General features: G+C 41.3%; 2 protein-coding genes across 3 annotated transcripts; both read left to right on the plus strand.

Annotated features, from left to right (window-relative positions):
• Nucleotides 1–591: 591 nt before the first annotated feature.
• Nucleotides 592–39,555, plus strand: maml1 (mastermind-like transcriptional coactivator 1). 2 transcript variants are annotated; one of them, XM_028812987.2, is made up of 5 exons: nucleotides 592–1,956; nucleotides 8,313–9,629; nucleotides 25,863–26,087; nucleotides 34,124–34,238; nucleotides 37,672–39,555. In XM_028812987.2, the coding sequence occupies exons 1-5, from the start codon at nucleotides 1,630–1,632 to the stop codon at nucleotides 38,568–38,570; spliced, it is 2,883 nt and encodes a 960-aa protein (XP_028668820.1). In that variant the 5' UTR covers nucleotides 592–1,629; the 3' UTR covers nucleotides 38,571–39,555. The 2 variants fall into 2 exon arrangements, with proteins under 2 accessions (XP_028668820.1, XP_051789812.1); XM_051933852.1 differs by having other exon boundaries at nucleotides 37,675–39,555.
• Nucleotides 39,556–47,472: 7,917 nt separating this feature from the next.
• Nucleotides 47,473–111,168, plus strand: ltc4s (leukotriene C4 synthase). The gene is made up of 5 exons (XM_028812989.2): nucleotides 47,473–47,618; nucleotides 92,286–92,385; nucleotides 96,124–96,194; nucleotides 96,710–96,791; nucleotides 109,392–111,168. Exons 1-5 carry the CDS (start codon nucleotides 47,558–47,560, stop codon nucleotides 109,528–109,530), a joined length of 453 nt encoding a protein of 150 aa, XP_028668822.1. The 5' UTR covers nucleotides 47,473–47,557; the 3' UTR covers nucleotides 109,531–111,168.
• Nucleotides 111,169–144,179: the final 33,011 nt, after the last annotated feature.

The following is a 144,179-nucleotide window of genomic DNA, read 5'->3' on the forward strand; positions in this document are numbered from 1 at the left end:
CTGCCCTCGTATTGTACAATGTTGGTTTAAGAATATTATGATAAGAGACTGACTTTAAACATGTAAGCCAAAACAAAGTAAGTATTTAAACTTGGGCAACGATAAACTAAACTGGTGCCTAACCCTTTGTCAAAAGAAGCTGGAGAGCATATTATTTTATAAAAAAAAAAATACACAATATTCATTTCATACATTCATGGAAGACGTTACCTGGTGGTGTGGCTGAAAGTAAGCCTTTAGAGCTCTAAAATTCTCGACTTTTCTTATCCTCCTACTAACTTAGGTGAAAAGGCTCTGGAGGGAAAAGAGCCGGGCAGGGCGTTGTAATGAGACTGTTGGACGTAATGTGCGAGAGAACCGCAAAACGTAAGCGTTAAAGAATTATTGCTCAAGTTACAAATGCCTGTCATAACACTCGCAGACTTTCCAGTTCTGCTCCGTTTGCTTGCTCACTCACTCGACCCACACGTAGACGCGCTATTTAACAAGATGTCCCCCTCTGCCCTGGGCGGGTTTAACGGCTTGTGATGATGATCTCTGATTGGTTAATCTCCGCGTCAATCTTAGTAGCGCAGTGAATCCGGAGGACGCTGTAGCGTCGCGGCTGTGATGCAAAGGAGAGAGAAACATGGCGGCTGGGGGACGCGAGTTCAGTGGAAACAATAGAGTGAGCGAGAGAAAATTAACTCTCCGCTCTAGCAGTAACGGGAACATCGGCAATCATGTTTGATTCTTGTTGGACTCGAACTCGACTCTCAGCTTTTTAAAACATTTCAATAAGTTGTATTTTTGGCGTGCGGTCCTTCATCAATGCAGTTGCCAAAAATCCACCGAGTGTCCGAGTTCAGTTACTCGGGAGGAAAGTTTGTTGCCGCGCCGCTCGCTCGGCGCTTGTTTAATTTTTTTTTTCTAGATTTCTAAACGTAGGCTCGGCGCGTATCAACAACTACGATGATGCGATTTGTAGGGTGTGAAACGGCAGGGCTGCCGATATTTATTGGCGTTTTTCTGTAAGAACTTGTGGCGAGAGAGGAAGAGCGAGCTCGATTCGTGGGTCATGCGGCGCTAGCGGGCCGGATTCTTAAAAAGTGTTCGCCTTGAGTTTCATTGTCGTGGAAGTCGACTTCACTTGTAGTCGTTGTGGTGGCATTTAGGGACACGGAGTGAGATTCGATCACACTCGATGACCACAAGGGTCACTTTGTCTAGCGTTGCGCGACTCATGCAGGTGACTTGACTACTTGGCATCCTGTACTTTTTTCCAGGATGTCTTCACCATGATGGGGGCAGAACTGTCACCGTGTGAGCGTTCTTCCAGTTCCCGTCGCCCACTCATTTGTTTTGGGTATATTGGAATTTATTGACGAAGGCCGCGAACTCTTCTCGTCTGACTCAATTAGGATTTAAGCCGCACGTCTTCTTTGCTTGTTTCTGAACCGCCGCAGTTTATTTTGGACTGACTTTTTTTACTGTTATGATGGCGTACAAAGAAACTAGTCATTTGTTCTTTTTATCTTTTTAAGTCGCTCCGGATACGCGGACTTACAGGCGAGTAGTGAGACTCGCGGCAGAGTCTCACGGGTCCCTCGAGAAACTTTCCCCGAGTGTCTTTTCTCTACATGTCACTTGATGATGGCGGATTACGTCGTACCGCGACACAGCGCGGTGATGGAGCGGCTCCGGCGGCGCATAGAGCTCTGCCGCCGGCATCACAACAGCTGCGAGAGCCGCTATGAGAGCACGGCGCTGGAGCGCCTGGAGATCGAGAGGCAGCACACTTTTGCCCTCCATCAGCGCTGTCTACAGACCAAGGCTAAGCGGGCGAGCAAACACCGGCAACCTCCACAGCCGGCGGCGGACCAGGTGGGAGCCCGTGGGACTACCGGCGGTGGCGCCGCCTCTGACCTGCCGGAAAGCGGCACCGGGGAGCAAAGCAGGAACATCACCCTTCTAGCGGTAAGTTTATCGGCTAGGACACCCGATTACAAGTGGGACACGCCTTGACCGTGAACGCACAATGTGAATCATTGCATATTTATATATAGGCCACAGCCTTCCCTAGTCCGGGGAACGAACAGGTCTGAAGTTTATCAAACATAGTGTGACATCTGCAGAAGGTATAGAATATGGCAAGAGTAATTTTAATAACCTTTCCAGTCGGATATATATATATATATATATATATATATATATATATATATATATATATATATATATATATATATATATATATATAATACGTGCGACCTTGGTTGATAACTACAATCGAATAGTTTTTAAAATTTGAGTGCAGTGGCCAGCTGTCTTAATGTGGCAAAAGGTACATCACAGTGAAAATAAGATCGCAGCAGACACACCCACTCTAACAGCATCAGGATCGTTTTAAATAACAGGAGCACAAACGATTTATAACTTATGTTATAGTAATGTCTAAATTAATGAAAGAAGAGTTTGAAAGCTTGCCTAGTTTATGTGGCTATGGGAAAAATATAGGAAAGGGGGGTGATGGAGAGAAAGTGATGTTGTGAGAGAAGAGAGTGGTCAGAGATCACTTCCTTACCTGTAGGCCCTGGCATTCAATACTTTGTCAAACGTGTGTTTACAACATTCCAGCTTTAAAAGTGTATTACTTGGCTTGTCCTGGTCAATACCTAAAGTGGTTTAGTAGAAGGAAAATGAAGTTCATTTAAGCTTAATGCCTTCTCTTTGACTGGAAAATGGTCTGTTCTCCCCTCAGTGTTTTTACCTTTTAATTTTTACAAAGATAGTTGTATTTTATTTGCAGTCACCCAATATATCTAAGTGAGGACTGCCTAAGCTCACTCCTAGGTTACTTCAGTGGATGTAGGTTTTCCTTCAAACCAGTTTCACTAATAAATAGTTCAGTCTTACCTCTAAATGATGGATTGTTTAATTAGTCCTTGTCTTATTTTGCTTTCAGAAAAATATGCTAGTATATTTACATGTAAACAAAATTTGGGAATTTGCATTTTTTTGCCATATCTGTAAATGTTAACTTTCTTTTACTACATTCGTTTGTCATTTAGCTTTTTTCTGTGGAAACGAGGAGCAAATGGCACTGACTGTTAAAGCAGAGCTGCGTCTTCAGTGTTACAATTGTGTGCTAATCTACCTCAATAAAAGGCCAGGTGTCTGTGTGTCAGTCTCTGTCATTCCAATAGATGGTGCATCACAAACACTAACTCTGCTTTTATGATACCATACCAGTGGTATATAATGGAGACATATGAATTGCATGGTGCACTGTAAACATTAATGATGAAGTCTTCCTTAATTTTCTTGATTTCTGCCTGTGTTTTATGGGTTTGTAGCTTGTAATAAAAGGCTTAATAAAGTGGCCCTCAGGTTCAGTCCAGCGGACCACCTTAACTGGAGTTGTTCATCCCAACCACTTTCTGCATATAAGTTCACATAAGATAACCACATTGTGTCTCTTCAGGGTAGAATTTTGTGAAGAAGGTCACCAGCAAGCCCAGTAAATTTTCTGTAAAAATGTGAATTTTGCCAATCAACAGTAATTGCAATGATAGTTAATGTTTAGACTGCTATGAAGTTTTCCCAAGTACATTTGAGAACTGTGTTTTGGTTTTAATGCTGCTTCATGGCTTTTGGGTTCAGCTCATGCTTTGGCCATTGTCTGGAGCTTAATAGATTTTCACCCATTAAGATCTCCTCCAACATTCCAAGGTTTGTGCAAGGTGTAAGAATACAATTAAATATGAGTGCATGGCATGGATAAGTAGGCCCTTTGATAGATTGGCACTATGTCCAGAACAGCTTCCTATTTGGCTGCTGATGCTCCCGGGACAGCCCCGTAAACCTGCTTTGGAATGTTTGGTGATGAATAGAATACTGTACTTTTTATATAGAAATAATAGATTTTGACATTTACCCCATTCTGGCTAAACAAGTGTTTGGATGGCCTTTCATGTAGTTATAAAAGTACAGGACAGGGACCCAATTTTCATAATTTTGGCTCACTGTGTCACCACAACTCATTTGAAATTTCAGCAATCAAGATGTGATTGAAGTGTAGACTTTCAGCTTTATTTCAACAAAAAATATTGTAAGAACTGTTTTAGAAAAGAGAGATGTTTATCCATTCCCCCCCCAATTTTTAGGGGCTCAAAAGTATTTGGACAGACTAACATAATCCTAAATATAAAGATCATTTTCAATATATGGTTGAAAGTCCTTTCCAGTCAATGAATTCATGAAATCTGGAACCCATGGCCATCTCCAAGCTCTGGGTTTCCATCCTGCTGATGATTTGTGAGGTCTTTACTGCTGCTGTCTTCAGGTGCTGGTTGTTCGTTGGACTTTCTGATGGTTTTCCTTTCAGTAAGTAGTACTAGGGTGTTGTACCGTGTTAGCCATTATGAATGTAGAGAAAAGCCAAGAAAAATGACACCTTTTATTGGCTAACTAAAAAGATTACAATATGCAAGCTTTCAAGGCAACTCGGGCCCCTTCTTCAGGCAAGATAGTGAAATGCATGTCTGTTTGGGTTGAGGTCAATTGATTGACTTGGCCAGTGAAGAATATTCCACTACTTTGCCTTGAAAAGTACTTGATTTGCTTGTGCAGTATGTTTTGGCTCATTATCCATCTGTACCGTGAAGCATCATTCTGTTAGTTTTACATCATTTGGATGAATCTAAGCAGATAGCATATCCCGATATACACTTCAGAATTCACCGTGCTACTTCTGTCAGCTGTCATATCATTAATAAACACCAGTGACTGACTTCCATTCTTGGCCATGCATAATAATTCCATAAAATTCTCTCCACCATGTTTTACAGATGATGTGGTATTCATCGAATCATGAGTAATTTCTTCTCTTCTCCATATTTTTCTCTTTCCAGCATTCTGGATTATATTGACCTTAGCTGCCTTTGTCGAAAGACAATTGTTCCAGAACTGGACAGGCTTTTAAAAAATGTTTTCTGGCAAAGTCTAATCTGTCCTTCCGATTCTTAAGATTTATCAGTTTGTGTGTACCTTGTAGTAATCCTCTGTCTTTACTTTCATGAAGTCTTGATTGTAGACTTTGGCGCTGATAGGTCCACCTCCTGGAGAGGTTTTGCTTGTCTAAATGTTGTGAAGGTGTTCAACAGTTGTCTTCTGTGGTTTTCTAGACCTTCTGGTGTTGCTGAGTTCACCAGTGTGTTCCTTCTTTTTAAGAATGTACCACATGGTTGATTTACCCACTCCTCTTGTTTCATCTATCTCTCTAAAGGGGTTATTTTGTTTACTTAGCCTAATAATGGACTTTTTATTTGCATGGACAACTCTTTAGACTTAATGTTGAAAGTTCACAGAGACCGCTTCCAAATGCAAGTTCCACACTTGGAATCAATTCTAGACCTTTTTACCTACTTAATAGTTAATTGAATAATAAGTTAACTGTTCCCACCTGGCTATAGGACAGTTTGTCAGTCAAATGCCCACATACTTTTGAGCCACTGGAATTTTTGGGTGCTATGCAGAAAAATGGCTGCTATTCGTAAATGGCTCATTCCATATTTTTGGTAAACCCCTTAAATTAAAGGTGAAAGTTTACATTTCAAGAACATAATGATTTTTTTTCCAAGTCCACTGTGGTGGCATACACAAATTATGAAAATTGTGTCCCTGTTCAAATACTTACAGATCTAACTGTAAATGTTCAACAGGTTAGTTGACAATGGGATGTATGAAAATTCGTGAGGTATGGTCAGTACCACTTGTATGAAAAAGGAGCAGTTTTCACAACGTACACTAGTGTAGCATGCTGGGACCTATGTTCCCAAAATAATGAAATGTTTATTTGTGCTTTATCTAAAAGTTTTTGAATTTACAAAACATTTTGGGTCATAAGCTTTTAATTAAGGCCAGGATTGAGGTTGTTGCCCCATTACTTTGCGAGTAATCTTGTGACGGATGGACAGACATTAGCATTTCATACACACACACACACACACACACACGAATATATAGCCATCTCAAGAGGTTGTTTTACAGTATTTTAAGTACAAGTAGTATTTGATCACTAGAAGCTCAAATCTAGGAGTTCTGGTGGTTCCAAACTTCTATCATTTTACAATTGTTGAGGCCACTGTGCTCATGTGAGCACTCAGTTTTAGAAATGGTTTTCTGCCCTTGCCCTGATCTGTGCCATACTATAATCTGATTGTGGAGGTCTACATAGAATTGTTTGCTTTTTGTTCTGACTTAGAGTAAATTGAGTGATTGTATATACATGTATGTGCTTTTCTGCATGATGTCCAGTCAATTTAGTTTGCCACAGGTGGACTCCAGTCAAGTTCTAGTCTCATCTCAAAGGTAATTTAAGCAAACAAGATGCCCCCGTGACCCTGTGTTAGGATATAGCAGGTTGGATAATGGATGGATAGATAAAAGATGCACTTGACCACAATTTGGCATTACTAAGCTGGGAGCAGAGAATACTGAGTGGAGACCTAATCAAGCTCTTCAAAATCCTCAAAGGCATTCATAAAGTAGATCCAGAGAATTCTTTCAACTTAACAGTGAATCGTGTACTTGAGGACTCCAGTGGAAATAATAGGGGAAGTGCATTTAGGATTGAAGCAAGGAAGCACTTCTTTACAAAAAGTTTTGGTGGCAATCTGGAACAAACTACTGAGACATGGAGTTGAAGTACAAATCTTGACAATCTTTAAGAAGCATCTGATTGAGATACTTGGACAGCTTAGCTTTGAGCTGAATTAACATGCCTGATGGACTGAATTGTCTCCTATCATTTTGTTATGTTCTTTGTATGTTTATTTCAGTGAAGATTCTGTTTAAGTCCTAGAGAGTTTATAGTTGCGCCAGAAATACCAAATGACAAGGATATCATTAGAAAAAATCATACAAAAAATTACAATGAAATAAGAGAATTGGACAGATAATTAAGAGGTAAACTCAAAACTGTTTTAATTTCTTCTACTCAGTATGTGCTGGTTAACATGCAGTTTGGTTTTTCTAGGCACAGTTTATGTTGCCAATTCAGATTGCCTATTTTGTTACCTAAATCTGCTGATCTTAATCAGATTACCAATATCAAAACATAGTTTCTTCTACAAGTGTCATATGGATAATTCATATTGAGACATTTAATGTTTTTTTTTTAACATGGATTAAGATAACACAATTCATCAGTTTAAACATTTACAGATGTTGTACATTTCATTTACTGTACAAGACTTGATAACATCAGTCATCTCTAGCCACCTCTCTCTGTTATAGGCTGACAGCATCCTGTGCAGTTCTCACTTTTTGTAATGAGCTGGTTTTTTATGTACTTGTCATACTAATGAGCAATGGCATGTACCAAAAGTACAAGATTTGTATGGAACAATCAAAAAGGGTTAGAGCTGAGAGATTTGTCCATTATTCATATACTCGTTGACCGCGTTGATAACCAAGGTGTTTACAGTGAGGACGGAGCACATTATTATTTTACTAAGTTAATTTGTATTTTTGTGCGAGTGTATTTATAAGCTAGAATGTTTTGTAGGGGGCAGCTGTACAACTTCTGACTATTTTATATTTGGTGTTGCTGGCACTAGGCATTTTACTAAAAAAAAATGTTTTCACCTGATTGTCACATGATGAATGGCCTTTATACGTAAATAAAATTACAGCAATTTGATCAGAAGTCTGTTCTTTTGGAGTATGACATCAAACATTTAGGCTAAACTATGTGCAAGTGGCAACCATGATGTAGGACATGAATCCTTCCTGTCTGCACACCAGTATTCACTTTAAAAGGCATTGTTCACTGGCAACATGGACTAAAAGTATATGCTTATAGTAAGCTTTGGTTAGAGACATTTAATATTAATGAAATCTCAGTCACTCTGTTAAGGCTTGGGATCCACTTTTCTTGTAAGAATCAAACAGCTTCTTGCCAGAATGACTGAGTGCCTCTGCATTATTTTTATTTTTTAAATTTTAATTCTTAAAACACTTTTTAAGAGTATTTGTGATGTTGTGAATCCATTAATAAAGAATTTGTAATTTGTGTTTAATATTTATTTTACTTTAAAATTAAGTGATTTTTTTTGCTTGTGTAACTCACCTTTTTGATCAGCTTATGTAAGGTGATGTCAGCCACCCACTAAACGTTATTAAAAATGTTATTTTGGAAGTTTTTTACATGGTAAGTGTTTCAACTGTGAGTGAGTCTTAAGGCTTAGTAAGTACTGAGGTGTTCCATTTAGAGATGAGCACTAATGCAACATGAAATGGAATGTCCTAATTGTCCTCTTTGTTTCTTTCAGCTCCAGGAAACTGTCAAGAGGAAGCTGGAGAATGCTGCCTCGCCAGTAAATGGGGACCAAGTCGGCAGTGCTTTTGGAGATGGGTTTACGGTTACAAAAAAAATTCGTCTAGAAAGTCAGCTGGGAAGTGCCAATGGCACTTCCAGTTGTTTGCCACCAGTCTCACCCTTGCACCCGCTGGACAATAAAGTTGTTGGCAATGATGAGAGGCTAATTCATAATGGGAAACCTGGCTTAGGTTTGGACAGACTAAATGGCAAAAGCAGCACTTCTGTTTCTGACTCAGGTCTGGGTGTGGGTCGAGATTTGGATGACACATTTTTGCTTAAGGAGTTCAAGCAAGAGCCTGTGGATGACATCTTGCCTTGTATGCTACCATCTGGAGGTTCAATGCCAAGCAACCTTATATCTGACTTGAACCTCGATGAGCTGGAGTGGAAGGAACTCATTGAAGAACTAAACCGATCAGTACCTGATGAAGACATGCAAGATATCTTTAATAATTTTGAAGATCGTAAAGACACTGATACTGTCACTCCCTCAGTGCCTACAACACAGGACACAGTCACCATCAAGACTGAATTCTCCCCAGCATCTGTTGCTTTTGATCAAGAGCTAAGGACAGACTCCCCACAGGCAAGGCCTAGATCTTCTGGCCCACCTTTGCACACTACCAACACGACCAACACTAATGCTGCTTCTCCTGCATTGCCAAATTCTCATTCTACCCAGCCTCAGAGGCAGCTCCCCCAAAACGTTATGTTGCCTGCACCTTCCTCAAAAGATTTGTCCCCAGCTCAACAGCTTCAGCAGCTTGCAGCTCAAAAGCAGCGGACTCAGCTTCTACAGAATCAACAACCACCTCAGAAATTCCATCCTCCAAAATGGCCCCAGAGTGCATCTTCCCAGAACCCTCTTGGGTCATCCTTTAGTGAGAAACCCCCAAATACTTCTGTGTACCAGCAAAATAATGGTAAGCAACTGCTACTGCAACCCAATGTACCAAACAAAAGCTCTCCAAAAACTGTTACCAACAGCTACATACATAACACTGCTCATTCATCCATGATTGGGCATGCTGCTGCTAGCTTGAGCCAGAGTTCTGTTAACAGCCAGCCACCACGGTTAGACTACAGGAATACCAAGCCATTATCACATTATGAGATGGACCATGGACAGAGTACAACTCCACCTACTCAGAGTAAATCCAGCATGTTGGCATTCATGCAAGAGCAGCAGAGGCGTCAGCAAATTGCCAACCTTGCAGATAAGCAGAAGCCTGGACTTCAGTATTCCCCTCTGGTGGCTAGTCATCAGGTAAGCATGCAGTACTGTACTTGTTGACCACTGTAAAAAGTATATGTGAAATCTCTGCAGTTACTATGTTAGCACCTGTGTCATCACTGAAGTTCTTACTTTAAAATAACAATTTTGCTATCCTGCTTTGAAATCCTGAACTCGGGTTTCTCAGAGATCCTTTTACCATACCTCTGCTAGCACTCCTTTCTGCTTTTCCTGACACTTCAAATGGATGCATGTGTCTCACATAATTTGGTTGCATTGTGTTGTACGTACTTATTTTAGTTTTGCCCTCTTCTAGTTATTTCAGTTTTGCACTGTTGGGGCCTCATTTATAAAACTGCATGGATTAGAGTGTGACAATATACATACAGCCAAAAAAAAAAAAAACAGGAAAATGGCATACATCCAAAAAAAGCAGGTTTATAAAACCTATTGTACACATTTTCTATGCAAATCACCGTTTATAAATCATAATCACAATGTAAATATTCGTATGTGAACTCACCTCAAGCACCATCCTGAAACATTCCTATATTGGGCTAATCCACATCATACATATGCAATCGCACATTGGCTGTTAGAGCAGCGGCTCCTTCCTGAGACGCAGAGACTCTGCCATCTGTATCCAATAGTATTAGACTGTACTCTGCAACTTAGAGCGGAAGATCATTGCACAACATTATTATACCTCTCATCTGTGCTGTGGGGGTCTGGGAAAGGCATAAGGTGGCAGAGTCTGAGTGGGTAGTTACTGTCACCTGTGATTGCTGTTAAATGAATTGTGCAGGCCATTCAAAAAACTGAGAGTTCAGCCAGTTAACTTACCAGCAAGCCATTTACTTCTTATTGCTTCATGTGCCAAAACTACTTTGCCTCAAAATAAATGAATCACGGGCCAACCCAGGCCAGCGAGACACGACATTTGCAAGCCATATCATGGCATCATAAATGACGAGTGCATTAATGGACTGTATCTGCTTATGGTTAACAAAAGTAGCTTTGTTCTTTCTAGGTGCCCTTATTGCGATATGAATGCAGTCAATTGCTCTGATTTATGTTGGGGGAACCAGACACAGCTACAAGATGCCTTTTTATGTTGGCAAAAAATATGTTCTGTTTTATGTATGTGCACCTACACCATACGAAAATTGGATGTAGTACCTCACCAATTGGTTAATAGCTTCCAGCACAGCAAGGATGATGGCATGGAACTTGGCTGAGATATTCCTAACTTGTCAAATAGCTTCCTGATAAGTGACAACAAGTAGACGATGTAAATTGACAAAAATCATTCTTCAGTGCAAATACACAGGACTAGACCTCTTAAAAAGAAACTACAATACAGCTTGTACATCATATTCATCGTTTTTGAGGTGTAATGTTTGTCACATCAACAATGGCTTTGTGTTATGAATTATTATACATGTCAGTTGTCATTTAGGTGGTTTGGCTGCATTTCCCTGCTTGATCAACGGTGTTGTCATTTCCCAGTTTGTCCAAAATGTTACATACGCATGCGTCAGACTCAGGGCTATGAAGTCGATAGATAAATCCTTTGACTTTGACTCCTTAGTTTCTGGTACTTCTGACTCCGACTCCTCTGTATTTAATATGCTAATGTATTTTCCATGTTGATTAAAGGAAGGCAACATACACGTCATTTAACCACAGAACTACTGGCTAGGATGCTGACTCTCTATCGTATTGGCCAGTTTAAACAATAGACAAAAACCCCCGAACACACATCAGGCCATAGCACACACCTACACCTACATCATTACACTTGTTTACACTCAAATGAACTTGTTAAACACATTATATCTGCAATAAAATGAAAACACTTTTTGTAATGTACCATAATCCAAATTACAATATGTGAATGTCAGGTTGTATAATAGCTCAGCTGAACTTCACACTAGTAGTAACACAACTATGCACTGGGCTTTATTCTTACATCAGATAAGTACTTAATTATGACTATTATTTGTGAAATGGGACATTTGAACTTGCTATATTTTTTTTTCTCATTAAAATTTAAATTTATTAGGAGTCGGAGTCGGTACATTTTTGCTGACTCCAACAAACGACTCCAGGTACCCAAAATTGTCTCGGACTCCACAGCCCTGGTCAGAGTTGTCATAAATATACACATGTTCCCCTGTCATGTTTTCTTTTATAAATCCTGACGTTTGATATGGAAATTGCCCACGCACATTTCAAGCCTCTTCTTATGTGTATTAAAGCTTTATAAATGAAGACCCTGGAATGGTGAGGAGGGATCCTCTCATCTAGTCCTTTTCTTCCGTGGCTTTTCGGAATGATCTTTGCTGGTGCTGAGCTCCTGTGAACTTTTTATTCTCTGAGTTAAATTTGATTTCAAAATGAAATGGATTTAAAGATCAGCATTTTAAGGTTTTCATCATTCTATAGTTCTGACAATGAACAATTTCTCAAATCAATTTTTAGGTGGTGGTAATAGTAGTAGGGTTGTCGTGTAGAGAGTTGTCTAAACTGCACATACCATCATTAACAGCTTTACCTAGTATGCATATAAGGAGAGCAGAATATGACTCCTCAGGTTTATGTATTACCGTATTTTAAAAACAACTATGCGCTGTACCATTTTAGAAAATACCTGATTTCTAATTCTAATAATTCTGTGTGTGTGATATTTTTTTAATTAGACATTTAAGAAGTATTCCTGTAGCTGGGACGTGCAACACTATCCTCTGCGCCGTATGGCATAAAACATTGAAATATATTGCTTTCATATTAAGGAGCAACTTTTGTCCAGAGATGGGGAGCTTTTCCTTTGATGTGGATGTCCTGTCCTGTCCTATGATTGTATGTATTAATGTCAACATTTTGAAATTGCGACACAGGACAGGAAAGGCCAGTGTTTTGTCAATAACATGCACTTTAAATCATTTGAGTAATGGATATAACAGCAGAATAAAACTATTCACTTCTTTATGGAATCTGGTGCAATATCAATAACCTGTCTGTTGAAATTCATAATCATTGCTTTCATTCGGGTTGTACTTATTTCATTGTTAAGAGTTGTGTGTTAGTGATGTGGTTACACGAGGTATTTCCAAAAAGCAACTAAACATATAATTTTTGTTTTCTTTTAAAATATGCTTACAATTTATTCAGACTTGTCTCCTTCTGTGTTTTCCCTCCTCTATTTATTCATCTCTCTCAATGGTTTTTCCCTTTCTGGATTGAGTCCTGGAATTTGTTTTGTAGAATGTCACGTAGGTCCAGTGCTGAATTTTCTGTCATTTGAATTTGGCAACCTTTCAGGGTGGATTTCAACTTTGAGAACAAAACATCTGCAGGGCCTGTACAGCTAAGTTCTGCAAGTTTTCATCAGCATTTGAATTATATATCAGTTCCTGATAACTGTGACACAGTTCGCGTTTTGCTCATCTGTCAAGAAACGCACCATGATTGAGACTTTGCTGACGACTGAAATCCTGGATTGTTAATTGTACTTGCTGCATTATTTATTAATTAGTGACAACAGCAGACACAAGCTTGTGAAACTGTGCTATTATTTTGTGTTGTCTACAAGTTTGACTTGCTTTTTTGTGGTGTATTTTAATTAGTGAAATTTAGATCAACAAAGTAGCAGTTCCAGAAATAGCCCCCTGCAGGACTGACCCTTTACACACCACTTCTTTGCTCACTAAATCTTGATCTAATTTTAAACATTTCCAAATTAGCAAGTCTCTTTTTTTATATTCAGAGTCCTGCAAAATTCCAGTTATTAGTATTTTACTAGTCTGTAGTGTCTTTGGCAAAGGAAGTTAATAGTGCTGTTACAGTATATCGACATAATAGACATAGTCGATTATTTAAATTCATCATTTAGCATGGCATACATTGATGCATTGCGTTTTTACCATCCTTCAAGAGATCAGCAAGGCTGTGCCTAGTTCATTGACAGGTCCTTTGTGTAAAAGACTGTGGACTACTAAAGTATGGGAGTAATTTAAGCAAAAGGCAAATAATACTCTGTTCTGTACACTATGTAAATGTGAAATGGCGTATCATAGCAGCACAACAGCTATGCAGGAGCATCTAAGATGGAAGCATTCCCGGGTTTTCTATGAAGACCCTGCCAAGACAGTGCTGTACGTTCAAAATACTTTTGTTAGTTCTGATTAGTAAATTGATGCATTCTACAGTCATTTATTTTCCCAAACGCTGAACTTCATAAAGGACACCTCAGCCAGCAACAATGCTGCAGTGTGCTAGTGATGAGTAACGACTTTTTTGAGGAATCTTATACTTAGTAAGGAAAGATGTGATGTAAAAGTAATATATAGCATGACAGAAATAGGGAATAATAAGCAGGAAAACATACTGTTAGCTAGTGATTATCATGAGGTTTATGACGCATTACTCTCACACCTGTTTTTTGCCCGTATTTATTTTATGTAATTTTGAAGTGTTATTTGAATTGATAAGTTGTGTTCAGGTGTTACTTAAACTAAACTTTGCATTAATATCGGACTGCTAAAAACATATGTTTGTGTTATTGAAATCTGACTCAAACTCCATTGTTACTTGATCTTGCATGTTTGCACATCAACGAAGTTTTTTATGTTTGCTTTTTATTTGTTAAATTTTTAACGGAGTAATGCAAAATTACTATTGTTGACTGTCAGGTTTGTGTTATGTTCTGCCACTTAATTCTCTTCAAAGGATTCGGAGCCACAGGATGGCTTGTTACATGTGCCATTTACTGCCTCCATCTATATCCTATAATATTCATATCATCCCATAATATTTAAAGTAACAGATGTCTCTAGCTAGCCCCATATGCACAATCTTTGACTAGCAGCTGTAGCTCACTCAGGAACTGTTCACAAACAATTCACCACGTGCCTGCACCTTTTCATTAAACTCGTACCGTGTGAATATCTGGTTTGCTTTTAGCATTATCCATCCATCCATTTTCCAACCCGCTGAATCCGAACACAGGGTCACGGGGGTCTGCTGGAGCCAATCCCAGCCAACACAGGGCACAAGGCAGGAACCAATCCCGGGCAGGGTGCCAACCCACCGCAGGACACACACAAACACACCCACACACCAAGCACACACTAGGGCCAATTTAGAATCACCAATCCACCTAACCTGCATGTCTTTGGACTGTGGGAGGAAACCGGAGCGCCCGGAGGAAACCCACGCAGACACGGGGAGAACATGCAAACTCCACGCAGGGAGGACCCGGGAAGCGAACCCGGGTCCCCAGGTCTCCTAACTGCGAGGCAGCAGCGCTACCCACTGCGCCACCGTGCCGCCCCGCTTTTAGCATTATATAAACCTAAAAATGATCATAATATGCTTGTAATTTCTTACTGTCATATGTTGTAGATGTTCGGTCCTTTGTCATCAATCCATAGCAGCAAGTAACTACACTTTTCCTTTTCCCCTTTGTATAGAAGTGGGCCTGTGAACATTAGCTGTCAGTGCTGTTTGAACTTTTGCCATGAGTCTGACAGTTAATCCCATCAGCTTTACATTAAAAGTAACAGATGTCCCTGTAGATGCTACAGGTTATTTATTAGATTAGTTGACGAATCAAAAAAAACAGCTGCTAGACTAAAAATAGTCATTAGATGTAGATCTAGAAGTTAAGGGGTTATGTCCGCAGTGGTAGCTTTACCATAGTCAGGCTTGGTTGTACTTGGGTTGTAAATGACTGAGATTACAGAGCTCTGATAGTTCTTTTGTCAGGCTTCTAGGTGGTACTACTTCACTATGTGCTCCTTTGGGTGGGAAAAAAAAAAATGACAGCACCTGAGTTTTGACATTTTGCCTTTTGTAAATATTAAATTGTGTGCCATTAAAACTGTTAGTACATCTCTATCTGCACTCCAATCATTAAGGAAATGACTACATTCTTGCATGTAGTCAGACAAGAGTAGCTGAAGCAGGTGAAAGTCTAGTAACAAGCAAGGTGTCTACACTTTAAACACTGATTGGTGTACTGTTTGAAGCCTGCTATTTCTAGACTTTTAACATATGTCTAAAAAGAAGAGGGATGCCTTGTGGTGTAGTGGGTCCACAGCTAAAGTCAAAAAGGCCACTTTTTAAATTATCGCCGCCTTCGTGGCTAAGAGAGGGGGCGTGGTATGTGTGGCCGGAGCAGTTCCCGGGTGATGCATGATGCGGATGATCCTCACTTAAGTGCACATGTGAGAAGTCGTCCGCATCTGTAATTGGTGCCAGGAGCTGCTATTTGCCACATCTGATCCACGTCCCTGTGATAAATAGAAGCGCAAGGCGGCTAGGAGAGAAGAGGAAAGAGAGAACGAGATGTTAAGGGAGAGGAAGGCTGGAGAAATGGGAAGCCGGTGCGAGCGACCGACAGCAGGCTCGCTTGAGCAATGGCAGGCAGCTGGTAGGAGAGCCCCGGAGGAGACTGGCCAACTCTCAGAGGGGGCAGATTGAAGCGGTCGCTCCAGGTGAGCAATTGGGAGGAGCTGAAGTGACCAGCAGTGGAGACGACTGACCGTCTAAACGAGCGGAGTCGTGGAGGCTTGGGGCATGTTGAGCCCCAGCGTGAGCGCCCTGGCTGCTGGGGGGAAGAAACCCAAGTCTCTGTCCGGCTGGAGCCCGACTTAGCCAGGGAATGGAGGGCTTCCGGACCAGTATTGAAGGGAGCTGCATATACTGGTAGGGCGACTCCCCTGTTGCGGGGCCCGGAAGGGGAAAGCAGGGGAATTGTCGGGTTAAAGAAGAAGGCACCGGATTTTTAAAGTAACACTGTTTCCAGCCTTTATTTTAACCTCGTTGTTTTTAAAAGGTTGTATTTATTGGATTTTAATCTCCACAATTTCACCATGTTTTAAATGGATTATTTAAAGATTTTTGATGCACTGCACTTTAATTTGGACACCCTGTCCAGCTCATCGGTGACATTACTGACAGTGTAGGGTTCAAGAGCTACCAGAAGTCAGATGGGAGCATGGAGTGAACCCGCATCGTCACATGCCTAACTAGCTGCGAGAATTTTCTGTGTGTGGCACACACGTGAATCGTAAAAAAGATGACAAAGAAGATGTCTGAGCTAGAGTTAATATTTAGTGCAAAACCAATAAACAGCCACTGAAGTAGTCATAGTATTTTGAGTGTTGAAGAAGAAACTTTTTATTTTAAAATATTTTACGAGTGAACTGTTCATAAACAGAACCCCCAAACCCCCCAGCCAAATTTAAATTTTTAACATTTTTGTATGGTAGGTTCACTACGGTGCAGAGTTTTCTTTTCATTTACAGTGAAGAGCACAGCTCAGCAATCATATTGAGACAAGCATGTGGCCTGTTCTAAAGAAAGCTGACCACCAATGATGCCTTAACTAGAGACATTTTTAAGTAACTAACAAGTCTGAGTGCCGCCTGAAACTACACATCACCATTCATCAGGTTGTATGGTTGCCAATATTCAAATGTACTTTGCATATTGTTGTTATTTCTGAATATTATCAATAATACATTATTTAAAGTTTTAACTTAACTCCTGCTTGTCTTTTACTACACCTAATTGCCTGAAGTTATAGATGTAGAAGGGAAGGTGGGGAGAAGTTATATACAGTGGACCCTTGACTTACGAACTCATGAGGGCTGGTTGTAAGTCAAAACTATTTTTCCCATAAGAAATAATGGAAATGCCCTTAATGTGTTCCGAACCTCCCATAGCAACACTTAACTTTTTTAATAAAAAAGGGTTGTATAATGTGCATAATTTACCAAAAACACCAATAATTTTTCTAATGTACTAACCAAAAAGTGCCTAGCCTACCAGAAACAACAATTTCATACTGTACTCACCATTTAAGTTGACATTTTTGGCTTGCAGAATGAAATGGAAGGGTGGTTATTGTTTCCTTATACAAATCTTTTCTTCGTAAAATTGTCAAGATGGTGGATTTTGACATGCTGTACATATTAGCGAGATCGGTCACACGAACGCCTCTCTCATATTTCCACACAATTTCCTTCTTCATTTTGATTGTGATCGCTTTCTTTACCTTCGTTACCTTTGCTTCCTTCGTTAGCAATTATCGAAATAAATTATATAAATCACTGCACTGACCGAAATTACGTCCACAAACACATGTATCTGGGCTCCGACTGACGTTTACAAACGCTCTTGGCTGTTTGTTTACAATCGCACAAGCGGATACACGTGACCGCATTCGGGCTGTAACGCAAGATGTTGGTCGTAATTCAAAACAAAAATTTTGGTCGTAAAGCAAGTTGTTCGCATGTCAGGCCGGTCGTATATCAAGGGTTGACTGTACTATAATACTTTATAAACAGTGGTAAGTCTATAACTGTGACCAGTTGTCATTCAACAGTCTCCCCATCACTTCTTTCTTTGTCTCTTTCCCACACTTGTCTTTGTCAGTTTTGATAAAATGACAAAATAACAAACATCTCTGGAGAATTTCTTTGAAAAAGGGGAAAGGCCCAATGATGAGACAAAAGACGATTCTAAGACTGGCAATAAAAAGAAAGCCTTGTTTAAATGAAAATACCAACAGTTCTACTTAAATTATGTACAGAGCTGAAAAGATCAAAATCATGTAACTTAAGTAAAGACAAATTGAGAGGTATTTTATGGATTGAAATGGCTGCAGTTTTAAAGGACGAAGAATTGTGGGAAATTGAGGTGTGACTCTCCACCCATCGAACCATGCTACTTAAAATATAGTTGCATGTTGAGAACTTGAAAATGAAATACAAAGTGGAAAAATGAAAATTCAGTAAACAGCAGGTGGCGCCAGTGCTTATTTGCTTTTTACTTTTCACTTTTGCAGTCTCACTGCTGTTCAGATTGAAATTAAAATTTCAAATGGTGTTATATTAATTTTATTTTTGATTTTAGCAGCATTCTTGCATGTAGACTTTGAAAAATAAATGGCTAAAAAGAAATTGCAATTTCATTTTATAATTTTCATTTTAATTTCCTTTGTTGCAGAAAATACCTCCCATATACTTTCCTCAATGTAAAGGTTAATATTCCATTCATCGCTCTCTCTGGTAAAATCTGCCTTGCTGCTCGCTGTTTACAAGAAGTTTGTAGCCAAAAAAGACGTGCCCTAGCTGAACTGCCAAAATACTTTACATAAAAGCACACAACAACTAAATTACCATAAAGCTTAGAAAAGCTGATACTAGAAAAAACTTGCACCTAGCACTCTCTCTGTTCGATTGATTGAATAAAATTTGGCCTACTCCTTCAGGCAGTTTCAGTCCTTTTGAAGAAGTTTCAATTCCTACATCAACCTACCCTAGCCTAGGGGACTACCATCTGCCCTATGCAGGGACAAATGGAACAACTACCCTCAAAACTCAAGAAGACCCAACCCAGATAGATGAAGAAAATGAAAACATTAATGGAAACTTTTTACAGTTAACTGTGACACTAAACTCTGGGAAGTCAAACTAAATACTTTAAACTGAACCATAAGTAAAATCTACCAGTAACAAATTCCCCCTGTGACTATCTTTCTGGGATACTGACTGTGCTTGCACTTGGCCAGGGTGCAGCATTTAAATAGCAAGCCAGTCTCATATGCACATAACCACAGCACATGCCTGACACTGATGCTTAACCCTAAGTTCACTACATTTATTTATGCATTTATTTCACTGTAAAATGGTTTGTCTAAGACATTATCATCCAACAACTGCAAGCGCATCCACAGCATCTTTCATCCCTGCAGCTGTGTCCATTTCCTCTAGCAACCTGGGGCCTCATGTATAAACGGTGCGTACGCACAGAAATGTTGCGTACGAACGTTTTCATGCTCAAATTGCGATGTATAAAACCTAAACTTGGCGTAAAGCCACGCACATTTCCATGGTACCTCATACCCTGGCGTACGCAATTTTTCCGCTCGGTTTTGCAGACTGGCGGCACCCAGCGTCAAAGCAGTGCTACTGTTCCTGTGTGATCACCCTTTCTTTCTTAGATCCACATTCCTGATGCAGCTTTATAAATACACTGAAACTAACTGCATATTGTTTATTAGTGTAATACATCTGATTGTAATTAACCTGCAGCAATATAATGGTCCAGGGAATAGCCATAGTATTCCAAATACCATAACTGCTTTAGCGTTGCATTTAGAGTAACATCTTCTTCTTCTTCTTTCAGCTGCTCCCATTAAGGGTTGCCACAGCAGATCATCTTTTTCCATATTACTCTCTCTGCACCACTGTATCTGAGTGGGGAATCACAGCAGCAGCTAATTGGAAAGAGAATTATCGGTATACAGCATGAAGCAGACGCTGCCTGAGCCACGGCAAAACGTTTCAGAGACTTTCCTGTACAGACTTTGTGGTTTAGAAAACGTTTCATCCCAAGAACTATAAACGCACTCAATCAGTCCATCAAGTTCTCCTTGTAGAACTGTTTGTACTTATAAGTACAATTACCTCACTGTAAACTTGCACTACAGTTATAATATTGCACAACCTGCACCACTTTATAAAGCGCGTATTTACATATGATGACGATGTCATTTTTAAGATGAAATGCAGCAAAATATGTTGATTATATTATACAGATAAAACTTTAACTTCATTTAAATAATCTGTATTGTTAGTAATTAAACATGTGAGGACACTGTGCCACAGCGCTAGCTAGTTCAGGGATTGTTCCTGCATTGCGTTGTATTCTTGCTGGTGCTGACGCGACACTGGAAGGATAGACGGATAGAATAATTAAACATGTACTACGAAGATATTTCAATGTTCCTTAAAAGTTTTGAAGAATCGGCGTTCTAAGCTTACAGATGGCTTCACGTCTATTACAGAGCTGATTGTGTGGCGATTGGGTATTTGGAGAAAGAAAAGTAAGGACAGGAATTGGAGGTTAGTACGTTTGAAAGAGACATTACTTCTGTAATAAATTATTTCATCGAAGATCGCGCATGGCGCCGCAAGCCTCTTGCGTGAGACATGAACAAGCACTGCGCCAGCGTGTTCCCATGTTTAATAACATGCTTTCATTCCTATCATCATGAAAAAGATATCATGTATACATCTCAGTATTTAAATTTTTCAGAGAGCTGTAATATCACAAATGTAATGGATTATGTGTCCTGTCAGAGAAAGAGAAAGCCCATTTAAGAAGCGGGTAGTGATTCACACACAGAGCACATAGAAGATCAAATACAGAACAAAGCATTTAACGTGCTACTTTAGTTACAATGGGATTTGAGAAACTAGTAAATTAAACAATTTTAAGATGAAGTTTATGATGTTCTATTTTAATGGCAAAATAAACTACGTGATTAAAGTGGAAATTTCGAGATTAAAATTGACATTTTGTGCTTTTTTTCCCCCACTGTGTGACTATTTTTTTTTGTCTGTACCGTAATAAGCTTTCATGTGACACTCAGACGGTGGGCTACGACTCGCCTTTTCATGGCGACTTTGATATGTGACTTCTTTTTTATTTTGGGCACAGTGCGACTTTGTGCACTTGAGCTTTCGAGTTTCTCTGACACACTGTCACTCGATCAACTTCCTTTTGTTGATTATACCACTGTTTAAACCAACAAATAGTACGTTTTTCCTTTGCCTCCACTTGGTATTCGCTGAAATTCTTATGCTTTTCCCATTGTCCTTTCACAGAAGGCTATTTATATTGATTTGCATATTCAAAGAGGCGTAATTCTGGGAGGAGTTAGGGCAGGACAGAAGGCACATGCACATGCGTTACTTTTCACACTGATCGGGATTTATGTAGCAGAAGAACGTGGAAGTTTGCGTACGTACAGATTCCTGCATCTGGACTTTTCTGTGCGTACGCACATTCCCGCTTTTGTGCTTACGCCATGTTATAGTGTGAGTTCTACGCACAGCGTTATACATGAGGCCCCTGGTGAGGCTGTCACATTACATACATCTACTAGTACAGGTGTGATTGGTCCTGTACCTTTTGCCAGAAGTGAGGAGAAAGAATAGTGACTGTGCATGATGGCTAAAGTCTTTAATACTGTCTGTCATTCTGAGTAAGCAAGTGTTGTATACAGTATGTCCTAAAGAGAAGGGTGATGGTTGCTGGTAATATTCTCTGCTGCCTTCACCACCCTCTCCAGTGCTTTATGATTTTTGAGCTATGCCAGTGCCATCTTCTTCTTTCGGCTGCTCCCATTAGGGGTTGCCGCAGCGGATCATCTTCTTCCATATCTTTCTGTCCTCTGCATCTTGCTTGTTCTGTTACACCCATCACCTGCATGTCCTCTCTCACCACCTCTTAGACCTTACTCTTTTCCTCTTGCCTGGCAGCTCTATCCTTAATATCCTTCTCCCAATATACTAAACATCTCTCCTCTGCACATGTCCAATGCAATCTCTCCTCTCTGACTTTGTCTCCCAACCGTCCAACTTGAGCTGACCCTCTAATGTCCTCATTTCTAATCCTATCCATCCTCGTCACACCCAGTGCAAATCTTAGCATCTTTTAACTCTGCCATCTCCAGCTCTGTCTCCTGCTGTCTGGTCAGTGCTACTGTCTCCAACCCATATAACATAGATGGTCTCACTGCCATTCTGTAGCCATATCGGGATGTTATTCAGCCAGTGAGGATGGAGTCAACTTGTACACCTGTACAAATTAACACAAACAGATACTTTCTTCAGATATCTGAGGAAGTAAATGCATGGCTAAAGCCTTCTCCACAGCAGTTAAAATGATTTGTGCCCATTTTAGTTTATCAGTGATGAGTAAAAGTGTTCATCAGTGCAAGAAATGTAAAGCTGTTCACCATCTCAACCACATTCCCTCTAATATATAATAGTGTGCCCTTCTTTGTGCAGTCTATGATCAGTGGCTTTGCTGACATTAATAGGGCATTCACAGGTTAACTTAAAAAAAAATACAACAGCTGCAAAATGCAGCAGAGCGAGGTGGTGTTCTGTTACTACTGTGTCAGAAGGCAAATCACATCTCTTTAATATGTCACATCGTTGGTAATCAAGTCCCTGGTGTGTGTTTCATCAGTAAATCTGATGATAGAGTTGGGACTGTGTTTGGCTAAGCAGTCCTAGATGTAGGAGTACAAAGGAGGGTTCAGCAAACTACCCTGTGGAGTGACATTGTTAAGAGTCAGCTTGGAGGGTGTGATGCTCCTAGTCTGCATGTGATGATGTCTGCCACTAGCTCGTTGATTGATTCATTAGAGATCAGTTTAGCATTAAGAGTAAAAGTACTGAATTATTTTCATATGTGAAGATGAAACAATATTGCTTTTCACTGAAGTCAAGAAAAAGTAGATGATCATTTCTTCCATTATGAACACAATATAGCAGTACTAAGAGCAGTAACTGATAATTGTTCGAATAGCTTTTGATTCAGTTGTTTTATCTTCCTTAAGCTTGTATGAGAGGAGTAAATACCTTAAACAAGACATTTAAGTTAATCATTGTGGCTGTCTTTCTCTTATTATTAGGGCGAGAAATTCAGATTTTGAAATCCCAGATCATATCACTTTGAAATGACAGCATGTCAGTGTTAGTTTGTAACATTTTACAGCACACTTGAAATGTATGATATTAGTCACGTTTATCTTTTGCACGTTACATTTTGGGCTTCTCATTCTTTATTATTTATTCTTCCAAATCAATGTACCAATGGTACCGGCCTGTGTGTTTTTTCTGGCAGTTGTGCTCTTCATGTTTATAGCATGTGGCTGTCATTCTGTTTAGGATGGATATTTTCTCCATACTGAACTGGCCAGGAAATCTTTTGATATACTTGTGGTAATGATTGTATTTCCAGTATGTAGATTTATTCTCTTCAAAAATGTTTTAAGTGAGCACCGACAAGGTTCTTTATACATAAAACACTTAAAGTACAGTCAATTTTGCTGCACCTGTTTTAAGGAAGCAGTGTCATGTTTTAGTTTGAACATCAATACATGATTTGTGTCTCTCTTATGACCTCCTTAACTGGCATTTATTGTTTCAAATGGGAATTTAGTAAATCTCTTGCAAACTGACTAGAGTGGAAACTAAAGGTTCAGTGTTACCTGGAAGGCCCTGGAAATACGAGATCAACAATGACATTACACAACAGAGAATGTCTGACTGTTCCTTATCTACCCTTCTAAAAGTAAATCTTTTATATTTTTGGAATGACACTATATTTGTGTATATAAAAGTTCAAATGTTTGAGAGTAATGGACCAGCTAAGAACAACAAGCTGAATAAGAAGGAAAAGCATAGTGAGTGTCATTTTTAAAATCCTGAAAGAGTGCTGGAGGTTTCCAATCACAGGGGGTCTGTCAGCCACCCAAACAAGTTACTGCAGCATGTGCACAAGACGTTACTTGCTAAATTCAGCTCCAGCATTCTCAGCCTGCCAGTCAGATGCATGGAAAAATCCTGCTGCAGTAAGACAACTAGCTACTCAATGAAAGTGGCTTTGCCTGTTAAAAACCCAAGATGTTTAAATTTTGTTTTTGCCTGTCATTTTGGATGGTCCAATATCTGAAAACTGTTTTTTGAAAATAGATGGCCAAGGACATCCTCTCCGTATTTTCTGAATCCACTTACTCTGTTTCAGGAAAATAGAGTGCCAAAACCAGTCCTTCAGTATCACATGGCAAGAAGCAACTCTGGGCATCACATGGCACTAGTGGAGTGTAGAAAGTGCAAGACCAGCTGTTTAATAAGGGAATGCAGCATGAGCAGTTGTAGTGCCCTCCACATACACAGCAGTTTTGTACTTTTTTCCTTTACCACATGATTTTTTCCTCCTGAATTGTCTCCTGTAAGGTACAGCTAGTTACTTGTTTCCAGTTAATATCCATCAGAAATTTGTAGAAGCACTAGGGGGATCTGCCCCCCTGCTCACTTTGCTCGCCAACCCTCAGGCGGGCGCTACGCGCCAGCCACTTCACGGCTCTGCCACTTGTGTATGGGAAAGTGGATGTACAATTTTTAAACATTATTTTCATGGGAATTGCTACATATGCATAATAGACCTAACTATTTTACATTACAGCGAGTAATTAACCATAGTAAAAAATAGTAAAACTTGCTAATTTGAAAGAAAATTGTTTCATGTTGCGTTAGAGGTATTCGTTGCGTTTTACATTTTTCATTCTAGATTGATTTTAGATTAAAACGTAAATATTTTTAAACTTTTACTGTACAACTACAGTAAAAACAATATTTGGAATTAACTTTTCTTCAATGTCGCATTGAATTTTGATTCCGTGTTTGGAGTTACATTGTGACAACGCAAGGTATAACTGCCCATGAGTGAGTATCGTTTCTTTCTCTGTAATAAATAAACCTGCAACATCAGGAGTATCCCTTTTAGGGTTCTAACAGTAGTCCCAGGGGACTGGGACTCTACTTGCCTTGATATGCTACTGTATTGAAGAAATGAAATAATACTGTTTGCCATGCTTGTCACTGACTGTTTTGGGATTTCCTGGGGAAAACTTGCAAATGAGAATCAAAGAAATGGATTTTTAAAGATGTTACATCCCATAGTAGATATTTACACTTTGACATCTGATCACCAACTGACATGGACGAGGCACCAGTCTCAATGTGTCCAAACTGTTACAGCCTGCAAAATCTGGCACAATAGACAAATGACTTTCTGTAAAGTTAAACAATGTTTACAAACATCAATAAAATCATTTTAAGGCTGAATTTAACTTAAAAAATAGTGCACTATATAACAAGGGTTTATATATGACATATATTGTATAGCCTTTAAAAAAGACATAACTCAGAAACCATGGGTCATGGAAAAAATCTAAATACATTTATGAAATAAAATGAAAGTACTTCTAAAACACACCTAAATTGATCTGTGGCTGAATCTTTGTTACCCAGGGTTGCTGCACCACTGAGAAAGCAGTTTGAGTTGCTTGTGGCAGGTTACTGCTCAACAGAACCACCTAACATAATGCTGCCTTTGGTCACTAGGTGGCAGCATAGACATTTAGTTTTTATCCAGTTTCAGTGTCTTGCATCAATGAAAGACAGATTAGATAGACTGGTTATACTTTGTTTAATGATAAACACTTGAGCTTCCCTTCATGCGTTAGTGTTTCATTGATTTATTGCATTTTACATAGAACTGTAATATTATTGTAAATATTAAATGTTTGTGCCACTTTTATTATTTTTGAATTAACTGGAATTGTAGTTAATACATTTCATTTATCTGTTCATTTCTTTTTAACATCAGGAGCAAAACTCTGCACAGATGGTTCCTCGAGTTCCAGGTTCAGTTCCTGGTCCAGGTGGAGGAATGGGGACACAACCACCTGCCCCATCAATTGTCTCTAATCACAGCAGTGCTGCGTATCTCAGTAATCATCAGCAAGCTGCTGTTCTGAAGCAACGGCAACAAATGCAACTAATGGAGCATCGCAAACAGCTCCTTATTGAGCGCCACCAGCTGATAGAGCAGGTAAGGTCCTAATCATTTTAGAGCATGTTCACTGTACACAGTGAAAAGTCCTCGATAGTTATAAACTGTGTACTGGAGTATGATCTGGTGTTGCTTTTAAGTCTTTTATCTGAGACTTGTCAGTTTCACTGACTTATTCTGAACTCATTCAGATATTCTTTCAGAGACTCCTTTAACACTTTTCATAAATTCTTTTGTTATGTGTTTAGTGGCTGGTCAGTATGTTCTGCTAGTTGAAGTGTATATTATAATAATTATAGCATTTTTTTTTTTTTTTTTGTTCTTTATTTCGCCTTATACAATTTCTTGTATTAGGAATTTGGTAGTTTTCGCATACCCCTTGGGGTCAGAGCGCAGGGTCAGCCATTGTACAGCGCCCCTGGAGCAATTACAGGTTAAGGGCCTTGCTCAAGGGCCCAGCAGAGCAGGATCTCTTTTGGCAGTGATGGGAATTTGAACCGGCAACCTTTGGGATACCAGCGCAGATCCTTAGCCTCAGAGCCACCACTCCGCCCGTAAATTTACTTTATTTTAGCAGAAAAAACATAGTATTTCCATGTTTGCATAATTTAGTTCAGTAGGGCCATAGAGCCTGTCTTGATACCATCCACTACACACTTGCACAAAATGAATTTAGAACATAAAAATTAACCTAAAATGCACATTTTTAAGATGTGGAGCCACAAATGATTATTTTGAAAGTGATTCATCAAATATTTTTTTGATTAGTCTAATAACTAGCTTTGTCCATATAATTTAAACAGGCATATGAATGTGTGCTGTATTTGAATATTCTTTTTAATAATTTGATTAATTGAATTTGAAAACATCAGGATATGAAAAAGCACAGCTAAAATAACAAGGACAAACAAGATGGTACTACTATTAATAAAATATTTAAGTAAAAGAAGCCTAAAATTAAAAGCTTAGTTTTGAATAATACCGGACTCATTAACATAACTTGATGTCAGTGGTCTAATTTAAAAAAAACTTTAAACAAGACCAAATAATTAGGCTTTTAGATTCTTTTAGACCTCCGTGTTATAACGGATCCACTCTTGACTTATTTCACTTGTGCTTTAATGTCTCTGTCTTAAATTGAGATAGCTGTTATTCATGGACATCATGAATGTAGCAGCTAGACATATTTACCATAATGTGGCTTAATATATTTTAAAATATAAATAATACCAACTAAAACCATATTCCAAGTGATAAGCAACTCTTATCTCTAAAAGAGAAGACCGAAGAAAAAAAAAAAAAAAAAAATCTATTCTTTTGCAACCATTGAACATTAAATAATTCTAAGGTAATTTCCCCTTGGGATTAATAAAGTATCTATCTATCTATCTATCTATCTATCTATCTATCTATCTATCTATCTATCTATCTATCTATCTATCTATCTATCTATCTATCTATCTATCTATCTATCTATCTATCTATCTATCTATCTATCTATCTATCTATCTACATTAAAATGTTTATATTAGCATAAATACCCATAAAAGTAATTGATAGCGTCTGAAGCATTAGATTTAACACAAATTAGAATGTTAAGCAAATAAAAGCAAATGGTTTAACTAAAAAATTTGTCATATTGCATTTTCTACTAAAAAAGGAAAATTTCCAGTATTAGGAGAGGAAGAATAGAACAGGACAAGAATGATGTACAAAAACTAACCGAGGACAGGATAAGGAGGAATGAGAACACCTGTGTTCAAGGCTAGGAAGCTGAGGAACGATACCACTGACTTAATATAGAAAAAATGGTTCTGGTTGGCATGTAAGAATCCAGCTGGAACAGTGAGTCAGCAGAAACAGCAAAAGGAAGATGATGTAATGTATGGAAAGTAAAATTAGTGTATTCTTGTATTAGCATAAATAAATATACAGTAATCCCTCCTCCATCGCGGGGGTTGCGTTCCAGAGCCACCCGCGAAATAGGAAAATCCGCGAAGTAGAAACCATATGTTTATATGGTTATTTTTAGAATGTCATGCTTGGGTCACAGATTTGCGCAGAAACACAGGAGGTTGTAGAGAGACAGGAACGTTATTCAAACACTGCAAACAAACATTTGTCTCTTTTTCAAAAGTTTAAACTGTGCTCCATGACAAGACAGAGATGACAGTTCTGTCTCACAATTAAAAGAATGCAAACATATCTTCCTTTTCAAAGGAGTGCAAAGCAAGCAGTCAAAAAAAAAATCAATAGGGCTTTTTGGCTTTTAAGTATGCGAAGCACCGCCGGTACAAAGCTGTTGAATGCGGCAGCTCACACCCCCTCTGTCAGGAGCAGGAAGAGAGAGAGAGAGATAGAGAGAGACAGATAAAAAAAATCAATACGTGCACTTTGAGCTTTTAAGTATGCGAAGCTCCGTGCAGCATGTCCTTCAAGAAGCAGCTGCACACAGCCCCCCTGCTCACACCCCCCTACGTCAGCGCAAGAGAGAGAGAGAGAGAGAAAGTAAGCTGGATAGCTTCTCAGCCATCTGCCAATAGCGTCCCTTGTATGAAATCAACTGGGCAAACCAACTGAGGAAGCATGTACCAGAAATTAAAAGACCTATTGTCCGCAGAAACCCGCGAAGCAGCGAAAAATCCGCGATATATATTTAAATATGCTTACATATAAAATCCGCGATGGAGTGAAGCCGCGAAAGGCGAAGCGCGATATAGCAAGGGATCACTGTATATACAAATAAATATATAAGCATTAACCTTAGTGTAGATACTAATGCAAGTCAGTGCTGCCAAGTAAATGATTAAATAAAAGCACATGCCATATTTCTTTTTAAATTAAAACTTAGCTTTGACCATCAAATAGACTAGGAAGGGAAAATGAGAGGAAATCCATAAATGGAAGAAAGGCCTTGGCCAGTGAAAGAAATAAGCAAAAACAGAAACTAGAGATGAACAATAGACAGTAGAAATACCGGGGGGCCAGCAGGGAAAGTCAGGAGATAATAATGGCTCCCATGAGAACTCGAGGTATCGGCTGGGCAGGTTCAGAGGGAGTCGGAGAAAACAGCAAATGAGCTAATCTGAGCGAGGTCAGAGTGATAAGAAATGACTATATAAGTTTGGAGTCCTGAACTGTTTGGGGCTCAGCACAATTTGGCCGTATTGGGTTGAGTCCGTGTTATTATTATTATTTTATTGCAATAAAACTATAGGCTCAGTTTGCCTATCCCGAGACTCCTAATAGCCTTCATTTCAGGTAAAAGCCTTCTGGTGACAATTTTTCGCCAAAACTCACTCTATCTCTATCTATCTCTCCATCTATCTATTGGTAGCAGTTAATTTTTTGTATTGCCATCTTAGGTACAGCTTCACGCTTTGTTCTGAAGTGGCAGTGACTGCACAACAGTCTCTACCCACCCTTTCCTCCCCCCAATTGCTTGTTATTTCCATCAGATTTAAGCATTTATTCTTAATAATTCTTAATAACCCTAATTTGTTCATTTTGAGCTCTTGTTAAATGCTTTCAGCATGGAAAAGGTGATATATAAAGAAAATGTATTATTTCTATTGCCAATTTTTCATTTTTTCAAAAGCAATCTACTAGATGTCTTAATCAGTATGTTGCTATGTAAATGCACATTAATAATCCATCAGAACTCCTGTGCAGTAGGTTCTATGCAACATGCAAATAAATTCACTCAGATCATTATCTGCTTAAAAATGAATACTGTTTCAGATAATTGAAGCAAAGAGAAGAAATCTGTGAAAACCTTTACATCACGCAACACTTCATAAGCAGTATTCAGAATAACTTGCACATGGCTCTTCTGTGGTGTTCCTTTCCAGCAAGGAGGGGGCAGCCGGATGTTCATCAGCCTGCTTGCACCGACTGGAGAATGTGGGAAAGCCCAGAACCAATTTAGTTAAGACATGCTCATATTTACACCTTTTAATGTTAAACCAGGATTTCACTGAGCAGTATGGTTTGTGTAGAAACCATAGTAGAAACTGTCTCATCATAAAAACCAACTTCCCATCACCAGCTTCTCTGCAAATGAACAAGAGAGTGTTGCTGTGCTTCATACTCTTTCAGTTTGGATTAACTGCGTAAACTGGTTGATTTTAAAATAAAATACATACATACATACATACATACATAAAATACTTCTTATGGAATCTGCCTGATCACTTACAGAATGTGATTTTATTTACCATTTAATGATTGGAGAAAATACCTTAAAATAACATTAAGCTGAGCTATGTTTACGCAGGATGTTATTGCTCCTCAGTTTTGACAGCTGCTGATAAGCAATTTTCTCTCGGATCCATCAGATGACATTTAACGAGTTAAAAGTTGCTGGCTCTGGCAAAAATTCAGGCAAAAAGTAAAAAATGCAACTCTGGCTGAAATAAAGCTAGCAAGTGCATTTAACAGACTACTCGCCTGTATTTGGGTAGCCCATGTACTGAAAAAAAAATTTACCAACACTTTTGACTGATAACAGTGGCACCTAGCAAGTGCATTTAGTAGACAATTTATCTTTTCTGTCCGAAAAATACCGTGGCTCTAACTTTTGTTATCACTACCATAAATTTCTCAAGTTAACTAGTTTCACGTCATTAAAAGGACTATTATTGAAAAGCTAAGTAACTGTAAGCAGGTTACTTACAGTGTTGTTGGCTTATCCATGGCTATACTTCAGTAAGCTTCCTCTTTAGGCATTCATGCATTGTGTGACTCCACACAATGATCAAATACCCACCTTCTCAGATTTGCAAATGAAATACTTGTACACAGTGGAGAATTTTGCCTGATATTTGGGGGAAAACATCTTCCGCTGAAGATGGCGCACCAACTCCTTGATTAGCATGTACTTAGCATTTAAGCATGCTGGCGTTCAGTGTTGGGGAGGGACAGAGATAACTGGTCAATTAAGAAAATACAGTTCACCTAAAATTTTTAGTTGCTTATGATTAGTCAATTACATTAATTAATTGCAGCAGCTGTAACTCAGTGTTCAAACCTGGAGTGCTGGGTGTGCTGGCCACTCTCGTAAACTACTGCCCTCGATCATAAGGTGCCACTTAATCTCATCAGCAAATTATTGAGGATGAGGGTGGAAAGTTAGAATGCCCGGTGAACAGATGGGTACGGAAAGTATTCAGACCCCCTTCAATTTTTCACTCTTTGTCATATTGCAGCCATTTGCTAAATCATTTAAATTAATTTTTTCCCTCATTAATGTACACACAGAAACCCATATTGACAGACAAAAAAAAGAATTTTTGAAATTGTTGCAGATTTATTAAAAAAGAAAAACTGAAATATCACATGGTCCTAAGTATTCAGACCCTTTGCTGTGATACTCATATATTTAACTCAGGTGCTTTCCATTTCTTCTGATCATCCTTGAGAGCCCCTTCATTTAAGTCCAGCTGTGTTTGATTATACTGATTGGACTTGATTAGGAAAGCCACAAACCTGTCAATATAAGACCTTACAGCTCACAATGCATGTCAGAGCAAATGAGAATCATGAGGTCAAAGGAACTGCCTGAAGAGCTCAGAGACAGCATTGTGGCAAGGCACAGATCTGGCCAAGGTTACAAAAAAATTTCTGCTGCACTTAAGGTTCCCAAGAGCACAGTGGCCTCCATAATCCTTAAATGGAAGACGTTTGGGACGACCAGAACCCATCCTAGAGCTGGCCGTCCGGCCAAGCTGAGCTACCGGGGGAGAAGAGCCTTGGTGAGAGAGGTAAAGAAGAACCCAAAGATCACTTTGGCTGAGCTCCAGAGATGCAGTCAGGAGATGGGAGAAAGTTGTAGAAAGTCAACCATCACTGCAGCCCTCCACCAGTCAGGGCTTTATGGCAGAGTGGCCTGTTGGAAGCCTCTCCTCAGTGCAAGACACATGACAGCCCGCATGGAGTTTGCTAAAAGACACCTGAAGGACTCTGAGATGGTGAGAAATAAGATTCTCTGGTCTGATGAGACCAAGATAGAACTTTTTGGCCTTAATTCTAAGCGGTATGTATGGAGACAACCAGGCACTGCTCATCACTTGTCCAAAATAGTCCCCACAGTGAAGCATGGCGGTGGCAGCATCATGCTGTGGGGGTGTTTTTCAGCAGCAGGGACAGGACGACTGGTTGCAATCGAGGGAAAGATGAATGCGGCCAAGTACAGGGATATCCTGGACAAAAACCTTCTCCAGAGTGCTAAGGACCTCAGACTGGGCCGAAGGTTTACCTTCCAACAAGACAATGACCCTAAGCACACAACTAAAATAACGAAGGAGTGGCTTCACAACAACTCTGTGACTGTTCTTGAATGGCCCAGCCAGAGCCCTGACTTAAACCCAATTGAGCATCTCTGGGGAGACCTAAAAATGGCTGTCCACCAACGTTTACCATCCAACCTGACAGAACTGGAGAGAATCTGCAAGGAGGAATGGCAGAGGATCCCCAAATCCAGGTGTGAAAAACTTGTTGCATCTTTCCCAAGAAGACTCATGGCTGTATTAGCTCAAAAGGGTGATTCTACTAAACACTGAGCAAAGGGTCTGAATACTTAGGATCATGTGATATTTCAGTTTTTCTTTTTTAATAAATCTGCAACAATTTCAAAAATTCTTTTTTTTGTCTGTCAATATGGGGTGCTGTGTGTACATTAATGAGGGAAAAAATTAATTTAAATGATTTTAGCAAATGGCTGCAATATGACAAAGAGTGAAAAATTGAAGGGGGTCTGAATACTTTCCGTACCCACTGTACATTGGTAGATCATACAGACTTCTCAAATACACTGACTAGGCACAGAATTTGAGCCCAGAACTCTGGATCTGTAATGCAGCAGCACTACTTATTGTGCCATCATGCTGCCCCTGAATGGATATTTAGTGTTGGAATATATTTATATTGTAAATAAAAGCTGTTAAATAGAGAAAGTGTTAAACGGAGGTAATTGTCACTGAATAGTCAGGAGCCTATTAGTACACATCTGCATTTGATGTGGTAAATTATTTTTTTATATTTGCACTGCGTTTATTTTTGTAATTACTGGTTTTGACCAATTTGATTATGTCCTTTTAATTTGTGGAGTTGTTGTTTTTGTTTCAAATTGTTATTCCTTTTCACAAAAACAGCCTCCAAAAATGTTGGCTATGGAAAAATGCTAAATATGGGAACATTAAATCGAGGTTTTACTTTATGTATATTTTAAATATATCAAGAAGTGCTTATACGTAGTGCAAGATGGACACTGTATAGCGCCCGACCTGACACAGATTGGACACGGGAGGCACGTGTAAAATGAATTAACTGTTTATTATTCTTCAGCTGGAGGGCACGTCTTTCCAGTAATCCCTCCAGCCACAACACAGTCCCAAGCACAGTATACAAATACACCAAGCACTTGGCACCACCATTCCTCCCTGGCAACCTCGTCCTCTTCCACCTGATTCTGGCCACTGAGTGGTGGCCGCTGGCTTCCTTTTATTGGGTACCCGGAAGTGCTCCAGGTGCTTGATTGGCAACATCCAGCTGCACTTCCGGGTAAGGCGAAACCAGTGTCCAAAAGGGGGGCAGCAGCTCCTGCTGCAGCATCACCTGGCAGTGCCTGCGGAACCCCACAGAGCTGCACAGAACTCCAACCCCTATGAAGCCTTGGGGGAGTCAGAGGCACCTCTGAAACCCAGGGAGGCTGCCATCTAGCGTCCAGGTGGAGATACTGGGCTTCCCACCCTTGTCCCCCGGCAGATGTGGTGAAGGGGTGTCCCGGCCAGGCATATGAGCCCCTGCCATCCGTCACAATAGATATATTAAAACCACCACTTACACATTTAGTGTGTGGACAGTGTACAATTAAACATAATGTGTTTCTTTAATACCAGAAGTCTTGAAATAGTTGGCAATAGTTGCTCAAAATATTTTTCTTTTTTCATAATCCCATGCAACAGTCTGCATTAGCCAGCAGATTAGTCGCTTTATTGTAGACCCCTACTTAGAATGTGTCAATTTATTTACTCTATTTTATCTGCTGTTTTTTTTTTTTTTTTTCTTCCTTGTAGGAGAAGCAAAGGCAACAGCAGGAGCAGCAACTCCAGAGACACTTAACAAGACCACCACCTCAGTACCAAGGGCAGCCAACAAATGCCTACCAGAATCAAGTGGGCCAGTTTCCAGGTGTGTTGATCCAGTCTTTATAGTGTTCAAGAGAGTTTAAAGAGTTGCCTGTTTTGTCTCTTACAAAATCACTCTTTTTGATGGCTTGTAGAGCCACATTTAAGATACTTTCAAGGCGGGGTGGCAAATTTACATGACTTCTAGTTGGAGGAGACGTCTGACTTTACTGAAGTTGCTGATTGTGCAGTCTGACTGCTGGATTCCATGACTAGAACTCACAAGGCATGACAAATTACCTGACTCTGTGTCTATTTTCCAGCACAGTTTCAAATTTCCAAAGTATCACAAACTCACTCCTTTTTCTGATTTTCAATAACATGACAACTGATGGAGCTGATACTGTACGAATGCTTTCCAGGTATGGTGATTTCAGTTGCAATCACAGACTTCCACCCACTGATTGGAACATGAAACACAAGACATAAGACAGATGAGCCTTTCTTCTTATTTTAGATCTAAAACAGCTTTGTTCATTGTATTGTTAACCATATGAAGGTGGAAAGAGTTGCTACTGAGTTAATGCCTTTGCCTTGAGAAGATTCTGCCTTACTTCACTGCATCCTTAGATCGTCTTACTAGTGATAGACACAGAGAAACAACCAATCACAGTACAAATTCCTAGTAAATGAGCAAGGCAGTGGTGTTTATTCTGTCCAAACATCTATAAAGTCAGTTGTACCAAAATACTGTGTTTTTCAGTATGTGCTTAGAGCACTTGAATTGGGAGAAGTATTCGACTCTATACACTCACCATCAGATATACAGAGTCCCTCTCTGACAGTGAAGTGCTGTGTGGAGTCTACTGCTTACGTACAGTATTCAATACAAAGGAAATGTTTCTTGCATGCACTGTTTGCCTTGTTAAAATGAAGGCAGCTTTTTATGTGCGTTTCATAACAATAGAAGTTCTGTTCAGTGTAGACAGATGATGCTTGCACTTAGTACCATTGCGATCCAACATAAATAGCAGTGTATTTCATACTGTGCTGTATTTGAATGAGCTTTGAATACTTTTGCCCATATAAACAAAGCACTGTTATCACTTCTTTCCAGTTTTGTTTAGAGAGGAAGGAATAAAAACAAACAAGTAAGCCTTCTATCTACTGATTTGCATTGAACAAGAATCGAGATGATAGCAGAAGTCAGGTAGGCAGTAAGGGAGTCCATAGGCATCTCGTTTTCTTCCTCCTCAGGCCTTCTGCTTCAAGTAATGACCAGAGCAGTTTCTTCATTTTCTACCTAAATAAGTAATTTTTTTTGGGACACGTAGGAGATTCATTTCCTCTAGACCATCCATCCATCATCCAACCCACTATATCCTAACTACAGGGTCACGGGGGTCTGCAGGAGCCAATCCCAGCCAACACAGGGCGCAAGGCAGGAAACAAACTCCGGGCAGGGCACGCACGCACACACACACACACACACACACACACACACACACACACACTAGGGACAATTTAGGATTGCCAGTGCACCTAATCGGCACATCTTTGGACTGTGGGAGGAAACCAGAGCACACCCACGCAGACACGGGGAGAACATGGCAGGCTTCACACAGGGAGGGCCTGGGAAGCGAACCCAGGACTCCTAACTTCAAGGCAGCAGCGCTACCCACTGCGCCACCGTGCTGCCCTCCTCTAGACCAGTGGTTCTCAAGTTCAGTCCTGTTGGGTCCCTGTGACTGCAGGTTTTTGTCCAAACCAGCTTCTGCTTTTAGTTGGTCTGTTACCTTAATTTCCTAGTTTTAGTGTCAGTACAGAAATTTCTGTTTGATTGTTGCAGACATTTATGTATGTTCCGTGTAGTAGATTATTTATCTTAAGATTTTTATTTCTTCATATTTCCAATGTGCTTTATTTACCAAGTGTATTTTATAACGAGCTCACTAGTGGTTGTGACACAGAAGGAGCAGAGCAGACACCAGGCAAATGAATACTGAAACACTGCAACTTTTTTTCTTCTCGCAGTGTCTCTTCTATAATGTGTACACTTCACAGCCAATCAGAATTAAATGAGAAGCAACAAAATCCGTCTGGTTATTTACTTTGGTGTCCATTGCATTTAGAAGCATTATTCCCTCGTGGATGTCAAATCTGCCATATTCCGCAACCTTGTCAATGTAGTATTGAGCAAACTTCACAAAACTTTTACCAGGTACAAAATCACATGGACAGATGGATTCATACACAAGTTCAACATAACATTCTCTTTTGGTTAATGCTAACAATGCTTGATTTTCTATGAAGCACATAGAAACTGAGTGATCAGGGTTTGGATTGAATCTGAAACTCAAACAAGTAGAGACCTGGGACTTCATTCATAATGCTTGTGTACACACAAATTGAAGATCAAAATGTGGCTATGCAATTTCTCACACAAATATTCAGATTTATTAAAGAAAACTTGAGGGGTGAATCTTTTGTTTTGGAGAAACTAGGAAATGACAACACCCTTGCAGGCAAACCAGCTAAATGACTAATTGCATGCATAATACTTCAGATCACTGAGCTGTTAATTTGAATTGACATGCAAACTTTTTAAACCTAAATGTGGCGAATATGATGTATTCAGTGCTGCCTATTTGCACTGAGGAACTTTTTTTCCCCATCAGTTTAGACTACCTGTTGCCACTTCTTGGGGAACTGGATGACGGGTTAAGAAAATCTCCACCAAGCTTCACTCCATCATGCCCACTGTGTTGCAAGCCTTTAATTCACCAACAAAGCAATACATCCAGTTTTCGTGTGGTGTGGGTGCATATAAATATGTCATTATCAACATAACAAGGCAAATTGCAGCAGTGTCTAGTTTTCATAAGAGCACTTTAATGTATGCATTGCAATAAGGGCACCTATAGAGAATGAAGCTGCTTTTGTTAACCATAAGCAGTGACATTCTATTAACATACAAGTCATCTGTAATGCCAGGATGATACTGACAGTCATCAGGACTGCACTGGCACAATGCCACATGAAAGGCCATCTCTAATTGTAGATGCCATTCTCAGATTATTTTTTTAGCATGATTCTTCTAGAATTATTTCAATGTGGAATCGGGCAGGGTTTGAGGTGCGTTCACAAACACACATTTACAAGATGATTGTGATTTATAAAGGGTAAATTGCATAGAAATGATGCTCCTGGGACTGAACTTGACCACCATTGGTAAATAGATAAATTAAGCTTTATTGATCCCCAGGGGAAAAATTGGTTGCCTGTTCTGCGTCTGTGAGCCAATTCCATCTTGGTTCTGCCCTGTCCTGTCATGGTGCCATAAGAAAAGCAAATGTTGAATGCCACAATTAAATGCTGCTTCTTCCTTCTTTACAAGGCACCAATTGTTATTGTGCTGATAAAAGTGTAATTACTGACTCCAAACAACTGCTTTCAGTTAAACCTCTCCTTCTCTCTGTTTCCGTTTTTAAATCTAGCAGCCGTCAACAACCTTCCTCCTCAGGCTGCTGGGAACCAGAGGATGTATCAGCAAGCTCAAGGCATCATTCAACAGGCGAGTGTCCCTTCTTCTGTTGCCCCAACTTCAAACCAGCCTGATATGGGAGGCCATGCCTACAGTAACCTGCAGAGTGTCCAGTCAAACATGTATAATAACATGGGCACGGCTGTGAACCAGCTGCACCCTCACTCCACACCACAGGGTCCTCTTAGCAGTGGCCAGCTTCAGCGGCCTACTATGGGACTGGCCCAAAGCACCAGTATTTCTGCAGCATATGGGCAGAATATGTTGAGTGCCTCAGCTTTAACAGCCCAGCAGCAGCAACACCTGAAGGCTGCTGGCAACCAGGCAGTGGCCAAACCTCAAATGACACGGATGCCAAATACCTGGTCTCACCAAAACATACAGAACATGGGCAGTAGTGGATTGGCGCCCTTCAGTGGCAACACTGGCTTCCACTTGCAGGCTCAGCACTCAAAAATGACAAACCAGCCCTTTAGTCCATCTGCTCTGGCTTCCAATCAGCCCATCCCTACCATGAATTCAGTCGTTACAGGGCAGATGATGCCCACTTTACCACAGCAAAGGACAAGTCAAGCTCCTCCAGCTCCCCCCCAGAGTCAGTCCCAGCAAATGGTAACATCCTCCATGAATCCGCCTGTGGCAGACATGAGTGGCTTTGGGCCTACTCCTAACCAGTCAAACCCACATTGTAGCCAGGGTTTCCAGGTGCGGGCCAACAACCCAGAAGTGACTTTTGGTTATGGCCTCCAAAACCTGTCTGCTGATGGTGATCTGATGGACACACTTTTAAAAAACAGGACTACAGAGGAATGGATGAATGATCTTGATGAATTGCTGGGAGCTCAGCACTGAGAATCTGGGACCAAATGGGACTGGAAAGTTGTGCATATTGCTGCTGATCCTGTGGGTCACTGATAAACCACTGATTCCAAGAAACATGCAAGGAAGAACAGCACTGGACCAGCACCTTGGATGCTTTTCCTTTTGGGCACTAGTTTTTGCCAGGGGTGGATGGTGAACTGATCATTATATATATATATATATATATATATATAATGAAGTCAAAAGGTCAGATGATAAAAACCGTGGTCATTGAGGCCCTGATATTTGGTTCCGTTTGGGGCTGACTCCATCTTGCCTGCCCATGGGTGTCTACCTGCCCTCCTGACTGTGATCACGGGGAAGTGGAGGCATTGGACTGAGTGCCAGTGAGCATGTAGGGTTTACCCTTTAGGTGTTAAGCCGCTTTTCTTCTCAAGTGAGCGCAGAAGGCCTGTGTGTTTGGAAATTTGAGAGTTTGCACTCAAAAGTTGTGTTCTTCAGATTTTGCTTCTCGAATAAGAAGAGAAAATGTCTCCATTTGGAAAACCTGGATGTTAATTGAATCTCACAAAATGGCTTTGCATGTGCAAGTTTTTTTTTTTATTATTATTTTAAATAAACTCTGGCTCCTAGGAGACACCTGGGCACCAGTGGAGAGCATCTGCACCACAAGTCTAATGTCACACTACATGTAAAGATAGTCTGCCATTGACAAATCACCCCTGCTGGCAGCTTACCTCAAATCTCTAGCATCTTACTGGCAGTCATTTGATGTGTGCAGTCTCTGTGCTAAGCCCTGCCCCTGGGGGGTACCTGTGGGTTTGTTCATCCTTGCATGTGGCCTGCTTCTTCTGTTCTTTGCTATAAACATATATATTGTAATAAGCATATCCTGATGTTCAAGATCAAATAGAACTTATTTTTATATGTACATTATGCTGAGAATTTTTTGTATGTATTTTGTACTTTAATAACTAGAGCTTACTGTTTAAACAATTAAAACTCTTTGACTACACTCTTCGAGAATGTGAACTTATCTTTGTAAGGGACCCTCTATGCTCCTGGTCTGGTTGCATCACTTACTGATGAGCTTTGGTTGCTTTTCTCTTACAGTGCCCTATATAATATTTGGACAAAGTATAAATTTGCAAATCAAGGGAGTTTGGACACTTTTTGGTCACACCATGAAATGGCAACACTTTTTCTACATGCCCCCCAAATCCCCATTTTAGTGCTCTATAATGTTTGGGATACAGCAATGGCAGGGCCTTTAAAGCCATTGTCATATTTAGTTCTTTGTCATATGTCCCTCACATGCAAGGACTGCTTTAAGTCTGCGATTCATAGACGTCACCAGGTGCTGCTCTGCCGAGCCTCTAATGCCGCCATCTTCAGCGCCTGCTTGTCCTCCTCACTTTTCCATTCAGCATATGGGAGGCGTGCTCAATGGGATTGAAATTGGGTGACTGGCTTGGTCATTCAAGGTTTTTCCATTTTTAGCTTTGATCTAAGATCCTGTGCGATCTCAGCAGTATGTTTGGCTCATTATCTTGCTGTAGGTTGAAGCGCCGTCCAATACGTTTGGAGGCTTTTACAGGACCTTGAGCAGATCAGCTGTTTCTCTACACCTCAGAATTCACTGTGCCACTGCCATCAGCAGTTCCGTCCTCCGTGAAGAGAAGTGTGGCAGCCATACATGCCCAAGCCATAACACCCACCACCATGTTTAACAGATGAGGTGGTCTGCTTTGGATCTCAGGCAATTCCTGTTCATCTCCACACTTTCCTCTGGTCATCACTCTGATGAGGTTCATCTTTGTCTCGTCTGTGCACAAGAACATTTTCGAGAATACTGCAGGCTCTTTTAACTCCTTTTTCCCCAAACTGTAATCTGGCCCTCCTGTTTTTGTCGTCTGTATCTTGCAGTGCGGCCTCTGTGTTTCTGTCCATTAAGTCTCTTGCTGATAGTCGGCTCTGACACAAACGCGTGCCTCCTGCAGACTGTTTCTGATCTGTCACATAGGCATTGGGGGCTTTTTCTTTACCATAGTGAGGATTCTTCTGTCATCAGCAGTGGTGGTCTTCCTTGGCTTACCAGTCCCTTTGTGATTACTGAGCTCACCAGTGCGATCTTTCTTCTTAATGACATTCCAGACAGTTGATTTAGGTAATCCTAAGGTGTTACCAATGTCTCTGATGGTTTTATTCTTATTTCTAAGCCTCATAGTGGCTTCTTTGACTTTCAGTGACTGAGCTGTTGTCCTTATGTTAAACAACTGCAGACTCCGAAGGGTAGAAGCAAGCCGAGGTATCTGATGAAGAAATGAAACCCACCTGAGGAATCACAAACACCTGGGACACCAATTGTCCCAAACATTGTGGTGCCTTGAAATGGGGACTGTGTAGAAGACAATGTCAATGGGGGGACTGTATAAAAAAAAAACTTGTCATTTTTAAATGTTGTGACCAAAATCTATGCAAATACTCTTAAATTGGAGGGTTGAGGGCAAAGTGGGCTGATTTGGACGTTTAACCTGCTGCTTATACTCCGCCTGCCTCTCCTGCTGGTGGTCCTGGCAGTGGTGCATGTGGTGCTTCTGTTTTTGAACTTCAGTGCAAATATTATTGGGGGGACAAGGCTCGTTGACTGTGTTTCATTGCTTAGCAGTGCTGCAGCACCTGTTGCCTTATGGGGGTCTCCAATCCCCTAACCCCGTTGATTGTGTGTCATTTCCTCACAGTGCTTGATGCTTCACAGGATATCCCAATGCTGCATTTGTCAGTTGAGTGTCTAAGCTTCACAAGGGATACATTTACAAGATTATTGAAATTTTTCAAAAGATAAATTGCTTAATTTATATATTAGATTTTATGCACAGAGTTTCTGGAACCTTCATATGGCAACCATAAATGGTTCCCCTGTGGCATGGGTATCAGACTCCAAACCTGGAGTCCTGTAGTGGTCAGGATTTGTTTTGCCTTAATTTTGATTGACTTATTTTATTGTTGTTTAACTGGCAGCCAAATCATAAAGAAATTCAAGGCAGACCAGCTAACTCAAGGGTCTCAAAGAGGCGTTGAGGGCCACCGTTTTCACTCCACCCAATTTCCTGTTTAGATGCCAATGAAGCCAATTATTATTATTATGCCCTCGCCAGTTATTTTCAAAAATGATTTTTTTTTTTTTTCCTGAGATCACCATCCATATATTTTTGGGTCCTCAGTCCTTCATTTTTTTCCTTCCCTAATATATATTTTTTTATTTTATTTATTTATTTTATTGTAATCATTCCATACAAATAGATCAATTTATACAAAAAAGAATTGAAGACAAGTCAAACCCCACCCTTGAGAAAGAGAGCATGGCCATAGGAGAATTGCTTCGGGCTTTTTAATAGGGCAAAAATAAACAACAGAAAGGAAAAAATATATATATAGGTAAATAAAAAATGGAGAAGGGAAAGAAATACGGAAATAATTATTTCTTCTTATTCTAAAATAATATTGATTAGATCCTGCCAGGTTTTGAAAAAAATCTGTACAGATCCTCTAACTGAGAATTTGATTTTTTCTAATTTCAAATAATATAAAACATTGGTTTCCCACTGACTTATCAGAGGAGAGTTAGGATTCTTCCAATTTAACAAAATAAGTTTGCGTGCCAAAAGTGTAGTGAGTGCAATCACCGTTTGCTTGTCCTTCTCCACTTCAAGTCCATCTGGAAGAACACCAAACACAGCTGTTAATGGGTTAGGAGGGATTGTGACACCAAGGCTGTCTGAAAGGCACTTAAAAATTTTTGGTCCAAAATGATGTTAGTTTGGTGCAGGCCCAAAACTTGTGACCCAGTGAGGCAGGAGCTTGGTTGCAGCGTTTGCAGGTTGGATCTTGCCCTGGAAACATTTTGGACAGTTTTAAGCAAGACAGATGAGCTCGATATATCATTTTTAGTTGAATAATTCTATGCTTTGCGCATATGGTGCTCGAGTGAATTCTCTGCAATGCTATCTTCCACTTCTTTTCTGATATATTAATTAGATCTTTTTCCCAATGTCCTCTTGGATCTTTGAAAGGAAGGGACTCTAATAAGATTTTATATAATGCGGAAATGGTGTCTAATTCCTCGAAATTGAGCAGTATTTTTTCCAGCATGGTGGAGGGTATGAGATGAGGAAAATCGGGCAGTTTCTGTTTAACAAAGTTTCTAATTTGAAGATAGTGAAAGAAATGTGTAGCTGGAAGGTTGAATTTGGAACGTAATTGTTCAAAGGATGCAAAGATATTGTCTATATAAAGGTCTCTGAGCAATTTAATCCCAAACTTTTCCAGGTATTAAAAACTGGATATGTTTGCGAGGGTTGAAAGAGGTGGTTCTCTTGCAGAGGTGCCACAGATAGAAGATTTTCCATCTTAAAATGCTTTCTAATTTGGTTCCATATTCTGAGTGAGTAAAGCACAATTGGGTTATTAGTATATTTGCGATAACTTGCATTTATTGGAGCACAGAGCAGAGAGTATAAAGAAGTACTACAGGATTTTACTTCTATTGCGAGCCAAGCCTGTGTATGTTCATATATTTGTGTCCAGGTTTTTATGGCTTGTATGTTTGCTGGTCAGTAATAAAACTGAAAATTAGGTAAAGCCATGCCACCTTCAGCCTGAGGTCTTTGTAGGGTCGCTCTTCGGAAACGTGAGTGTTTTGAGTTCCAAATGAATGAGGTTATTGTTGAATCTAATTGCTTAAAAAATGATTTATTGATATATATTGGAATGTTTTGAAATAAAAAAAAGTTTAGGAAGGATATTTGTCATAACGTTAATTCTTTCGGCTAGAGCAGGGGTGGGCAAATTCATTCCTGGAGGGCCGCAGTGGCTGCAGGTTTTTGTTCCAACCCAATTGCTTAATAAGAAGCACTTATTGCACTAGAAACTCTTCTGCTTCATTTTATTTATCTCCCTCATTACGATTTTGAACTCTTATTGCTTATTTTAGTCTTAAACAGCTGCATTGTTGGTTTTTAATTGCTCCTTATTAGCAATAAGATGCAAATGACAAAAGAAACCAGCAGTTATCCATTTTGCTTGTTATCCTTTACACCTGTGTGTATTTATCATGCACTATTTGGTTTAATTAAATACTTGGAAGGAAAGAGAAGAGAAAAAAGTGAAGGATTGAGAATTACCCATTCGTTTTACACTTCAAAGTATTTGGATGATATCCTTAAAATGGAAATAAAAATCTAGGATATGAGAATGACTTGACATAGCAGAGATAAAGCACTAACAAGCCATGAAATGTAATTATTGGCAACGATTGTTTTCTAATTAAGCAACTGGGTTGGAACAAAAACCTGCAGCCACTGCGGCCCTCCAGGAATGACTTTGCCCACCCCTGGGCTAGAGTGAGATGAAGGGTTGACCATCTATGCAAGTCTTGCTTAATTTTTTCCATACAGACGACAAAATTTTGTTGATAAAGAGCTTTATGTTTACTTGTGATATTTAAACTGATCTGCTATGGTAAAAGGTAGGGTGTCGAGTCTAATATTAAATGCTTGTGAATTCACTGGAAAGAGTATACTTTTATTCAGATTAATTCTGAGACCAGATATCTTTTGAAATTCTGTGAGTGCTGTTAAAACTGCAGGCACAGTGTTTTCTGGGTCTGATATATATAAAACCATATCATCTGCATATAGAGAAATTTTCTGTTCCAGTCCTTCTCTGATAATCCCCTTTATCTGATAAGAATTTCGACAGTGAACTGCCAGTGGTTCAATGGCGATTGCAAATAGCAGTGGTGACAAGGGGCATCCTTGTCTGGTGCCATGTTCTAGCTTAAAGTAGTCTGAACAAATGTTAATAAAAACTGAAGCTTCTGGATTGGTATACAGTAGTTTGATCCATGCACAAATATTTGGGCCAAACCCAAATTTCTCCAATGCAGTGAAAAGGTAGTTCCATTCAATCATATCAAACGCTTTTTCTGCGTCTAATGATAGTAATATCTCTGGGGTGTTTGACTTTGCTGGTGAATATATTACATTAAACAGGCATCGGAGATTGGAAGATAAGTGTCGGCCTTTAATAAATCCAGTTTGATCCTGTGATATTACAGAGGGCAGCACTTTCTCCATCCTTCTAGCTATAATTTTTGAGAGTATCTTAACATCATTATTCAGGAGTGAAATTGGTCTGTATAATGCACATTGTAACAAGTCCTTATTTTGTTTAGGAAAGACGGTGATTAATGCTTGACGAAAAGTTTGAGGTAGAATTTGATTGTCTCTAGCTTCTGTAAATGTTGCCAATAAGAGGGGAGCTAGCTGAGTGGAGAATTTCTTATAAAATTCTACGGGGTAACCATCAGGGCCTGCTGATTTCCCGCTTTGAAGTGACTTTATAGCATCTAGTAATTCTGATAGGGTCAGCGGTTTATCCAGTTCCTCAGCACTTAAAGCATCTATTTGTGGTGTCTGTAATGTATCCAGAAATGCATTAGATTGTGTGTTGTCTTCTTTGAACTCAGTAGAATATAAGGATTTATAAAAATCTCTAAATGTGTGCATTATATTTTTATGGTCAATGATTTCTTCTCCATTCGTGTTGGTGATTACTGGGATTGCATTGCGAACTTATTGTTTGTGAATTTGTTGAGCTAAAAGCTTTAGCTTTTTCTCCGTGTTCATAGTAATGATGTCTTGACTTATATAAATAAGTTGTTCAGTTTCTTTAGTTGTCAAGATGTTGAGTTCTATATGCAGGGCCTGCCTTTTCCTATGAAGAGCTTCACTTGGACGCCTGGCTTGTTCTTCATCTATTCTAGTAATTTCGCTTCTTAGCTCTGACACTTTCTTGGTTTCTAATTTATTTCTGTGTGAAAGTTATGAAATAATCTGTCCTCTTAAGAAGGCCTTTAGAGTTTCCCAGAGTGTTCCTGCAGAAACCTCTGTGGACGTGTTTGTCTCTAGGAAGAAGCTGATTTGTTTGGATATAAATTCTGTACAGTTCTCGTCTGCCAATAGAAGAGGGTTAAGGCGCCATCTGTGAGGTGAGTGTGAGGGGCTTAATGATTTTAGCTCCAAGACTAGAGGGGCATGGTCGGAGATAACAATTGTGTCCTATTTGCATGATTTAATCGTAGGCAAGAAATTATTATCTATAAAAAAATAATCAGTTCTTGAGTAGCTATGATGCACTGGTGAGTAGAACGAATATGTTCTTGAGTTTGGGTTAAGAAACTTCCAGGGGTCTGATAAGTTTTGGTCAGTTACTAACTGTGTAATTGTCTTTGCAGTGTTAGATGTTGTCCCCCCTGTCACAGGAGTCCTGTCTAAGAGTGGATTTAAAACACAATTAAAGTCCCCAGCCATTATAATTTTATGAGTGTTCACATTGAGAATGGATGCAAATAGATTTTGCATGAATTCCTTATCATCGACATTGGGTGCATAAACATCAAAATAATTTTACTGTTAAATAAGTTGCCTATGACCATCACGTATCTCCCTTCAGGGTCCGAGACTACATCTGATGCTACAAATGGGACTGTTCTGTGGATGAGAATTCCGACACCTCTAGTTTTCTTTGTAAAGCTAGAATGGAACATTTGGCCACTCCAGTCTTTTTGTAGTCTGGACTAATCCTTGCTTCCCTAATATTTCATGGAGATAGAAGACACGAGTTCAAATAGGGATCCAAGTGAACCTGGGCATCTGTTGGCTTGCTTTGCATACAAGAAAAAAATGGAGCAATTGAAGTGCATGTCAGTTAAAATCAAGACAACATAGCATGTTCTGTTATCACTACTTAATAATGGAGAAAGTGCACTCTTAAAGGTAAAGGTGCCAAGTCCAAATTTTCTTACTGCACCATACATTAAAGATTTCAGTTTTTTTCTGCATTTTAAGAAGTTTTTCAAAGCTCAAACAACCAACTTCATATACAAAGAACCCTCCCCAGAATGAAGTGATACTTAGTTAGACAAAGGGTTAAAAAAGAAACCACACAACCCAGTAAAGAGCCATAAAGTGCCACTGAAGAGGCCATAACTTTAAGGGTGAGGATGGAATAGAACCCTTCAGCCACTGCGGCCCTCCACAAACTGGCAGAATGGCATCGCTCTGAACCAAAGTTTCTTAAACTGGAGGTCGCCACCCCACCAGTTGTCTGAATTTGGGTCGCGCAGTGTCCATCCATCCATTATCCAACCTAACTACAGGAGCCAGCCAACACAGGGCGCAAGGCAGGAAACAAACCCTGGGCAGGGCGCCAGCCCACCGCAGGGCACACACACCCACAAACCAAGCACACACTACGGACAATTTAGGATTCTTTGGACTGTGGGAGGAAACCGGAAGCAGACACGGGGAGAATATGCAAACTCCACGGACCCGGGAAGCGAACCCATGTCTCCTAACAGCGAGGCATCGAGGCAGCAGCTCTACCCACTGCGTCACCGTGCCGCCCGTCGCGCAGAGTCGGACTTCGCAATTGCATTCAGTGGTAAAAAGGGTGGCGTACGGTTTGCGGGATGTCTCGCCAAGGGTCGTCGCGGGCTGTTTAAGTAACTGACATTGTTTCGCTAAGATTTGTAATGGAGATGGAAACAAACCCCCCAGCCCCCACCTCGATGACTTTCGCTGTATCAATCCCCATCCGGGGAATGAATATCGGAGGCGTTTCTCCAAGGGACTCGGGATGAATGTCGGCGGTGATTCAGAGTTTCGAAGACACAACGGTGGCAAAATTGCGCCGCGAGAAAAAACGTTTAAGAAACGGCGCTCCGAAGGAACTGCATTGGTACAGTTACTTGTATTTTGAAGAGTGATACCACGTTTAGACAACAGTCGGCGCTGTGGCATTGGTGCTTCTCTGCCGAGACTTAACCGTTCACACGGCAGTCCAAGTCACTTCAGTTAATGGGCGGAGTAAACTTTTTTTTTTTCACTGCACCTCTCCAGGAGAACCTCAGGGAGAAGCAGCGCCCGAGTCCTGAGCACAGAGAGTCGCCAACTATGCTGCCTGACCAGATGGTGTACGTGGCTGCTGTCACGGTGTTGGGAGTTCTGGAGCAAGGTAAGTACCGCTTCACGAACGTCCGACCTCGCGTGACCGCTGATGTCAGTGCTCCTCGGTGGGTGGGAGACATTTTAATCGTTCGCATCCATCATACTTGATATGGTACAGGACCACTGCCTCCCTAACACCAGCACGGTAGACGGTCAGAAACCAGAACGTTCACGGCGGTAGAAGAGCAGTCGATAGAAAAGCTCACTCGTTCAGCAAAAAAAATACATGTGATCAGTAAAGTGTGACGTAAGTGCAGTGCTGCTATTTATAAATTATAGCAACGATAATTATTGATAAGGCGTCGGACTACAGGCGTTGAAGGGAAGCACAGACGTATTGCATAATCATGGAAAAAAATGGGACTTTTCATAGCGGCATCATAGACACCCGGGCAAAGTTAGTGCGCTGGGGTCCCCAGTTTTGACAGCAAAACAGAAACATGCATAGGCATCAGAGGACAGCGCGGGCCCCTGGGACCCCCGGCGAGTGCCCATACGTTAAGACGTTCGAGATCCACCCATCCATTCATTTTTACAATTAAGATCATCCATCCATCCATCGTCCAACCCGCTGAATCCGAACACAGGGTCACGGGGGTCTGCTGGAGCCAATCCCAGCCAACACAGGGCACAAGGCAGGATGCCAACCCACCGCAGGACACACACAAACGCACCCACACACCAAACACACACTGGGGCCAATTTAGAATCGCCAATCCACCTAATCTGGCCTATCTTTGGACTGTGGGAGGAAACCGGAGGGCCTGGAGAAAACCCAGGCAGACACGGGGAGAACATGCAAACTCCACGCAGGGAGGACCCGGGAAGCGCTACCCACTGCGCCACCGTGCCGCCACAATTAAGATCAGGGTTGCGTTATCCAGAGGCGGCTTTAGGAGTACGCGGGTCCTTGGGCGAGTGTCATGGGGCCGAGAGCCACAAGTGTAGGCTATATACCGTACCACCACGCTCACGGGCTTGTCCGCCTTTAACGCTGTACGCCTTATTATTGTTAAAAAACATGGTGCATTATGTAGGTACCATTGGCCGTTTGATTACATTATGTATTGTAATTGTTCTTATATTGGTTTAGTGGCCTTTAACCAACTTAATTAATGATTCAGAAACATTTTGCATTTCTGCCGAACCCGCTGGAGTCGGCAAATCTATTTAATTACGGAGAACCAGAACACTTGTAATAAAACGAACACTTACCAAACGGAAGTCCACTTTTCTGGCTTTTCGCTGAGCAAAATCGTTGATAAGATCCTCGTGGTCCAATGTTGAGGCAAGTTCCTTTTCGATTGACAAAATAGCTAAGCTGCACAGTCTGTTTTGCGACATTGTTGATCGTAGATCATTTTTGATAAGTTTCAACTTTGAAAAGCTTCTTTCCGCGCTCGCAACTGTCGCAGGAGTTAGAAGAAATCCACCACGTACCGTATTTCAGACTATAACGGATCTGAATGTCTTGCAGAGGCCCCGCGTATTTGTATGATGAGCTGACGGTGACAAAAGAATCTCCTAAAACGGGGCCTGGGGCGATTGCCCTAGTCGCCACCCCCCCAAAGGCCGCCTCTGCATTATCCCATCAATGTTGGGTACAAGAGTGGGTACTGCGTAAGACTTTGGACGTCAAACCCTGAGGTTGTGGGTTCGAATCCCATCACTGACACTGTGTGACCCTGAGCACTTGACCCCTCTGTTCTCCAAATGGAGAAAATAAAAAGGAATGTCACCAAGTGACAAAGTGACATGTAAGTCGCTTTGGATAAAAGCGGAGGCCAAATAAGTAAATGTAAATGCCAAGACAGAATGCAATCGCCGGACTGGACGCCAGTCTATCGCTGGGCACGCATAAATCCACCCAGCCCGACCCTTAACCTAATAATAATAATGTTTTATTTATGTAGCGCCTTTCATACACTTAAGGACACTTTACAATTCAATAAAGACATTGACAAGACAGTAGAAATTATATAGATGAAAATGAATAATACTCATTGAAAAGATGTGTTTTTAACAAAATTCCATCCATCCATCCATTATCCACCGCTTATCCAAGGTCGGGCCGCGGGGGCAGCAGCCTAAGCAGGGAAGCCCAGACGTCCCTCTCCCCGACCACCTCCTCCACCTCCTCTGGGAGGACCCCGAGGCGTTCCCAGGCCAGCCGGGAGATATAATCCCTCCAGTGTGTCCTGGGTCTGCCCCGTGGCCTTCTCCCAGTGGGACATGCCCGGAACACCCCCTCAGGGGGGCGTCCAAGGGGCATCCTGACCAGGGGGCGTCCAGGGGGCATCGTGACCAAATGCCCTCTAAGGGAAAGTCCAGTAACCCTGCGGAGAAAACTCATTTCGGCCGCCTGTATCCGCGATCTTGCTCTTTTGGTCACTACCCAAAGCTCGTGGCCATAGGTGAGGGTAGGAACGTAGATCGACTGGTAAATCAACAGCCTCGCCTTTTGGCTCTGCTCTCTCTTCACCACGATGGACCGTTGCAGAGCCCGCATTACTGCGGATGCCACATTGATCCGTCTTTCAGCCTCCCGCTCAATTCTTCCCTCACTCGTGAACAAGACCCCGAGATACTTGAACTCCTCCACTTGACGTAGTAATGTGTTCCCAACCCGGAGAGAGCATTCCACCCTTTTCCGGCTGAGAACCATGGCCTCGGATTTAGAGGTGCTGACCACAGACATATATAGATAGACGCCGCATTCACTGTGTTGCCCAGTCGACACGATACGTCAGCGCGTCCACCTTATTGCGAGTGGCAAAGGTGCCACTTATACTAATACAGGTAGACGTGGAAACTGGGTTTTCTGATGAAATAACAATAACGTTTAAAATAGTATCGTTTACATACAACAGATTTTGGCGAATCGTTTACATGCAATTATTTATATCCATTTATACACTAATAATGGCAATTATTATTATTATTATTATTAAATAATTCCTCCCAAATAAGTAACCTTAAGATGCCTTCTTCCATCTCCGAAACATTTCTAAACTAGGGGGCTCCGCCCCCTGCTCGCTTCGCTCGCCAACCCCTGGTGTTGGGAATGACAAAGAGCGTGATGTATGAATGAGATATAGAATAGTGTGACGGTGTAGATGATGCAAATAGAAAGCAAACAATAAAGTGTGTGGCACAGTGTAAAGGTTTATTGGAAAATTTCTTTGTACACGCCGTTTAAGTGTAAAAGGTAATTCCAGCTCAGAACTTGTAAGGTCATTTAAGATGGTTATTGTTGTGATCAGAGTCAAGTTTGTCAGAGCTTAGAAAGAGTTGTGTCTTTCCAGGAAGTAATGGAATGACTTGGGTATTTATGTTTTCCACATTAATATTTTTTTGGACATAATATAGTGCGTTGTGTTAAAAGGGGCATTTGGTCTAATTAGATTGCTGTTCCAAATCTCTCTGTAACTAAGTCGTCGCAGATAAAGGCTTGAGGAATTGTAATAATATGTGGCTGAAGTCCATCTGTATCCGTGAGTATACCATCTCTCAGTTGTAATAAGCAATTGTTATGATCTGGTTCTGGACATCGTATCTTTTTTACTAACTGTATCTTTTGAAAGCAATGCCAATTATCTGCGTATTTTAAGGTGCACTGCACAATAGCTGAGTGCATGGCATCTGGAAGAATAGCTAAGCACTGTCTAAAATCTCCTCCTCATAAAAGTACCTTTCCTCCAAATCGAATATTATTATTCATAAACGTTTGTTCATGCCATTGTACATTCATCAATAAACATTTTTTCAAGACGGATGTCACGTGCAGTGCCACCGTTAATGTTCATAGTGGATTCCGATTTGTAGGATCTAATGTAGTTGATAAAGATTTCACTTTCAGGTACATCGTCAGTTATAAGCTTCTGTAGATATTCAGTATATGAATGTAAAGAAGGCAGTCTAATTTGACCCTTTTGACAACAACGTGTAAATGTATAACTTGTATTGCCAGTTGTTTCTTCAGGGAAGTGAACTGAATGACAATGATTGCAAACATATTACACCGATTCTCTCTCAACTTCACTGGCTCCCTGTTAACTACAGAATACAATTTAAAATACCGCTCTTAACATTTAAAGCTCTCCACAGCCTCACTGATCTCCTCCAGACTTGCACTCCTCTCGCTCACTCCGATCCTCATCTGCAGCTCTACTTTCTGTACCCGCACATCAAACTCAGTTCTATGGGAGCTCGAGAGTCTCTCAATGTGCTCCTCAACTCTGGAATTCTCTTCCCTCTCATATACATCAGCTCGATTCAGTAACACATTTTAAAACTGCCGTCTTTTCAAACTGGCATACCAATTGTGAATTTTGCACTGTTACTGCCAGTTATCTTTGTTTGTTTGCTAATTATTGCTTTTTGATTTATCATTCTCTTGTTTTAATTTTACTAATGTTGTTTAATTTTATTGTAAGGTGACCTTGAGAGTTAAGATTATAAAACGGGATTTTCTAATGGCCAAATATAACCAAAACAATTGTTCAGCCTTACCTATGAAATGTAATCCCCCAGGATCTGGTTTGGAGCGTACAGCGGTTTGTACAATCCCAAGCCGCACATTATTCATTACTTCACTCCACAGCAATGCCACTCGCAATATGGCGGCGATGTTGACGTACGATGCTGCTGGTCATGCGGCGTATAGTATATTCTATGTCTATGGTGCTGACTCTTATCCCCGCCGCTTCATACTCGGCTGCGAACCACTCCAGTGAGAGCTGGAAGTCACTGTCCGATGAGGCCAAAAGAACCACGTCATCTGCAAATAACAGGAGTTTGAAATTAATGATAGATTTTTCTTCTTGAAGGCTGAGAGGAAGAGCATTCCAAACTTTAGGGGCCATCACACTGAAAACTCTGTCACCATATAGTTACTAACCTGTACTGTATTTAGGTACAGCGAGGAAGTGAGCGTCCGATGATCTCAATGCACGGGCAGGAGTGTAGGGAAGCAGCAGCTCACACAGATAATGAGGGGCTAAACCATGAAGGGCTTTAAAGGTGAGAAGAAGAATTTTATATTTGATTCTTGAAGAAATTGGTAATCAATGTAAATCATAGAGGACAGGAGTGATGTGAGCAGATTTTTTTAGTGTGTGTAAGTAAACGAGCAGCAGAATTCTGAACATACTGTAATCTATTGATATATCTAGTCGGGAGGCTATAAAACAATGCAGTTCAATAGTCCAGACGGGTAGCGATGAAAGCATGAATGAGTGTTTCAGTATCTTTCACTCTGAGGAAAGAATGCAGATGAGCAATGGTACAGAGATGAAAAAAGCTGCCTGTACTATTGTGTTTGAAAAGTAAGAAGCTGACCAAAGATGACACCCAGATTACGGACTGACTCATAACCCAATCCGGACACATAGCGCAAATGACAATGACATTGAGTCCATCATTGACAAATAACGGACAATGATGCGAATCCAGTGCAAAACGCGCTCATTGTGGTGTTTACGGACATACGTTTTGCTGTTTGGAATACCGTTAGCTTTTCCATATATATAGTAATACAGTATGTGCCTGCCGTGTTTGGAGTCGGCACCGGGAGATCTCACAGCCTCTTGATTTTCTAAGATTACAACAAGCTCCTGTCCCCTGAGGATTTCAGCTAGGGGTCTGGAAGCCTAAAATCCATCCAGATGTCGCCTCCCTTTACACTCAAACCGTGTTCGCTGAGACCGAGCCAAAGTTGTCTTTTTTGTTCTTTATTTCGCCTTCTACAATTTCGTGTATTAGGAATTTGTTAGTTTTCGCAGGTTAAAGGCTTCGCTCAAGGGCCAGCAGAGTTGCATCTCCTTTGGTAGTAACGGCGATTCGGACCAGCAGCCTTCCAGATACCGGCGCGGGTACTCAGCCTCGGAGCCACAAGTTAGTTTGACGTTCGGCATTCGGACTTTGAGACTTCATATCTCCGAAACGAAAATGGCAAAATCGTTAAAAACAACTGTGTAAAGTTTCGCAATTACCACAATGTTTTTAAAAGTGTTCCTTGTTTTCCGGAATTGTCCATATTTTTATGTAAAAAAATCAAAAATACTCTGAAGGGAATTAGTCCAGTGGATTGAGACTGTTACTGTAAAATGAGTTCATCAGAAACACGGGGACACAGTTGGAAACTTGGTAAGGGGAAATTTTGCACAAAGGAAGTTTTTCTTTACACAGAGAACCACAGACATTTGGAATAAGAGACCAAGTATAGGGATTTTAGGGACTTTCAAAACTCAACTTGATGTTTTTTAAAAGAATTAAGTGGATAGGACTGGCGAGCTTTTGTGGCCTGAATGGCTGGAACTCGTCTCGATTATTCTAATGTTCTAAAAAAAAGACATATACGTCCGAAATGGGTGCAAAATGCACATAAATTCGGCACCGATGTATAAAATACAACTTGTGAATTTGATGGCAGCCTTCTGCAGTTTTTGTGAACATTACTGAATATTTTTCATTTTATTTTTAATAAGGCATAACTTGCACTAATGTGAAGTCAACTGCGTAAAAGCTAAACCGGACACCAATCTAAAGTTGACTTTTTGAAGGTCAATGCCAACTGCGCATTTAACAATTCATGTTTTGCCTTTTTATTTAACCGAAGATCCTTAAAATGTCCTGTAATTATTGGAGGTCTTTTATTTAGAAATGCATACCTACCGTTTTATGAAGAAAGGCTTGTAGCGGCAGGCTGCAGAAATCCAGGGGACTTTCACGTGTCATTTTTAAGGGTCTCAAAATATGAGTTGTAAAATGCACGTGTCTTGTTCGGCTTACAATCACAATGCTGGACAAAAAAAAACATTAAAATGGGAAAAGCATAGGATGTTTGCTCCTACTTAAACGACAGATAATAATTATAGTAGGGTCTGTTTTAATTGTATCTATTTATGTATGTATATAATTAATCAATCAATCAATTAATACAGTAAACGTATTTATTGACTTGTTAGAATAAATGTATACTGCGCATGCGTACAACCACTTTTCGCATGATTGAGCGGTTCGACAGAACAGCGATCGCCGAGCAGCTGAGAAGTCCTAGAGAGCGCGAGTGCATGCGCGCTTGTTCTCCTGCGATCTGCCACTGAATTGGACAGCTTGCTTTTCGCTTCATGCGGCTATTCGGGCTCAAGCTGCGAATGTAACCGTTGCACCCCTAGTACCCAGACTCCTATTTACGCTAAATTACATCCACGCCACTGGAGAGTGAAATGCGTGATGCAGGCGAGAAATTTTTACCGCTAACAGCAGGCGCTCTCGTTGGACAGTCTAGTCCGGCTCAGCGCCTTCGTGGACGGTTAGTCAATTCATGTCATGTATCGCAGATTGGCAGGCACTTCAGTAGCTCGCGTGCGGTGTGTGTGTGTGTGCAGACAATACACACGGAGTGCAGCGTTGCACCCCGCCGCCCAAGACATGTTTGCAGTTTATCTCGCTGATCTCCAGTTGCACTGAGGAGCAACGCAGCGCGCCGGGCGAGGCTGTGTCTGTGGTCGTATGGCGCCCTGGTCCCGGTCGACCTGTTTCAGCTGCGGAACACGCAAAGTAGTGCAAGTTCAAAATGTGGCCGCTTTAGCGGAAAGCACTGAAACTGCTCCGCTGAGGTTTATAACTATTAACTAAACGGTGCAGAGGGCAGCTGGAACGGAATATGCTGCCGATGTCTATCTATCTATCTATCTATCTATCTATCTATCTATCTATCTATCTATCTATCTATCTATCTATCTATCTATCTATCTATCTATCTATCTATCTATCTATCTATTTTAATAAGCCCACGACCTGATTTAATGTACAAGGGTTTCTTCATTGGTTGAAATTAAGTGCCGGTAATCAAGTTGTGTTTACATATTCGTGCTTGGAGGGGTTTGTGGCCGGCTTGTGTTGACCATACTGCATATGGATGCGCAGTGCCGGTCGAAGCGTATTTGAAGTATTTCGCACTACTTAAGTGACACACCCCAGGGGGTGTCCCCCTTACCACATTGTCGAGAGCGCACGCCCTTTAACTTTTACTTTCATAAACGGCGCCCACCTAGTAACGGTGCCCCACAAATTATTTGCAGTGCCCGTCGATCGGGTTGGGTACCCCTTGTCCGGAGCTCGCGCACTTTCAGAATTTCAGATGGCGTACGTTTATGTACATAACGTGAACATTGTTGTCATACTTAAATGACCCCCTTGGGGCCGCGGTGTCGTATACACATCTATACATCTACCCAAAGCACCATGATGTTCCAACAATGATGGATGGATTAAAAGCCAGAAGTCTGTATGACCATCGGCATCAAGTGACTCCGTGAAAAACCCGAACTACAAAGAGGACTATTTCATTTATGTTAGGTAGAATGCCCAGAGGGGACTGGGCGGTCTCGTGGCCTGGAACCCCTACAGATTTGATTTTTTTCTCCAGCCTTCTGGAGTTTTTTTTTGTTTTTTTCTGTCCACCCTGGCCATCGGACCTTACTCCTTTCTATGTTAACTAATGTTGTCTTATTTTAATTTCTTATTTTGTCTTTTATTTTTCTTCTCTTCATTATGTAAAGCACTTTGAGCTACTTTTTGTATGAAAATGTGCTATATAAATAAATGTTGTTGTTATACCTCTTGGTGTACGGAGCGTGCACACTTTTTACTTGCATAAACGTCGCCCACTCAGTATCATACTTCAATGACACACCCCAGGGGTGCCCCCCTTACCACGTTGTCGAGAGCGCACATCCTTTAACTTTAATAAATCGCGTCCTTCAAATGACCGCGCCCCAGGCAGCCGCCTAATTAATTGACGGACTGTATTGGTTGTAACAATGCTGGTGCCCATCGAAAAACAACCGGTACACCTCCAAACACACTGCAGAAGTGCTGGTGGTACGGGATACCGGTGTGTGTACGGAACACTTCAACCACATCTTCTCAAACTCGATCGTTCAAATTCGAGGTTGTGGAGCTTTTTGGCGCAAGGCAGGAACCAGAGTCGGACAAGAGGGTTGTCACTCAAAACCCCGACACGTCGGTCCATCCATTATCCAACCCTCCATATCCTAACTACAGGGTAACGGGGGTCTGCAGGAGCCAATCCCAGCCAACACAGTACGCAAGGCACGGGTCTAATTAACCTGACCCGCACATCTTCAGGGATGCAGCAGTAAAGCCGCTCTGACTCGACGAGAACACTGCGATGGCCGCCTGTCGATTGCAGTACACATCACTAAAATTCAATTTCAAAGTTTCTTTCTTTAACCATTTCTAAATGGACAGAGTGCGTTTTTTTCTTTCCCGCTAATACGTCAGGTCACAGCATCCATTACCACAGTTCCTCTGGTGAGTTCGATTCTTAGTGGCACTTGAGTGCGAGCGCAGTTTGGGTGCTGGTGTGTTTAAAGCAGCCATGACGGACTCGCGCCCCCTACCGCCGGGAGAGGCAGTGTGCGCTCATTAAAGCCGTGGACGGAATGAGTTTGGTGTGCTACAAATTCCCATGATGCTCTTTTTTAGGGAGATGTCATGTTACAGTGTGTTCTTGCAGTTCTCCCGTTCTTTGTCAATCGAGTCAACTTAGCGACTTATTTGTTGAGTTGACAACACGAGATGCCAGTATTTTAAAAGGAAAAACTCCGATATGTGTCATTAAACCTGAATGACAACCTTAAGGACAGTGGTGTAGCTAGCTTGCTGAATGGCCCCGTGCAGCGCCCTGAGGTGGGCCCCTACTGTCCAGCCTGTTACTAATTTATTCGCATCTAGAGCCCAGGGGCCGGCAGGGCAGTGGTATCGGCGACACTATTGGATCACACGCTGGTGACAAACAAACCGGCTCCGTAAATGGAATTTGTAATAACTTTTTTAATCGCCTTATTAGGGCAGCGGTAAGTTAACAAAAAATAAATTGTGGGAGAGGTGGGTAATAGTAGTAGTACATACATATACTGTATGTAAGATGTGGACCCGCATGCTTTTCCAAGACAACTTTGTGAAGGAAGATTATTAAAATGTGACGTTAGCTAGAAAGTAGAAACTGTTCTGTGCTATAAAATGAAGCAAATACAATTTGTAACAAATTAAAACGACAGCACCGGCTGACAGGATACTACTACACAATCGACGTGTTTTACACAAGTTCTGAGAAAATCGACCTCATAAAGTGAGGTGTTAGTGGTTCCAAGAAATTTGCCTTGTCGGTAGGAAATTGCTTGCTCATATATATTGCTCGTTTGTCTTTAGTAGTTTGTCCACTTTTAACGGTTTTAGCAGATAGCACCTGATCTGAAGCCATTGTAATCGCTACTTCCAGACTCGGTAGTTGCAACCAAGTCTCTCACGGCGCCGTCTGCATAACCTGCTTGCGGCCGTTGCGACGATTCACCAGCATCAGCATTCTCAGTTACCACCGCTGGCCCTTGCTCAGTTTTGAGAAAGGTAGAAATCTTAGTTAGCTTAGCGTTTTTCAGTTCCTGTTGCAGGTGTGCCTTACGTTTAGCAGCACCACTCTTATAATGTTTGCCGGATCCGCTGCTACTGGCTGACATGGTGTCGTTTGGTGAGTGTATAAAGAGAGTCTGATTGTTCTGATATTCTGCGTTTGCCGACTAACGGGGACCATAACTTAATACGACTTCTTTTATTGGGAACTTAAAGTGAGGAAAACGTAAAAAATGATAAGAGCCGAGAAAGCAGGAAATGTGTCTGTCAAAACATTCACACGAATGAGAGGTGAGAGGACCGTCGGCGTGGGCCAATGTTTGAGAGGAGGGTGGGACTTGAAAAAAATCTCATGGCCAAAGTCTCGTCTCGCAGGACTTGAAAAAATCTCTTGTAAAAAGTCTTGTTTCGTCTCAAGATTTTTTTATGTAATAGATATTAAAAAAATTATATATAGACCACTAGGGGTGCCACAGAGCTCCCAAACCTCAGAATCAACTTGGTCACATACAGTCTCGGGTTCAAAATGAGAACTGTTATTTAACAGAGTGCCTTTAGTAGAGTTCTTTTTTCAATATGTTACAGTAATAATAATGTTCATCATTATCATCTTGGAAATTCTTTGTTTGAATTCCTCCTATCAGGTAGACACTTTAGATCAATCCGCATACACACAGTCTGAGGTCATTTTTAATTGAATATGTGCAATAAGCTATATTGGTAATGTGTAATATACTAATATAATACCATATATGATATGCAATATATTATTCATTAATAGTGCAATAACAATTTATGCCGATGTATAATGCTCCTATATATGCTCCTCTGCTGACTCCGACTCCCTGGACAAAGTGTATGTGGTCTCTTTTAAACCTGACCCGGAAGTTCTTTGGGTTCTTTAACTTAAGAATGTCACATTTACACTTTAGGGAGCTTTTTCTATTTATGTTGACATAAATCTCTTGGATGTCACTTTACACAAATACAATAAATGATGTTGAAACAAAACATCACATTATTTTCTTATAAACACGGGGCATAATCTCCTTCTGGATTATTGTCTTTAATTACCAACATTAAATTAAACTTGCTCAAAATTAACATTTCTTCTTAAATACTCCATAGTATTCCCATTTAACATTATATAAAACCCCTCACAAAAGTGATGCTTTTTATATGTTACTTAACCCGTGTAGTTTGCCGAGGAGTCATGTCACGTTTTCCTGCAGAATGGAGAGAAGAAAGTTTATGATATATTACAATTATTATTATATAACCGGAGCCAATGGTGGCGGAGCAACGGCAAAGAGTTTGAAAAAATTAAAATGTCTCACATTACTTGTGTCGCATAATCCACATGTCCGTTATCCAGTCGTTATGTTCAAAAGGTACAAAACACGTGCTGTTTTCCTAAAATATTGTGTTATATTTACTTCCTCAGTGAGCACGCATTATAATCAGGAAATCTAAAGCCTCATGGGAATGACTTTTTGAATTGAAGACCCTCCCCCCCCCCCCCCCCCCCCATTCTAGTGACAAGCGATGTGCGAACGATTTGTTCTTTATCAAAGACTCTTTTCAATGAATCGTGGAAATTGATTTGCAGGAGCTAAGGAATCAATTCAGTAGAACTCAACAGGCAAGCTAAGGAGCATGCGTGATGCCATCAGTCGCCTTCGTTCAGATGTTTAAAGCGCATGTGCAAGTACCACCAGTTGGAGGCACGATTCTTTCTAGTTACAACTTAATCTTCATCGTGGAACGAGAACTCGGTCATTGATCATTCTCACGTTCATCACACAAGTTAAATGCAGTAGCAACACATTTATATACTATAGAATATATAAATTAGAATGTATTAGTTGTCTGTTTTGTACAGTTCTCTATTGGAATTCCTTTAAACTGAACTAGGGGGCTCTGGCCCCTGCTCACTTCACTCACCAATCCCCGGGGGCAGGCAGTGGGTACCCGCTATCTCACAGCTGTGCCGCTCTAAGATCGTCGGGGTGCCGCACAGTCAGAGAAAGCGAGATGGCATGTAGAAGAGTATGCGGGGCGCGGGAGGAGGACGGTTTGGTCCTCAGTTATTACAGATAGGAAATCAGTTAAGATAAGCACTTTATTCATCCCGAGGGAAATTCTTATGTTATTGACATGTTCAGTGCAACAAGAGTAATAAAGATAGTACAATGAAGATTTAAAAAGAGAAAAATAGTAATTGTGAAAATATACAAAAAGTTACTTGAGTATTTCACTACAACTCTCTGTTTTAAATACCAATGAATAATAAAACGTAGTAAAAAGTAGAAGTAAAAAAGTAAAACGTAATGAGAAGTAAATAAAAAATTAAATTACATTAACGCCTCATTAAAAATCAATATTATAAATTACTTTATCCTGTACCTTATATTCTATAAACTTTGCTTTTTTCAAATTCTGTTCGCATATTGTTAGGGTTATTTTTCTCTTTTTCGTTTATTGGCCGATTCTCTTTGTTCTTTATGTTTATTATATGCTGCTCTTTTTTGCTCATTTTCTTTTTTCTGACGTTCATCATCAGCTCTTGACGCTCTTTTTCTGTCGCCATCTAAAATTCCACGTTCTTGAATAGACAATTTGCATTTCTGCCTTGTCATTATAACTGACTGCGCTGAACGGCGACTTCGCAGCAGTGAGAGTCTCGTGGGGTCCTATGGTGAGAGGATGTGAGAAGAAGGAGGAATGATTGGGCGAGCAGCGCGGAGGGGTGTGGTCAAGGCTGACTAACACGACGGAAGACTTTTTTAATAGAGAGATATATAAACACTAGCTGTCCTGCGGTGGGTTGGCACCCTGCCCGGGATTGGTTCCCTGCCTTGTGCCCTGTGTTGGCTGGGATTGGCTCCAGCAGACCCCCGTGACCCTGTGTTCGGATTCAGCGGGTTGGAAAATGGATGGATGGATAAACACTACCTTTGTAAGCCTGGGGTCCTAGAAACTATTGAAATTATCAGAAAAAAAACCTGAAATGTAGAGATGTCAGGTAATTGAAAGGAACTACTCTGGGCGTCTCTCTCCTAGGAAGATTCGTTTTACCAATGTTTTCGCCTCGCTTGTGTATTAGCGACGGGAGGACAAGTAAAAGGGATACTGTTTTGCTGATGTTAGTGGCTAAGGGACTTTGTCTTCTGAGCAGGGGCGGATTTTCCTATAGGCTAACTAGGCTTCAGCCTAGGGCCTCAAGATCAAGAGGGGCCTACATTCAAATTGTTAGCAAAATTTTATTATCTCTCATGTAATTTACAAACTTAAAAATGGAAGGTGAAAGGGCCTCATAAGTGGAATAGCCTAGGGCCTCTTTTCATATAAATCCGGCCCTGCTTCTGAGGTTTTGTTTTTGTGGATGTACTCACCTCGCTTGTGTTATTAACGGCTAAGCGAGTTTTCTATTCCCTTGGAGGTGAAGCCCTTACCCAGACTCCACGTCTCACTTCCAGGACGGACAGGCGCACACACTTCCACGCGTAGACGTTTATATATAAGATAATATTAAGCTAATATATTTTTGTCCCTTTGTACACTCAACAAATTAGTCACATAAAACTAATCCTTATTAAAACATTCTTCTAATTTCTAGCAGTTATTTGCTTTCAGCTTTACTTTAGTGCACAACATTCACTGAATGCACAGAGCATATAGCGGCCACTGACTGTATTGAGTTCCAACTGAATCATTACCCGAGAACGAGTCTCACGATTCTCGGTCGTCATTTGATTCGTGTGCTGATTCATTCATTACCTGTGAACGAGTGGCACTGCCTCTCAGCAGTAGTGGTTGTGGAAGCTCATTTATGAGATGTTTTTTCTGACACACTGGCTAATTTATTGCATACCTTACATCAGAAATACATCTTTTAATTTGCTTTCTGTGCAGGAGAGCAATAAATATTAAGTCTACACAAAAAGAGCTGTCAGCCACAATAAGTGAAAAAGTGTGCTCATATTTTTAACTGTTTGTGTTTGTCCATCCATCCATTATCCAACCCACTATATCCTAACTACAGGGTCATGGGGGTCTGCTGGAACCAATCCCAGCCAACACAGGGTGCAAGCCAGGAACAAATCCCGGGCAGGGCGCCAGCCCACCGCAGGGCACACACACACACACACACACACCAAGCACACACTAGGGACAATTTAGGATCGTCAAAGCACCTAACCTGCATGTCTTTGGACTGTGGGAGGAAACCCCTGCAGATACGGGGAGAACATGCAAACTCTACACAGGGAGGACCCAGAAAGTGAACTCAGGCCTCCTAACTGTGAGGCAGCAGCACTACCCACTAGCGCTAGTTGGAATTTTCAGCTGGCACGCCCCCTTAAAGTTTGATTTCCAATTCGTAAACTTGGGGCTGGTCTGTCAAGTCCGAATTTGTCTGACCTCAGATCATGACATCAATCCATAATGGAGACATACTCGACAAACGTTAGTGAAAGCTGTGGTATCATACTGTTTGTTAGCTCTTCTGTTGATTTGTGTCTCATTAAATCAGTTGTACATACAGTACCGTCCAACTTCTATTCATGGACATACTGCTAAAGTGTTTGGATGCACAAAATACCACATAATGTGTTGTTATCAACTGCTGTTTATTCTGATGGAGCTAGCACAACAAATGGATGTGTCCAAATTGGTTTTCTGAATGTTTTACTGGATCACGGTCAACACGGGTGTGAAGTCATTCCCAGCTCCAACTTGCGAGGTAAATGTAATGCAGTATAATGCTCAGTGTACTTGGTTAGCTTTAAAAATGATCTCAATGAATTACATTGGAAGTTACTTTTTTTTTTTTATTGTGAAATGTCATTTAATTTCATCACGTTAAAATAAATTAAGTATATTTAGTAAACACAACATATTATATTTAATAAGGATCTAATGAATTTATTTAGGTGGAAAAACTTGACAAAAGAATGAATTAAATCTAAAGATTTATTATTCTGAGTGTCATCCTTCTGGCAGCGCACTTGGGAATATTCCACAGGGGCAACGGCCATGTGTGGCATTCAAACCCAAAATGTTGTGTGGCTTTAATGAGGCCACCTGCAACTCGACCTGTTCAGTTTAGTGTGCAGTCAGGCCGTATGTGATTCACCGGCTTCAGCAGTTAGTCAAGTAACAGACAGACATCTCCCTTAGCATTTTACATATAGAGAGATTTTGGGACAGAAGAACTTTGCATGTTTTCATTGTCTGGGGCCTAGATAGATAAATAGCTTTGAAAGACACTATATGATAGATAGATAGATATGAAAGGCACTGTGTAATAGATAAATGTGAAAGACACTATATGATCGATAGATAGAAAAGGCACTTTAAGATAGATAGATAGATGTGAAAGGCACTATGTAATAGATAGATGTGAAAGGCACTATATAATAGATAGACGTGAAAGACACTATATGATCAATAGATAGAAAAGGCACTTTATGATGGATGGATAGCTAGATAGATAGATAGATAGATAAGAAAGGCACTATGTATCCATCATAAAGTGCCTTTTCTATCTATTGATCATATAGTGCCTTTCACACCTATCTATTAGATAGATCGATAGACTGATAGCTAGATAAGAAAGGCACTATCTATCTATCTATCTATCTATCTATCTATCTATCTATCTATCTATCTATCTATCTATCTGATAGGTGTGAAAGACACTATATAATAGATAAATGTGAAAGACACTATATGATCGATAGAAAAGGCACTTTATGATAGATAGATAGATAGATAGATAGATAGATAGATAGATAGATAGATAGATAGATAGATAAGAAAGGCACTAAAGGCACTATGTATCCATCATAAAGTGCCTTTTCTATCTATTGATCATATAGTGCCTTTCACACCTATCTATTAGATAGATAGATCGATAGTGCCTTTCTTAGATAGATAGATAGATAGATAAGAAAGGCACTATCTATCTATCTATCTATCTATCTATCTATCTATCTATCTATCTATCTGATAGGTGTGAAAGACACTATATAATAGATAAATGTGAAAGACACTATATGATCGATAGAAAAGGCACTTTATGATAGATAGATAGATAGATAGATAGATAGATAGATAGATAGATAGATAGATAGATAGATAGATAGATAAGAAAGGCACTAAAGGCACTATGTATCCATCATAAAGTGCCTTTTCTATCTATTGATCATATAGTGCCTTTCACACCTATCTATTAGATAGATAGATCGATAGTGCCTTTCTTAGATAGATAGATAGATAGATAGATAGATAGATAAGAAAGGCACTATCTATCTATCTATCTATCTATCTATCTATCTATCTATCTATCTATCTATCTATCTATCTATCTATCTATCTATCTATCTATCTATCTAATAGATAGGTGTGAAAGACACTATATAATAGATAAATGTGAAAGACACTATATGATCGATAGAAAAGGCATGAAAGACACTATATAATAGATAAATGTGAAAGACACTATATGATCGATAGAAAAGGCATGAAAGACACTATATAATAGATAAATGTGAAAGACACTATATGATCGATAGAAAAGGCACTTTATGATAGATAGATAGATAGATGTGAAAGGCACTATATAATAGATAGATGTGAAAACACTATATGATAGATGCATAGATAGACAGACATGAAAGGCACTATAAGTTAGACAGACAGAAAAGGCACTTTATGATAGATAGATAGATAGATGTGAAAGGCACTATATAATAGACGTGAAAGACACTATATGATCAATAGATAGAAAAGGCACTTTATGATGGATAGATAGATAGATAGATAGATGTAAAAGGCACTATATAATAGATAGACGTGAAAGACACTATATGATAGATGCATTTGACAGACAGACATGAAAGGCACTATATAATAGATTCTCAAGTATTTAGGTTTCTATGTACAGATTTGATGATGATGGTTCCACTCAAACTATCTTTATGCACCTGTGAGCTGAAGATATTTTAATGTCTGGTACTGTAAATAATTTGAAGTCAGAATGTCAACAGTCAGCATTCCACTGGCATTCTTGGTTGTCTGTTAGGTTTCCTCTGTTTGATGAATTAATTTTCATTCATTTTCCCCCCCTCAACCCAGAAGGGTGGTGCCTATGCATTATGGAAGATCTTGAGCATATGCTGCTTTACTATGTGAAGGATGCCATGCAAGGACTGGCCTCCCAGATGGAGCTGTATTGAAATTCTTAGCCAGCCAGGGCTCCAATGACTTGGAAGGACAGGGGAAGGCAACTTACTCAGGGCATTGCCTACCCCAAGATGCTAGATAGCAGCCCCCCTGGGTTACGGTGCTACCATGGATTCCCGCAGTGCACACTGGGAATTGTAGCTCATAGCCTCAACCCTGTTGGGTTCTTTAGGTGCAGAAGGGACTAGCAAGCCCACCTTTGTCAGGCTCCAGCCTTACCCAGAAGTGCTATCGGGCCATAGCTTTACGACACTGGAAGTACTCCTGGGTTTTATATAAAAGGAGCAGAGCCACTTCAATCTGGGAGCCGAGTCAGGGGGAGGAGGAAGGTAAAGCTTGCAGAGCAGCAGAGGAAAGGAACGACAAGAGAGATAACAGTATTGTGTATATACAGAGAAAAACACAGTGCAGTTGAGGTGTGGGAAACACTTCTTTGTCAGAGTTTTGCACCAATAAAGCTGTTTATTCATTGACAACGTGTGTTCGAGCCTGTGCGTGCGCAGTTTGCGGAGATGCAGCACCTGCTGGTCACCACAGCTGCATAACTCCGACTTTGCACCCCTGACTGTTCTGTTATGTTTTCACAGACCACTTGCTTGCCTCCATGCACTACATAGGTCAGCAGGCTAAAGCACAGTATTGGCCCTTCACGTGGCACAGGACTAACGTTACAATCTCGTAGTACAACTAACACATAACTGTTTTTCTTCTCAATTCAAAGAGCATTGCACAATAAGTTATAGTGCTTGCTATTGAGAACAATCAAACCAGACCCCCAACCACCGCAAAGAAAAACATTTGGAAACTGACAAACACATTTACTTTGTGCATGAATGAATAAGAGTTATTGCTTATTGCTATGGAAAACTATTCCTTTTAAGTGTGAACGGAGACCTTCACCCAGTTGTCTCATAAGACACTCAGAGGAAGCTGTTGGGAGTGTGGGGCGTGCATTCTCAGTGTTGTATGAGCAGAGCAACTTCATTCTGGGAGCCAGAGTCAGGAGGAGGAGGAGGGTAAAGCTTGTGGAGCAGCGTAGGAAAGAAACGACAAGAGAGATAACAGTATTGTATATAGAGAGAAAAACACAATGTGGTTGTGGTGTGGGAAACACTTCTTTGTCTGTTTTGCACCAATAAAGCTGTTTATTCATTGGCAACTTGTAACCCAGCCACAGGGAATGCACAAACCAGTGTGTTTCTTCATGCCTGTCCCAAGCCCGGATAAATGGGGAGGGTTACATCAGGAAGGGCATCCGGTGTAAGATTTTGCCAAATCAATATATGGGGAATATGATCCGTTGTGGCAACCCCTAACGGGAGTAGCCGCAAAAAGAAGGAGAAGAAGAAGTTGAGTAAAGGCTAAATCTGAGTGTTCCTCGTAGAAGCCAAGAACAGAACAGTGCCTTGTCATGTTAGCAGTTTTATTCGGCCGCTTTGCAGATGGCAGGTTTACACTCATTATAGACATCCATCCATCCATCTTCCAACCCGCTGAATCCGAACACAGGGTCACGGGGGTCTGCTGGAGCCAATCCCAGCCAACACAGGGCACAAGGCAGGAACCAATCCCAGGCAGGGTGCCAGCCCACCGCAAGACACACACAAACACACCCACACACCAAGCACACACTAGGGCCAATTTAGAATCGCCAATCCACCTAACCTGCATGTCTTTGGACTGTGGGAGGAAACCGGAGCGCCCGGAGGAAACCCACGCAGACACGGGGAGAACATGCAAACTCCACGCAGGGAGGACCCGGGAAGCGAACCCGGGTCTCCTAACTGCGAGGCAGCAGCGCTACCCACTGTACCACCGTGCCGCCCTTTCTTCAAATTGGCTCCCTCAATCTTTCTTGCAACAGTCTTTTTAGATACACTCGATAATCAAGATGGAATAGTGATGCATGTTTAAAAAAACATTATATGTCGCCTTGAAATGACAACTCTAATAGACTGGCTGGAGTAATACGTTCAAGACGATAAGGCAGATGTCAGGTTGATTTTCTGCATGCTTGTTCACTGACGGTGAGCCATTATCCACTGCATGGTGCGCGCTTGAAATTTCTCATCGCCTAATAAACTTAAGAGACATTTAGAAACAAGGCATCTCATACACAAACTAAAAAACAGAAGAATTCTCTGGTTGTAAGGACAGGAGTTACACAGGAAATCGTAACTAAAGGAAGGAAAGTTTCTGATAAAAAGCACAAATCGTGTACTCGGTAGCCAAGTGCAAAGCGCCTTACACCATTGCCTTGTTCATCCAGCTGCCGCTGCAGTGAGTAAAGTTGTGAACGGTGATAAGTTTGTTTGCCAGCCTGAATGAAAATCCCCCTTTGTGTGACACAGCTGTGCGACGTATTGAAGGCCTGATGCAAGACATCAAACATCAGGCGATTGAACGAGGCTTGCGAAGTGAGACATTTACCCACCAGTTAGATGAATCAACTGCTATAAGCAGGGCTGCTCAGCTACTTCTATTTGTGAAGTGCCATCTTGATAAATTTCACACTTGTTCAAAGTAATAAAATAATCATAGGGGCTTTCCAGTTATGACCTTCATAAAAAAAAAAACGTTTGAGAACTGCCGGTCCAACTGCTCAGTTTGAGAGGAGCTTCAAAAATGAGTTCTTGTCATTGTCTTCCTCCTTTGAGTGCCTTGAATCAGGTGGCTGGCTTACATGTAGCTTACAAAGCAGAATGCATTTTGTGTTGTTTAGGTTTGGGCTCCACAGTTTCTATGATTGCTCTTCACTTGACTTTTTTTCATCCCATTCCTTCTGTGTTGTTTTACCAAACTGGACCAGGACTGGGAGACACGGTGATGTCACAGCTCAGAGTGACCTGGCTGGGACAATCTGGCCCTGTGTGCCGATTTAAATTTCACAGTGCAGTTACCCTTTGTGACCAATAGAGGACGCTCCAGACACAAGTGCACACACACACAGTCAAGGGTTCAAATAAAGTAAATTTTACTGAACAAAATACCTTTTTTTTCAGGATTTTTATCAAATCCCAAGGATGATTACAATAATAATTCTCCTCTCCTCTCCTCTCTGCTCTGCGCCTGCAGGCTAGCTTAGTCCTCTGCTTCCCGACTCCAACTCACCTGGGTGAGGCCAAGCGTCTTCTTTTATATCAGAGCCAAGAGTTTTTGCGGGGCCACAGGATTACACCCTGGAAGCACTTCTGGTTCAGGTGAAACCTCCTTAAAGTGTGTGAGTCCTCTCCCCTCCGCTCCCTCTAGCAGCACCCACATTCCCAGAGAGGGCTATTCATTAGGACTACAATTCCCAAGAGGCCCTGCAGGTGTATTAATGGGAGCTCTACCTAAGGAATGCTGCCTTCTGACATACTGGGGGCTATTTGGCCCTAAGAGGCAGTCCTTCCCTGGCCTTCTGTTATACCTTGCCGGTACCTTTCCTGGCCAGGATGCCTGTCCTTCCAGATCCTTCCCTTATGGGGATGCGGAACCACCATCCTTCCTGGTCGGGATGCCGGTCCATCCACTTTGCAGTCTACAACTTTTATTTACATGGTTTTCTGTTTTCGCTTTATTTGTGATTTGTTTTTCTGCAGTTGATTTATTTTATATATATTGTTTTTATAAAGATAATTTCTTTCCAGTAAACAAAATAATCTTTTCAGCAGTAAAACTGCAATTCTTGAGAGGCTTATATAGCAAAATTGGAACTATTCCAGAAAACATGAAGACCTCCGGTCCTCCCAAGATCAAAGTTCCTGCCCTAGCAGTCCACACGTACCAGAAGGTTGCTGAGTCACATTTATTTGACATGCAGTGGATACTGGAGCTGTCGGTCTTCTACTTCTTCCTATCATGTAATCATCTTCTGCAATTTGCTTCACATTTAGCAGATGTCGTTGCTGTTCTTTGTCTTTCTGCCATATCATCTGCTCAATCAGTTTTCCTATGCAGTTTGCTGTAAGAAAAGCGCCAACCCTGTTTATTGCTCACCAACATGTATCACCCTCTTTTTATCACGCTTTTGTTTAAGACTAAGATCAAGGTTCTAGCCCCAATGGTTTGTGAGTAATTGAGTTGTAGACCGACTCAGCCTTTAGCATTTTGATATGTAGATTTATATTTGTATTGTATATCATGCAATGTTCTAGAGATGGGGAAAAATAGCTCCTGACTGGAAAGCTTTCAAGATACAACTTGAGCTGAGACTCCAGCTTTAGTGTCTGCCATCTTTCAAACTGTAGCATTTATAGGAAGTGTTATTGTTATGTCATGCCATTTTCTCACTTGCTTAATCCACACCAGGGCTGGGGTAGTGCTGGAGCCGATCCCATCTACCATAGGGTGCAAGGCAGGAACAAACCCTGAACAGGGCTCCAGTCCATCTCAGAGCGAAAACACACACACACACACACACACTCCAAAAACACACAAACACACACTAGGGCCAATTTAGTGTCATCGAGTCACCTGACCTGTATGTTTTTGGACAGTGTGAGGAAACTGGAACACCTGGAGGTGACCCATTCAGGTACAGGAAGACACATTTAGGAGACCCGGGGCACAAACTCTGGTCTACTTATTGTGAGGCAGCAGTGTTACCAACTGCACCACTGTGCTGCTCGTATTGTTCCGATTTTTAATCTATACTAATAAAAGGCAAAGCCCTCACTGACTCACTCATCACTAATTCTCCAACTTCCCGTGTAGGTAGAAGGCTGAAATTTAGCAGGCTCATTCCTTACAGCTTACTTACAAAAGTTAAGCAGGTTTCATTTCAAAATTCTACGCGTAACGGTCATAACTGAATCCTACTTACGTACATATATATGTCCATAGCCTGCAGCTCGGTCGCCGTGTGAGGCGGGGTTGCGTCCTGCGTCCCCCAGCCTCCCATGTAGTTGGCTGCCTGCCTATATTGCGTCCCCCATCTTAGATTCACAGGTGATGATTTGCGTAGTGGACACTTTGATGTTTATGAATGTTTCAACTCTCAAAAGCTGGATGCGAAGTTATCGATCAAACTGGTCGTATGTTTACAACGCTTGACAGATGGCGAATGTCACTTCAACACAACAAGTCCTGCAAATACTAACGTAATTGAAACAAACCATGAAACTCAAACCGATTATGACAGCAGCAATCCAAACTGTGAGAAAACAGTAAAAAGGAGGCGTGTCAGACGTCGTGGTACATTTTCTGATGCAGCTAGACGGAAACAACTTCATGACGCTCCCGCCAAATACTCGCAGAAAAATCCACAAGTTAATAGAGACGCTGCCACTAAATATTCGCACGCAAATCCAAAAGTTATTAGAGCTTCTGTTTCTAGGTATGATCCCAATAATAAAAAGAGGCTCATATGAAAACAACAGGTTTGGCTCAAAAAAGCCGATTATGGATTTGCGTACAGCCACTGAAACTTTGTGACGGCACGAGACTTCAGGTCACGTGTCTGCAAAAGAACCTCATTGAGGCAACTATTTTTACTGGCAGTGGCTCAGGGAAGAGAGTTTTTATTCCTCGCATCCCCGTTATACCCTCTGATCTCCCATTTCAATTCAAACGCCTCCAATTTCCAGTAAGGCTCTGCTTCACAATGACAATTAAGTCTCAGGGACAAACCCTACAAAAGGTTGGCATTGATTTGAGGCAAGATTGCTTTTCGCATGGCCAACTGTACGTTGCATGCTCAACAGTAAGCTCAGCGCACAGCTTGGTCATATTACAAGCGGAGGGCCGAACTGACAACGTGGTATACAAAGAGATCCTTAACAAATAATTATTTGTATATTTTCCTCAGTTTAAAAATGTTTACTTTTCTTCTTAATAACAATTTTAAGGCAGTACTTCTCCGCTGCGAAGCGCGGGTATTTTGCTAGTAATTAAATAATTAGTAGAACAATTTATAGTGACAAAGATCATGACACTCTCAGGTCATGTAGTGTATGATGAGTGAGGGCGCTAGTGAATGCTAGTGAATGGGACTCTTTCTTAAAGGGGACTTATTTTCATGTGAATTATCTTTGTAAGGAAACAGGCTTCTATACATCCCTTGTGTTTTCAATGCTGTAGCCAACATCTTGCACCCTGCCACTGCCACCTGTCCTTGATCTGCCCACTCCTCTTGAAGCTCATGTATGATTGGTTAAGGGTTAGAGTAGTCTGAGATTGACGGGACAGCTGACACTGGAATTCTTATCCTGCCCAAAGCTGGCACAGATGGCACATAGGAGAGTCTGAAGTTAGTAGGAAAAAGGTTCTGTGGTCTGATGAGATGGGATCAGACTAAATGCCATGTTACATTGCACAGTACATTATTCAAAAATAAAAACCACCACTGTGAAGCATGGTAGTGGCAGTATCAGGATGTGCAGATACATCTCTGCAGCAGGCCCCGGAAGGTGTGTGAGGATAAAATGAGTGCAGCAAAATAATAGAAATCCTGGAGGAAAACCTGATGTAGCTGCATATTGGGAGAAAATGTGTTTTTGAGCAAGACAATGGCCCCAAACTACACAGGAATGGCTTTGAAACAACAATGTTAATGTCCTGGAAGGGCTGAGTCGGTCCAGATCTCAGTGCAGCTAAGAATTTAAAGCTGGACTTGACAAAAGCTGTTTACTCAGGATCTTCATATGACCTGACAGAGCTTGAGCAGCTTAACAAAGAAGAAATGGAGAAAAATGGCAGTGTGCAGATTTGCACAGCTGATAGAGAATGAGAGGCCTGTGCACGCAAACTCAAGGCTGTCATGGCTGCCAAAGGTGCCTCCACTAAATATCGATGCAATCAGTTATTTTGTGTTTTATATTTATAATAAATTCTTGAGATTTGTTTTCACTTGGACATTAAAGAGAGTCTTTTTCTGTTGATCAGCATCTAAAAGTCAAATTAAACCCACTGTGATTTAATATCGTATACCAATATAGCGTGAAATCTTCCAAGGGGTGAATGCTTTTTGTTAAGTACTGTAGATGGAAACTTAATATAGAGAAGAGGTTCACAAATATTTTTTACCCAAAGACCCCAAAATGTTGGACCACCTGGTCAGGTTCCCCTACTAATATACGCCCAGTGTTCTAAAGCTGGGCTTGATCTTGGCAGTCCCATAGCATGAATTTGGACACAACAGACGAATCAATCAGAGCAAGTGCTTAGCTGTAACAAACTACTGAAGAACATGTGGTCAGACATCATGTGACAGCTCTAGGCTGGGGTACCACCTCCAAGAATTGAAACGTTTTGAAGTAACTGCCATTTTTGTTAATCTTAAGTACTGAACTCTTACTAGGCACAACGAAAGGGAGAGATTCTTTAAAGCACTCACCACCCTCTCCCAGTATTCCATCCATACATCCATTATCCAACCCGCTATATCCTAACTACAGGGTCACGGGGGTCTGCTAGAGCCAATCTAAGCCAACACGGGGCGCAAGGCAGGAAGCAAACCCCGGGCAGGATGCCAACCCACCGCAGCTCTCCCAGTATTGCATTTTGGAATTTTTAACAATGAATTATTGATAGTTTTTAATACATTTTCTATGTATATGCCATATGCTTTTTTAGTAAATGACTTTTAATGTAAAGCAGTAGTGTGATTTTACAGTCATATGAAAAAGTTTGGTTACCCCTCTCAGCCTGCATAATAATTGACTCTACTTTCAACAACAAAGGTAACAGTGGTATGTCTTTCATTTCCTAGGAACATCTGAGTACTGGGGTGTTTTCCAAACAGATTTTTAGTGAAGCAGTATTTAGTTGTATGAAATTAAATCAAATGTGAAAAACTGGCTGTGCAAAAATGTGGGTCCCCTTGTCATTGTGCTGATTTGAATGCTTGTCACTGCTCAATGCTGATTACTTGCAACACCAAATTGGTTGGATTAGCTAGTTAAGCCTTGAACTTCATAGACAGGTGTGTCCAATCAGGAGATATAAAGGTATTTAAGGTGGTCAATTGCAAGTTGTGCTTCCCTTTGACTCTCCTCTGAAGAGTGACAGCATGGGATCCTCAAAGCAACTCTCTAAAGATCTGAAAACAAAGATTGTTGAGTCTCATGGTTTAGAGGAAGGCTACAAAAAGCTATCTCAAAGGTTTAAACTGTCAGTTTCAACTGTAAAGAATGTAATCAGGAAATGGAAGGCCACAGGCACATTTGCTGTTAAACCCAGCAGGTCTGACAGGCCAAGAAAAATACAGGAGCGGCATATGCGCAGGATTGTGAGAATGGTTACAGACAACCCACAGATCACCTCCAAAGACCTGCAAGAACATCTTGCTGCAGATGGTGTATCTGTACATCGTTCTACAATTCAGCGCAATTTGCACAAAGAACATCTGTATGGCAGGGTGATGAGAAAGAAGCCCTTTCTGCACTCACACCACAAACAGAGTCGCTTGTTGTATGCAAATGCTCATTTAGACAAGCCAGGTTTATTTTGGAACAAAGTGCTTTGGACAAATGAGACAAAAATTGAGTTATTTAGTCATAACAAAAAGCGCTTTACATGGCGGAAGAAGAACACCTGCTACCTACTGTCAAATTTGGTGGAGGTTCCATCATGCTGTGGGGCTGTGTGGCTAGTTCAGGGACTGGGGCCCTTGTTAAAGTCGAGGGTCGGATGAATTCAACCCAATATCAGCAAATTCTTCAGGATAATGTTCAAGCATCAGTCACAAAGTTGAAGTTACACAGGGGTTGGATATTCCAACAAGACAATGACCCAAAACACAGTTCGAAATCTACAACGGCATTCATGCAGAGGGAGAAGTACAATGTTCTGGAATGGCAGTCACAGTCCCCTGACTTGAATATCATCGAAAATCTATGGAATGATTTGAATCAGACTGTCCATGCTCGGCAGCCATCAAATTTAACTGAACTGGAGAGATTTTATATGAAGAATGGTCAAAAATACCTCCATCCAGAATCCAGACACTCATCAAAGGCTATAGGAGGCGTCTAGAGGCTGTTAAATTTGCAAAAGGAGGCTCAACTAAGTATTGATGTCATATCTCTGTTGGGGTGCCCATATTTATGCACCTAATTTTGTTATGATGCATATTGCATATTTTCTGTTAATCCAATAAACTTAATGTCACTGCTGAAATACTGTTTCCATAAGGCATATCATATATTAAAAGTAAGTTGCTTCTTTGAAAGCTCAGCCAATGATAAACAAACACCCAAAGAATTAGGAGGGGTTCCCAAACTTTTTCATATGACTGTATATGGATTAAGAAGTAGGAGGAGGAGGTTAGGATCATGCACTGACACATTGCGTTGCCACACACACCACATGAGAAACTACCTCAGGATCCCAGAATATTTCACATTTACAACAAGCATCCAGTTACATTTGAATCTGAATCAAAAGCAGGAGAAAGGAAACTCACAACTTACATAAAACTTATGGTGGAAAAAACGAGAAAAATAACTGAAAGGAGGACCAAGTGAATGAGCAGACAAGTCAGTGTAACCTCATGGCTGCCCGGGTCTGCCTGTACAGTCAGCTCAGCCTGCATTGATATTAAAGGAAGGATAACGGTTAGCAGACATTAGCAACTCCAAAAGCTCTCCATTGTAGATTAATATTGGATTAATAACACACAAATAAAATATTAGATGTTTGCATTTTGCAACAACAATGTTTATTCGTATTGCATGCCATACAAAGGATGTAGCTTCAAGTGCTTTACAAGATACTAAAGAAGCAGTTGCATGCAAAGAAGAACAAATTAAATTTGTATAAGAAGAATAAGGAATGAATAGTATATAAAAGATAAATAAATAATGCATTAGGCATATAGAAACAAAAGACTTGTGTGTGTGTGTGTGTTTATGCAGCAGTCTGCTCTGCTCACGCTCAAGCACAGCCACAAGATGGCGCATGCATGCACTTTTACATTTTTTGGCACTTGCATGCACCTCACGTCTCACTACGAAGTACCTGCGTGCAGCAAAAACCACCGCCCAACAGCGTCGTGCTAATGACACCGATGAAGGGACACAACGTCGAAATGAGGCAAATGCCGTGACTCAACAACATGCAAGTGAAACACTTCAGTAATGGAGGGCAAGGCTTGAAGTTTTCACTTTTACTGGAGGTAATTTCTCAAGACAAAGATTAACAGGACTCATAAGCCAGCAATTTGGATAAGATATGGCATAGGCAGTGTCATCTTACGAAAGCCTAGTAGGGCAGCAAGCACAGGTGAGTGTCCACGTCCGCTGCCCTGGGTAATTCTTAAGAGTCAGCGTATGCCTCTCCAGGTTCACGAATACAGTAAAACTGCTAGGGAGTCTCTGGATTGTTTTTTGTTGCGATGACCACACACAGCGTGTATATTCATAAGCAAGATATATAAATCAGTCCTTAAAATATAGAATTGTTTTAAGTTTCTAAGTGACAGTTCAATGATAAGGTCAGATGGACAGGGTGGACAGAAAAAAACAGAAATACTTCAGTTAAGTTAAGCTGGAGAAAAAAACAAAATCTGCTGGATTTCCAAGCCAAAAGACCACCCAGACCCAGACCACACTGGGCATTTTCCTAACATAAATGTTCTTAAGTCGTACTTTATTGGTTGTTTTTAGGCTTTGTCTTAGAGGATTCAACGCAGCGGGTTTTGTGCTAAGTTGGGGTATCTGCTTTCATTTGGACATCTCAGGTGACTGCACAGAACTTTGATCAGGTGTTGGTGGCGTCTGTAGTGCCAGAAAAGAAAACAGAAAAACGTCAAGATGAATAAAGTTTGCAGATTCAATGAAGAGAGTGATAGTTCTGTGCATTTCTAGAATATTAAGAGTAGAGCTAAACTGAAGCTACGAAAAATCAAAATTAAAAAAGTGGGACTTTAGTAGTGTTCCACAGTATTAGCCTGGTGTATCTCAGTTGGTAACGTATTCCACATTTTTGGTGCGTAATAGCAAAAGGCCACCTCACCACTTCTTTAAAGTTTGGCTCTTGGAATTATAAGCAGGTCGCTATCAGAAGATCTAAAGTTATGACTTGGAGTGTTGGGTTCCTGGCACTCCAAGATGTAGCAAGGAGTGAGATTATTTAAGGCTTTATACACCATTAGTTATATTTTAAAGTCAGTGCTAAAAGACACAGGTAAGCAATGTAACAATACTTAATATTATATTAATAATATTATTATATTATTGATAATTGTTAAAATTTATCTTTCTTGCACTTTGTATGCTTTCTGCAGTAGCCTGCCAGTTTCTAAAACTGGTCTGAAAATGATGATACCGTGTAGCAAACAAGTTTACCAACACTAAAAATATTTTAACACTGTGACAGAGTGACCGTGTGAGAGACAACAAAAGAATTATGTTTGCAGCTTACTTGTATCGGGGTGTTTAAGACAGCACACTATTCACCATTTACAACGTTCTGTTTCACACAAATCCTTCAGTCTTGGGGCGTCACTCCTGGGCAGTCTACATCCTGGTATGGATCGACTCAAAGAGATGAGGAGCAAGACAGAGCTGTGACCGTAGATCCCATGGGCATTAATTGGTGCGGGTGGTGGACATGGAATAGGAGAACAAGGTCGGGTGAGCAAAGATGGGAGAGGCGACTCACTGCAGGAGTGTCATGGAAGTGAAATGCAGCCTCGGGTTTGGCAGCTGTGTAACTTAACAGTCCCATTTTTGAGCCCCCCTTCCTTGCCCTAAATCTGAGAACTGCTTGCTTCAGATTAAATAAGCTGAAATCAAACAAATCACCAGGACCAGATAATATTTATCCTCGAATTCTTAAGGAGGCTAGTGAGTACAGATATAAACACTTGCCACATATTTTTAGAAAGTCACTGCGCACTGGAGAGATTCCAAAGAATTGGAAAATGCCAAATATCATCCCATTATATAAAAAGGGTGACCAGGCAGATCCAAGCAACTATAGGCCAGTAACCTTAACATGCATCACAGGAAAATTAATGGAAGGAGTTATTAAGGATAAGATTGAGCAACACCTGACAAGGACAGGAGATTTTCTGAACAGTCAGCATGAGTTCAGAAGAGGGTGTTCATGTATGACTAACGTGCTGGAATTCTGTGAGGAGGCAACAAAAGGATACGATCAAAGTGGAGCACATGATATTATTTATCTGGACTTTCAGAAAGCATTTGATAAGGTGCCACATGAGAGGTTGGGCATCAAATTAAAAAGAAGTGGGAGTTGAGGGTGATGTTTTTAGATGGGTGCAGAATTGGCTCAGACACAGGAAGCAGAGGGTGATGGTGTGAGGAACCTCATCAGAACTGGGCGATGTTAAGAGTGGTGACCATCAGGGGTCAGTGTTGGGGCTGCTGCTATTTTTAATACAGTAATCCCTCGCTACTTTGCGGTTCACTTTTCGCGGATTCACGACTTCGCGGATTTTATATGTAAGTATATCTAAATATATAACGCGGATTTTTCGCTGCTTCACGGGTTTCTGCGGACAATGCGTCTTTTTACTTCTGGTACTTGCTATCTCAGTTGGTTTGCCCAGTTGATTTCATACAAGAGATGCTATTGGCGGATGGCTGAGAAGCTACCCAATCAGAGCACGCAGTTAAGTTCCTGTGTGCTGCTGATTGGCTCAGCGATGGAGTGTTGCATTAACCAGGAAGTCTCATCTCACTCATTCAGCATTAACGTGCTAATGATTCAGGGGCCGTGTCCAAGCGCCAACAGAAGATGCAAATGATTGCAGAAAAGGTAAACGTTTTGGATATGTTGAAGGAAGGGAACAGCTACACCATTACAGCATCAATGAGTCCACGATTCTTTTTATTTAAAAAGGAGGAAAAGCATATAAGATCTACGGCCGCAGTGTCCTTTAACCAGGGCGCAAAACAAGTTGCAAGTGGACGTGATAAGGCAGTAGTCTGGATGGAATCTGCTTTAGGAATCTTTGCAACAAGGTCGACGACGTCATGACCGCCTACAAGCTGCTACATGTACTTCGCTATACAGTAAGTGTAAACTTATCTACCGATTTCATATTGCTTAGCAGTTGTCCCTGTTTTTAATAGAGTAAAGGGTGAGTTGTAAACAATACAGGGAGGGTTTAAAAACGTCCAAATACACGTTAAATAATTAAATAAATAGGGTGTCCCTACTTTGCGGAAATTCAGTTATCGTGGTCGGCCTTGGAACCTATCTCCCGCGATAAGTGAGGGATTACTGTATATACAAATGATTTAGATAGGACTATAAGTAACAAGCTGGTTAAGTTTGCAGATGATACCAAGATAGGTGGATTAGCAAATAATTTGGAATCCGTTATATCATTACAGAAGGACTTGGATAGCATACAGGCTTGGGCAGATTTGTGGCAGATGAAATGTAAAGTATTACACATAGGAAGTAAAAATGTTAGGTTTGCATACACAATGGGCAGTCAGAAAATCGAGAGTACACCTTATGAGAAGGATTTAAGAGTCATAGTGGACTCTAAGCTATTGACTTCCCGACAGTATTCAGAAGCCATTAAGAAGGCTAACAGAATGTCAGGTTATATAGCACCTTGATGTATGGAGTACAAGTCACAGGAGGTTCTGCTCAACCTTTATAACACACTGGTGAGGCCTCATCTGGAGTCCTGTGTGCAGTTTTGGTGTCCAGGCTACAAAAAGGACATAGCAGCACTAGAAAAGGTCCAGAGAAGAGCGACTAGGCTGATTCCAAGGCTATAGGGGATGAGTTATGAGGAAAGATTAAAAGAGCTGAGCCTTTACAGTTTAAACAAAAGAGTTTAAAATTATGAAGGGAATCAGTACAGTGGATCGAGACTGTTATTTTAAAATGAGTTCATCAAGAACATGGAGACACAGTGGGAAACTTCACACAAACATTAGGAAGTTTTTCTTTACACACTTGGAATAAGCTACCAAGTAGTGTAGTAGACAGTAAGACTTTAGGGACTTTCAAAACTTGACTTGATGTTTTTTTGGAAGAAATAAGTGGATAGGACTGGCGAACTTTGTTGGGCTGAATGGCCCGTTCTCGTCTAGAGTGTTCTAATGACTGCGTTGATACAGGACTACTTTTCTGCAACAGCTGCAGAACATTTTCAGTTATGTTTATTTAAAACCTACATGAGGCATTGTAAACTAGAATTTTTTTTTTCTACCAGGAGTGCCCTGGGGTTGTCTGCCAGACTGGGTGGCCTCCAGTTTGTAAATCATTGATACAGAGAATAAAATGAAGTATTTTTTACACCCATCATAATTTAAATTATGTGAAAATTGTAGCAATTGTAGGTGAGCTTCCACTTCCTCAGAGTGATATCAGATATTTTGTACTCCTACAAGAGCCCCTTTGTTCCAAAAAGTAACTAAGTAGGTGAAGCTTCTCCATTAAGTTCTTTGGCCAGTTAATACTTAACTTGTTATTATCTCCCATTTTGCTCAGATCACCTTAAAGCAGAATGGCCCTTTTGTAATTGATTTTGAAATGCAACAAATCTAACTGCACATATATGTGAGCTGAGTCTACTGCATCATGCCCGGCGACCACTGCGGAGTGCTGACGAGTCTCTACCACTGATAGCTACCGGTGTCGGTCGTTTTCTTCTCCATTAAACCATCCTCTGCCATCTCAGAATCAGAATTCATTTTATTGGCCGGGTACACTAATGTGTACTAGGAATTTGTCTTGATAGTATTGGTGCAGCACACATGTACAATACACAATACAAAGATAAATATAAAAAGATAAAATATAAAGCAGCACATAAGGGTGATATGGTGCTCAACTGGAAGAATCCTAACTCTCCTATTCTAAGTCACTGTGGGTAACTGATGTTATATATTATTTGAAAATGGAAAAAATCAAATTCTCACTTAGAGAATCTGTGCAAAACTTTTTCAAAACCTGGCAGGATCTAATCAACAACATTTTAGAATAAGCATTTAAAGCACTGAGGAGGCAGATTCTCTCCATTGTTTTGTTTTAACTTTTATTTATCTTTATTCATTTATTAATTTATCCATTTACTTATTTTTACTAGTTTAAAATGTTCCTCTGCTGGTCTAGCTCTCTTTCTCATGGGTGGGAGTTGATTTGCTTCGCACCTATTTTTGTAAAACTTGACTTATTTGTTAATGTTATTTGATTTTAATAAAATCAATAAAATCCCCCCCCCAAAAAAAAAAGAGAGATAAAGTAGGATTAAAATGTCCAGGTAGTCTAGCAGGGAGCTATACAGATATACTGAGTAGAAACCCTGACCTGATTAACTGCACTGTTTAGGTGACATGTTGTTTTAGCTTTAACTGCACAAACATGTCTGCTGCAGGAAAGTCTCTGGAAAGGGTGATGCCCTGGGTGAGTCGGATCAGCAATGACTTCCTTACCCTGGACTCACGCAGGACTTGAATGTGTGGTAAGCTACTGCTTATGACCTTTTCACAGGTTCTGATGATATGCTGCAGATTAACTTTAGCCTGACTTGAGGCAGCACCAAACCAGACAGTTATAGATGAGCTCAGAATGGACTTGATGATGGCTGTGTAGATCAGTATTGCTTGGATGGGGGTGTGGGGGGGGGGGGGGGGGGGGCTGAATTTCCTCAACTTGCACAAAAATATTATTCTCTGATGGACTTTTTTAACATTGTATGTGATGTTATTGTCCAACTTAAGGTTTTGTGACAGCACAGTGCCTAGAAACTTAAATGACTCTGTCATCCCAAAGGCTGAGCCATTTATAGCAAGTGATAGGTGACCAGGTGGCTGTTTACTAAAAAGTGTAATCTTCTGAGTTTTTTGAATGTTAAGGTCCAAATTATTATGGCTGCACCACAATGACAGATGTTCCACCTCTTGTCTGTATATGGACTCATCATTGCTTGAAATGAGGCCTGTTAGTGCGATATCATCTGCAAATTTAAGAAGTCTGACAGACGAATCGTCAGAGGTACAGTCATTTGTATAAAGTGTATTGTATTGACCCCCTTCTTTTTGACACCCACTGCATGCCCAACCTACCTGGAAAGGGGTCTCTTTTTGAACTGCCTTTCCCAAGGTTTCTTCTATTTTTTCCCTACAAGAGTTTTTTGAGAGGTTTTCCTTGTCTTCTTAGAGAGTCAAGGCTGGGGGGCTATCAAGAGGCAGGGCCTGTTAAAGCCCATTGCGGCACTTCTTGTGTGATTTTGGGCTATACAAAAATAAATTGTATTGTAATAATAATAATAATACATTTTATTTATATAGCGCCTTTCCCGGTCGTAGAGTACTGTAAGATGAAACGGGAGCAGATCAGCAAAGCGAATTTAATATAATCACGGAGACAGATCATCCCGAGGTCCTAGATTGCCAGGCACAAAGAAGTGCTTGTAGGTTCTCATCCCGTGATCCACAGACTCAGCTGTTCCCAGTCAAAGTAGAGTCCATAAAATCTGTAAATATAATCCAAATCCATACAATTCGAGTCAGCTGTATCCACGAACTATACGTACAATAAAAGAAATAAAACAAACGTAAGAAAGTGTAGAATTAGGCGAATTTTGCGAAAAGTGTTGTTTACAGGGAGGAGCGGCAACAACATGCGTGCGCCAGCGTCCCCTCACTCTGGCACTCAATTGTATTGTATCATCTTCTTCCATATCTTCCTGTCCTCGTCATCTTGCTCTGTTACATCCACCATATGCATGTCCTCTCTCACCACATCCATAAACCTTCTCTTAGGCCTTCCTCTTTTCCTCTTACCTGGCAGCTCTATCCTTAGCCTCCTTCTCCCAATATACTCAGCATCTCTCTTCTGCACATGTCCAAACCATCTCAATCTCACCTCTCTGACTTTGTCTCCAAACAGTCCAACCTGAGCTGACCCTCTAATGTCCCCATTTCTAGTCCTATCCATCCTCGTCACACCCAATGCAAATCTTAGCATCTTTAACTCTGCCACCTCCAGCTCTGTCTCCTGCTTTCTGGTCAGTGCCACCGTCTCCAACCCATATAACATAGCTGGTCTCACTACCGTCCACTACTCACTCTGACAAAATGAAACAGGTTTGATTGTGTCTTTATTCCTAGGGGAGGCCTCTGTGTGCCAGAGAGCAGACAGCCAATCTGATCATCTGAGAGTATAATTCATAAAATGCAGCAATAAGAAATGAGGAGCTCTGATGTTTTGGACCTCACAAACAGAAGAGAAGCTCATTGTTCTGGTGTCTCATGTTTTAAGTACCATTACAGAATGGAAAAAATGGATAAAAGGGCTGAGATTACGTCTGAACTCACTGTTCATAAAGCACGGGCTCCGTCAGGTAGCAAGCTATTGGCAGGTATGAAAAAGGGTGAGCATGACTGTGCTGGAAAGTTGGCACTCAGTTGGTAAATGTGACATGCCTAATGATTTTCATTTGTTTAAATTGTTATGGTTCAGCAACAAGAATTTCTACTGCAGTTGGCAGATCTGACATACTCCACAACTGAGAGTCATTTAGTTTGGCATTGGCTTTGGATGTATTCACACAATAAAGGTGGGCACCCCCCCCCCCCCCCCCCCAATCCAGTGTTGTTTAAGGAGAACTGCAGATGAGCCCTAATGTTGACTGCTAAGAGGCTGATTGGTCTGTCTGTGGCATAATGGCAGCCCTGAGTCAAGTGTACCTGACAGCAAGGGGAGGCTTCGTGTGATATTTGGGGGGCTAAGTCCGGCAAGATGAGCTCCCCTGGAGCAGGGCCGGAGTTACAGTACGCTACTGTTTGGAGCTACCAGAATTCAGAATTTTCAGTAACAAGCATTTCCCAGCAACATTTAACACAAAGCTAAGCAAATATGTAAAACAATAATACAATGTGACAATACCGACTCAATGAACCGATATGCAGGGCTGTCCTAAGAGCGTCATAGGCCCCCAGGTAAAGTAATGCGCTGGGGCCCCTGTTGTGATCGCAAAACAGAAACATACATTGGCATCAGAAACATCGTGGGACCCTGTGCTCCTGGGGCCCCCGGCCAGTCCCCACTGTGCCCATACGTTAAGACAGTCCTGCCTATATGTTTAATATGGCGTCTTTCATAGTGAGCTCACACACTTCACAGTGTGCTACTCTGAAAGGGCAGAATCATGACTGAGGGAAGGGGAAATATGATCACAGAGCATTCTAGAGATGATCTCTAAGAACAAACACAAGGCGATGAGGAGCTGTGTGGCCTCAAGCAGCTGGAGGGCCTCAGGAATGATGCAGAAATAAACAAGAAGAAAGTGAGAAGAACATTCTTCCTTATAAAGCTATAAAAAATCTCTCGGAGGAAGTGGCAGTACTGCTTTTCTTTAAAAAAAAAATAGTGAGAGATACACCCTTTTAAAACACATGTCGTCGTGATAAAGAGCAGCGGTTTGGCCTTTCATTGGAAAGTGTCAACTGGCCTTGATATTGTATAGCTCCTGTCACCACAGGCCCACCGTGTGCAACGTGGAGGGAGCAGACCTCCATGGAAGGAGATGACGCCGCTGTTGATGGCATGAACAAGTGATGTTTGGGTCAAGGCCTTGGCATTGCTATTGGTGGACTGGAGAGGCTAAACCATCCAAGGCCATGCTATTAACTGGGCAGGGAGATTCCAGGGGTCACTTCCTCATTTCTTTATTCCCCATGTTTAAAATTGTATGAGTTTGTCATTGTGCCTTGTCGTCTGTTTTTGCTACATAAACAGCCTTGTTGTTCAGGCCAGGATACGAAATCATTTTGAATTAAATTTGTCCTCCTTGACTGAAATCGAGGGCGACACGGTGGCACAGTGGTAGTGCTGCTGCCTCGCAGTAAGGAGACCTGGGTTCGCTTCCCTGCGTGGAGTTTGCATGTTCTCCCCGTGTCTGCATGGGTTTCCTCCCACAGGTTAGGTGCATTGGCGATCCTAAACTGTCCCTAGTGTGTGCTTGGTGTGTGGTGTGCCCTGCGGTGGGCTGGCGCCCTGCCCGGAATTTGTTCCTGCCTTGTGCCCTGTGTTGGCTGAGATTGGCTCCATCAGACCCCCATGACCCTGTGTTAGGATATAGCGGGTTGGGTAATGACTGACTGACTAACTGAAATCGAGGGGCACTATATAAATAATATACACAAAATAATTCACCTTATCAAAAGGATAAATAGCAACTTAGCCTCATCAATAGCATTACAGTGCCTTTAAAAAATATTCAACTGCTTGGAAGCTTTCAGATGTTATCTTTATACAACACTGAATCATGATAGATTTAGTTTGGCTTTTTTGATATTGATCAGTTGATTGTTTAAACTCAAAGTGAAAACAAAATTGTCTAAATTACAAATGTAAAACTCAGAATAATTGATCGCAAAAGTATTCAGCCCTTTCAAGTCAGTATTTACTAGTTGGCAGCCATGAATGCACAGGTCTCCCTCTCTCTATTGGCTTTACATATCTACACTTTCTCTCCATTCTTCCTTGCCATATGTCTCAAGCTCCATCAGGCTGCATGGGGTTCGTGAGTGAACGGCCTTTGTCACGTCCAGCCAAAAAATCTCATTTGGACTGAGATCTGGACTCTGACTTGGCCTCTCCAGGACATTCACATGGTTGTTTTTAGTCCATTAAATTTGGCTTTATGTGGGGTTGTTAATTTGCTAGAAAAGAGATCTTCTCCCAAGCAGCAGGTTTCTGGTAGACCACATTTTACCCTCACAAGCCTTCCATAACCTGTTGCACACAAGTATCCCCAACCTAATGATCCTACCACCTCTATAATGACAATGTGCAGTGTTTTAAATACGGCATTTAGTCTTACAGCCAAAAAGTTGAATTTTGGTCTCATCACACCAAAGACCCTTCCTCCATCTGACTTCATAGTCTTTGATGTGCCTTCTGGCAAACTTTAGCCAAAATGTCATTTACGTTTTTTTTTTCTCCTGTAAAGCTGTGAGTGGAGAAGCACCCGAGTGACAGCTGCTGTATTCATAGTCTCTCCAGTTTAAGCCACTGTACCTTGTAACTCTACTCTCTCTTAGTCTTCTTCTTGCACAATCACTTTGTAGATGGCCTGCTTTAGTCAGATTTACTGCTGTGCCATACTGCTTCCATTTTTTAATGATTGATTTAACCAGATGCCTAGGGATATTCAGTGACTTGGATATTTTCTTCTCTCCGGCCCCTGACTTGTATTTTTCAATCCCGTTTTCATGGAGTTCCTTGAAGTGTTCTTTTGTCTCCATTGTGCAGGTTAGACCACCATATTGATTCACCACAAGTTGGCCCTCCCATATTCAGGTGCATTTATAATTCAGTCAATGGACTGAAATAATTCTGGGACTTCTAAAACCAGTTGCTGATTTAGGTGTGCCATATTAAAGGACACCAAAATGTCTATCTATCTATCTATCTATCTATCTATCTATCTATCTATCTATCTATCTATCTATCTATCTATATTGAATCTGATTAAGTCAGTGTTTGTGTTGAAATTAATTACAGTAATCCCTCGCTACTTCGCGGTTCACTTTTCGCGGATTCACGACTTCGCGGATTTTATATGTAAGCATATCTAAATACATAACGTGGATTTTTCGCTGCTTCGCGGGTTTCTGTGGACAATGGGTCTGTTTACTTGCTTCCTCAGTTGGTTTGCCCAGTTGATTTCATACAAGAGATGCTATTGGCGGATGGCTGAGAAGCTACCCAATCAGAGCACGCAGTTAAGTTCCTGTGTGCTGCTGATTGGCTCAGCGACGGAGTGTTGCATTAACCAGGAAGTCTCATCTCACTCATTCATCATTAACGTGCTAATGCTTCAGGGGCCGTGTCCAAGCACCAACAGAAGATGCAAATGATTGCAGAAAAGGTAAAAGTTTTGGATATGTTAAAGGAAGGGAACAGCTACACCACTGCAGGACATCGATTCTCTTTATTTAAAAAGGAGGAAAAGCATATAAGATCTACGGCCGCAGTGTCCTTTAACCAGGGTGCAAAACGAGTTGCAAGTGGACGTGATAAGGCAGTAGTATGGATGGAATCTGCTTTAGGAATCTTTGCAACAAGGTCAACGACGTCATGACCGCCTACAAGCTGCTACGTGTACTTCGCTATACAGTAAGTGTAAACTTATCTACCGATTTCATATTGCTTAGCAGTTGTCCCTGTTTTTAATAGAGTAAATGGTGGGTTGTAAACAATACAGGGAGGGTTTAAAAACGTCCAAATACACGTTAAATAATTAAATAAATATAGTGTCCCTACTTCGCGGAAATTCAGTTATCGCGGTCGGCCTTGGAACCTGTCTCCCGCGATAAGTGAGGGATTACGGCAGTACATTTTCCTTAATTTTTCAGTTAAGCTGGCACTTAAGTCTTCAATCTGCCTCAAGAATGATTTAAGATATGAAGAGGTAGGGGAAGTGACGGCGAAGGTGGTAGGGATGAGAATGGCGCCCGTACGCATGCACCACACCGCCGGCCTGCTGGCCACTACCGAGAATTGATTCTACAATAAAATAAAATAAAAATAAAAAGAGAAATAACCTTGGAGGTCAATCATCACCCCGAAAGCAGATAGTAGATGTCACATAGTGTATGAGTACCAAATTTCAGGTCAATAGCTCAAACGGTTTGCAAGCTACAGGTGATTTAAAATCCTGGACATACAAACGAAGAGCCACGGTAGCGTATTATATAAGAAGAAAGTGATGTGTAAGACTAAAAAATGTTTGTTTTTTATTAGTTGACACACTGCACTTGTATTGTATTGTAATATTCAAAAAACAATTAAAGTTCTTTTCTGGACGCTGGCTCTCATCTCATTCTCTTGGGTGGGGATTGAATTTTGCTTTGTTGGTTTGCATTGTTAAGTTTGACTTAGTTATATGGAATGTTATCTGCTTCTAATTTAAATTAAAATCAACATAAACAGTAAATAAAAATAAAGTGAAATCGCAGTGGATCACGCTAGGCCATATGATTTATTTCAAGAACAGTTTTTCACGTGGCATTGCACTTAACATTCTCTAAGAATATATAAAAGTATGCCATGCCATCCTCTTTGCATGTGTTGTTCTATAAAAGTCACCTTACGCTGAACTCAAACTTCTCATTTTCAAGGATTACTCAACATCAGGTTAATATCGAATGTGCCACACAGGTCATCTCATCTTTCCAGTGTGTTGTACTGCACTAACATTCTCTGTGTTGGTAAATAACAAGAAATCAGCTGCAATGATAAAACTGCACAAACACCCCACTCATGTTGGCACAGAAAACAACGGGGTTAAAATCACGAACTGAGCCTGACAGTCTGGGTGGGCCAGACGAGCTATAAAATGAAATTGCATTCTTTTAGAGTTGCAACCATAATGCTACATATTAATATCGTAATCCCAAGTCAAATATCGTGAGATTACCATAACACATTTAAAACTTTAAAATTACAAAATGTTCACAAGTATCATTAGTGATATTTAAATGACAGAATACCGTATTTTTTTTTTTTTAGTTTGCCAGGCTGCTAAATAGGTAAGGTAGGATCAAGCATGAGTCAAATGCATACCAAAAGAAATTTCTCAGTCCAAAAAAGTTTGTTTTTTAAAAAGAGTTTCTTGAACAGTTCAGTTCTCACAAGAATAGAGAAAAGTTACACACGCAGAATAAAAGGCAAAAAAGGAAAACATATTTCTTCTTTGAACTTAACTTTTTCTTGTTCACCTTCAGTTGTTTTATATACTTAATACTTACAGTATGTTCTATATGTATGGCGCTGCATGTTTAATAAGAGCAGGTTATGTTACATACAGTACAACTGGGCACAGTTTGAGACTGTGTGCCCTCCATGCCCAACTTACAGCAAGGAAAGTCACTAACTGAGAGCACTCTGTAGTCAGAATGACAAGAAATAGTTAGAATATTCCACGTCAATTCAGCTTTTGGGAGTTCTAATAGAACCTCCCATAGCCTATGCACTAATATACAATTAGGTCCATAAATATTTGGACAGAGACAACTTTTTTCTAATTTTGGTTCTGTACATTACCACAATGAATTTTAAATGAAACAACTCAGATGCAGTTGAAGTGCAGACTTTCAGCTTTAATTCAGTGGGGTGAACAAAACGGTTGCATAAAAATGTGAGGTAACTAAAGCATTTTTTTAACAATCCCTTCATTTCAGGGGCTCAAAAGTAATTGGACAATTGACTCAAAGGCTATTTCATGGGCAGGTGTGGACAAGTCTGTCGTTATGTCATTATCAATTAAGCAGATAAAAGGTCTGGAGTTGATTTGAGGTGTGGTGCTTGCATGTGGAAGATTTTGCAGTGAACAGACAACATGCGGTCAAAGGAGCTCTCCATGCAGGTGAAAGAAGCCATCCTTAAGCTGCGAAAACAGAAAAAACCCATCTGAGAAATTGCTACAATATTACGAGTGGCAAAATCTACAGTTTGGTACATCCTGAGAAAGAAAGCAAGCACTGATGAACTCAGCAACGCAAAAAGACCTGGACGTCCACCAAAGACAACAGTGGTGGATGATCGCAGAATCATTTCCATGGTGAAGAGAAACCCCTTCACAACAGTCAACCAAGTGAACAACACTCTCCAGGGGGTAGGTGTATCAATATCCAAGTCTACCATAAAGAGAAGACTGCATGAAAGTAAATAAAGAGGGTGCACTGCAAGGTGCAAGCCACTCATAAGCCTCAAGAATTGAAAGGCTAGATTAGACTTTGCTAAAGAACATCTAAAAAAGCCAGCACAGTTCTGGAAAAACATTCTTTGGACAGATGAAACCAAGATCAACCTCAACCAGAATGATGGCAAGAAAAAAAGTATGGAGAAGGCTTGGAACAGCTCATTATCCAAAGCATACCACATCATCTGTAAAACACGGTGGAGGCAGTGTGATAGCTTGGGCGTGCATGGCTGCCAGTGGCACTGGGACACTAGTGTTTATTGATGATGTGACACAGGACAGAAGCAGCCGAATGAATTCTGAGGTGTTCAGAGACATACTGTCTGCTCAAATCCAGCTAAATGCAGTCAAATAGATTGGGCGGCGTTTCATGATACAGATGGACAATGACCCAAAACATACAGCCAAAGCAACCCAGGAGTTTATTAAAGCAAAGAAGTGGAAAATTCTTGAATGGCCAAGTCAGTCACCTGATCTTAACCCAATTGAGCAGGCCTTTCACTTGTTGAAGACTAAACTTCAGACAGAAAGGCCCACAAACAAACAGCAACTGAAAGCCGCTGCAGTAAAGGCCTGGTAGAGCATTAAAAAGGAGGAAACCCAGCATCTGGTGATGTCCATGAGTTCAAGACTTCAGGCTGTCATTGCCAGAAAAGGGTTTTCAAGCAAGTATTAGAAATGAACATTTTATTTCCAGTTATTTAATTTGTCCAATTACTTTTGAACACTGAAATGAAGAGATTGTGTTAAAAAAATGCTTTAGTTGCCTCACATTTTTATGCAATCGTTTTGTTCACCCCACTGAATTAAAGCTGAAAGTCTGCACTTCAACTGCATCTGAGTTGTTTCATTTAAAATTCATTGTGGTAATGTACAGAACCAAAATTAGAAAAAAGTTGTCTCTGTCCAAATATTTATGGACCTAACTGTATGAGGAAAGATTAAAAGAGCTGAGCCTTTACAGTTTAAGCAAAAGAAAATTAAGAGGTGACATGACTGAAGTGTTTAAAATGGTGAAAGGAATTAGTACAGTAGATTGAGACTGAGACAATAAAGTGAGTTCATCAAGAACATCGGGACAGAGTTGGAAACTTGTTAAGAGTAAATTTCGCACAAACATTAGGAAGTTTTTCTTTACACTGAGAACCACAGACACACAGAATTCCATAGGTTAACAAGTGTGGTAGACAGTAGGACTTTAAGGACTTTCAAATCTCAGCTTGATTTTATTCTGGAACAATTAAGTGGATAGAGCTGGCCAGCTTTGTTGGTCTGAATGGCCTGTTCTTGTCTAGACTGTGGTAATGTTCTAATGTTTGTAGATACCTTTGATATGCAAATCCTGCAAACTGAATGAAAACAGAAAAATCGGGAGTTCTGTTCTCCTGGTTATCAGTGTCCATGAAAAGTTTGTTGCAGTTTAACTGTTTCGTTGAATTTGTTGTTAATTGTTTAGTCAAGCCTGACTCTTTGTGACCTGTTGGGCTTTAGCACTCCAGTCCTTCACTTTAGAAACTGCCTCTCTGAGTTCCTTCCAGGTCATATGCTTTGGCTCAGTAATGTTGTCTATCCATCTCTGTCTCTGTCATCCTTTTTAGCTTTCGCCTTCACTTTCCCCCAATATGAGAGTCTTCTGTAAGGCCTCCTGTCTTCTGATTATGTGGTCAAAGTGTTTGAACTTTCCTTTGACAATCGAACCTTCCCTTGATATGTCTAGTCGTATTTTTTGATTTGTTGGATGTTCTTACTGTCCAAAGAACTCTCAGCAGTTTTCTATAGCACCAAAGTTTAAAGGCGTTGATTCTTTTGTATTCATCTTTAGCAATAGTCGAACACTCACGGCCATATATCACTTCAGGAAGCACCATAGCTTTAACAGTACAGGTCTTTGTTGACAATATCATGTATTTGCTGTTTAGTGTCTTGTCTAAATTTTTCATAGCTGTCCTTACTAGAAGCAAGTGTCGCTTAGAAATTTTGGAGCCAAGGAAAACCCAATTTGTTACTGCTTCAACATTCTCTTCATCGTTTAGTAAAGAATTGACAGGAGTGGTTGACATAATCTTGGTTTTCTTGATGCTGAACAGAAAACTAGCTTTTTCACTCCCTGGAAGTGATCCTTCACAGTGCTGTAGTCTGTACGGATGCAATGCTTAATAAAGATGTCCTAAATTGAGGGCAGAGAGGTCCCACTGATCTTTTCTGCCACGTTCACTATCTGACGTTGTGATCAAAGACACTGCAGTTCCCAAACCACATGGTGATGCAGTTTATCAGAATGCTCTGAAAGGAACCAAATTGAAGCAGGTCTACTGAGCCAATATTATTTATATTATATTACATTATTTATAATATATTATATTATTTATAGTCAGGTTAGGTCAGGTCAGGTTGGGGAGCATGCACTGGTACAGCGCATTGCCGCACCCACCACAGGACGAAACAGCTCAGGATCCTGGTTGCCCCCCCACTCCAGTCGGACACGCGGTCCAGTCCCACCCTATGGAAATGACCCTCTATCTGCTGCAGCCAGGTATCACGTGGGCGTCCCCTTGTCCTGTTCCAGCCACTTGGGTCCTCAACAATGAACACCCTCGGGGGAATCGCACCACATGGCTGTAGTGCCGTAACTGATGCTCCCTCACAATGCAGGTAATGTGCCTTATTGGAGACTCTGTGACCCACCGCTCATTCGACACAAAGTCAAACCAGAAGTACCCAAGGATTCTCTGAAGAGACACAGTACCAAAGAAGTCCAGTCCAGGTCACTGGATAGCATCCATGTCTCACAACCATATACCAAAACAGGGAGCACCAGGACTCTAAAGTCTTGGACCTTCGTCCTTTTACAAAGATATCAGGAGCACCACACACCCCTTTCCAGTGACCTCATGACCCCGCATGCTCTGCCAATCCATCTACAGATTTCATAGGAAGAGTCACCAGAGACATGAATGTCACTGCCGAGGTAAGTAAACCTCCCGACAATCTCTCATTGTCTCAATCAAGACTAAAAATGGTATTTGGTGAGACCAATGACCAACACAGAGAAATGTCAGAGTACAAAAGCCACCAAGTGCAAGACAAATCAGAGACAACAAAAAAAAAAACAGCTGGTGTCTGGACACCTACAGCCCAACTATGCCACAACAAGAAGTCACAGCTGGGGCTTGTCTAGTTGAGAATAGGATAATTTAGTTCTGATAACTGAGACTTTCTGGACTTCATGTTATTGCCTCACTCACTGAGGATCCTGAGAACCCCACTCCCCAGCATCCTGATCAGCTCTGAGTCACAAAGCTAAGAGGCAAGGAGTTCTAGCAGGAAATCAATGTTTGTCTTTGCTCTTGTTTGCAGCCTACTTCTCTTGGCAGGTGATCTATGCTCGGAGAAAATATTCAGTCCAGCCACCAGCCACGTCTGGTCCACCAGAGTTTGAAAGAGTCTTTAGAGCCCAGTAAGTATTGCAAACCCATCATAAAGGTTCATTTTGTCAGATTGGCAACATCTCCTTAAAATTGTGTTTGGCTTGTCTGGATGCATCAGTCTGTGTGTCGAGGGGCTGGCACGTAAGATAACATTCTCATGGGTGAGTGTATTATGGGGGGAGACCCACCACTGGTGGACAGAAGGACAATATGCTTGGGTTAGGAAGGCTTGGTGAGCAAATAAAGCATACAAGCACAACAAAACTCAAAAGACAGATGAGTAAGGCCTGATGGGATAGTCAGGGCTGGTGGGTAAATGAAGTCTCAAAGGCGTGTGGTGCCTAGTGAGTGAAGACTGGCAGATAAAACGAGACTTGTTGAGTGAGGCGTGGATTGTGAAGGGTGCTTTGCAGATGAATGAAGATTGGCAGGTGAGGAAGAATTTGATTTGGTGAATGAAGTTTGTTCTGCAAGTGATGATGGCTGTCAGGTAAAAGAGGACTTGATGAGTGATATCTGACAAATTAATGAGGCTTAGCAGCAGTGGGGGATTCTACAATGGATATTATAAGTATACACACCCCTGTTAAAATACCAGGTTTTGGTGATGTAAGAAAATAAAGCAATATAAATCATGTAAAATTACAACCTGTGGAAGGAGGTTTGAAAACAAATCATAAACCACTTAGGGAAAAAGTCTAAACCAAAGACTACAAAAATTGGCTGCATAATTGTGAACATACATACATGAATACTTTCTGTCTGTTTGGGTAAGAATCAATCAGCCTGGGACATCTTGACTTGGCAGTAGTCTCCCATTCTTCCTTGCAAAAATGCTGTAGAATCATCAAGTGGCCAGGGCATCACCTATGCACAGTCCTCTTAGGACACCACACAGATTTTCAGTTAGTTTCAGGTCTGGCCTCTGCCTGGGCCACTCCAGAGAATTGATCTTCTTTTGGTGAAGCCATTCCTTTATTGATTTGGATGTAGCTTTGGATCATTGTCATGCTGAAAAGTAAAATTCATCTTCATTGTGATCTTCCTAGTAAACGCCTGAAGGTTTTGCACTAAAACTGGCGAGTATTTGGAGCTGTTCATGATTCTCTAAACCTTAACTAAAGCCCCAGTTTCAGTTGAAGAAATGGTGCCACCATCATGCTTCACCGTTTCCTTCTGATGATTTGCCTCATCAGACCATACATTTTTCCACATAGTTTGAAGACATGGATGTATCTTTTTCCAGTAACTAACTGGGCTCAGATGCTTTTCTTTGTGAGGAAAAAGGCTTCTGTCTTGCTGCCCTACCCCACAGCCTAGACATATGACAAATATGGGTGTTTGCTGTCACTTGCACAGAGCAACCAGTACTTATCAGAATGTCATGCAGCTCCTAGATAGATAGATAGATAGATAGATAGATAGATAGATAGATAGATAGATAGATAGATAGATAGATAGATAGATAGATAGATAGATAGATAGATAGATAGATAGATAGATAGATAGATAGATAGATAGATAGATAGATTCTTTATTAATCCCAAGGGGAAATTCACATACTCCAGCAGCAGCATACTGATAAAAAACAATATTAAATTAAAGAGTGATAAAAACGCAGGTAAAACAGACATAATAATTTGTATAATATTAACGTTTACCCCCCTGGGTGGAATTGAAGAGTTGCATAGTGTGGGGGAGGAACGATCTCCTCAGTCTGTCAGTGGAGCAGGACAGTGACAGCAGTCTGTCGCTGAAGATGCTCTTCTGTATGGAGATGATCCTGTTTAGTGGATGCAGTGATTCTCCATAATTGACAGGAGCCTGCTGAGCGCCCGTCGCTCTGCCACAGATGTCAAACTGTCCAGCTCTGTGCCTACAATAGAGCCTGCCTTCCTCACTAGTTTGTCCAGGCGTGAGGTGTCCCTCTTCTTTATGCTGCCTCCCCAGCACACCACTGCATAGAAGAGGGTGCTCGCCACAACCTTCTGATAGAACATCTGCAGCATCTTATTGTAGATGTTGAAGGACGCCAGCCTTCTAAGGAAGTATAGTCGGCTCTGTCCTGTCTTGTACAGAGCATCAGTATTGGCAGTCCAGTCCAATTTATCATCCAGCTGCACTCCCCAGGTATTTATAGGTCTGTACCATCTGCACACAGTCACCTCTGATGATCACGGGGTCCAGGAGGGGCCTGGGTCTCCTAAAATCCACCACCAGCTCCTTGATTTTGCTGGTGTTCAGGTGTAGGTGGTTTGTGGCGCACCATTTAACAAAGTCCTTGATTAGGTTCCTATACTCCTCCTCCTGCCCACTCCTGATGCAGCCCACGATAGCAGTGTCGTCAGCGAACTTTTGCACGTGGTAGGACTCCGAGTTGTATTGGAAGTCCAATGTACATAGGCTGAACAGGACTGGAGAAAGTACAGTCCCCTGCGGCACTCCTGTGCTACTGACCACAATGTCAGACCTGCAGTTCCCAAGATGCACATACTGAGGTCTGTCTGTAAGATAGTCAACGATCCATGCCACTAGGTATGAATCTACTCCCATCTCTGTCAGCTTGTCCCTAAGGAGCAGAGGTTGGATGGTGTTGAAGGTGCTAGAGAAGTCCAGAAACATAATTCTTACAGCACCACTGCCTCTGTCCAAGTGAGAGAGGGATCGGTGTAGCATGTAGATGATGGCATCCTCCGCTCCCACTTTCTCCTGGTATGTGAACTTCAGAGGGTTGAGGGCTTTAATGTTCCTTTAATGTTTATGTAGGCTTTTTTGCAGCCTCCCTGACAAGTTTTCCTCTTGTCTTCTTATCAGTTTTAGAAAGACGTCCTGTTCTTGGTAGTGTTACTGTTGTGCCATATTTTCTCCACTTATTGATGATTGTCCTTCCTATGCTCCATGGTATATCTAACATCAAGAGTATTCTTTTGTACCTCTCATCCCATCAGTACCTTTCAAAGATGAGATCCCATTCATGTTTTGAAAGCTCTTTGTGGACCCTGGCATTGTTAGTAGGATGCAACCAAGAAGATGTCTAGATAATTCTACAGAAGTAGTGAAACTTTATTTGGAATGTAGCAGTCCCATTGAGCTCCACTGAACCTATTTGTTTGTGAATCAGTTTGTATGATTCACTAAAAAGAATCATACGAAAAAAGCCAATCATTTGCCTCCAACACTATGGCTGGCACAAGAGAATTCACTTTAGTCAATAAGAGCTGGTCAAAGCTGATGACACTATCAGTAAAGACTGGAAGATGAGTGAAGTATTACAGCTGAGTGAGGTCTGGACAGACAAGTGAGGCTTAGCTGCTCGCACAATAAATAATAAAGCCTGGCGTGTAAGTGAGGATTGACAGATGAGTGGAGTTTCAAAGATGACCGAAACCGAGTCAATGGCTGGGAAATATTAGACAAAAAAGTACTTAACTTGAATAAGTGAAGCATGGCAAGTGAATGAGTTGGAGGACTAGACAGAGTAAATCAGGCATGGCAAGTGAATGAGGCAGAGAGAATGTGTTTTACTGAGTGGGGCTTAACAGAATAGAAAGACGTCACCTAAGTGATTGTGGCATCCTGAATGAATGAAGCTTACCAGCCAAGTTCAGGCAACCAGATGAGAACTAGCACGACGCATGCTGCCACCTACACTGTACAAAGTGTAGCGTCTCCTAGTGGTCATTCAAACATAGCTTTGGTTGGCATCTTGCAGCTGCAGGTTCAGGTATCTCAGGGAACTTGACTGCCACTCTCATTCTGTCTTGTAGGGTCAACTGTGCAGAATACTTTCCCATTTTCCTGGCCTTGCTGTGGGTAATGGGACTTTATTTCAGTGAGGGTAAGTGCCTCCATTTAATGTATTCTAATAAACCTTGTGCTGATTTTAATGTGAAACTTGATCCACAGTGGTGGCTATAGTTGCTTTTTGGTCTTTGCTATTGCTGCTAACTGCAAGCTGCCGGCCCAATTGATAGACATGAAGACATAAGAAATTTGACAAACAAGAAAAGGCCATGCTGTCCATCAAGCTCATTTAGTTAGCTAATAGATAAGCTGTCTCAATATCTCATCCACATACTTCTTACAGGTTTTCTTTTCAACTATATATCTTGGTAGTTTGTTAGTGTGTTAGTTCCCACAACTCTTTGCATAAAGAAATGTTTCCTGGCTTCAGTCCTAAATGCACTCTCCCTTAATTTCCAATTTAGTGACTAACCAGTGCATAGAGAATTCAGTGGCGGCTGAAGCCAACGTGAGCTTTCCATCTGGCACGCTGACAACGTGAATAACAAGACTGGTTACCCACCTCCTCATGAAATAATTGCAGCCTCTCATCTTCTTTATCTTTTCTAGGGGTTTCGGCTGTCTGTGGACTGATTTACCTCTACTCCAGATATAAGTACTTCTGCGGCTACTCTCTCTCATCCCAGGGCAGGTAAAATATACAAGTGTAGTTTGGATGGAAACAGTCACTGCTGAAGCAGAGGGAGAGTGTATGGAGTGTGCCAGACCAGTGAGACCCCAGTGTGATAAAACCCTGTGTCCAAAGGATACCTATTGGGAGCTCCCTGCGCCCGGTCATATGACCTCTAATGTCCATATATAAAGAAAGAGACTTTGACAGCTTCAGTTACAGTGGACTCAGGAAGTATTCACACCCTCCTCACTTTCTGCACAATTTATTGTGTGGTAGATTTAATTTTAAATTGATTAGGGGGCTCTTCACCCTGCTCGCTTTGCTCACCAACCCGGGCAGGCACTATGCACTAGTCACTTCACGGCTCTGCCACTCGCGTGTGGGGAAGCGGATGTATAATTTAAACAGATTGTTATTTTCATGGGAATTGTTATATATGCATCTAGCATTGTTTTCGTTTTGACACTATCAGTAAATGGAGAGGGCCCTGTTGGCACCCCAAAATATTCCTGTTTGGTTACCCCTCCTTCACACAGACAATCACATTATATATTACTAGGGGGCTCTGCCCCCTGCTTGTTTCACTTGCCAACCCCCGGGCGGGGGCTACGCACTAGCCACTTTGTGGATCTGCCACTCACATATGGGGATGCGGATGTACAATTTAAACAGATTGTTATTTTAATGGGAACTGTTACATATCCATAATAGAACTAACTATTTTACATTACAGCAAGTAATTAACCATAGTAAAAAATAATAAAACATAATAAATTGAAAGAAAATTATGTTTCATGTTGCGTTAGAGGTATTCGTTGCGTTATACGTTTTCATTCTGTTTGGTTTTGAAATTAACATGCAAATACTTTTTAAACTTACACTTTTACTGTAAAACTTCAGTAAAAACAATTTTTTGAGTTAACTTTTCATCAATATCGCATTGAATTTTGATTCCGTTTCCTCCGGGTGCTCCGGTTTCCTCCCACAGTCCAAAGACATGCAGGTTAGGTGGATTGGCGATTCTAAATTGGCCCTAGTGTGTGCCTGGTGTGTGTTTGTGTGTGTCCTGCGGTGGGTTGGCACCCTGCCTGGGATTGGTTCCTGCCTTGTACCCTGTGTTGGCTGGGATTGGCTCCAGCAGACCCCCGTGACCCTGTGTTCGGATTCAGCGGGTTGGAAAATGGATGGCTGGATTTTGATTCCGTGTTTGGACTTGCATCGTGACAAAGCAACATATAACTGCCCGTGAGTGAATATCATTTCTTTCACTCTAATAAATAAACTTTTTTGAATGTTTGTCCCTGTGATTTGTTAATTGTCACAGCAAAAGCTATTCTAACGGGAAACTGTAAATGTTTAAATACTAATGGCATATCAAGGTGTTTAATGTTATCCACGGAATATGTACTACATTACCTTTCTTGTCGCCTGTTAAAATTTTACATGTTAGAATTGTTTGACCAATTTTGAATACAACTAATCTTGTCCTACTGCATAGCCCATCACTCAGACATAAATTACGCAATAACATTACGATACATCCTTCTTTCTACAGTAATTCATCCAGTTGAAGACCGGATGGTGTTAACGGTTGTAGATATTCTTCGTGGTATTTGTAAGTTGATGTTTTCATCTTCCGCACCATCACCACCAACTGTTTCAGCATAGTCTATTGATACGCATTTATGGTGTTAATGGTTGTAGATATTCTTCGTGATATTGTAAGTTGATGGTTTCAGCTTCCACACCATCACCACCAACTGTTTAGTCTATTGATACGCATTTAACCAATTTGCCGTGTAACCGATCGACAATTTTTGTGTTAATTCATTTGACTTCATCATTTCTCAGTGCTAGGATTGCCTGTGTACTCATTTCTTCTGTTGATAACCCTTCGGGATGAAATTCTTGAATAAGATTTGGACATAATAAGTCTTCTTTTATTTGGAACGTAAAAATTTATAAGAGCTGAGAGCGCAAGAACTGTGTCTGACAAAAGCATTCACACCAGTGAGAGGTGAGAGGACCGTGGGCAAGGGCCGTTAACCAGAAATGGTTGAGAGGAGGGCGGGACTTGAAAAAATCTCTTGGCAATAGTCTCGTCTCAAGATTTTCTTTTATAATAGAGAGATACATTTGTCATTGTCGCCCATTACTCCCCACTCAATAACCCATAAAGACAAAAGTTTGAAAATTTATTAAAAATCAAAAACTGAAGGCAGGCAGTGTGGTGTAGTGTAGTGGTTAAGGCTTTGGACTTTAATCCCTGAGGCTGTGGGTTCAAATCTCTCTACTGACACTGCATGACAATAAGCAAGTCACTCGGACCTGCCTGTGCTTCAGTTGGAAAACCAAATGAAATGGGACCAATTTTATAAAATGTTGTAAGTTGCTCTGGATAAAGGCATCAGCCAAATAAGTAAATGTAAATGAAATGTTCATATAAGTGTTCAGACCCTTAATTCAATACACTGTAAAAGCCCCTTTGGCAGCAAACACAACTTCAGGTCTTCTTGAGTAAGTTTCTACAAGCTTTGCACACCTGGATTTGGGCAGTATATTCCATTCTTCCTGGCTGATCCTCTCAAGTTCTGTTAGATTGGATGGGAAGTGTCTGTCAACTGCCATCTTCAGGTCTCCACACAGATGTTCTATGAGGTTAAAGTCTGGGCTTTGACTTTGCCACTCAAGAATATTCACAGACTTATCCAGAAGCCTTTCCAGTGCGGTCTTGGCAGTTTCCATTGGAATTCTGCCCAAAGAGTTCAATTTTTGTTGTATCAGACCAGAGAATCTTTTCTTTCTCATGCTCTCAGAGTCCTTTAAACTGTCATATGCCTTTTACACAAGAGTGTCTTCTGTTTAGCCATTTTACCGTAATTGCCTGATTGATGGAGTGCTGCTGAGATTATCATCCTTCTAACAGGTTCTTACATCTCAGCAGTGGACTTCTGAAGGAAGCTCTGTTATAAAGACCATTGGGCTCTCGGTCACCTCCCTGATCAAGCCCCTTTCTTGTCCAGTTACTCAGTTTAGCCAGATATCCAACTTCTAGGAAGAGCCCTGGTGGTTCTTAATCGTCTTCCATTTTTTAATTATTGAGGTCACTGTGCTTCTGGGAACTCTGAAAGTTATAGAAATGTTTTTATCCCTTTTCCCTGATCTATGCCTCACCACAATTTGATTGTAGAGGTCTACAGAGAGTTTCTTGAACTTCATAGCTTGGTTTTTCCCCCTGACATGCAATGTGAATTGCAGGATACAGAGGTGTATACCTTTTCAAACAATGTCCATTCAATTCACTTTACCACAGGTGGACTCCAATCAAGTTCTACACACATGCCAAGGGGAATTAAAGCAAACAGGACGCCCCTGAGCACAATTTGGAGGGCCACAGCAGAGGGCCTGAATACTTACAGTATATAAATGAGAGATTTCAATTTCAGATTTTTAATACATTTGTAAACCTTTCTGAGAACATGTTTTTACTTTGTCATTTGGGGTTATTGAGTTTAAGTTGAGCAAAAATGACAAATGTATCCATTTAGAGTTAAATACTGTATACCAGGGGTTTCCAACTCCAGTCCTGGAGAGCTACTGTGGCTGCAAGTTTTCATTTTAACTCTTTTCTTAATTAGTGACCAGTTTTTGCTGCTAATTAACTATTTCCCTTTATTTTAATTGACTTTTCTTGAGACTCTGACCAGTGAATTGATTCTTTTTTCCTTAAACGGCACCTAAACATAAATTTGATGTGAAGTGAGCCAACAGATGACCAACTAAGTTGGGGCCTCAAACTCCAAGCAACTTCACTTCATTCAGTTTTTTAATTTGAAGCCAATTCTCGTGGCTAATAAAACCCGTTATTTAATTCCATGGCGCTCATTCTGCCATGGCAGACATTTCCAAAACTGTTCATTTTCTTTTTTAAGAGCGCTGTCAAAATGTTTTGTGGAGGACCTGAGCAGATCAACATTACTGAGGCCTTGACCTTTCTTTATTTTCAGTTATTGCGTGATGGACACAGATTGTTGTTTATGTGTTGGTACATTTTGTGTCTTAAAATTGTTTGGTTGCCAATTAAGGAAAAATGAAATAATTAAGGGGCCTAAGTCTTAAGATGTGCATCAATTATAATTAAGGCAAAGAGTTAATCTGGTCACTAATTAAGAAAAGGGTTAGAATGAAAACCTGCAGCCACAGTAGCTCTCCAGGACTGGAGTTGGAGACCCCTGCTGTATATAAAACAATAAAGTGTCCAGAAGGTGAAGGAGTCTAAATAGTTTCTTTGTAATTGATATTCAGATAATTGAAAAGCTCAGTTGTTTCATTATTTTGTAGATTAAGAACATGAGCAAGTTCAAGGAATACTCCACTGAAAAATGTAAAAAAATTAAATCTTACTTACCCCATGTGACTTTTAGTAATGAGTGAAAAAATGTTATGTCATGATTTCATGGAGAACACATTACAGTGACATTTACTTATTTAGCTGACGTCTTTTCCAAGGTGACTTATAACATTTGGGATACAATTGGTTACATTTCTTTTGTTTTACCAATTGGAATACAGGAAGGTGAAGTGACTTGCTCAGGGCCACAGAGTGTCAGTAACAGGTTTTGATCACACGACCTTAAGGTTTGAAGTCCAAAGACTTAACCACTACTCCACACATAGCAAAGTTCCTGAACAATAATATTTTAACAAAAAAATGCAGGCATGAGTACGATAGGATGACTTGACATGTGGATTATGCGGCACCAGTAATGTACAATTTTTTTTGCTGTTGTCTAGAATTGGTCTTCACAGAAGCCCGTTCTGTCAGAAAGTTTATTACCTCTTTTCGTCAGGAAAGATTACATTTTTTCTTCTTGGCCATCCCTACAAACGATATGGCATAAGTAACATATCAAAAATATTATTTTTGTGTAGAGCATTCCCTGAAGTTACTCCTTCAGGGTCACACAGGATCTGTTCTGTGGTTCTGTGGTCTGATCCTCTGTGCTGTTGTTTGCTCTGTCACCACTAGGTGGCCCCACTATGATAGTACTGTATGTTTCCTTAGCAGTAGTACTAGGGTGTTGTACCGTGTTAGCCATTATGAATGTAGAGAAAAGCCAAGCAAAATGACACCTTTTATTGGCTAACTAAAAAGATTACAATATGCAAGCTTTTATAGAAGCCTGAAGAAGGGGCTGAGTTGCCTCGAAAGCCTGCATATTGTAATCTTTTTAGTTAGCCAATAAAAGATGTTATTTTGCTTGGCTTTTCTCCACATTTCCTTAGCAGTAGAGTGTTGTACTGTGTTAGCCATAGATTGATACAGGAGAAAGAAGGGTGAAATGACACTTTTTATTGGCTAACTAAATAGATTACAAATACAAGCTTTCGAGGCAGCTAAGGCCCCTTCATCAGGCAAGGTGTAACAAAGAAAAAGAAAAATACTCTAGCTTCTATTGGGACAGCAAAGTGATTTTTTTCTTTCATCTTAACAACCTTTTTGTTCAAATGTTAGCAGAATTTAATAAACCTTAGATGAAGTAACCCTGAAAGAAGAGAACAATGAACTAATAAAATGTAGAGATAAGAAAACCATCACTAGAGAAAGTCCTGTAAGGTTTTTTTTTGAAGTGCATTGTCTGTAAGATAGGCCTCTGGTGTGGTCAGCTGGTCAATCAGTCTGTTAGTCCAGTGGTTCCCAAAGTAGGGGTCACGACCCTCTGGGATGTCGTGAGACATTGGGGTTGGGGGTCGCGAGATGATTTCGAAGAAATCAAATACTTTTTAAAAACTTTTTAGAAATTCATTAATTTAATTTTTTAGAAATAACATTTTATCCATAACTAACAAAAGATAAAAACTAGTAGTTAATAGTTACATTTAAAAAAAACATGCAAATTAAAAAGCCATCAGCCTTTCAAATTTCTTTCCATTCGATCGCGACCCGTGAGATGATTACGACAGTTTAACGACACATCAATGGCGTCAGTTGCAGCAGATCAATTTACAGCACCATGTTAAACATTCCGACATGTGCACGTAACGTGTAGGTAATTTTCATCGCTTTATGCTTAGGATATTATTTTTGTTGAAATGAAACGTTGGTTAATATCGACCAATGACAATGCAGATAGGCCAGCGGAGGAAAGTGGAGAAGCACCACCGTCAGAAAGCCCATCGTCCTCAGGTACGGAAAGACACCGGAGTGTGCATAAAGAGGACATCCATAAACAGTCGGCTCAGCCTTACTCCAAGAGTCGAAATTATCGAGAGGAATTTATCCAGTATGGATTCACATGCATCATCGTCAATAACGTACAGCATCCCCAATGTGTGGTGTGCACTGAGGTGCTTGCACATGAAAGCCTAAAGCCTGTAAAAATGCTACGACACTTGAAAACTAAGCACCCCTCTCTTGCTACTAAACCAGTAGATTTTTTTCCGGCAAAAGGAGCGAGAGTTACAAGGCCAAAAGAAAGTCCTAACTAAACAAACAACAATCCCCGCATATGGTTGTTAGAGCGTTATGTTCTTTTTTGTTGTCATGCTCTTGTTTGGATAGGATATTTTGTTGAAATTAAACAAATGAGTAAATTAATATTAAAAAAAATTATATGGTTGTTAGACCATTGTGTTCTTTCGTGTTGTCATGCTCATGTTTGGATAGGCCTATTGGCGCATGTGCACCGTTGCGCGCAACATTTGTATATTTTAACCACTTCCGAGGATAGTGGGGGTCACGAGTCACTGGCACGGTTATTTTGGGGGTCGTGAGCTGAAAAGTTTGGGAACCCCTGTGTTAGTCCACATATCTGGTCACGAAACGCTTGTCTCTATTCAGACCATTTTGTAGAGTATTGAATTTAAGAATAAGTTTGTACTCCCATTCTCTCTGCTCCTGTTGGGTCTTGAAATTACCTATAAGCACAGTGACCCTCAGATCCTTTATGCTGTGGCCATTACTGTTAAAGTGTGCTGCCACCAGAAGATCAACACTGTTCTGATTAATATGAAATCTATGTGAGTTCATTCGCTGGCGCAGTGTCTGACCAGTTTCCCCTACATACAGTCCAGTGTCGGGGCACCTTTTGCACATGACTTGGTAGGCCCATCTATGTGTTTGCAGAATGCGTTTTCACGTACATTTAATGTGAAATCTGTAAATAAATCACAGTGAATGTGACAAGCAATGGCATTGTTTGGGGGGAGAGAGGGCCCAAGGGGAGAAGGCTTCTGGGGCTTTAGCCCCTTATCTTAAGCCCCCCTTCCCATTCTGCGTACTAACATGAATAGACAATTATGTGAAAACCCCACTCTTTGAGTGCACTAAATTCTATGAGGGGACCCCCTTCAGCTGCTGGAAAACACCTGCTTTTCCATCTAACATTCTCGTGGGCCCTACCAGCATTATCAGATTAGGAAGTGCTAAAGCTCAAGACGACCCTGGGGACAAGGAAAAAAAAAATGAAAGAGTAGAGCAGTGGTTCTCAAGTTCAGTACTGGATGTCCCCTGTGGCTTCAGGTTTTCATCTTAACCAATTTGTTCTTTTAGTTGGACCCCAGTGCTAATTAGGCAAACTGCTAATCCCAGTATCTTTTTTTTGTATTAAATGAAACATGAATTTAAATGCATAAGAATATTTTTTTTGTTTTTTAGTATTTTGTTCTTTTTCATTTCTTGTTGCTCAAACAGGGTGGCATGGTATCCGTGGCAATGGGGCTACCTAGCAACAAAGAGACTGGGGTTCAAGAGGATGCTCTCTGTGTTTGAGCAGATTAGGCGGACTGGTCACACTAAATTGGCCCCTGATATGTGTGTGTGTTCATTCTCTGATGGGCTGGCACCCAGTCCAGGGATTGTTCCTGCCTACTGCTTACTTGGATAGGCTGTAGCTTCCTCAGGACACTGCACTAGATGAGTGACTTTAGAAAATGGTTGGTAGGTATTTATGCTGTTATTCACTAATGAGCACACAGGCAAGTAACATCAAAGTAGCTGCCCTTTAGCAGGCAGCGCCACTTACTCTTGTGTCCACCTGAACTTCAGAACAAGTTATCTACCTGAAGCTAAGCATGTTTGAGCACGGCCAGTACATAGATGGGAGCCCACCTAGGAAAAGCTGGGTTGCTGCTGGAAAGAAGTGTTAGTGAGACCAGCGGGGGGCGCTCATCCTGTGATCTGAATGTGGATCCCAATGCCCCAGAGCAGTGACGGTGACACTGTGCTGTGAAAATGAGCACTATCCTTCCAATGAGACATAAAACTGAGGTCCTGACTCTCATGGGCATCTTCTGAAAAGAGTAAGGTGTTCCCCAATGTCCTGGCTAAATTACCCACCTGGAAATGACCATTCTGGCCCCCTAATCTTTCCCTGTCTCTAACTGTCTAACTATCTCTCTCTCTCACCCCTTCACCACTTAAAAATTAATACAAGGTGAGCATACTGGTGCAAAAATGGTTGCTGTTGCATCATCCAAAGTGGATACTACACATTGCACGTTGAAAAGTGCTGTATAAGTTTAATCAATCTGTTGTGCTTACCATCATTTGTCAAAATCCAGGTACAATGAAGAGACCATATTCCTCAGTGAATTAATAGAAAATGACACAGATACAGTCATATGAAAAAGTTTGGGAACACCTCTCAGCCTGCATAATAATTTACTCTCCTTTCAACAAAAATTATAACAGTGGTATGTCTTTCATTTCCTAGGAACATCTGAGTACTGGGGTGTTTTCCGAACAAAGATTTTTAGTGAAGCAGTATTTAGTTGCATGGAATTAAATCAAATGTGAAAAACTGTCTTTGCAAAAATGTGGGTCCTCTTGTAATTTTGCTGATTTGAATGCATGTCACTGCTCAATGCTGATTACTTGCAATACCAAATTGGTTGGATTAGCTTGTTAAGCCTTGAACTTCATAGACAGGTGTGTCCAATCATAAGAAAAGGTATTTAAGGTGGTCAATTGCAAGTTGTGCTTCCCTTTGACTCTCCTCTGAAGAGTGACAGCATGGGATCCTCAAAGCAACTCTCAAAAGATCTGAAAACAAAGATTGTTCAGTCTCATGGTTTAGGGCAAGGCTACAAAAAGCTCTCTCAGAGATTTAAACTGTCAGTTTCAACTGTAAGGAATGGAATCAGGAAATGGAAGGCCACAGGCACAGTTGCTGTTAAACCCTGCAGGTCTGGACACGAGTGGCATATGTGCAGGATTGTGAGAATGGTTACAGCAACCACAGATCACCTCCAAAGACCTGCAAGAACATCTTGCTGCAGATGGTGTATCTGTACATCGTTCTACAATTCAGCGCAATTTACACAAAGAACATCTGTATGGCAGGGTGATGAGAAAGAAGCCCTTTCTGCACTCACGCCACAAACAGAGTCGCTTGTTGTATGTCAATTCTCATTTAGACAAGCCAGATTCATTTTGGAACAAAGTGCTTTGGACTGATGAGACAAAAATTGAGTTATTTGGTCACAACAAAAAGCGCTTTGCAAGGCGGAAGAAGAACACCGCATTCTAAGAAAAACACCTGCTACCTACTGTCAAATTTGGTGGAGGTTCCATCATGTTGTGGGGCTGTGTGGCTAGTTCAGGGACTGGGGCCCTTGTTAAAGTTGAGGGTCGGATGAATTCAACCCAATATCAACAAATTCTTCAGGATAATATTCAAGCATCAGTCAGAAAGTTGAAGTTACGCAGGGGTTGGATATTCCAACAAGACAATGACCCAAAACACAGTTGGAAATCTACAAAGGCATTCATGCAGAGGGAGAAGTACAATGTTCTGGAATGGCCGTCACAGTCCCCTGACTTGAATATCATCAAAAATCTATGGGATGATTTGAAGCAGGTTGTCCATGCTCAGCAGCCATCACATTTAACTGAACTGGAGAGATTTTGTATGGAAGAATGGTCAGAAATACCTCCATCCAGAATCCAGACACTCATCAAAGGCTATAGGAGGCATCTAGAGGCTGTTATATTTACAAAAGGAGGCTCAACTAAGTATTGATGTCATATCTCTGTTGGGGTGCCCAAATTTATGCACCTGTCTAATTTTGTTATGATGCATATTGCATATTTTTTGTTAATCCAATAAACTTCATGTCACTGCTGAAATACTACTGTTTCCATAAGGCATGTCATATATTAAAAGGAAGTTGTTACATTGAAAGCTCAGCCAATGATAAACAAAAATCCAAAGAATTAAGAGGGGTTCCCAAACTTTTTCATATGACTGTAAGTATCTAAAGATATGGCAAAAGAAAATTCTGAATATGAAATAAGAGAAGAAATAAAAGAGACAGCTAACTGAACAATAAAATCAACTAAAGGTAAAAATGACTCATTGATGGCAAAACTGGTTGGAACACAAACCTGCAGCCACAGGGAGCCATCAGGACTAAGTTTGAGAGCCACCAGACTAGAGCAGGGCTTCTTAAATGTTTTAATCTAAGGAGCTGTATAAGAAATTCAATACCTTACTGGCACCCAATAAGCAGATTATGTTCAAAATGACAGTGTAGCCATAAATAGACAAATAACAATTACCATATAATAAAAAACTGCAGATGTATTTGTTTTTTTATTACATGAATATTACTTAAAGAGAATTGTGAAGCAAACATATTATTAATAAACCAATAATTATCATGTAAAACCGGGAATAGATTCCTGAGGTACAGTGTATCACTGCCAGTGGAAATGCTTAGTGCAAGTTTTAGTAAAGCGACAGAAAGAAATTTATAAAAATGATTTTTAAAAGACTATTATGAATTGTCACGTAACACTATCACTTGACTTACAGCACCAGGTAAGAAATAAAATAGTCATTTTTTTTTATTCATTTCATTTCCCTTGTCTTAAAAGACAGTTTTTAAAAATGTTTTTCAAATTAATTCCACCATTTATATCCACCTAAATAAAAGGATAAACATCTGTGTGTCCATGTCTCAGTCATTCCAACAGATGAAATATTACAAACGTTAACACTGCTTTTTACAAATCCCAAACCAAATTATATATAACAGAGACAGATGCATTGCATGGTGCACTGCAAATGTTAACACAAAGGTGTATGTTGATTATTTAGATTTCAATCCTTTTTAGATGGGTAGAAAAGCTAGTAACAATGTTTTGTTTTCTTTAAAAGATTCGGCAAATACTTGAACATTTCCCAGTTGCCTTTTAACGATTCAGAAAAACTTTATAAAAAAGTAGCCGAATTTTTCATAGAAAATGTATGCACTGTTTGTTTGCACGGCCTTTACATTGCAATAGACTGACACAACAGGGTCATGAGAAGTAATTCTTCCTCACCGAAGCACGTTACACTTCATGTAAACTCTTCTTTGTACCTCTGCTACAAATTTAAAAACTGATCGTGTGCCATAACAGCGAACACATGATGAATCTCCGTCCAGTTGTTAATGGCCACTGAATCTGCTGTTCGTATACAGCACTGTCGCGGCTCTGTAAACCCCACCCACCCCTAATCGCTCGTCCTTCGTAACACCTTGAATATCGTCACATTCTTGTGCTGCGTTCGTTTTTTCGTTTTGTCACCTCACAAGTTTGCGTTCCCAACTTTCTGGTTCTTTCTTATATGTGTCTTTGCTTGTCAGTCACCTTAGTTATACTCCTTCGCCTTGTCCCAGATTAAGAGTGTCGAATTGAATAAATAGGCAGGACACCGATTCGTCCATGAACGCAATGCTTCTTTTATTTTTCCTGTTCTCCCCAAACGACACAACGGCAACACATACACACTAACGTTACATTTCAATACACGACACTCAGTTAATTGTGTTATTAGGCTGTGAGAGGGGAAACGTTCTGCCATTGAGGATTACCATACTATACTATATTCTATGACCGCTTACATTAATTATATTTTCGTGTCATTGAAACTACTGCTGTCTACAATGCGTCAACAGCGTTGATTCACATATTACTAAATCAAGGTGACCAGAATTTTTTGGGCCAATCCGGGGACATTTGGGGGGGGGGGGGGGGGGGTTGGGGGGGTGGTGGTGGTCGGGGTTGTTGGGGCTAGAATCTACAGATCTCGAGTAGGGACTCTAAACACTACAGAGTACAAAGCGAAAGCCAAAGTTGCAGGATGCGGAAAGCATAACCTCCGTCAAAACACCGCGCACGCGCGCCGAGTTCAAATTATCGTGGTGATGAGATACATTCAAAAAAGTGAACCAGCTGAAACCGGGGACATGTTTCTGAGTGGGGACAGTTGTCCGAAAAAGGGGACTGTCCCCGGAAAACGGGGGCGGATGGTCACCTTAACTAAATGCTACTGTAAAGAGAAATCGGTGTATCAGACGGCACACAATTCGCGCATAGATTAACTCGGTTAAGTTTTCGGCACAATTTGCGACGACCTATCACAGACAAGTCCACGACTAACAGAATGAGAATCATTAGACTAGAGGATCAAGTCATGCTGGGGCAGCCAGTGAGACTAACATCTAGAAAAGTCACGCAACGTGGGTTACCCTCTGCTGGAACAGGTCGTCAGTCTTTGTGTGTAGTACAGCTAATTGTCCAGGGAGGGCACTCTAGTCACTCCTTGCCTTTCTCTTGTCATTCTGCAGGTTGGCGCCTCTGTACTTCAGCGCACGCGTGCTCTGGAGCATGATCGCTTTCTCAGCACTCGGCATTCTCCGCCACACCTCTCGTCTCTTCTTTGGATTGGACATCGTGTACCACGTGATGGGCTTCCTCGGGCTGTAGCTCGGGATGTGCGAGGACTCCCCCGCCTCTTTGCGACACTGTAATCATGCAGTCGAGGACACGGACGGGCGCCCAAGTTGGACTCGGACTCTTACAAGAGTTTAAATGCACTTTTATCGGCATTTGTTCGATTCAGAAAACGGATGGAAAAAGTTCGTTCAGATCCGAGAATTCGCATGCTTGAGCTGTAAGCCATAGGGTAGCTGCGCACTGCATATCCCTGGACTCACCCTACTTGTTATTTCAGCTGTTTATGAAGCGCAAAAAGGAGCACTTTTGCTTGTATATAGCGCCCCGCCAGGAAGTGAACCCTGTGGAACTACGATAGTGGCATCAGTCGCTTAGGAAGGCTATACAACAGCCAGTTCTTCATATAAAATAATTGTACCAGTATAACACAGTAGGGGAGGCTCACCTTCATTATGTGGTGTGTTTGCCTGAGGTGTTTTTTTATCTAAATGGTCTTCCAAATATAAAGTTTACAGGAGCACAGCACTGGTTACAGCCACTCTGGGAGTCATGGGCAGTGTTTGAACTTTCAGTCTCCAATTCAGTGCCTTAGCCACTGCATCACACTACCCCACTTATAGTGGGGTCTAATGTATTTTAGGTAATTGAATGTGGAAATTTAATTTTTAAGTCAATAATGCAAAGAAATAATTTTCTATTAAAAAATTAATTCAATATCATCCAATCTGTAAAAGACACAGCTCCCCATTGGACAAATTAAGATTTATCTATCTGAACCAAAGACCTATTCATCCAGTGATCCCATTTTTTCACACTTGTGGTGTTCCCAGGCAGCGGGTGAGTTGACTGACATGACAGCTATTAGTTACGGGAGAGCAACTACTGTATAAAGAACCTGGGTGAAAGTCAACAGGCAGAGTCAGCTGAGGACCATACTGGACACACTTGTAGGAAAAAAGATGACTTTTCCTGATGGAATGAAACCAGCCTGGAGGTCGCTGTACAGCCACCATTTGCTAACAGGTTGGGAGATCTGTGGTGGAGGTTGTTGCAGGGTACACATTAGTGCTGAACTGCTTTTGGCAATAACACAGGTCTACAAAAAAATATTTTTTGTTTGCTACTGGGAACTTCCGACCAACTCTTTATTAAGTTTTTTACACTGATTTCAAATGTGAAATCGGAAGTAAGCCAGCACGTCAGGTTTTCGAGATACACATCATTGACGTTTTGACACATTTGAATATCAGTATAAATATATCTGCACAATATCTGGAGTTTGAACTCTGTCCCACCAAAATTGTTTTGATGTGTTTATTCTGAAAACAAACCAGAAGACGATACCAGCAGGTTCTCCACAGGCTCAGCATAACTCTCTGCTCTGCGACTGCCAAGAAAATTCTGGACAACCTGCACGAATGCTTCCTATGCTGCTGATTCAGTTGGCTTCTGTTCCCTTTTGAACTCATTGGCAAGCATCAGTTCTTGGATTTCAGGACCAACACAAACACCTTCCTTAGTTTTGGCTTCACTTTTTTTTGAAACCAAACTTATTTCTTACATGCATTGCCGTCCATCGCCTTGACGACATTTTCAAAGTAATGGTGAATCTAATGAACAAAATGTCCTGAAATGCAATGTTATGTTAAGGAAACAGTAAAACCGGCTACCTACTGCAGCGTCAAGTCAGAGTTGTATTGTTATGCTTAAGAGTCATATAAGACTTGGTAATCAGTAACAAATATTTTTTCCACTAATTAAAAATGAATAATTTTTAAATAAAATTAATAATAAGGTAAACAACTCACAGCTGTTAGTAGTGTGTGGCATCCATCCATCCATTTTCCAACCCGCTGAATCCGAACACAGGGTCACGGGGGTCTGCTGGAGCCAATCCCAGCCAACACAGGGCACAAGGCAGGGAACCAATCCTGGGCAGGGTGCCAACCCACCGCAGGACACGCACAAACACACCCACACACCAAGCACACACTAGGGCCAATTTAGAATCACCAATCTACCTAACCTGCATGTCTCTGGACTGTGGGAGGAAACCGGAGCGCCCGGAGGAAACCCACGCAGACACGGGGAGAACATGCAAACTCCACGCAGGGAGGACCCGGGAAGCGAACCCAGGTCCCCAGGTCATCCAACTGCGAGGCAGCAGCGCTACCCACTGCGCCACCGTGGTGTGTGGCATCCATAGTAGAATTACCGGTATTTATCAAAATGGTTATCCATTTTTACTGTCCAGTCACCCTAGTTGTCCAAGACCTGGAACAGCATAACTAAAAAATGGGACATGCTTCTGGACGAAAACGGTTTTCAGATTTGCAGTCAGCAAGTGAAGTTTGTTAAAGAACAGGTGAAAGAATCCCAGTAGCAAAATGCTTGTTGACCAGTGTAATCAGTCCTGGAGTTTCTGATGGGTTAAGAGAAACCGCTGCACTGTTTTATGTTTTGTATAAGACTGCAAACCTTTTTTTCTTATGATACAGCAGTTTGGGGTTTGAGTATAATGAGGTGGGCTTCTTGTTTGGGTGGAGGGTGACAAAAGTAAAAAAAAACGGGGAACAACATCAAACTTATAAACTTTACTATTGGTCAAGCCAAGATGATAATATGGAAAACCTGCAAAAAGAAGATTAGTGGGTCCGGGCTTCAAGACGTAATTGTGTTTTCTAAAATGCTGTGTGAAACTATAGAATATTAATGGATTTTACTTTTTATAACTCTACAAAGAATAATGAAAAGTTTTGGCATGTATGGTGTGTGACTAATGTGTTAGGTAAATGTGTTGATGATACATTTCTGTTTGTATTTTGAAAATCCTCACTCTTTTTTACTTGTTCAGTTTTGCTGGTGGTTTTTAAAGTAATGGGAGTGGGGTTTAAATAAGAAGAAATTGTTTTTCCCTTGATAAAATTGTTTTGCAATGGTGTTATGAAAAATGTTCTTTTTGTGTTTTGTTTCTATTGTTAACCCAATAAAGTTTGTTTAAAAACAAAAACTATCAATTATATAGTGCCTTTCATATCTATCTATTTATCTGTCTGGAAACTTAAATTAACATTTACAGACATCTTAGAATACATTTCAGATATCTTAAAATGTAGTTTACTTTTTAAGAAATCAAACTTGTTTCCAGATATCTCAACATTTTAAGATATCTAAAATATATTTTGAGCACCAAAAATTCCCAAAATTGTAAAAAAAAATTAATTGTCCACTTTACGGCAATTTCTGTTTTTACAGAAATCAGGCCCAGTTACAAGAACAAAGTGAGACCTCTTACATGGCCATGTTGTGAATGGGCTCATTAATTCTTTTATGCATTTTTCTTTGCTGAATTATGAAGTTGAGCACTCGCTTTTGAGGGTTTCTGGAGACCTAGATTCTGAATCTCCAATTAGTTTTTCAATTGAAAGCTTATTTGTGTTTTTTGCAATTTTGGTCAGGGAGCGCTTTGTGTCCTCAGAGATCATGAATTCCTAGTAATGTCGCAATGAATTAAAAGGTCATCATTTTGGGCCCTTCCTTATCAGAATTTGTAGATTCCAAAAGTCTTTTTGCTGATGGCTAATTTGTTCAAAAGAAACCTTTTCCCATACTACTTTTTTATCTTGACTTGTGCCTGAATTTTTTGGCTAAGATTTTTGATTCTCATTTTGGTTTTGTTAATGGTGCAGCAGTCTTCTCCATTTTGACCACATTTTACTGGCTTTGACTTCCCACAGTCCAAAGACATGCAGGTTAGGTGCATTGGCGATCCTAAATTGTCTCTAGTGTGTGCTTGGTGTGTGGGTGTGTGTGGCATGCGGTGGGCTGGCACCCTGCCCGGTGATTTGTTCCTGCTTTGTGCCCCGTGCTGGCTGGGATTTGCTCCAGCAGAGCCGTGACCCTGTGTTAGGATATAGCGGGTTGGAGAATGACCGACTGACTGACTTGACTTCATATTTTATCCTAATCTCCTTTAAAGAAAACCCTTTGCAGATTGCCAGTCAGGCATCGGTGTGTTATGATGAGCAGCATACAAAATAGCCAAAGGTGGTAAGACCTCTGAATGTCCTACAGAACCAGGCCAGAGTCTTCAATGGCATGCTTACGATAGACCTCACCCCAGGAACCTGTACTTTAATGGCAGGATTGGGCCTATCCAGGCCTAAAAAATGGAGGACATGCTTTTAAAGTTCAGAATACTTTGTATGTCCCAAAAGACATCAGAATGCCTCTCAAGAAAAAAGGAGCATCATAAGGACTCTTAAAATATGATTTCTTCAAAGTCTATTCAAAAACAGCAAAAAATGGAAGAAGCCAAAACAAGAATCCAAACGCTGTGCCTAAAAAGGCAAACCACAACAAACAAATCCATTTCCAAAATCGAATAATTTTTAAATCACGGCAGAAGCAAAAATTCAGATGCCACAAGAAGATAATACAAAATAAAGCACTTCTCGAAAAACAACCACAATTAACCATAGAGAGCTATAAAGAACCCACTTGTCAATCTCACAATAATTATGAGTGTGGTCCTTTAGCTGTGATGTCAACTTGGCACAGCCTTTTGGGACTACTCCCACAAAACACAATGACATAGGAGAACAAGTAACTCACATATACTGTAGAAAATAATGAGTAGAACAATTGCTAGAAAAATACATAAATGAAACAAACACATCCACCATAACAAAAGGATAAGCGTCTGTCTGTGTGTCCATCCTGTTGCTGTGTCTCCGTTATTCCAATAGATAAACAAACATTAACATGCTATGACAATCCCAATTAACACTTTCAGATATCTCACAATAAATTCCAGATATCCTAAAATGAAGTTCACCTTTTCGAAAGTGGGAAACTCATTTCAAGATATCTCCAAATAAATTCCTCTATATGGTATCATTTTTGGATAAAGAATTTGGTGAGGCTTAGTGTCCACATACTGCTATGAAAGGGCACAGCCATCCTGAAAAGCTGACCATAAAAGACTTTTTGCAGATATGATTTTGGACTTAAAAAGCAGGATCTGCGACTCTTACAAAATTCTCACCACTACTTAATTCCACAGAATTTGGTAAGCTGCCACCAGTGAGTCTCAGTATGCTTGCTGGCTTGGATCGTCTCACAGAGTTAGGTGACATGAGTTGAGGTGGCGTTACTCCTGACCCCAGCTGAAATGTGTGATGTGAATGTAGAGGCAATGGACAAATTAGAAAAAAGATCATTGGAGCTGCATGGAAGAAGCTGTAGAAAATCGAGACATTGAAATCTCTGTGTAGATATCTGAAGAGGTGTTGCACTTGGTGCCACGGCCCATCTGCCAAGTTGTTTTGCCTGCCTAAAGTAAAGTCATCCCTGATGGAGGATCACAGGAATCATCAGGTAGAGGGGTTCTTTCATCGGATTGGCTGGGCCAGCACTATCTCAGCTGTGGAATGGCCAATAGGGGGAGGCAGCTTGATGGCTGAGGTCTCCAGGACTCTAAACAAATCCAAATCACATTATGTGATATCATCTACTGTTAAATTCTGCTCCATACTTGTAATACTTTTATTTTTATACTGTATTGAGGATTACTTGTGTTCTGTTCTCTGTATTGTATTGTATTGACACCCACTGCACGCCCAACCTACCTGGAAAGGGGTCTCTCTTTGAACTGACTTTCCTGAGGTTTCTTCCATTTTTCCCTACTAGGTTTTTTTGGGAGTTTTTCCTTGTCTTCTTAGAGAGTCAAGGCTGGGGGGCTGTTAAGAGGCAGGGCCTGTTAAAGCCCATTGCGGCACTTCTTGTGTGATTTTGGGCTATACAAAAATAAATTGCATTGTATTGTATTTTTGGTACTCTTTGTTGAATTGGGAAGACGTGCCGATACCACATATACCAGTGAGTACCTGCTGACTTCAAGCACCGATGTAAACTGGAAAAAAAAAAATATTAAGATGACAAAGTTGAGTTTGCTTGAAAAACGTTTTAAAAAAGGGATGGCTTGCTGGTGGTGCTGACTTGCAATAAGATAATAAGACGATCGGAGTTCACGTCCTCTGCATGGGTTTCCTTCCAGAGACATGGAGGTTTGGTGAATTGATGTTTCTAATACCGTGAGTGTATGTTCACCCTGTGATGGACTGGCACATTCTCTAGGGCAGCGTTTCTCAACCTTTAAGTATTTGCGACCCGAGTTTTCATAACAGTTTTAATCGCGCCCCCCTAAGGTTTTTTTGAAAGGAGCTCAATAATACCAAGTTGTTCTTTTTTAATTAATGATATATCATAGATGCATATTTTATTATACCTACTTAACTTTTATTGACATTTATCTAACTCTATATTTATTTTTCTAGTATCAGAAAGTAGTTTAAGTTAATTTGTTTTGGTTTCAATAGACGTATTTTTCATATTTTTTTCGATTCTTGTTTTCTTTTTTCACATCTTCGAGCCCCCCTTTTGTTACTTTGCGCCCCCCCTAGGGGGTCCCACCCCACAGATTGAGAACCACTGCTCTAGGGGTTGTTTATGCCAAACTATTGCTGGAATTGATTCCATCCACCCCATGGCCATGCCCTGAAACAATGGGTCTAGAAAATGGATGGATGAACAGTTGAACAAATGATACAATGATTAAGACAATGTTCCTACTTATTTTGTTCTTGCAAAACAAGGTCATCTTTTGGGATTGGGGGGTCAGTGCCCCACTTGCTCCTACTGTAGAGACACCACTGCCCCTACAGTATATTTTATGGCATGTGCAATATATTTTTAACATATTTCCTATACATCAAAATAACTTAATTTTATGTTTATGTCAAACTCACTCTGCACTCCCTGACACTTTTCAGATGTCCCTTTGCTTATTTGATGAGGAATGAAAATTTGCTTTCCCTTCTACCAGTAGAGGGAGCAAAAAGCCCATTTAGGAGCAAAACAATCATAGAGTCACAGAATCGTCAAAGAAGCACAGATTCACAGCCAAAGAGCAGAATTATGGCAGACCTTATCAAAACTGTCCAGGTCATTGGATTGATTTTGCCTCTACATCTACTGGTGTGAGGGCCAATGGTCCGTTTGCCAGAAGGAAGGAGTGAGAAAAGCGGACGTGCAAAGTGGGTGACGTCGTTAATTATACAGTTTGCTTCTCTAAGGCAGCGAGTGCTGTATTTGTCCTGAAGTGAAAGGCAGGTTGCTGTAATATTCTATGCTACCTTTACCACCCTCCACAGTGCTTTACAGTCTTGAGCCGAGCAGGTGCCATACCAGGTTGCGATGCAGCCAGTGAAGATGGACTCCACTGTGCACCTGTAGAAATGAGTGAGAAGAGAACAGATGGACAAATCTGAGATTTTCTCATGCATCTGAGGAAGCAGATATTTTGGCAAGTCTTCTTAACAAGGGCTGAAGTGTGTTAAGCCCACTTCAGTTCAGAATCAGTGAAGGCCACTCCAAGAAACTTGAAGGAGCTCATCCTCTGAACAGCACCGGGTCTGATAAGCTCAGGATGAGTGCAGATGGGGGTGTGCGAACGAGTGGGCCCTGTGATGGACTGGTTCAATACGTGGCCAGGTCAGTCAGGGACCCCTATGGCTCTAAACGGGATGAAGTGGGTTTGGCAATGACCGACTAGATGTGCGTATGAAGGATATTTCAAAAGGAAAGGGTAGAACACCCTTTAAATTTGTACTGTCTTCACCAGCACATTCTAAACAACACAGTCCGAACATAAGGCGACACACACGCCTGCTCATTCATAAACGGACCTGAAATACAGCAATGAAACCAACAAATCAAATTAGAGCCAAAGTTGACAACAGAAATAATGGACATGCTTTCTTTAAAACTGGCAGTATGTGATAACTCAAGATCAGCATGGCAGAGACCACAAGTATCTCAACAAGATCACCTAGGGCCGCAGGATACCTACAGCTGGCCCAGGTTCACTGCAGTCTATGACTGGCATAGATGTGGTGCTCTTTTTTGTTGTTGTTGTTCTTTGTTAAGCTAAATTTCCCCTTGGCAACAAATCTCTTTCTCTGGTGTCAAATTACATGACTACTATTTGTAGGGGATGTCAAACTGGACGACTGCAGTTGCCGATCTTGTTGATGCCAATTTACAAGAATGAAAACTGCAGGGCATGTCAAATTACACGACTCAATGATGACTTTCCAGCAGTTTCACATTTCCAAAATATCACAAACTTGCCCTTTTTGTTTTGTGTCGTCAAAATTTTTGATCTCAGATTTTTGATGGATCTCGACGTTTTAGGGTCCCCTGATACTGAAAATATCAATCTCTCAAATATGTGTGTGTCTGTGCGTCACAGGTTCTTGAGGACGGTCTAAAGCTAAAACGGCTGGACGGAAAAATACCAAACTGGAAACTTAAGCCTGGCATGAGATGATGATGTACTAATTAGTTTTTGTTAGTTTGTGCAAGAGAAAGAAGCACTCTAGAGGAACCCTCAAATATTTTAATTCTGCAGTTAATTATGAATTCTTTTTGTCAGTTGCTATCGTAATGACCTATTTTATGATGAAAGATTAGCATCAGATCGTTGAATAATTACTGAAATGTTATTGAATAGTTTGGGTAATTTTGTTCCTTGGGTGCACAGTCTTCTGACGGTCATGTCCGAATTTTCGTGATGGCCTGATGGATCCGAGGCCCATGTGAAGGGTTTACCGGTTACAGCGAGTTCTTCCGCAATCTCTGCCCTTCTTTCTTTTTTTCCCATTCTGTTCATGGTATGTAAAACATAAGATTTCTGATAGACAAGCTTCTCCTATGCTTGGGGGGTCCAAACAAGCTGTGTTTCTTATTCCTTATTATTTATTGATTACTAGTTCTCACACTCCTGCACACTAAGAGTTAACCTCTTTGGCATAAACCCCAAGCATCTCTCAGGCTCACAATTCTATATACAAATGGTTAAACCCGAGTGCCTCTCAGGTTTAAGCTGTTATGATCCTATGTAAAATATTAAGCCCAATTAAAACTTAGGACAGTATTCTTCTGTTATCTATGGGATAGGATAAAATATCATCATATTACAAAACATTTGTTAGTATTTCAAAGGTGTTTTGCCACTCCATTGTAATTCATCAATTTTCATGAATGGAGTGAAGCCTTCAACCAAAACACACAATGGCATGTAAACAAAAAGCTGTAAAGCCAGTTTTAGAACAAGGAACCATTCACTGAATTAAGCGATAATGATGATAATGTGAATTGGCCATCAGATATACAGCGCATCACTTTTTCCACATTTTGTTATGTTACAGCCTTATTCCAAAATGGATTAAATTCATTTTTTTCCTCAGAATTCTACACACAACACCCCATAATGACAACATGAAAAAAGTTTACTTGAGATTTTTGCAAATTTATTAAAAATAGAAAAATTGAGAAAGCACATGTACATAAGTATTCACAGCCTTTGCCATGAAGTTCAAAATTGAGCTCAGGTGCTTCCTGTTTCCCCTGAACATCCTTGAGATATTTCTGCAGCTTCATTGGAGTCCACCTGTGGTAAATTCAGTTGACTGGACATGATTTAGAAAGGCACACACCTGTCTATATAAGGTCCCACAGTTGACAGTTCATGTCAGAGCACAAACCAAGCATGAAGTCAAAGGAACTGTCTGTAGACCTCAGAGACAGGATTGTCTCAAGGCACAAATCTGGAAAAGGTTACAGAAAAATTTCTGCTGCTTTGAAGGTTCCAATGAGCACAGTGGCCTCCATCATCCGTAAGTGGAAGAAGTTTGAAACCACCAGGACTCTTCCTAGAGCTGGCCGGCCATCTAAACTGAGCGATCGGGGGAGAAGGGCCTTAGTCAGGGAGGTGACCAAGAACCCGATGGTCACTCTGTCAGAGCTCCAGAGGTCCTCTGTGGAGAGAGGAGAACCTTCCAGAAGGACAACCATCTCTGCAGCAATCCACCAATCAGGCCTGTATGGTAGAGTGGCCAGATGGAAGCCAATCCTTAGTAAAAGGCACATGGCAGCCCGCCTGGAGTTTGCCAAAAGGCACCTGAAGGACTCTCAGACCATGAGAAAGAAAATTCTCTGGTCTGATGAGACAAAGATTGAACTCTTTGGTGTGAATGCCAGGCGTCACGTTTGGAGGAAACCAGGCACCGCTCATCACCAGGCCAATACCATCCCTACAGTGAAGCATGGTGGTGGCAGCATCATGCTGTGGGGATGTTTTTCAGCCTCAGGGACTGGGAGACTAGTCAGGATAAAGGGAAAGATGACTGCAGCAATGTACAGAGACATCCTGGATGAAAACCTGCTCCAGAGCGCTCTTGACCTCAGACTGGGGCGACGGTTCATCTTTCAGCAGGACAACGACCCTAAGCACACAGCCAAGATATCAAAGGAGTGGCTTCAGGACACCTCTGTGAATATCCTTGAGTGGCCCAGCCAGAGCCCAGACTTGAATCCGATTGAACATCTCTGGAGAGATCTTAAAATGGCTGTGCACCGACGCTTCCCATCCCACATGATGGAGCTTGAGAGGTGCTGCAAAGATGAATGGGCGAAACTGGCCAAGGATAGGTGTGCCAAGCTTGTGGCATCATATTCAAAAAGACTTGAGGCTGTAATTGCTGCCAAAGGGGCATTGACAAAGTATTGAGCAAAGGCTGTGAATACTTATGTACATGGGATTTCTCAGTTTTTTTATTTTTAATGAATTTGCAAAAACCTCAAGTAAACTTATTTCACGTTGTCATTATGGGGTGTTGTGTGTAGAATTCTGAGGAAAAAAATGAATTTAATCCATTTTGGAATAAGGCTGTAACATAACAAAATGTGGAAAAAAGTGATGCGCTGTGAATACTTTCCGGATGCACTGTAATTACATTACATAATGTTTACTTATTTCACTGACGTCTTTATCCAACACGACTTCTGTTATACGATTGGCTACATTTCTTTTGGTTTTCAAGTCAAGTGACTTATTCATAGTCATACAGTGTCAGCAGCGGGATTTGAACTCACAACCTCAGGGTCTGAAGTCCAAAGCCCTTAGTGAAACTGATGTTTACGGCAATGTACGACTGAACCACTATGACAAGCCTAGTGACTTCAGTCACATAAAGCTGCAGTGGGGTGCAGTATCTATGTGGGAAAAAAGCCAAATTGATTGTGATTACTTGGAAGGATAAGAAAGACATGTGACTGCTAAGCACTGTTTACAGTTGAACAACTGTCAATGTCCATGTCAGAGGAAATATGGAAGTTACTAAGCCTTGTGCTGTGGTAGCCTACAATAACACAAAGGGTGTGTTGATCGAGTGGATCAGGCACTGGCATTCTACCCTACCATGCACAATCAAAATAAAATATTATTAGAAAAGTGTGCAAAGAAACATGCTTCTAGTGTCCCGATTGTGACATTGGGCTGTGTGTCAGTGACTGCTTCAAAAACACAACACATGAAGCACATTCTATGTATTAAATTAGCATGAGTACAGCAGCCCTGTGACCCTGTGTTAGGATATAGTGGGTTGGATGATGGATGGATGGATCAGTACAGCAGTGGACACTAGACATGCTATTTTTTTGTTGTATTTATGCTGACATTTTGGCATTTACATATTTCTGTTACACATAATAACATTTTGTCTCATTTTTCACATTTCACATTTTTGGCTTATTTTCTCAGGCTGTGAACATAACGCTAAGGAGGCTACGAGACATTGGGGCGACTCGCAGAATGTGTGAGAAGTCAATGGGATTGACAGACTACATGACTGCATCTCACTGCTTTCAACTTGCTTAGATTATGTAAACGAAATCTGTGACTGAAAATTGTGTAATGTGACTTGGCCATCACCACCTGGGGTATTAAGAGTGGCACCTTGTAGTCTGATATGGGCAGTGGTTTTAGGCACATTCTCTATTATTACTATGGAGCCACTGCTGCGTCATCAGGAGTTTCTCTACGTTTAATCCTATTTGGGGGAAAAATTTTGGACTAATTTTTAAAAGAAATAAATAATAAACTAAATAAGAGGAATATAGGAAGACAGTCAGAGTTTGGAGTGAATCCGATTCCCTGCCCCTTCTTGCCTATGTGTTGGCGTTCCAGCTATATGTGAAAGTCGGTATGTAATGTAAAATGTGAGTGATTTAATGACTGCAGTTATACGCTCTCAAGCTAAGACTCCAGAAAGCCCAGCTCGGCCATTGTTGCGGAGCTCTTCAGGTGCACAGGAAGCCACATCTCGCCGGCCTAATTGGCCTTTCCTGTCATTGTGATTTAATAACGGCTGTGCTGAGGTTTATGAAAGGGCAGCTTTCTCACATCCTTTACTGAGCATAGACAGGAAAGGCCCAGATGGCGCTGAGGCGGCCGGACTCCTCGCCCGGTTCTTTAGGCCATTTCACTAAGTGGTCAAGGTGGACGGTTCTTGTGTGGTGTTCTGACTTCTCTAAGCTCACTTCTTGCTTGTTTTTCACTGTTAAGTTAATCCCTATTGGGTTCTGCTATTTCGATTAGTACAGGCAGGAGGGCAGTGGACCTCCTAGTAGCTGTAACCTTTTTAAACTGCAAGTGTGATGATACCTCTGACGCCTTGTGAGGTCATGTTAGGGTAACATAACCAGCCAATGCTCCAAGTGGCGCAATATGAAGATAAGTGGATAGAATGTGGAAATGTGCTATATGAAATCTCAAGGCCGCAGTTTAAGTGACATCCTGTGTGACAGTAAATGAATCACTTCACCTTCCTGTGCTCGCATGGTGGAAATTTAGAAACAGTGCAGTTGTATCTATAAAGTACCTTCTGTTGGTAGTCACATTTAAAAGGGGCTACTGGCACCCCCATTTTATGAAACCAATCTGTTCCTGGAAACTCTTCCTATGGTTAACTTTCATAACATGAACACATAATTGCCTTGAATTTAAATGGAAAGAATGTTTATATGTCCCCAGGCCCCAGAAAGTACCAGTAATTTTCTTCAAATAACAATGACAGAATTTGTTTAATAATGACACTAGTTTTAAAAGCAAATTATAACAAATTGCCCTTTTTAAATAATATTTAATAAGCTTGTTCACCTGTGCTTTATCACTTCAAGGTTCATGTTCAAAGGAATGGCCCTTCAGTCCTTCCCAGGTTTTTCCAACTATTTCTAATGCTACCTTTTTGGAGCCAATGGCTCAGTCTCAGTGTACCAGAGATAGTACCGTACAAGCACTGGATTAAGACCAGACATCACGGTACAGTACTAAGAGGCCATGATCTTCAGGTCTAAGTGCCATCTCAGTGAACAATGGAACAAGATCAACACCAAGTTTAAGTAATCCACAGCTAGTCTTGTTTTGGCCTTGTGTTTCTCCTGGATTTCCTTCTTAGTTGGATGGGAGGCTATATATACAGTAGAGCTGACAACCAATGTACGCTAATCTGGAAGTGAAATGCATAGAATGTACCAATGAGGAATAAGAAACACGCATGTTTTGAACCTCACAAATAAAAGAAAAATCTTGTTTGTCCAGTGCATCAAGTCCTATATACTAAAACAGAATGGAAAAAGGAAAAAAAGAGCTAAGACTACAGCTGAACACACCACAGCTACAGTATCTATCTATCTATCTATCTATCTATCTATCTATCTATCTATCTATCTATCTATCTATCTATCTATCTATCTATCTATCTATCTATCTATCTATCTATCTATCTATCTATCTATCTATCTATCTATCTATCTATCTATCTATCTATCTATTAACTTCTCACACTGTGCTGGTACAGAGTCAGCTCCATCTGAAGTTAGTCCTGGTCCGCTGCTAGTCTGCAGCTCTGAGGCACACTGCAACAGTGCTAATCCTGAAAGATAGTCTTGTTACCATAAATACAGTATGTACTAAGACCAGATCAACATGGCATCTTCCTGAGCTCAGAAGACGCTGCAACTGATCAATAATGCTTAGGATAAAGCAAGACGACATATGAGGAGCACACGTGACAAACAGACTGGACTGAACCGACAGATTCTGTCAACAAATTAGATGGCCCAGCACAGACCCTACTACAGAATGCCCAAAGTGGGTGGGCAGCTAGTTGTCCAAGATCTCTAGGATTGTGACTCTGGTCTTATTTTGTCTATTAAAACTCACTATTTACATCCCAGAGGTTAATTTTCTCCATTGATGCTGCTGACTGAAGCTTTTGTTTTTCTCTGCAATGTTACCAACTGTCCATAGTCCATCCATCCATTATCCAACCCGCTATATCCTAACTACAGGGTCACCGGGGTCTGCTGGAGCCAATCCCAGCCAACACAGGGCACAAGGCAGGAAATAAACCCCGGGCAGGGCGCACACACACACACACCCACACACACTAGGGACAATTTAGGATCACCAATGCACCTAACCTGCATGTCTTTGGACTGTGGGAGGAAACCGGAGCACCAGGAGGAAACCCACGCAGACACGGGGGCAGACACGGGGAGAACATGCAAACTCCACGGAGGGAAGACCCGGGAGCGAATCCAGGTCTCCTAACTACGAGGCAGCAGCGCTACCCACTGTGCCACCGTGCCGCCCACTGTCCATAGTTCAACAATTAATTCATGTACAGATATTGTTGGTTTCTATGTATGTTAATCAGTTTCTCATTTGTTTTCTGTGTGTTTTAGTAAATCAGTATCTTTATGTGTGCTAATTCTGTATTCAGTAATTTATGGTGTGGCAGTCTGAGCACTAACACTTGATTATCTTTGCAGTGATTCTAAGTGCACCTCACTGTATCCTGTGGAACTGAGCAAGGACAAAGAAAATGATTGACAGTTGCCCCACCCACCTAGACCAGGTATTGTGCTCCAGGCTCAAGTATGCATTTTACCTGAGAACCCATCACAGCGCTCTGTGCCTGCACTCGGTGAAGAGCGCTTTACAGAAATAAACTGAATGGAATTGGATTGACTGAACCATAGCATGAGCAGGCCCGAGAAAGGTGTGAGGACAGTCTCTGGATACTGCAAGGCTGGGAATGTAAGTCTACATTGTGCAGCTAATGCTGCAGCCTGGAGCACAATACCTGGTCTAGGTGGGTGGGCCAACTGTCAATCATTTTCTATCACCTTGCTCAGTTCCACAGGCTACAGTGAGGTGCACTTAGAATCACTGCAAAAATAATCAAGTGTTAGTGCTCAGACTGTCACACCACAGTTTGTAAAGGCAGCACATTCAGGCATATACAATACAATTGATTTTTGTATAGCCCAAAATCACACAAGAAGTGCCACAATGGGCTTTAACAGGCCCTGACTCTTGACAGCCCCCCAGCCTTGACTCTCTAAGAAGACAAGGTAAAACTCTCAAAAAAAAAAAAACATAGTAGGGAAAAAATGGAAGAAACCTTGGGAAAGGCAGTTCAAAGAGAGACCCCTTTCCAGGTAGGTTGGGCGTACAGTGGGTGTCAAAGAGAAGGTGCGTCAATACAATACAATATAATACATAGAACAAAACACAAGTAATTCTCAATACAGTATAACAGTAAAATAAAAATATTACAAGTACACAGCAGAATTTAACAGTAGATGATATCACATAGGGTGGCACGGTGGCGCAGTGGTAGCGCTGTTGCCTCTCAGTAAAGAGACCTGGGTCCGCTTCCCGGGTCCTCCCTGCGTGGAGTTTGCATGTTCTCCCCGTGTCTGCTGTGGGTTTCCTCCTGCAGTCCAAAGACATGCAGGTTAGGTGCATTGGTGATCCTAAATTGTCCTTACTTTGTGCTTGGTGTGTGTGTGTGCCCTGCCCGGGTTATTTGTTCCCGTCTTGTGCCCTGTGCTGGCTGGGATTGGCTCCAGCAGACCACCGTGACCCTGTGTTAGGATATAGCGGGTTGGACAATGACTGACTGACTGATATCACATAACAGGATTTGGATTTGTTTAGAGTCCTGGAGACCTCAGCCATCAAGCTGCCTCCCCCAATTCCATTCCACAGATGAGAGAGCGCTGGGCTAGTGAATCCGATGAAAGAACCCCTCTGTGATCCTCCATCAGAGATGACTTTACCTTAGACAGGCAAAACAACTTGGTAGGTGGGCAGTGCCACATTTGAGTACTGAGAAGAGAAACAGAATAGGTGAGGGATAGTAACAAATTCTAACTATCATATTACTTATGTTTTAGTGCTAATGACCAACAACAGAGATGCAGTCTGTACAGTTAATCAGCAGCTCTAGTCAGGATATGCTAAACTGAAGTAGTGAGTCTTCAGCCGGGATTTGAAAGCTGAGACTGAAGGGGCACCTCTTATAGTAGCAGGCAGACCATGTGAGTGCAACTCTGCGGTTGTTTCAATAGCTCGGACTGACTTGTGAGCAGGGCCGGATTTTCCTATAGGCTAACTAGGCTTCAGCCTAGGGCCTCAAGATCAAGAGGGGCCTACATTCAAATTGTTAGAAAAATTAAAATTACACTATTCTAAAAACAGTGAACACTAAAACACTGAACCGAAAATAAGGAGAAATTCTACGCATATGACTAATAAACAAACATAAAAATGTATTGGTTAAGATCAACGCGTATTACGTATTTTATTATCTCTCATGTAATTTACAAACTTAAAAATGGAAGGTGAAAGGGCCTCATAAGTGGAATAGCCTAGGGCCTCTTCATATAAATCCGGCCCTGCTTGTGAGGATCTGTTTGCCAACAGGAGTGGCAATCTGACATGTAAAAGAGGAAAATACTGAATACAAAATACACAAGCTGAAGTGACTGCTTTCAAGTTAAATGTGAAATGGTAAACTGATTGCAACTGAGAAGTCTTACATAATTTTCCTCTGTCTGTTTTAAGGATAGGTGATGTGAAAGACAGAGTTGTTTAGGGAAGGATGGATTTAACTATCATATTCCTTAATTATTAAAATATTAACATTAAATAATGGTTGTAGTCTTAAAACACTTTTGAGGAGAAAAGCACCCTTTATTGGAGAATCATTTTAGTAACATGGTGCATCCATAGAGGGGGCTAGACAAAAGCCCTTAAATCCCACACAAGCGAAAATTCTTTGTGGTTTGTCAAATAACATTTTTTTGAGATGTGATTCTCTCAGAGACACTTTCATGTCCCATGAGATGAGTCTCTGTGCCAAGAGATGTAACCACACTCGGGGACAGAAGCCCTGCGAGACAAGAGCTTATGCCAAGAGATTTGGAAAAGTCCTGTGTGGTTATGTCAGACACATTTCTTATAGAGAGAAAGAAACGATATTCACTCATGGGCAGTTATACGTTGCGTTGTCACCACGTAATTCCAAACACAATGTGATATTGATGAAAACGTACAAGCAAAAAGAGATCAAATATATGGACATAGGTGATATGACAGAAGTGCGCCGTGCAAAATACAGATCACGCGGCACGGCAGCAGCAGCAAGCAAGCAGCTGATTGAGCAAAGAGGAGGTAAAAAAAAACTGTATGTGTTTCCCATTGTATCACCGTTTAAGAGGGGGTGTCGGAGGAGTGATCGCATCTCCCTGGGGTGCGTTCAGCCCCCCTCTTCACAATGCGAGTGGAAGAGATGCGAAGTGGTTGGCGTGTAGCACAGGTGGGGAGGGGGGACCCCTTAGTTTTAAGAAATAATTCTTCACATATGCTTATTTTCATAAAGTGGTTGTTTGTAATTCAAAGTAAGCCTTTTTTTCAAAACCAAAATATTTGGAGTTTAGTGAGTAACCTTGAGGAAAATAGAAACCAATATACTAGATATGTAATGTCTTCACAAGGTTTTCCCTTGACAGGATGACCCTAAGTGAACCATTTCACTTGAAAATCTCCAAAACATGGTACTGCACATGCAAAGTAGAGGTGTTCATGTTGAAAAAGCACTGGACAAAACCACAAGGTCACCAGGTCAGTCACTGATTTCCTGTTGTGAACACCAGGGGGTGTTGTAGCATCCTAAACACCAAACATGAATGCACAGACTTAAGTCCCGGGTTGAAATAAGTGATATATTAATCAAAATACCTTTCCAGGTCATTCAAATGTTGCACAAGCCCAACACAATTCTTCTTTTCCTTCTTCTTCTTTCTTTATCTGTCCGCCTCCCTCCAGCAAGTGCTGCCTTCCTTCATCCCAGCTCTGTCTCACTGGAGAAGGCTGGACAATTTCCTTTTATGGCGGACCCAGGAGTACTTCCGTTGCCAGGGCATTGCCTAAAGGAAGCACTTCTGGGTCTGGTACAAGTCCCGAAAAGTAGAGATTGTGAATACTGGCAGCACCCACAGAACCCAACAGGGCTGTTCCATGGGACTACATGGGTATCCATAAAGGTACTGTAACCCAGGGGTGCTGCCACCTAGTGTCCTGGGGGGATATATAACCCAACTTGGCCATCTTCCCCTGTCATTCCATTATACTGACCTCCTGACCGGGTAAGGCTCCTTGTACAATCCCAGCCGGGATGGCAGCCCCTGGATGCCATCTCTTACATTGTGTAACTTTGAGCAAGTTGATCTCATTCTAGTAACACAGAAATATGGAAATAATGGTAAATCACTACAGTATAAGGTATCTTAGGGTGTTATTTACATTGAAAAGGTACTATATAAATCTGCAAGGGTGTCCGATTCATTGTGTGACCCCAAACAAGTTGCTTCACCTACTTTGGGTCACAGGAGGCAGCATGAAAACAATGCTATTGTTCCTGAAAGGTGTCAGATGGCCATGTTCACATTGAAAGGTGCTATATAAAACCAAAAGGTTTCTAGGAGGTTGTGTGAACCTGAGCAAGCTGCTTCACTTAGTAGTGCTCACATAGGTTGAATACATATCGGCAAAGTGCTGGATGGCCATATTCACATTGAAAAGGTGTTAAATAAAATCACAAAGTTTTTAGTTGATTATGTGACCCTGAGTGAGTCACTTCACCTGCTTGTACATGTGCTACAATGACTGAATTTCTAATGAGGGGTTTTATAACTGTAAAGCACTTTTTATAACATTAAAAATTGATGAGAGCAGGATATTCTGCTCAGCAAAGCTCGCTAATCATACAAAACATCACAAACTTTGAGGAAGTGTTTGCATTGAAAAGACACTATAACTATACTGTGGTACCGGATGGCACTCTTTCCAAGAATGGCATTATGAAACTGCTTATACACAGCATTTCTACATTGTGAGCACTGGAAGGACTAGCTGACTCATGTAGCTCGCACATGGAGAAACTTAATTCTTTTTATGTATTGTCTTTTCACCTTGAATGTTCCCCCCCCTAGGTTTTTGAGCTTCAGTAAAGTGTTATCACTTCCATATTTATAGTCTATGGCTTTGGACAGCTCGTTTCAGCTTGTAGTGATCACACAGTAGAAATCCAGAAAAACTGAATCAAGTCTACATGTGCAGTATAACATCATAGGATTTCATAATAAAACAATCTACAAGTTTGTATTTAACGGTCTGCTATATATGATTGTGAATGAGCCATCTTATCTGGCAAATTGCACATATAGAAATAAAAGAACAACTGCCCCCTATGGAATGTTGCTGGCTATAAAAAGACACAATATACAGTATGAGCACTATCTATAGATGACAGTCTGTGTGATGATGAGCAAGTCACTTACAATATGTTCACTATAGCTTATATTTTACATGTTTTTGACCTGTTTGCAACCGTCAAACACCAGTCCCAGATTCAAAAGTCCTTTTATTCACAATACCTTTATAGGCTTTCTTCCACAAAAAACACAATTATTTCTCTTTTCCTCCTCCTTCCATGAAAGCTTTGTCTACGTCCTCCTGACTCTGACTTAAAGTGGACCTCAAAATACTTCTGGTTTCAGAATATTGTAGCAAGGAAGCACTTTCAGGTCATGCTGAAACTCCATAAAATAAAGGAGTATTCTCCCGGCAGCAGCTCCTGGGGTAACCAACAAGGCTTCCCTTCAAAACTACATCTTCTCTGTAGATCTGTGGGTGTTCAAACTGGAGCCATGCCCAGGGGAGCACCGCCACCAATCATACTAAGGGAATGAACTGTTCTTAGCAGGCAGCCTCCCCCAGTGCAGACATTATATCTTTTCACTGACTAGGAAAGGGAACAGGGACCATCCCAGTGCTGGGTTGTGCACTCATAGGTCAGCACATTATTCTGGGTGGGTAAGGGACCACTCCCTATCCCAGTTGAGATGCCACTCTATCCATTACGTCTATCACAATGTACAAAGGATTTGAATATTTTGAAACAGGAAAGGCACTATATAAAAATAGAGCTTTTTAAAGTGAATCCCATCACAGATTCACTATATGGCTGAATGAGACAGTAGCCCGCTAGTGCTCAGAACACTGAACATTTTACTTGTACAATATCATTAAATATGGTGTACTATTAAAGGTGCCCTATCAAGATCCCATTTTGTAAATTGAATCCCTTTACTAATGGAGTACCAATAGTTCATATTACATGCATAAAACTTCACTAGATATTGCACACTATGAAAGGTGCTATATAAAAGTATGGTGTGGTACATTAATCTCAGCCCTCCTTCACAATGTGACTGAATGAGCCCCTTATCCTGACAGTGCTCAGAATATCGCCTATGTTCTGCCTGTAAAACTGCGTCCATAAAACATCTTATGGTATTTTTAATTTTGCAAATGGACTAAATCAAACGACAATCTCTGCCCCCATGGCTGACCACTTCAGCCACTGTGAATGGGTGGCTTCGCCTATGTGAGTGCACGTGGCTCTGACTGGTGTCACCAGTTCAACCCAGCACTGGTAGGATGATCACCAGGCACCACAGCCATAAATTTGTATAACAGAAGTCCAAGAAAATGAACAGATGGAAACAGTTGTGCTTTTGTTTTGTAAGCCAGTTTGGAAAGTGTTCATAAATTCTGCAAGAATATTTGACCATAAGATTTTTTGAGAAGAAAAGGCAATGCTGACCCACTGCACAGTTCAACTTTTGTTCAGATCTGAACAGTTAATTTGAGCCCCTACTCGGCTGAAGGGCAGCTTTCATCAAGCTCTCCTAGAGAAGATGAATCATTATAAGCCCACCGATTCAGGATGGCTTCCTCTTGTAAGGCTTATCAGCCCACAGCTGGGGCTTCTCATTGTCCACCCCGCAGTGCTATGTTGCTATGTGGGTTTCTCAAGGAAAGCCAGTGCTACTGAGTGACATATCAGCTTGTGGAGCGTATCCTGTCAGTGGGACGAAAAAATCTAAAAGGCTTGGGTCTGCAGTGTGAATCGCAACTTGAAGGAGCAGTCAGTGAGTCTTTGACAAACAATAATAAATAAATGTATAGAAAGAAAAATCCTGCCTTTGTTTAGAGTTTAAGGTGGTGGGGTGGGGGTGTGCGTGGAGGGGGGGTCTATTCTGTTTTATTCCATGATTGTTCAGCAGGAAATGTTTTTGGCACAAAGCCTTTTGGGATTTTTGTCTCTTCCTTTGGCTAGATGGTAGGAGGTGGAAGAGGAGGAGGAAGGAAGGGGTTAAAATAACAGGGCAGACTGGGCTGAACCGAGTGTCATGGGAGGACAGGCCAGGTGACCAAGTTCAGTAGGTGACATTCAATCTGACAGAATGACAGCTCCACAATGTCTACAAATACCTTGTCTGGGAATTTCATCCAATTTGGACTTTTGCCTTTGGTTTTATTAAAGGTTTGCTAAAGACTTGTGTATTAAATTCATGATCTTGTATAAATCCTATGGTGCCTTTATGTAAAATAAAATAATAGCATCATGAGAACTGGAGGGATATGCAGAATAGAAAAAGGCACCCTTGAATATGAAACAGATAATGTACAGCCCTTCAGGAAGTATTCAGTCCCTTTCACTTGTTTCACATTTTCTTATATTGCGGCCTTGTACTAAAATTGCTTACATTATTTTTTCCTTCATCAAACAACACTCAATACCCAGGAATGACAAAGCAAAAGCAGGATTTTAGAAAATTTTGCAAATTTGTTACAAAAAAAAAAAAAATCACACTGATACGAGTATTCAGAACCTGTGCTATTTCAATTGAAATTTGGCTCAGGAGCAACCCACTCTGTTGATCATCATTGAGATGTTTCTGTGCCTTGTTTGGAGACCACCTGTGGTCAGTTCAACTGATTGGACAAGTTTAGGAAAAACAAACACCTGTCTTTAGAAGATCCCACAGCTGAGTAACAACCAGTCCATAAGGACAAAGGAATTTCCTGCAGAACAAATAGACAGGATTGTGTCAGGGAAACAGATCTAGGGAAGGCAGGTTTTAAGAGCACAGTGGCCTCTGTAATTCTGGAATGAAAGAACAACAGCTCTTCCAAGAGATGGCTGCCTAGCCAAACTGTGTAATCTGAGGAGAAGGGCATTTGTAAGAGAGGTGACCAAGAACTCTGACTGAGCTCCAGAGTACCCGTGTGAAGATGGAAGAAACTTCCAGAAGGACAACCATCACTGCAGCACTCCACTTTTCTGGGTTTTATGACACAACAAAGCCCACCTGGAGTTTTGCAAAAAGGCACCTTAGGACTCTCAGACTGTGACAAACAAGTTTGTCTGAGCTGATGAAACCAAGATTGTACTGTGTGGCTTCAAGTCTAAGTGTCATGTCTGGAGGAAACCAGGTACCTCTCATCACCTGTGTAATACAATTCCAGTGGTGACACTAGGCAGTGGCAGGATCATGCTATGTGGTTGTTTTTCAGTAGCAGTGACTGGGAGAAGGTCAAGGGTCAGTTTTTTGGTATTTTTCAGTACTGGTATTCTGTGCAAAGGGTTTGAATACTTGTGGCAATGTTATATTTTAATTTTTAATTTTTAATCAATTTGCATATATAGTACTTTTGGAGACCTGCTTTCTCCTTGTCATTGTAGGGCATTGAGTGTTGCCTGAAGAGGGAAAAAATTAATTTAAATGATTTTAGCTTAAGGCTGCGAAATAGCAAAATGTGAAAAAGTGAAGGGGTCTGATCACTATCTGCAAGCACTGTATACCATACACACAAGTCAATTTAGCACAAACTGTACCAGGTTGCTATCACCGTGGCATTGAGTGGCCAGAGGCCAAAGGGACATACAATAAGCCCCTCGACCAAGGACAGGTCCAGCATGGTCTGTATTACAAACAGTCCATACTGATAAATTGTAGCGGTGCTACATGATTAATGATGTATTAAATGTATTCTGTTCTGAGTCGCATCTTTCATAGCGTTGTCCAGTTTCATATGGTCTTTGTGTGTCTGTGTAAATATTGTCCCCTGGAAACAAAGGGAGAAGGATGACACCATGCAACCGTGGTCCCTCGTGATAATTTGCCCTGTCAATACCATCACTTGCATCCGGGTCATTACTATTTAAATATAAGGACGAAAAGAAGAAAAAGGTCCATTTACTACACTGACACTTCATTGCAGAGCCAAGAGAGACAGCACCGATCCAGATCACCTACACCTTTTCCTGTTTGCTGCTTTCAACGCCAGACATTGACAACTTTACCATTGCAACGGGGTTGTGGATTACACTGACATGCTGAGGATAAGTACGGTGAGACTGTTTCTTGTCATTTGGAAGAGGAGCAAGCCATCAACTGCATTCGTGTATAATTGCCATAGGACACTTTTCCAACTCAACAAGGTTCACAATCATTATTCATCCTCTGTTTAATCCTTTGGACTTTCATGTGTGTTTTGTGTTCTCTGTGTGTCTTATTTGTTTCATGTTCAGTGTGGGGTCAAGGGAAGGTTTATGTTGTATATTTGTTTTGTTATTTTTGCTGCACCTTTTTATTATTATATTCAGCTGGCCATGTTTGGGGTTGTAGGTGATGTGGGAGCTTTAGAGGGAGTGAACTATATATTGTTTTGTTGTTTGTTTCTTATCATTATTAATATATATTGTGAGGGATGGCTGGACTGTCATCCTGGCCAACACCCCCAGGTCGCCAGATGGAGCTCTCCCTGTGGCATAGAGGTTCACCGAATTCCAGCAGGGTCTCATGGACCTTGTAGTTTTTACAACCAGCCCTGCTGGATACCATGGGGACCTCCAGGAGACACTGTAGGGAGGCTCAGGGAATTCTACATGCCCTATAACCTGGAAGTACGTCATAGGCAAGGCGACAAGGGAAATGACGTGCTTCCGGGATGAAGAAGAGGATTTTTTTCTGACCCGGAAGTGATAGGAGATCACATGGACTGAGGGATTGGAAAGACTTCCGGGTCAGGGAATATAAAAGGACTGCGGGAAATCCCAGACGATGAGCTGAGCTGGGTGGAAGGGTGGCAACGCGTCTGGGAGTGAGAAGGATTATTGATTATTGTGGTTTGTTTATTGTATTATTTGAGTATTGTGGAGAAGAGGGTGCTTTGTACACATTATTATTATAATAAATTCAATTATTGGACTTTTACCTGGTGTCTGACGAGCGGTCTGAGGGTTCAAAGGGTCACGGGGACCCTTAAAATCGTCACAATATATATACATTATTATTTCACAGACTGTTTGCTTTACGATTCTTTAATCGTTGATTGAGGAAGTTTATTTGGAAGAAGTACGGCTTGTCAGGTCTAATGTTCCTCAGCTTGCCAGGCCACGGGTCTTGTTGGTGTAGCAGCAGTTCTGGGTGAGTGAGTTGGTCATTACAAAATGATGACCATCTGCAAATGTCAGTGTGGCCACATGAAATAAAAATAAATGAGAAAAGAAATAGCAACTCAGGGAAGGAGGAATATCTGGGGCCAGTAGAGGGAGCTCTGGAGAGATGACCACAGGATGTTCAGAGGGCCTTTTTGATTCCAGGAGAAAGGATTAGCAAAAATGAAGCTCCAAATAGTGGGAAAGTGTGTGGGCCAAATGATAGTTAAGGATCAGACACTGTTTAGTCAGATGCAACGATCCTGATTTGGTTGTATCTACTTCTATTTTGCTTTACAACTTTGTACGCTCCACGTAATCATCACTGTTTTCGTATAACCACAGTTGACACAAGTGCAGTAAACCTTGATTGTATTTTATTAAGGCCACTCTTCAGGATCTTACTAACGTCCCACCACCCAAAGACTTAATTCAGCCACTTCCACAGCTACCACCTTCCTGTCATATTCACAACTCTCAATCTGCATTTAGATCATTCCTCTCCATCAGAAGGTCTTGGGAGCCTCCATGATAGTCTCCAACAGCATATTAGATTACTTCTGTATCCTCAGAATTCATTCATTCTGCCCCGATTAATACTATACAATATTGTTAAGCTTCAGTGCAAACAAAATACCAAAAAGGGTGAGAGGCCACTAAAAGATCCCTAAACTAGGCAAGGCCCTAACCTGCATATAACAGGCCTCATCTCAGACAGCCTCACCGCAAACTCCACAAGCAGGCTTCAGCCTAAACAAGCCAAAAAGCTGGGTTTACCTTCAAATGTTTTAAATATATTGTGATGTACTGGACTGAGATCTCACCTTTTAGAGTTGCTTCAGTGACACAGAAAACGCACTTTCAGACAGGTAGTGGTTTAAAAAATTCAGGATCCCCTGCAGTTTTGCAAAAGTTTTATTACTCAAGGTAATAGAAACCTTTATAAGTGACTGATTGTCTAAAACAAGAAGTTCAATCTAAAGGCTAAGTTTATGTCTTGCAAACCATTCAGAGAGCTTGTTGTCCCATTTCTCAGCAGCGCTAAAGAAGATGCCTCTGAATCTATCCATATATGTTGTGAGCACGGGTCCAAACACCATCAGACAAGCACCAGCACTTTATCAAAACACATGTTTATTAAATAAATAAAGTCTACCCAACACACAGTGCTCCCAGCACCAATCACACTCCTCATGGGCTTATCTCTCAATGTCCGTGGGCCGCCTTTCCTCTCCTCACGGGAGCTTCGTCCTGCTCCCACTCCCGACTCTAGCTCCCAGATTGTAGGAAGGCAGTCCCTTTTATTTCCACCCGGATGTGCTCCAGGTGCTTGATGACGTTGTTCTGGCAGCACTCCCTGGTGTGGCGGAAGTTCTGCCCTTACACCCGGAAGCACTCCAGGCGTCCCTGGAAGGTCCTTCCTCCACCTTCCCAGGTGTGGCGGAAGTGTTGATATCCCGGGCTCCACAACGTTCGGGGCGCCCCCTGGCAGTGGCCACGGGACCCAGTGGGTTGAAGCCTCCTTGCTCCTTCCCCATGGTCCCCTCAACATCCAGGGTGGTTGCCCCCTCGTGGCCCGGGGGACATATAGACCACCTCCAAGTTCTTCGAAGTGTCCTGGCTGGATCTGACCCCCAGCCTCCTGTGACAATGTATAAAATGCTAAGTGCTATGTCTGTCTGTCATGTGATTTTTCATGAACCACTGGGGATAGAACCTTAATCTTTGTCTTACTTGAAAGCTTATAACATGATACATGCTAGTGAAGCAAAAAATGTGGCTAGTGACAATCTCCCTGAAGGTATCGGAGTTTACATCTTTCTTACAGCAAACTGCATAATCAAACTAACTGAGAAGGTGACATGGCGGAAAGAAAAAGAAGAACAGCAACATCTGCAGAGTCTGAAACAAATTGCGGAAGCCAATTATGTGATAGGAAGAAGAACGACAGTTCTGGCAGCTACTGGGATTGAAACCTTGATCTTGGGAGGACCAGACGTCTATGTTTTCTAGTTGATTTAATTTCCACAAACTCATGACTAGTCTAATGTGTGAAGGAGTGCTTCTAAAAGACTCTAGTATTGTTTCCTCAAAGTCATGAATAAAGTGTGTTTAAAAGGTCTGAGTGTTATTTGTGAAACTCCGAACCCAATACGTGACAAAACCTTTAAATGTCCGAAAATATACAACAATGCCCCACAAGTGAGATGAACTGTAAAAACCTTCGACATGAGAGGCATGTCCATTTAAAAATCCTTATAAATGAAGGCACTTATTTGAAATAAACATAATAACAAAACAATAGCACAATGGAAAAAAGGGTTTGCCTAAGAAGGCAACACACATTAACAAATCTTAATCGGCAGTCCTGAAGTCAAACGCCAAACTCAGGAAGCAAATAAAACCAAACAGCAGATAAACTAAACTCACTGAGAAAGGCAATCTCCAAACACATGAAGACCTAGAGGATCCACTCTTCTGTCTCTCATTGTATAGACTATGGGCAATCCTTCAGCTGTGACATCAGAGTAGAACCGCATCTTGTGTTTCCACCAACAAAACACAAGAAACACAGAAGAACATGCTATAGACCAGCGTTTCTCAACCTTTAAGTATTTGTGACCCGAGTTTTCATAACAGTTTTAATCGCACCCCCCCCTAATGTTTTTTTGAAACCTTAATAAAATTTATTTCTATATTTTTTGCTGCCGATACACTGCTACAAGTTTAAAATTTCCCTACGAATAGCAAAATTACGCCACATATGGCAACAGTCGCGTCCCCTTATTTGTTACTGCCTCACAGTTTGAGAACTGCTGCTATAGACAGATAGTAAATGAAAAATAAACAGAACAATAGCAATGAAAATACATAAAAACAAAATAATACTTTAGGATAAACAACAAAGACACAGAAAAGAAAAAGAAAACTAAGTCAAGGAACACACACTGGCTGAAGCATGAAAATTATGAGATGTGCATTGACCATTGGGATGGCACAACAGACAGGTTGCCAGCGCTGTCACTGGCCAGACTGCCTAAAGACCATTAAACCAAAATCAATGGATTTTGTACTGTCTGGTTGCCCATGAAAGTTCAGTTGTTTACACCTTGTGTCATTCACGTATGAACACAAATGAAAGAGGTTCTTCCAATAAGCTAATATTGGTTTTCTCTTTAATAAAATTAAATTATGCTGGTCAGACATGCATGTAAGACATTCAATGGACCTTGTTCATATAACAATATGAGTATTACTACTACTACTACTATTCCTAGATCCATTCAGAGCCCATGTCCTGAGAAGCAAGAGAGCTTCTAGAACTGACAGCTGAACAGAGTCATCAACAGGACACAAGCGAGCCACCAAGTGGCCTTCTGTTGACAGCTCAGCACATTTCTTTACCTGACTTCCCACAGCATATGGCCTTAGATCAAATAGCATGTCCACAAAGTCACTGACCTTTGATGCATGATGTTCTGATACCTTGTAGACCCATATACAGGGTGATTCACTTGAAAGAGGCCCAGAATATTCTGTAATAACCCTTGCTAGGATGAAGTAATCTGAACGAAACAATGTGCAATGTGCTCCTCAGAGCGATGAGGTAGGCGCCGGACCTCCGTTGGCAACTTTTGGGTGCATACTGCCCATACCCTTTCACTCAGGCTCTCAACTTCTCATCAGGATGGTGGTGTACAGTATTGAGCAGTGTGTTTTCATGGTGCAAACATATCGGGTCACCAATTCATTTAGGCGATGTCAGAATCAACTGAATGATTGGGAGTTAACAGAAGGTTACATCCAGCAAGATGGAGCAATATGTCACACATCGGCAAGGAGCATGGCAGAAATGGAGTCCTTCTTCGGCAAAAGGGTAATTTCAAAGGGGCTTTGGCCACCACGGCCACCGGATCTGACAGCACCAGACTTCTTCATTATGGTATGCTCAAAAGGAAAATCTATCAGAACAAGCCTTGCACTGTGGAAGATTTGAAAGAAAACATTTAACGTGAAATTACTGCTATTCCCCCCCTAGACGCTTGCCGATACGTTCAGGAACATGGAGCGCTGCGTCGAAATGTGTCCAGCAGAAAACGGAAACCCCTTCCAGCAACGCATGTAATGCAATCGATTACACATACGTCAAGGTATATAGCGTTTTTTCTTGGTTCCGATTGCGTCAACCTAATGGGAGTTACAACAGAATATTAGGGGCCTCTTTCGAGTGAATCTCCCTGTATGTATTGTGAGGGATTGCCGGCCATATATTCCAGCCAACACCTCCAAGCCGCCAGATGGAGCCCTCCTTGCAGCATGGAGGTGCCCCGAATGCCAGCAGGGAATCATGGATCTTGGAGTTTTTCTTCACAGCCCTGCTGGATACCATGGGGGCCGCCAGGAGTCGCTGCAGAGAGGCCCAGGGATTTATGCTTTCCGTATAGCCCGGAAGTATTTCCAAATCACGGGAATGGAAGAAATTATATACTTCCGGGCTGAAGAAAAGGAGAAGTTTTTACCTGACCCGGAAGTGATAGAAAGTCACATGGACTGAGGGACAGAACCACTTCTGGGTCAAGGACTACAAGAGGATTGTGGGAAGTCCCAGACGTTGAGCTGAGCTGGGTGGATGGGTGGCAACGCGTCTGGGAGTGGAGGATTGATTATTCTATTGGTTATTATAGGGATTATTGTGTATTATATGAGTATAGTGGAGTGTAGAGTGCTTGGTGCACATTATTATTATATAATAAAGTCATATTGGACTTTTATCTGGTGTCTGACATCTAGTCTGAGGGTTCAAGGGGTCGACAGTGCCTCTATCTTTCACAGTATTATATATATATATATATATATATATATATATAATATGCACACTGTATATTCAAACCTGACATACATTTTGAACAACATGTGATTAATGCAGAAATCTGAGTGGAGGGCACAGCAACTTCTCCCCCTAATCACACCCTTCAGCTACCTCCGTCATTCCTCATGTAAGTGTGGAAGTCTCACACTATCACTACGGAGTCAATAGGTGGTGCCCTCACAGACAGCAAATCCACTTCTCTATAAGTACAGGACAAGTACACACAGACAACTGTTTCCTTAAGAGGCATTTAGTTTTCAGGCAGGTTTTGGACTTCGTACGGCAGTTAAATAATCTGTGTTGTCCACGAGGGTGCCGTTTCATTTTATTCAGGACAACCAGTCTCGTGCTATAAGTTTAAAACTGTTGTTACTGTTTATTTTGTCCAGTCTAAGTCCCACATTTATACCCATGCTTTGGAATTACAATTCCAATCTGCATGGTGTAGTTTAACAGACGCTACCACCAGTCATTGGCAGCTATCTTTCTTTTGCCCGGGACCCACAACATAACCACCTATTGTCTTTTGCCGGGATTAATTACGATCATCATTAATTCGTAATATCCCCATTCCAATTAGGGTCTGGCATCAAACTCGGTCAAAGGGCATCCATGTCGGAGCGCGCGACTAAACCCTCAAATATATTCAATATTTGGACTGAACCTTTCATTGCTGTCATTATCAGAAGCATATTATATATATATTATATTATATTATAAATTATATACGGTTATTAATTTAGCCACAATCCTGCCGACTACGCCATTTTGTTTCCGTGAGAGGCATTAGCTCTCTGGAAACGATAGATGGCAGGCTGCATAGGTCAGGCTACCCACAGGCTTGACATGTCTGCCATAAGCTTCCCGTTTGTAATGCTGCGTAAAACCGTCAATAAAGAGCTAGAATTATCCTAACTTGTCGTGTAAGCTTGTAACCGCCATTGCATGCTGGGTGGGATAATACCTTATTAATTTATAATAATTTATAATTCAGGTTAATTAAAACGCCGCAATATAAAAGAACACATTTCCAGAGAGCTAATGCCTCTCACGGAAACAACAACACTCAGACCTGAAGTCAAAGCGACACTGAGATGACCTGGTCATCCACTGGTGCAAATATGAACTGAATGGCAACTATTTGGGGGCATGGAAGTATCCCAACACCCACCACAGGGCAGAAGCAGAGTATGAGAAAGAGAACACTGAAGCATCTGCTTCCAGAGCTAAAACTGTGCACAGAGACAAGTCTAGCCTTGCTCTGTTGGGTTTATTGTAACCCCAGTCAGCAGATGTTTACTCTTATTTTGAATTCTTGATTTCATCCCAGGGAATCATTAGACACTGATATGCATTATAAGTGGAGGCAACCTCAAATGTTTATATCTCAAAAGGGTAAAGACTACATATGCTGCATGTACACATGCATATGCCTCCCTACACAAATCACATGAAGAAACATGCACAGGCAAATGTGGACACATGTACACACACTGACACCGATACTTGTGTTCACCTTACACACATAAATATGCACACAAGTACATAACCAGACAAATGCACACAAATACACAATCACATAAAAGAGGCTTACACAAGCACAAAAATTAAAACAGGTGCGCAAACAGCCTCATGCAGAGTATGTACAAGTACACACACAAGCACATATAATGACCTCACACACATAATTGCCTACAGTATATTTACACAAAAACATGAACAAACTCAAAACACACCTAACTCAGATACATTCACACAAATACGCAAATGCATACAAAAACCCAGATGTATAAACACATAATGGGCCCAAATACACTCATACGTACTTGAACTTTTAAATAATACACACTCATGTGCCCACACATGTACATGAACACGCAGTCACAAAGATGCACACACACACACATATGCCTGTGCCTACATGGTCACTTGTACGCACATATACACTTACTGCATGCCACAAACATTCACTCATGCAGTTAGGCATTTGAATATGAATATGCAGTACTTTGGCAGACACAAAAACATGACATATGTAGACTGAGGCCTCTACCCCAACACACACATATACATGCACAGAGTCGTCCATGTTCCCAACAAAATACTCTGAAGCACTCACACAAATACTCGAATGCACAAAGACTTACTGTATGTCCTCATATACACTCACATGTACACCACAGGGCGGCACGGTGGTGCAGTGGTAGCGCTGCTGCCTCGCAGTTAGGAGACCCAGGTTCGCTTCCCGGGTCCACCCTGCGTGGAGTTTGCATGTTCTCCCCGTGTCTGCGTGGGTTTCCTCCGGGCGCTCCGGTTTCCTCCCACAGTCCAAAGACATGCAGGTTAGGTGGATTGGCGATCCTAAATTGGCCCTAGTGTGTGCTTGGTGTGTGAGTGTGTTTGTGTGTGTCCTGCGGTGGGTTGGCACCCTGCCCTGGATTGGTTCCTGCCTTGTGCCCTGTGTTGGCTGGGATTGGCTCCAGCAGACCCCCGTGACCCTGTGTTCGGATTCAGCGGGTTGGAAAATGGATGGATGGATGTACACCACATATTTACAGTGACACAAATACACACTTAACCATGCATTGGCACTTAAAATTAAACACACTTACTAGCTTATGAGGCACATAGGGATTCATGCACATGCACATGACCACAAACCTACCCTCACACAGAGTCTCGCACACATGCACAATAATAATAATAATAATACATTTTATCCCCATGCTCAAGGCACAATACAATACACAGATGTACACAGTCACATAGTTACACACAAACAAACATACATGTGCACACACGTATCTTGCATCCACAGTTCACATATACAAATGAACAGTTTTGACATCACGTCAACTTGTGCACATACAGTTGTACAGTTGAAGTGTACATCTCTGAGTCATGGGCAGTAAGTGCCGCCGCCTCAGAGAATGCACACAATGAGAGGCAGGTGACATCCTCACCTCTCCTCTTTCTTCCTGATGGTCTCATGTTCCTTGGCATTAAGTGTGCTAGCCTTGTGAGGACAACCCAATGTGTAGGGAGGAGGTGTGATATGATATTGGACCTCTGAAGTGGATACTGGTCGAAACACAGGGGGCTCATCCTGGGCAGAGACGTCTTTTTACAAAGATTCAGGAAAAGGGCTACGCTAGTTGCTGGTGGTGTGGGGTTGCCAAGTGAGCTCACAGGAGGCCGAGGCCGGAAAATGTTGCATTTCCCACCTAGATGCCTTGTCAGCACTTCCTTGCTGGGACTCTGTCTTTTCACAGGGCAGGACCACATGTGTCAGCACAGCAGCTGGAGGAAGGAAAATCTGCATGTATGGACCCCTCGCCCTGTGACAAGCTCCATCTGAGATGCAGCAGACACACCACAAAGAAACACTGGGATCTGAGGAACCTTTATCAAACATTCTTGAGCAAGCCATGCTCTCACATCTGCTGCTGGCTTAGGCCACATGTGAAAATTTCAGTCCCCTTCTGGGCTGCCATGTCTATTACTGACCAATTTTCAGTAGCTTTTTATAAGCATAAAAGTGTTAAAGCAAAGTGAACAAAAGTTAAAGTCCATTAGTGACAATCAACCTAACCTAATTCAATATGTCCACTGAACACAAATATGAAGCATGTGATCCAGGGATGCCTATCTGTCCATAGATAACATTGCAGAATAAGGTGAGGTGAAATGCCTTAGAACTTACTGGATGTCACTCCACTGTCAGGCAGCATCCACATCCACACATGGGATATCAGAAAATTGTAGTGGGTACTGTGTGGTGGCTGCTAACAGGAAAAGCCAGAAAAATAAACCATGACTTGCACTTCATAGCTCAGGACCCTGAAATTGTGAGATGGTGGTCCTAACATATGTGTTAGACACATACTGTATACACAGGGCAATTCAAAAGAAACTGAATGTTTACAAAAGTATATTACTCAGTAACTAGATATCATCTATATATATAATTCACTAAGGCACGCAAGACACCATGGAGCACGCAAGACAGAGCCACGCCCGCCAACTCACAAAGTCCATGGCAAGCAAGACGCACGCAAGACAGAGCCCCGCCCACCAACAATTCACTAAGCAGCCGACCATGGCACACGCACGACAGAGCCACGCCCGCCAACTCACAGAGCTCCGCCCACCAACAATTCGAGTGAGAGCAAAAGCATTTGCCAAGAATGTTTTCATTAATCAAGAACGAAAGTTGGAGGTTCGAAGACGATCACATACTGTTGTAGTTTCGACCATAAACGATGCCGACTGGAGATCCGGCGGCGTTATTCCCATGATCCATTGGGCAGCCAACCGGGTAACCAAAGTCTTTGGGTTCCGGGGGGAGTATGGTTGCAAAGCTGAAACTTAAAGGAATTGATGGAAGGGCACCACCAGGTGTGGAGCCTTTCTCTTAATTTGACTCAACACGGGAAACCCCACCCGGCCCGGACATGGAGAGGATTGACAGATTGATAGCTCTTTCTTGCTTCTGTGGGTGGTGGTGCATGGCCATTCTTAGTTGGTGGAGCGATTTGTCTGGTTAATTCCGATAACGAAAGAGACTCCCTCCTGCTAAATAGTTACGCGACCTTCGAGCGGTCGGCGTCCAACTTCTTAGAGGGACAAGTGGCTTTCAGCCAAGTGAGATTGAGCAATAACAGGTCTGTGATGCCCTTAGATGTCCGGTGCTGCACGCATGCTACACTGAATGGATCAACATGTGTCTATCCAGCGCCGAGAGGCTTGGGTAAGCCGTTGAACCCCATTCGTGATGGAGACCAGGGCTTGCAATTGTTCCCCACGAATGAGGAATTCTCAGTAAGTGCAGGTCATATGCTCGCACTGATTAAGTCCTTGCCCTTTGTACACACCCCCCCGTTGCTACTACCATGGTTGGGTGACTTGGTGGATTATATATAGAAAAGCAGCCGGAACCGAAAAGAACAATGAAAAGTCAACGTGGCTCAGAGGTGCATGTGGACTGTAGCAGAGACGAAAGCGACTGAGGCGGTGTTTGGAAAATGAACAGTCAACGTGACTCACAGGTGCATGTGGAGTGTACACGTTCAAAGGTGTACACTCAGGTGAGGAGTTAGGGGCGGGCACATGAGCAGGCAGTGCGTACTGAACGATGACTAAGAAATCAGCAGACTAGAATGGCGGGGGGGCCGGGGCGGAGGGGGCGGAATGGGTGT

The sequence above is a fragment of the Erpetoichthys calabaricus genome, chromosome 11, assembly GCF_900747795.2.
Source record: "Erpetoichthys calabaricus chromosome 11, fErpCal1.3, whole genome shotgun sequence".
Lineage (NCBI taxonomy): Eukaryota > Metazoa > Chordata > Cladistia > Polypteriformes > Polypteridae > Erpetoichthys > Erpetoichthys calabaricus.

Excerpts from the sequence above, each read along its gene's own strand:
- maml1 (XM_028812987.2), top strand. The coding sequence starts at position 1,630 with ATGATGGCGGATTACGTCGTACCGCGACACAGCGCGGTGATGGAGCGG. Across the intron at positions 1,957-8,312 it reads GGAACATCACCCTTCTAGCG|CTCCAGGAAACTGTCAAGAG; the intron begins GTAAGTTTATCG and ends TGTTTCTTTCAG. Across the intron at positions 34,239-37,671 it reads TCAAGTGGGCCAGTTTCCAG|CAGCCGTCAACAACCTTCCT; the intron begins GTGTGTTGATCC and ends TTTTAAATCTAG.
- ltc4s (XM_028812989.2), top strand. The coding sequence starts at position 47,558 with ATGCTGCCTGACCAGATGGTGTACGTGGCTGCTGTCACGGTGTTGGGA. Across the intron at positions 47,619-92,285 it reads GTTGGGAGTTCTGGAGCAAG|CCTACTTCTCTTGGCAGGTG; the intron begins GTAAGTACCGCT and ends TCTTGTTTGCAG. Across the intron at positions 96,792-109,391 it reads TCTCTCTCATCCCAGGGCAG|GTTGGCGCCTCTGTACTTCA; the intron begins GTAAAATATACA and ends GTCATTCTGCAG.